The sequence below is a fragment of the Mustelus asterias genome, chromosome 12, assembly GCF_964213995.1.
Source record: "Mustelus asterias chromosome 12, sMusAst1.hap1.1, whole genome shotgun sequence".
Classification (NCBI taxonomy): Eukaryota; Metazoa; Chordata; class Chondrichthyes; order Carcharhiniformes; family Triakidae; genus Mustelus; species Mustelus asterias.
This window is the reverse complement of record NC_135812.1, coordinates 79,508,695-79,652,873: the sequence shown is the minus strand read 5'-3', so window position 1 is coordinate 79,652,873 and position 144,179 is coordinate 79,508,695. Positions and strand designations below refer to the sequence as shown.

The 144,179-nt window shown below is 44.4% G+C and overlaps 3 protein-coding genes and 1 gene segment (V, D, J or C); all 4 read right to left on the bottom strand.

Moving 5' to 3' along the window:
• Positions 1 to 7,365: 7,365 nt before the first annotated feature.
• LOC144501964 (Ig kappa chain V region 12F2-like) lies at positions 7,366 to 20,107 on the bottom strand. The segment is given in 4 exon segments: positions 7,366 to 9,957; positions 11,542 to 11,684; positions 15,401 to 15,739; positions 20,036 to 20,107. Coding segments are annotated over 4 exon segments (651 nt in total).
• A 36,580-nt stretch (positions 20,108 to 56,687) lies between these two features.
• On the bottom strand, positions 56,688 to 65,197 carry LOC144501615 (uncharacterized). 3 transcript variants are annotated; one of them, XR_013499161.1, is made up of 8 exons: positions 64,779 to 65,028; positions 64,275 to 64,359; positions 63,858 to 64,184; positions 62,086 to 62,370; positions 61,588 to 61,719; positions 60,562 to 60,639; positions 59,138 to 59,166; positions 56,688 to 59,053 (listed from the first exon to the last, which is right to left on the bottom strand). XR_013499161.1 is itself a non-coding variant. In XM_078225491.1 (7 exons), exons 2-7 carry the CDS (start codon positions 64,339 to 64,341, stop codon positions 59,024 to 59,026), a joined length of 870 nt encoding a protein of 289 aa, XP_078081617.1. In that variant the 5' UTR covers positions 64,342 to 64,362; positions 64,779 to 65,129; the 3' UTR covers positions 56,688 to 59,023. The 3 variants fall into 3 exon arrangements, 1 of the variants encoding a protein (XP_078081617.1); XR_013499160.1 differs by having other exon boundaries at positions 56,938 to 59,053; positions 64,275 to 64,362; positions 64,779 to 65,197; XM_078225491.1 differs by lacking the exon at positions 60,562 to 60,639 and having other exon boundaries at positions 64,275 to 64,362; positions 64,779 to 65,129.
• An 8,222-nt stretch (positions 65,198 to 73,419) lies between these two features.
• LOC144501613 (programmed cell death 1 ligand 1-like) lies at positions 73,420 to 81,915 on the bottom strand. Its single transcript, XM_078225490.1, has 7 exons — positions 81,243 to 81,915; positions 79,169 to 79,256; positions 78,752 to 79,078; positions 77,665 to 77,961; positions 77,227 to 77,373; positions 74,745 to 74,773; positions 73,420 to 74,659 (listed from the first exon to the last, which is right to left on the bottom strand). Exons 2-7 carry the CDS (start codon positions 79,233 to 79,235, stop codon positions 74,630 to 74,632), a joined length of 897 nt encoding a protein of 298 aa, XP_078081616.1. The 5' UTR covers positions 79,236 to 79,256; positions 81,243 to 81,915; the 3' UTR covers positions 73,420 to 74,629.
• A 13,024-nt stretch (positions 81,916 to 94,939) lies between these two features.
• LOC144501612 (programmed cell death 1 ligand 2-like) lies at positions 94,940 to 113,487 on the bottom strand. Of its 5 annotated transcripts, none has more exons than XM_078225485.1 (7): positions 112,764 to 113,371; positions 104,690 to 104,785; positions 104,267 to 104,587; positions 102,370 to 102,624; positions 98,645 to 98,800; positions 95,364 to 95,408; positions 94,940 to 95,278 (listed from the first exon to the last, which is right to left on the bottom strand). In XM_078225485.1, the coding sequence occupies exons 2-7, from the start codon at positions 104,760 to 104,762 to the stop codon at positions 95,265 to 95,267; spliced, it is 864 nt and encodes a 287-aa protein (XP_078081611.1). In that variant the 5' UTR covers positions 104,763 to 104,785; positions 112,764 to 113,371; the 3' UTR covers positions 94,940 to 95,264. The 5 variants fall into 5 exon arrangements, with proteins under 5 accessions (XP_078081611.1, XP_078081612.1, XP_078081614.1 ...); XM_078225486.1 differs by having other exon boundaries at positions 112,750 to 113,350; XM_078225487.1 differs by having other exon boundaries at positions 94,950 to 95,278; positions 112,833 to 112,890.
• Between the last annotated feature and the right edge of the window lie 30,692 nt (positions 113,488 to 144,179).

The window sequence follows — 144,179 nt, the reverse complement described above, 5'->3', positions numbered from 1 at the left end:
TGACCTCACCCTCCTGCAGCCTGGAAGATGTCGACCGCATGAAGTTAAACTCCACTGTGACCTTAAATGTTACAGTCAATGCTACAGATGCCCCACTGCAAGTCTCACATTGTGGTTGTTGTAGGTGATATAGCTCACCAGTAACCCCATTGATGAGGCTGTGACACCACACGCTGTCATTTAGTGAATGTCAAGTGAAGGAAATGACTCTGGGTGGGGTGTTGTTCCACCCCACCCCCCCATTCCCCCCATCCCCCTTCCGTCCCCCATGTCTGCTAATCCCGCTTGCCTGTCCTGCCACCAGAGGGTCTTTGCTGGCGGGAAAAGGCATAAAATCCCACCCTCTGTGTATGACCTTCCCCACAGTAACTTATCTATCACCTGCCCTCTCCTGCACTGCACTCCCTCATCTTTCAGCCTCAAAGCAGACCACCCAAGCAATAATGTATGTTTTGTAAGCTTGCTTGGAGTCCATAACTATTCTTTAACTCCTTTTGCACAACTGTACATGTGGTAACATAAAGAGGCCAACTTGTTCATGGTCCAAACAGGGACCTTCGGATTGCTGTCTGGCTGCACAGCTTGGAGTGCAATAAAAATATATTGAAAGCAAATCAAACCAACTTAGTGAAAACATGGGCAGAAATGTCAGAATTCTGTTGGAAAACGTGGGACAAGAATATTCAGACATATTAACCAGCAGCTTTGTTTGTGAAGGAAACAGAAACTCACCCATGGGGAAGTGAATAAATGATGTGGAGATGCCCGGCGTTGGAATAAACCCTTTGCCTGGTATTGTGCAGGCTCCAAACTTGCTAATAGCATTGGGACTTGCAGCATGAGTTTATCAGATATAATTAAACTAGTCAAGGGACATTGTTGTTTAGCAACAACAGATCTATTAAATTGTATATTTTAATAAGGGAAGTTATTTTTCTTTGGCGTTCTTAATATTGCAGATTACATTTAGAAATGGTTACATATCTAAAAGGTCTATTGCTTAATATGCATCATCTTTATGAGGGAGAAACTTCTGCTTCAGAAAGCAATATAAGGTGTACCTAGACAAAGAACGATGCATTTTTAAGATATAGTACAACAGCCATCTGCAGATAGAAATCAAATCTACAAACACAAAAATAATGATTAACCTCAAATATATCAAAAGCACTGACCTTGATTTTCCTGTCAGTGTCTTTGTGCATTATTAGATTTAACAGTAACCGTTAATTAGGACAAAATCTCTCAGCTGGAGTTAATGGTGACTAATGATGATGACCAGAAAAAAGTGAGGAAAAGTTTACCCACCGTCTGACATGGCAAATTCCTTGAAATCAAATGTTTCAACAACTTTACAGAAATACCTACAGTTTTTAAACACAATTTCTGAAAGGACAATTCTCAGAAAATGAAATGTACATAATTTAGTCGCAGTCATTTCTGCTTTGGATGTTTGGTCTCCTTAAAATGAAGGACCCCAAATTTATCTTTCTCATTGTCAGACCCCACTTGGAGTACTGTGCTCAGTTCTGGTCGCCTTACTATAGGAAGGATGTGGAAAAGATTGAAAGGGTGCAGAGGAGATTTACAAGGATGTTGCCTGGATTGAGTGGCATGCCTTATGAGGATAGGCTGAGGGAGCTCGGTCTTTTCTCCTTGGAGAGACGAAGGATGAGAGGAGACCTAATAGAGGTGTATAAGATGTTGAGAGGCATAGATCGGGTGGACTCTCAGAGGCTTTTTCCCAGGGTGGAAATGTCTGCTACGAGAGGACACAGGTTTAAGGTGCTGGGGGGTAGGTACAGGGGAGATGTTAAAGGTAAGTTTTTCACACAGAGGGTGGTGGGCGAGTGGAATCGGCTGCCGTCAGTGGTGGTGGAGGCGAACTCAATAGGGTCTTTTAAGAGACTCCTGGATGAGTACATGGAGCTTAATAGGATGGAGGGTTATAGGTAGGTCTAGAAGGTAGGGATGTGTTCGGCACAACTTGTGGGCCGAAGGGCCTGTTTGTGCTGTAGTTTTTCTATGTTCTATGTTCTATGTCATTTATGCAGCAAACAACCTACAATCTCTGTAAACATTTACACCAGTCCCATTAATAACTTAAGATTTATTTGGACATTTCCTACAATAGCAACAAAGTATTCATCCAACTCAACCTTTCACTCATCCGAATTTTGACCTCCCATCACTGTGTGGGTGTTCATTTGATATCCCCACACCAAATTCATCATTTACTGACACCTGTCTTTGCCGCAGTCCTCCCTGACATTGTTAAGAGCTCAATTTGCACTGGCCACTTTTGTGCTCCCTTCAGATCGTCCCCAGTCACACCTTCCTAAAAATGTCATCTTTAAACCCTTTGCCCCTGTCAACAACTATCAGAGGTTGAACCAACAGAAGAGTGAGTAAGTGTGTGCATGTGTGTGTGTGTGTGTGAGTGAAAGTGTGTCTGTGTGTCTGTGAGTGTGAATGAGAGAGTATGCATGGGAGCAAGACACAGTGTGTGAGCGAGGGTGTGTGTGTATGTGTGGGTGAGAAAGTGTGAGCGAGGGAGTGGGTATGTAAGAGCAAGGGTGTGTATGTATGTGTGTAAGCGAGGGAGCCTGAGCGAGGGAGTATGTGTGTGTGAGTGAGGGAGTGTGTGTATGAGTGAATGTGTGTGTGATTGTGTGCATGTGTGTGTGAGATTGTGTATGAGTGAGGAGTTTGTGTGTGTATGAGTGTGTGTGTGTGTGCGCGAACGTGTGTGTGTGAATGAGAATGTGTGTGAATGAGCGTGTGTGTGAGAGCAAGTGTGTCTGTGAGTGAGTGTGTATGTCTGGGTGAGAGTGTGTGAGATTACGGGGTGAATTTTCCCATTCCGCCCGCCATGGGAATCATAGTGGGTGAGAGGCGGATCACGCAAAGGTCCATTGACGTCGGGCGGGATTTTCCGGTTTCAGTGTGAGCACAGCCGGAAAATCCCACCCTGTGTGTGAGTAAGAGTCAGTGCGTGTGTGTGAGCAAGAGTATGTTTGAGATTGTGGGGCAAATTTTTCTCTACCGCTCACCACAGGAATCGGAGCAGGAAAGGTCCATTGACCTCAGGCGGGATTTTCCAGTTTTGGGGCGAGTGTTGTTGGAGCTGCACCCATCCAGGCAAGTGAGGAGTATCCCATCACACTTCTGACTTGTGCCTTGTAGATGATTGACAGGCTTTGGGGAGTCAAATGGTGAGTTACTCGCCACAGTATTCCTAGCCTCTGACCTGCTCTTGTAGCCACTGTGTTTATGTGATGAGTCCAGTTGGGTTTCTGGTCAATGGTAACCCCAAGGATGTTGACAGTGGGGGATTCAGTGATGGTTACACCATTGAATGTCAAGGGGTGGTGGTTAGAGTGTCTCTTTTTGGTGATGGTCATTGCCTGGCATTTGTGTGGCGTGAATGTTACTTGTCACCCCAAGCCTGGATGTTGTCCAGACTTGTTGCATTTGAACATGGACTGCTTCAGTATCTGAGGAGTCACGAATGGTGCTGAACATTGTGCAATCATCGGCAAACACCCCACTTCTGACCTTATGACAGAGGGAAGCAGCTGAAGATGGTTGGGCCTAGGACACATGTCTTTTTGGTCGCTGTCAAGTGAAAGAAGTAACGGCAGCTCAGAATTCACAGCTTGGTACAGATGTAGTTGAGTTTAAATGAGGATAGGTTCTTCCTTGTAATTTATTTCATCAACAGTGGGGGAGGTGGCAGCACAGTGGCACAGTCGTTAGCACTGCTGCCTCACAGCACCAGGGACCCATGTTCAATTCCGGTCACTGTCTGTGTGGAGTTTGTACATTCTCCCCTTATCTGTGTGGTTTCCTCCAGGTGCTCTGGTTTCCTCTCACACTCCAAAGATGTGCGAGTTGGGTTGATTGGCCATACTAAATTGACCCTAGTGACAGGGGGATTAGCAAGTTAAATATGTGGGGTTCCGGGAGTAGGGCCTGGGTGGGACTGTGGCCAGTGCAGACTCGATGGGCCGAGTGGCCTCCTTCTGCACTATGGGGATTGAATAAACTGGGATTGTTCTCCCTGGAAAGATGGAGGCTGAGGGGCGACCTGATAGAAGCTTATAAAATGATGAGAGGTATAGACAGGGTGAACAGTTGAAAGCTTTTTCCCAGGGCAGAAATGACAATTACAAGGGGCCACAAGTTCAAGATAAGGGGGAAAAGGTTCACTGGAGATGTGCGGGGGAAGTTTTTTACACAGAGGGTGGTGAGAGCCTGGAATGCACTGCCAAGTGAGGTGGTTGAGGCAGTTACGTTAGCCACAATTAAGACTTATTTTGATAGGCATATGAACAAACAGGGAATAGAGGGATATAAGCGGTTGCTTTGCATAGATAAACATGATCGGTGCAGACTTGGAGGGCCGAAGGATCTGTTCCTGAGCTGTTCTGTTCTTTGTTCTTGTTCTTTGATTCTATGAACAGGAATGCTGCACAAATTTGAATTGCAGTAGATGAAAGAAGTATGTGGTCACGTTGTGTCACTCTGTAGCACATCAACAGGTAACATTTCGGGAGTGCAGAATATGGATCTGGTACATGGTGAGCTATTAGTTTTGGGCAGGTTGCTTTGGGAGATTTTGGTCAGGCATTAACTCTCCTGTTGGAAATTTGGAATGCTAACCATTCTGTTCTTTGTGCATATTCCGCCCTTTAGCTCATCAGCAACTCCAACAAGATAATTAAGCAGGCATGAATCCTTTTGTTTTGCCGAAGGAGTTGTTGTGTCAAAAGCAAAATAAAATTGGTTAAGAATTGTAAATAATGCAGAATAACCTTCATGTTGGATGCAAAAGCAAAACTCTGTGACCTCTTTCCCAAACTAACAAATTGGAACCAAATGCAGATTGGTCAGAGTGAGTCAAAGTTAAATTAAATTGCTTTTAGTCACCAGATGGTGATGATAAACTAAACTGATAATCTTATGTAATCCACCTTGCTTTATGTTTAGATGAAAAATAACTTCACCCTCTGTACTGACTCGCAGTTCTATGGAAAATTACATAACCCCCTGTGGAACAACCTTGTCAAAGACATTATAAAAGGAAATCATTAGTTTAATTTATTTTACCTTTGCGAAGCACTTGAAATGTGTTAGTACATTAAATGGACTACAATAGGAAAAGATATCATTGCAAATATGTTCGAAAAGTATTTAGAATTAGAACACTGTGATGTCTGATGGCAATACTGATGCCAGTTAAAAAGGTCACCTTAATAACATTGCACGGAAAAAGGAAACCGCAACTAGGTCAGAGCTAATGAGAGTTCATGATTGACTCTAAAGCTTGACTATCTCCTCGGCCAGAAAACATTGCCACAGAACACTCGAATTTTTGTTTTTTATTAGCCGCTTCGATTGCCTCTCAGTCAGAAACATAACAGACATGGAAAGGGCAAATTTTGTATCTACGCACATAACCAATTGTTACTTATGTAGGAACAGAGACTTTCCACGGTGATTGCCCACCCCCTTGACTAATTACCAGGTAAAACAAAGAGAGTTTTCTCCTCAAATCGGAGATTACAGCAGCATAAACAGTTTCCAAACCCACAGCACGTTTGTGGTTGATTTGCTCTTGGTTCACTGTGTGTAGTGTGAAGGTATCAGGAGAGACACAGTACACTGATGTACTAGTTTGGTCTACTGAAGATCAGGAGGATGCAGGTTTGCCATTCTAAAGGTAGGTCTGAGCTTAGCCGAGTTGTCTATCAGAGAGAGGGAGTGAATAAAAAGTGCTTTCCTATACAATGGGAGAAAAATCAAATCACACTGGTGCTCTTTCTGGTGACAAGTCCTGCGGTATCATAGAATTTTTATAGTGCAGAAGGAGGCCATTCGGCCCATCGAGACTGCACTGACAACAATCCCACCCAGGCCTATCCCCGCAATATCACTTATTTACCTTGCTAATACCCTTGACACTAATTTCCCATGGTCAATCCACCTAACCTGCACATTTTTGGACTGTGGGAGGAAACCCATGCAGACATGCGGAGAAATGTGCAAGCTCCACACAGACAGTCACCCGGGGCTGGAATTGAACCTGAGTCTCTGGCGCTGTGAGGCAGCAGGCCTAGCCACAATGCCACCATGCTGCCCTTAGCACAGATCCCGGAAGAGGTTGCAGTTTCGATGTTAGTTCAGAAGGGTATGTGGAACTGACAGGGGAGAAAATCCGCATTTAGCAAAAAAAATACATTTTTATATCATAATACTTAAAGGTGATTATTTCTTCTAAATCTGACAGGTTAGGCTGAACGTAATTGATAAAGTAATGTTAAAACATACAGCATGCTGCACATGAAGAGACACGATACATACAAATGTTCACATTGTTACTGACACTAGTAGCACATTCCAGACATTGCATAGGAAGTAAAAAGAAAATGTAATTTAAGTTAAACAAGGACACCCACTGAGACACTGTGGTACAGCTGACATTTTGTGGTTAGCTTCAACATCGCACTGAGATGTCATTACTGATGTCCACATTTCCTGAATTTGTTTTTCAGAGCCATTCTGTACAATCTAATTCTTCTGTACAGTTCCTGCACAAGCCTCCAAAGTAACAATGACTTTGGTTCCTAATTCAGTATTACTCCTCTTCGGATATTAAGAACAAAGAGATTTTGTTAACAGGCTTATAAAACTCCTCAAAACTGCGGGTGGATATTGGTTGGGCAGTCCGCCTGCAGTGCTGTAGAGATTTATTTTCAAATCAGGCCCTTGCTGAGATGTAGCCTTTTGAGTTAAATGGAGAAACCTCGTGAAGCATGAAAGGCACTCGCTCAAGGAATCAGCGAGGTGTAAAAGATTCTGACTCACAGTATAAGGAGGCATCAAGCTGAGCTTTTTAAACAGCGTTAGATTCTCGATGGAGAGGGGGAATGGGAGAGTCAAGAAATGTTACAATTTTGATATTGTGGAAAAGGAATGAGAGAAGATGCTGTAATAAATCGTGTGTCAATGTTGGAGAGCGTGAATGAAATTGAAAAAGTTCGCTAACTGTAATATATCTGGAGATTGAGAGACAAATAGCAAGTTCAAAGGAGCTGTAATAGAGCAGTAATAAGAGGAAGATGACAAATTGGAGATGAAACAATCAACACAATGCAGTTCTAATTGAAATAAATATTCCAATTGAAATACTTTCAAAATTTAAAGTTGTCCAACCATTTCTATTTTAAAATGAGAACTTCTGAGTAGGCTGCAGAGATTTATTTGATTAGTTTCCATTACCTGAATCACAAAATGGTCCTTGAATTTAAGTTCATCATCAGCATCTGATGCGCGTTATCACACACGAGGCTTGAGATGCTCAAGGAAATAAAGGCTTTTATTTACTGTTACAACGAAGCTACCATGTATAGTACACGATCCCAGACTGAGGGGTCCCAGACAGAGCAGTGACCTTTATACCTCTCCCAGGAGGCGGAGCCCGACTGGGATGTACCACAATAACTATAATACAGGTGTAACAGCCCAACCCTAACCCCAACAGCAACAAGTAGAACAACCCATCCCTAACCCCAACAGCAACATATATACATACTCGTAGTACTGGCCAGACCCTGGCTCAGTACTATCTAGTGGGAACCAACGATGGTTCACCACAGCATCATAGAACCCCTACAGTGCAGAAGGAAGCTATTCTGCACCGACTCTCAAACAGAGCATCTTACGCAGGCCCTATTGCCGTAACTTAATTTATTCCGATAATCCCCCTAACCTCCATATCTTTGGACACTAAGGGGCAATTTAACATGGCGAATCCACCTAATCTGCATATCTTTGGACTGTGAGAGGAAACCGGAGCACCCGGAGGAAACCCATGCAGACCCAGGGAGAATGTGCAAACTCCACACAGTCACCCAAGGCTGGAATCGAACCAAGATCCCTGGTGCTGTGAGGTGGGAGTGCTAACCACTGTGCCACCGTGTTGCCTAGTTCATGATTGATTGTTAGAAACAAGAATTTGTCCAATAACTAAGATTAAAAATGTTCATAAGTTCATTTCAGAAAATATGAAAGATTGAATCTGAAAGGGTTTTGGTGAGCTCTTGAAGTTGGACCGTGGCTGAATGGATATTGCATTCCCAGTGTTGGGGAATCGAGAACTAGAGGGCATAGGTTTAAGTTATGAGAGGAAAGAATTAATGGGAACCTAAGGAGCAAGTTTTTTACATAGAGGTGGTACGTATGTGGAATAAGCTGCCAGAGGAAGTGATTGAGGCAGGGACATTGCCAACATTTAAAAGGCATTTGGACAGATATATGGGTGGGAAAGGTTTAGAGAAATATGTGCCAAATGCAGGCAAATGGGATTCGCTCAGATGGGTATTTTGTTCAACATGGACAGTTTAGGCTGAAGGGCCTGTCTCCGTGCTGTAGATTCTAATAGTCTATGATTCTATGAACTGGAATGGCACAAACATGCAACTAAAAACTGATAGACATATTGTGGGTAGTTTTCTTTTCTCTTGATGATATTTGCAGCAAACGATATGCAGCAAGAACCACATAAAATTATACATTTCAGCTGTAAGGATGTGACACCAACCCCAAAAGGTGCCAGTTTTGAACGTGTGATGATTAGCCGATCTCAATATTTTAAAATCCTGCTACCAATACAATGCAGTGAGCCTCTGCTGGAATATTGCAGCTTTAGCTGCCGGATCCGAACGTGTTGATTCTCGGCCGCACTGTTTCTGCCAAAGAAGGTTTCTTCCGAGTGTCATCATAGAATCATAGATATCATAGAATCCTACAATGCAGAGGAAGGCCATTCGGCCCATTGAGTCTGCACATACCACAATCCCACTCAGGCCCTATCCCCATAGCTCCATGCTTTCACCCTAGCTAGTCCCCCTGACACTAAGGGGCAATTTAGCATGACCAATCCACACAACCCTCTCTGTCCTCTATAACCACTTTATATTACACAAGAAACCTTCTCAGCTCCACACGCTTAAACATCAGACTGGCACTGTGTAGTTTCACACATGAAGACTCAGTGTAATGAAATATAAAAAGACTTGCTCTACCTCTGGAAACCATGTCCTAATAAAAGCTAGTACCATAATCAAGGTATAAGGACACTAAAGGAGGCAAGCTTGGGATTATTTGTTTAAAATTGCAAGCTCTGTCACGGAATGATTCATGAGAGTATCTGTATAACCACTTTGGATATTTACACTATCAACTAAGTTATTCATCTCTATACACTGACAAAATATATAATATTTTGGAATAAAGCAAGTTATCTACCATCTAAGGTATATGTCTCACATATATTACTTGAAAGTTGATGTAGCATATTTGCGTGTCAGTTTACATTCACTATTCTTCAAGAAGTTGATTAAGGATCCTTCTGCTATTGACAATAGGCACAGATTAAAGATTAGACATTCTTCAAAGGCCTCTGTGACATCCTTTAAAAAAAAGTGTGGAGATGCCTGACAACAGAAGAGACTTAAAAGCAGTGAGAGGAGGGGAGAGGGGAGAGAAAGGGAATTTTACAATGAGATAAAAGAGTAATATTTGCTCCCTCCCCTCCCATGCAAATGGTATGCTGTTCTATCATAATATACCTGTGACATATGTACAAGCAGCAGCTTCTACTAAGCAGGCTGCACTGCTCCATGGAAATAGAACTTGTTTTTACTTGAACAAACTCTTACATTGCAAAAAGAGTTGCGAACAGGTAAGAATGTTATGACTATATTGATATACTTTATCTAATAACAAAAGTACTGTCCATGCTCCAGGTTGATGTTACTTGCAAGGAAATTAACATGATTCATCTGAAGACTAACGTCCTGTGCTTTGAGTTCGCACCAGGTTCATATCTTCATACACTGAGTTCGGAGCTCTCGCACGATTTGGTTGGTCACGATGGCAGTTTTTCTTCAGCTAAAGAAGAAAACACTTTTTTTAGAAAAACAACATTCCTTTGAATTATTATTTCAATTTCCAATTGGAGAACCCTGGTCCCGAGGGAAAACTGGAAGATCCCAGAAATGTTCATTCGACATTAGCACTACAGCTATTGGTGTATTCTACTTTTATAGTAAAAAGACAAATCTCCGCATTGTTTACCACTGCAAACCTAGCACAGCCTTTGTAATCTTACAGGGAGTCCCCAGAGATTCACATCTACAGGGTGTCCCCAAGACAGAAATGTTTGAGATTCACAGAATTACACATCTGTATAAATGGCGCAAGGAGTTGCAGAAATCAGGATGAGCATTGCGGCTGAGGACGCTCTCACCTCCTCCCCTGCATGTATTAACCAGAAAGCAGTGAGGTTCTGAGGAGAGGAGAATTGCTGTACTTAGCTTACTTAACTGTAAAATGCTCATTCCTCATTTTATGTCCCTGGAATCTTCAACCTTCAACAGTGAGTTCAGCAGTAAATTGAATCCTGGGTTCAATAGTAAAGAGGCAGACACACTTATGGGTGTGTACTACAGGCCCCCAAACAAGCAGGATAGAAGATCAAATATGTAATCAAATTTCAGAAATGTGTTGGAACAATAAGGCAGTAATGGTAGGGGATTTTAACTACCCAAGTATTAACTGGGATAGTTTTAGTGTGCAAGGTAGGGAGGGAGCAAAATTCTTAAATTGCATCAGGAGAACTTTTAAAGCCAGTACGTAGAAAGCCCAACAAGCGAGGGAGCAATTCTGGGCTAAATATTTGGCAATGAGCCCGGGTAGGTGAAAGGTATATCAGTAGGTGAGCACTTTACAGATGGTGACCATAATTCAACTAGATTTAGGATGGTTATGGAAAAGGATAAGGAAGGGCTAGGAATAAAAGTTCTTAAATGGGGAAAGGCTAATTTTTTTAAAGGTAAGATAAAGCCAGAAGTGCACTGGGAGCAGTTACTTGGAGATAAAACTGTGTCAGAGCAGTGGGAAGAGATAGTGAGAGTACAGGGCAAATATGTACCCGCAAAGACAAAGAACGGGACTAAGAGCAGAGGACCCTTGATGTCAAGGGACAGCATCATTTTCAAATCCTCTCTGGTCGCAGATGAAGTGTCAGAGAATTGCTAACATTGTCCCATTATAAAAAAGGGAAGTAGGGATAGACCAGGAAATTATAAACCAGTCAATCTAACCTCACTGTTAGAGAAGTTACAAAAAAGAATTCTGAGGGACAGAATATATCTGCCCTTGGAGAAACACGAATTAATCAGGGATAGTCAGCATGGACTTTGTTAAGGGAAGGTCATGTTTGACAAATTTAATTGAATTTTTTGAAGAAGTAACCAGGATTATTGATGAGGGTGATGCATTTGATGCTGTCTATATGGGCTTTAACAAAGCTTTAGATAAAATCCTTCATGGCAGACTGGTCCAGAAAGTAAAGGCCCATGGGATCCAAGGCAAAGTGGCACTAGTTGAATTTAATTTTACTTAATTTGTTTCACTTTTACTGGTTACTATCTATAAAGTTTAAGAAGTATTACAAAGATATTAGGAACTTACACGCCAGAGTAACAGAGCTAATGCACAGATAACGACAACAATTGAAGAAACGATCACACCAATTATTAATGGATCTTTATATGAGCCTCCTTTGCATATTTCTGCTCCTACGCAACTGTCTGCACAATGTTCCAGTTTGGGCTCTGAAAAGATATAAAACAGTTTTGACAAAAGGATTGCACATTTTATACCTTCACATTGTCATGAAATTATTTTCATCTTCTATCATCTTCCTGCGTTCTTTACAGAAAGTAAAAATTAAATCATTTGTTCACGCAATGTGGGTGTCCCTGGCTCAGCCAGCACTTGTTGTCTAACCCTAATTATCCTTGAGAAGTTGGTGGTGAGCCACTTTCTTGAACCCCTGCTGTTCATGTGAGGTAGATACACCCAAGGTGCTTTTTGGAAGGCAATTTGAGGTTTTTGACTCAGTAACAATGAAGGAATGGTGACATAATTCCAAGTCAGGATAGTGTGCGGCTTGCAAGGTGTGGGATCCTTTGCATGGTTTGCTTCAGTTAAAATATTTCATTTTAAGATATTTCTGCCTATGCCAAGCTTTAAAGCTAATGTGGCCATATTTTAAACTCAGCTGGGAATTCTGGGATTAGCTTGGAAAGTTGACTGCATTTTTTGAAAGTAATCTTGCAAGCCCAAACAGAAGTTTTTCATGGCCACAGCTGCCAATTGTTTATGGAAGTTGGTACCAGCAATTTCAATAACACCGATAAGAATTCATATATTGTAGTAACAGTTATCTGTTTAATTAGTTCAGCCCTGTGCGAGGTTTAGATCGAGTCTGTATGAGGACTAACTTCGGCTGGTCCCTCTCTCTTTCTCTCTCTCTCTTCCTCTCTCAAATGATCCTTTTTCGCTTTCTAATGTGTTAATTTTAAATGATGCTCAATAAAAGAATTTCATCTTTGGACCAGTGCTGCCTATGTCTACTCTAAAAAATGAACAGACCCAACACAAGGGAACCTGAAGTTGGTGGTGTTCTTATGCATATGCTGCCCTTGTCCTTCTAGGTTGTAAAGCAGTGGGTTTGGAGGATGCTATCAAAATAGGCTTGATGATTTGCTGCTGCACATCTTGTAGATCGTACACATTTTTGACACTGTGTGCCAGTGGTGGAAGGAGTGAAACCTTAAGGTGGTGGATGGGTTGCCAATCGAACAGGCTGCTTCATCCTGAATGGTGTCAAGCTTTTTGAGTGTTGTTGGAACTGCATAATCCAGGCAAATATAGAGTACTTAAACTCTTGACTTGTGCCTTGTAGATGGGGAACAACCTTTAGAGAGTCACAAAATGAGTTACTTGTCACTGGGTAGCCAGCCTCTAACCTCCATTTGAAGCAACAATACTTATCTGGCTAGTCCAGTTAAGTTTCTGGTCAATGGTAACTCCAAGGGCATTGACAGTGTGGGATTCAATGATGACAATGTGAACATGAAAGGGAGATGGTTAGATTCTCATCTTGGTGAAGATGGCAATTGCCAGGCACTTGTGTGGCATGAATGTTACTTTCACAAAGCCTTGTGAAAGTCCAGTTGTAATGAAGCACTTTCGCCGACATCATTTGAAGCACAAAAGGTATTTATTAATAAGAAAAACTATACAGCAGTACAGCAGCCACCTGGCTGCTTTAGTCCCCTACATGTCTAATGTCTAAGAGAGGTCTCCAACTCCTGAGGTGATTATCCACTCTGAGTCCCGAGCCAGGTGACCCTTACTCCTACTTTTGTCCTTAAAGGGACAATCACCACAAAGCACCACACCAGCAATGAGCTGCTGCATTTGTTCTGAATCTATTACATTGAGCATGGTGATTGTGCACAATTCATGGTATCAGTGTGAAGATAGGACTTCATCTCCACAAGGACTGTGTCGTGGCCACTCATAGCAATATTGTCACATACAGACGAATCTGCAACAGGTAGGTTTGTGACGAATTTTCCTTTCCGTCCTCTCACCACCTACCACATGCCCAGTCTGGTAGATCAATCCTTTAAGACTTGGCCAACTTGTTCATGTTGGCACTACTGAGCCACTCTCGGTGATGAACATTGAAGTCCCCGTGACCACACCATTGTCTACACGGTACTGCCAATGGGGCATGATATACCCAGGGTTGGTGATGAAGAAGCCCTGGACATTGATTGCAACCATAATTCATGAACAGGACCATGTCAGAGTGTTACTTGACTAGTCTGTGTGTTGGCTCTCATGTCTTGCCTATGTCCACAGATGTTAACAACGAGGATTTGCAGGGTTAGCTTGGTTGGGTGTGGATTTATTATCATCCGTGCCTAGACAATACAGGGTGGCACATAACATCGCATTCTGCATTTAATGTTCTGTGAACACTTATAAACTTATGATGCAAGAAGTCTTCTAACAATGCCAATGGTTGAAATGATGCTTATGCACAGACCAAAGCCACTTAATGTTGATGGGCAGGTTAGTTGATGCACATCTACAGAAGTAGCACAGAAAAAAATGCAAACTTGTTTTGTTTATAATTGAATGATCATGTTGTAATTATTTTCAAAGAAGGCTAAGCCCTAAAGCAGCATATAAAGGAGAAAAAAGCAAAATGGTGTGGATGCTGGAATCTGAAACAAAAACAGAGAATGCTGGAAAATCTCAGCAGGTCTAACAGCATTTGTGGAGAGTCTGGATGACCTTCGTCAGAGCTGAGGAGAAGGGAGAAAGACTGAAATACTTTTACAAGGGAAGACTTTCTGGATAGATTTTCAGGCTAAATCCAAACATGCCCGGCATATTCTATCCAAGAATGCTTATAAAGTGGACTGAGGGAATTTCTAATTCCCTCACTGATACTTTTCAAATTTCTTGTGCATAGGGCAATGTCTAATCTTCTGCAACGCTAAGTATGACTCTAACCAATGCATATTTTCCCTCTGATACTGATTGACTCCAGTTTTGATGCTACACTCAGTCAAATGCTGCCCTTATGTCAAGGGCAGTCACTCTCACCTCACCTCTGGAGTTTGACTCTTTTGCCTGTAGTTGAACCAGTGCTGCAATTAGTTCAGGGTCTGAGTGGTCCTGGCAAAACCCAAACTGGGCGTCAGTGAGAAGGCTATTTCTGAGCAAGTGCCACTTGATACACTGTTGATGACCCTTTCCATCACTTTGCTGATGATCAAGAGTAGACTGATGGAGCGGTGATTAGCCGGGTTGGATTTTGTGTGCAGAACATACCTGGACAATATTACAATGAGCGGGTGGTTGGGGGGCTGACAGTTGGCCATGTTCAACTCAGTAAATATGCACCCGTAAGAAGCATGGTGAATCTCATGGCGGGGCCTGCAGGAAGTCAACGCCCCCCCCAACCCCCCGCACCACCCCCCACAGTCACACCATGGAGTTAATGGGCCTGTCAAGGGTGGCATGATGGCACAGTGGCTAGCACTGCTACCTCACAGCGCCAGGAACTCGGGCTCAATTCCCGGCTTGAGTCACAGTCTGTGTGGAGTCTGCACATTCTCCCCGTGTCTGTGTGGGTTTCCTCCGGGTGCCCCGGTTTCCTCCCACAGTCCAAAGATGTATGGGTTAGGTGGATTGGCCATGCTAAATTGCCCCTTAGTGTCAGGGAGACTAGCAAGGGTAAATGCATGGTGTTGCGGGGATAGGGTCTGGGTGGGGTTGTGGTCGGTGCAGACTCGATGGGCCGACTGGCCTCCTTCTGCACTGTAGGATTCTATAATTCTAAGAACAACAAAAATGTCATATGCTCTCACATAGCCATTCTTTATCTACATAAAGATATTATTGTTAAGCAATAACTTTTCTTCAGTAAATTATGTTGGGTGAAAATTTGAAAGAAACATACCTGACACAAACAACATTGTTCCTTGTCCAAATGCATTTGATACTGTAACCTTTCGTATTCCAAACACGCAATAGTAAATATCTGTGTCATTTTCCTGGAGATTATTGAGGGTTACAGTGAAGTTTTTTTTGTTTCCTTTAAACTCAGTACGGTTGATATATGAGTCATGCACCGTATTAACACGATCGTGGACGTAGATCAGATCGGTGGGAACGAAAAGATTTCTTCTTAAATAGATGCCCACAAGGGTATCGTCTTCAGATGAAAATCCGCAGTTTATTGAAACAGATCCTCCCCCTTTCACTTGTTTAACAAAAGGAGACTGAAAAATGCGACTGTCTGTAAAATATAGAATTGAAGATATAGTCAGTACGGTCATAAAGCACTGAATGTGATCAATTATCAAATAAAACTTTTCCTTCATGTAAATTATGTCATAATCATTACACTTCATGAATCATATTAATATTTTAGGGGATTTTTAGCTTTGGGAAGAATAAAATTAGACCGTGGAATATTGTGGCTTAATTCTTTCAGCAACTAATGGGAATTTTGAATTTCTTTTCAAATGTTAAAAGTCTCTGTGATAACAATATGTCATTAATTAAAGGAGAACAGAGTTGTAGAAAGCTGGGGTGGTTTTGTGTAATCTCTAACACTCCATGTTACAGGAGAAAGATGTCTGCTTTTCAACAGCTGAGAGTCTAGAGACTAAAATTTCATTCAGGCCTGAAGCAGGCACAGGGATTAAGATGCACAAGTACCCCGCACCTAATTTTGGTGATGCAGGCAACATGGTGGCACAGTGGTTAGCATTGCTGCCTCACAACACCAGGGACCTGGGTTTGATTCCCAGCTTGAGTCGCTGTCTGTGAGGAATCTGCACGTTCTCCCACATGTCTGCGTGGGTTTCCTCCACGTGCTCCGGTTTCCTCCCACAATCCGAAAGATGTGCTGGTTAGGTGCATTGGCCATGCTAAATTCTTCCTCTTGGTATCTGAACAGGTGCTGGAATGTGATGACCAGGGGATTTTCACAGTAACTCCATTGCAGTGTTAATGTAAACCTACTTGTGACTCTAATAAATAATAAAAGCGGTACAAATGTCATGGTGCCTGCTCATCTCAATGATAGTAGTGTGCAGATCAGTGCAAAATGCAATGTTACAGGGGCCTAAGTTCATCTGTGGCCAGCACAGCTTAAAGCAAACCTGCAACTAACAAAGACAGCTTGTTTCTCTTAAAGAGGAAATGCATTTTGGTTGCAGCAGTTGGTGGAGCTGATCTTAAAGTCTTTAATCGAAGGAAGCAGACTACTAGTGGAACACTGGCCAGACAGAAGACTCCCAAGTTTGCCGACCTAGTTTTGGAGGCCTTACTCCAGAAGGTCAAAAGAAGGAGGGGATTCTTGTCAGAGGTCAGGAGGCTCTGCATATAGACTGCATTAAGGGAATGGGATCAGGAACAAGGGAGGCGAATTCCGGGATTCAGACTGACGTACTGGAAAAATTTCATTGATCTCCAAAGTGGCCAAAGTCAATAATGTACCTTCCACATCTCCTACCCTTCACATCATCAACTTCTCCTGCATTCAGTGGTGAGAAATGGGGACTTGATGCTCCACCTAACTCTCAAACACTAATCACTGCTGCAAGCTTCATGCTCATATCTTGAAACTCTAGCTCTTCAGCTATGACAGGTACATTTCCTAACCATGATGCAGCACACTCACTAACATTCTTCTCTTTCTCTTTTGCAAAAAATGATCATACGTAACAGGAGGAAGCAGCAGATAACCCTTGAGGAACAGACACCTACATCCCCTGAGTCCTTTGGAGGAGATGGTGCAACATATTATGGGTCCAGCAGTGACAGTGTCTAATGTGTCCATCACCACTGAACACATTCAGGATGATGGTATGTTCCTGCCTTATGCAATTTTACAAATTCCACACCACCCTCATCCTGCAATCTAGTGCAAAGTGCAACCTACAGATAGTTTGACCATGAACTTCTTGCATTCCACACAACGCCCTACCCTCACCCCAACTTTCCCCATCTGCAATTTTACTTTCTGATACTAAATAACTGCTGCCTGGCCTCTAGTGCAGCCTCACCATGAATGTTGTGGGCAAGAGCTGAAGATGCACCATTACTTGATCTGATACTTGCAGCCACCAATTCAGAGGTTGGCACTGGGTGTATTTTAGGGATGCATGTACTATGGCTAATTCACCTAACCTACACATCTTTGGACACTAAAGAGTAATTTAGCATGGCCAATCCACCTAACCTGCACATCTTTGGACTGTGGGAAGAAACCGGAGCACCTGGAGGAAACCCACACAGATATGGGGAGAATGTGCAAACTCCACACAGAATCTGCAAATTTAAAATGGCTGACTTGGGGCAATGAGAGATGGACAACAATTTATATTTTTTGCTGTCTGATCACCCTCAGCTCATGCACCATCTCATTCTAATGTGGCAGTGCATGCATTCTAATCACACACAGCTACCAATAGTGACGCCCTCGGCAGCCACAAGGAGATGCATAAGTGCAATCTTGCCAAGAACTCCTCTTTAATTTACTTTCCCATCCCTGCACAGCTCTTCAAGCATTTATGACTGTCACATTTGAAAATATGTCAATATTTTCTTATATATATCTTTATGATGGAAAGATTACAAGATTTCTTCCTATGGTTGATTTTAAATCTAACCGATTCTCAGTTATTTTAAGAGCTGTGAACCTAAACAAAAATAGTATTGGGCTAACTCATGGTGGTTTTTGGTTGCAAAAATGCTTTGTGTGGATCTTCAGTTATTGAAGAGAGAAGAAAACAATATTTTTGCTTCAATATAAAGGTTTCCTCACCTTTTGGATTGCATGCTGACAACATATTCAGAAGGGGTATAAAGGCACAGATACACTGACAGCCCTTACAGGTTTTCAAATTGTCCATCATTTTTTAACCATAATCTGCAATCGGTGTTTGGCCTGAATTCATAACCCGATATTAGGTGAGGAAGATGTAAACGTGCTTTAGCATTTGTCTAAAAAATTGTGTCAACAATTCTTTTTGTTGTTTTTCGTATAATCCCTGAATTTTCTGAAGCATTTAGCTGTTGCTTGGAGGCGGATCCTCCCCCTTCTCCAATCAGCTTGACTCATGTAGATCAGGCCCAGGACAGGGTGGTTTTGGTCTCCCGTCCTGTCTTGTCAGCCTGGATCTGAAATGTCTCAACTTGTTGAGACTCTGAATTGGATTTGATTTGATTGAATTGGAAAAGTATAAAAAAAAAATTTAGCTGTTGCTTGAATTGTCAATTTGCTGAAAATTTCTGCAAGTTACATATGGTCAATTAAACCCATCATTGTGTCTAAGATGATGGTCAGGTACATAGTTGCAGACATAAAATGTACAGTAGGATTTAAGAAAGTATTCATTGCATTGAAGGAATTTGTGAAGCCAATCAAAACTATTTTGAAGCGACTCATCAATTAATCTATAGGAACGCACATATTAATGTTCATTTGTACTTTCCAAAAATTGTCAAAACTGGGATCGAAATCACTTTGAAAATATTTTTGGATTAAAAATTTGAAACAAAAGAAATGTGAATCAATTTTTTTGATCCTATTGAAATGACTATTATCCGATTGAGAATAGATAAGGCTATTAAAAGCTCTGATTAATTTCAGCTGCAGCACTCCAGTAGAGATGCAGTTTTGAAAGAGTGTTTTTGTGATAATGAAAGCTTTTACACGCTGAATGTAATTCAAATTTTTTAAGAAGCTAAAAGGCCCGCCAGGTTTGTTGAATCAAGATCTATGTTTAAACCTCTTCACCGCTCAAAGATCTCCATTAGTTCAATGCTGTTCTGGCAAGATCTGTAATTATATATTTTCACAGTAATTCGCAGTAAAAGTCACGGGAATTTTACAGTGACTTAATTGCAGTGTTAATGTAAGCCTTACTTGTGACTAATAAATCAATTTTGACTTTTTAAACTTCTACTTTTTGTATGTAAATTGCAATTATTTTAACACCAAAATGTTTTCTTTCATCATTCTGTTTTTAATCAAACTTACATTAAAGTTATCACATCGTCACATAATAAGACATTTGCATGCATTTCTATAAGTTCCTTCTGACAAAGAAACATGTTATGATGTGGAGATGCCGGTGTTGGACTCGGGTAAACACAGCAAGAAGTTTAACAACACCAGGTTAAAGTCCAACAAGTTTATATGTGTGGCTTTTGCTACCAAATAAACCTGTTGGACTTTAACCTGGTGTTGTTAAACTTCTTACTGTAGAAACATGTTCCCAGAGAATGCTGCAGAGGCCTGAGGAAATTCTATGCCATGTCAAAGAAAAGAGAAATAATCAAAAACTTAAAGAGATAGGTTTGAAGGGAAGTTTTAAAGTTAAAGTGAAGCGTGGAGGGAATACGTTTTGGAGGAGACTTTCGAAGACAGATCGAATATGTAAGATAACTTCAGCCTCATATACTTTGTAAAACAGATCTTGGATATTTTCTTTGTGCTGAAAAGCACTAAAGTTTGAGTTAACACACCACAATTCTTAAACGATTGAAAGATTTCACAGAAAAGCCTCTTCCTTCCTACCTGTCCTTGCTCCTGAAATCATTAACAAAAAGAGAATCTGTAAGGTGTGGACTGTTTGCGCGGCCATTCTTAATGTTCACAAGGTCTTTCTGATAGCACATCTTATTGAGCACTGATGCATATCTAAATTTCCGCTTAGGTGTCAGTTCAACCCACACAAAGAGAAAATAAAACCATTGCACATTTCATTTAAACACAGAAAAATAGAATGCAGTGAATCCAATAAACAGAAATACAATATAAATATTTTACAATCAGCTGGGAATAATGCTTGTGCATAATTACATGTGTTGGAGCTAATCTGCAGCCATGGCATTGGGCTGAAAATTGTGCATCTTGTAATTATTTCATCAAACAGAATCATAGTGCATTAATCATAATCATCAACAGTGCAGAAATAGGCCATTCGGCCCACTGAGCGTGCACCAACAACAATCCCAACTAGGCCATATCCCGACGTATTTACCCTGCTAATCCCCTTGACTGTAAGGAACAATGGCCAATCCATCTAACCGACACATCTTAGGACACTAAGGGACAATTTAGCATGGCCAATCCACCTAACCCGCACATTTTTGGAGTGTGGGAGGAAACCGGAGCACTCAGAGGAAACCTGCGCAGACACAGGGAGAACTTGCAAACCCCACTCAAACAGTCACCCGAGGCTGGAACTGAACCCAGGTCCCTGGCGCTGTGAGGCAGCAGTGCTAACCACTGTGCCACCATGCCGCTCATTTGTGAGCCGAATTTCCAGTAAACATAGTGTAATAACTCCACGGAGGTGAAAGTCCCGTCACCAAGTTACTTTATTTATACAATTCATTTATACACAGCCAGCTCTCCAGTTGCTCCCTGCTGAATGCAGACTGGGAGTCTGACACACCTGCTTTAAATAGGGAGCATGAGGCTCCCTGATTTAACCATCTATTAGGACTCATCAGGTATCTCTTTTAAGGTACCAACTTAATAAACGAAACTCGAATTAACTTAGGGACAAATTAAAGGGGGCAGCTCCCCAAAAGGAGGGGGAACAGCCCGAACAAAAGACAAAGTCGAAAGGAAACTTAAAACATTAAATCATAATGTGATTTTCGGGGTTTATAATACACCCCAGCCCCTGCGGTGCCCTGCGGGCGCGGAATGAGGATAGTAGTTCATACTCTAGCAAGCCAACCTCATTAGCCTGGCTGAAGTCATCACACTTGGCCAAATCCATGAAGTGGAGCTTGTAGAATGTAAGGATATGTTAGCTGTCAAAATACAATGATCTACTTTAAGTGGGGCCTGGAAACAGGATTATAATGTGGAGATGCCGGCGTTGGACTGGGGTAAGCACAGTAAGAAGTCTCACAACACCAGGTTAAAGTCCAACAGGTTTATTTGGTAGCAAATACCATAAGCTTTCGGAGCAATGCTCCTTCGTCTAGCCGAATGAGTGTCGCTGCCCCTGACGAAGGAGCAGTGCTCCGAAAGCTTATGGTATTTGCTACCAAATAAACCTGTTGGACTTTAACCTGGTGTTGTGAGACTTCTAACAGGATTATACACAGGGTGTGAAAACGAATTAATGAACAAAGGCTCAAAGCAAATGATTCGAACATTCTTGAGTAACTATAAATATTTAGAGCTAAATTATCATCTTCATTGTCTGGTTAGCAATCTGGTGAAACAATGGCAGAATCGATCTGATTGTCATCTCTTTCCTATCAATGGAAATCTCATTCTCATGCTCTGCGAATCTGCAGAAATCTTCCAAAGGTTCTCATCCTGTCTCTGTTTGCAAAATGGAGTGGAAGCAAAGCAGCAATTTTTTTTTAAAAATCATAAAATCCATATCCTCTCCATTCATCAAAGATTAAGTTTTAATTATGCTTCAAAACCACAGTTCCTAACAACTTGCAAAGGAGCAGGTGACAGCTTGCAGTGAGGATTCAGCTGCAGAGCTGAGGTTTACCATATATAACAAAAACAAATCAACTGAAACTGTCATGATAACCATACAAAACTTTTCTCTTTACCCAAAGCAGTTGATCATTAGGGAAGCAGGATGCAGAGTTAAAGCTCAATCACATTTGGCACAGACTCATAAAACTGCTGTAGCCAAAATGTTAGAAGCAGAAATTTGCAGTGGTTATCACAGCGCCAGGGACACGGCTTCTATTCCCAGCTTGGGTCACTGTCTGTGTGGAGTCTACATGTTCTCCCCGTGTCTGTGTGAGTTACCTCTGGGTGCTCTGGTTTTCTCCCACAGTCCAGAAGATATGTCGGTGCATTGGCAATGCTAAATTCTCCCTGAGTGTACCCGAACAGGCGCCAGAGTGTCGCGACTAGAGGATTTTCACAGTAACTTCATTACGGTGTTAATGTAGAAATCATAGAAATCATAGAAACCCTACAGTGCAGAAGGAGGCCATTCGGCCCATCGAGTCTGCACCGACCACAATCCCACCCAGGCCCTACCCCCACTGTAACTCCAATGTAAGCCTACTTATGACATAAATTAACTTTTAAAAACTTTAATATTCATTTGTTCATCTGATAAACCGTGATGATGCAGAAACGTTCTGCGTCAGGGTTTTCACTGCAAGTTTAGCTGTTGTTTAAACATCCCAACAAGCATTTCTGAAACAAACATTTAAGCCCCAAAATTGAGCTCCTCAGTGCTATTCATGTGGGTGGTGTGGAGAACCGGTGTGCCAAAAATGTCACTTGGATTGCTTCCACCCAGTTCTGGTGTGGTATGCTGTGGTTGTAAGACTGCTCATGTGGCTGTGCCATACATGCACCAGGATGGCATGCAGGGTGAGCAAAATGTGACGCCAAGCAATGCCCAATGCTGATTTGATGAACAACATGCTATCTTTTTAAGCTGATCGTTGCTCTTTAAAAACATCGGCATAGGGTTTTCTGGTAAGGTATTTGTGACTATTTTCACTGTTGCACAATGAATGGAAGTCTTGTGTTGATTGTTTTCGAACAGTACAGCACAGAACAGGCCCTTCGGCCCACGATGTTGTGCCGAGCTTTATCTGAAACCAAGATCAAGCTATCCCACTCCCTATCATCCTGGTGTGCTCCATGTGCCTATCCAATAACCGCTTAAATGTTCCTAAAGTGTCTGACTCCACTATCACTGCAGGCAGTCCATTCCACACCCCAACCACTCTCTGCGTAAAGAACCTACCTCTGATATCCTTCCTATATCTCCCACCTTGAACCCTATAGTTATGCCCCCTTGTAATAGCTCCATCCACCCGAGGAAATAGTCTTTGAACGTTCACTCTATCTATCCCCTTCATCATTTTATAAACCTCTATTAAGTCTCCCCTCAGCCTCCTCCGCTCCAGAGAGAACAGCCCTAGCTCCCTCAACCTTTCCTCATAAGACCTACCCTCCAAACCAGGCAGCATCCTGGTGAATCTCCTCTGCACTCTTTCCAGCGCTTCCACATCCTTCTTATAGTGAGGTGACCAGAACTGCACACAATATTCCAAATGTGGTCTCACCAAGGTCCTGTACAGTTGCAGCATTATTGGATGAGTTTGGAAAACTGTTTGGGTTCACAAGGTATTGGTGTTGGAATACCACAAGCAAGTTGGAAGGCCTGTCAAGAAAAAGCCAGCTCCAGCAATGGAACACTACAGTGGCAGTCACTCCTGCGCTGTGGCACTTAATGGAAATGAAGCGCCGGAAACAGAGAGGGGAAACTGTACAAGGAAACAAAGAGAGGAAACTGTACGGAGGGGGAGGAGGAAGGGGGAAACTTGAGTCAAGTCAGAGCTATCACGGGGGTTCAGACACTACTTGTCTCATCACCACCTCAGCCAGGATCAGTTCTTGAGGCGGCTGTGATTCACCAAGGAGATTTTCACTGAATGACACCACCTAGCTCCACCTGACCTAAGGCCACACAAACAGCGCAAGGCTAGACTTGCCAGTGAAGATGACCATGACCCTTATTTTCTATGCAAATCCTGCCAGGCAGGAGCAGGCAACATTGGCTGGGATATTGTGGGTGAGGGGGTCTCCTCCATGCATCTTGGCAGCGACAGCAGCTTGCCTGGCAGGCCTGCCTGCGCACCAAGCATCTCAATGTGTGTGCCCTTTACCATTCTCCCATATCACTGCTGCCTCACAGCGCCAGGGACCCGGGTTCAATTCCGGCCTCAGGTCACTATCTGCGTGGAGTTTGCACATTCTCCCCATGTCTGCATGGGTTTCCTCTGGGTGCTCCGGTTTCCTTCCACAGTCGAAAGATGTGCAGTGGATTGGCCATGCTAAATTGCTCCTTAGTGTCCCAAAATGTGTAGATTAGGTGGATTAGCCGTGGTAAATGTTTGGGGTTACGGGGTGAGGGCCTGGGTCAGATACTCTGTCAAAAAGTCAATGCAGACTTGATGGGCTGAATGGCCTCCTTCTGCACTGTAGGGATTCTATGAAACCACACTATCTGATTCAAAAAGGAATGAATGATAAATGGATGGTAGGCGTGCTGAACTGCACTGCAGCACCAGACAACCAAATAACTGATTTGAATTGTGTTGCTGGTGGGATCTTGCACAGCGCAGAGGATGTAATGACAAGGAGATTTGACCTGACCAAAGAAATTGTTCCTGAAATTGGCAATACTGTTGGAAAATGGAAAAGGGAGCTGGAAAGCTTTCTCAATAATAAAGAAATAAGACTGGTTGAAGATGCATCAGTGGTCACCAAGCCCCAGAGGCAGATTTTCCATCTATTACCTCTAATGAGCACATACAGATAAGCAATGAGTCAACACAGTTCAAATTTCTCAGCATTGCTGATCGCTCATCTGATCAAAATGTGGAGTTTGTATACGGGCATGAGGTGCCGACAGTAATGGAAATCACCAAGGGGAACAGAAATATTGGGTTAAATAACAGATTGTTTTCCAACTTACAGCTGGAGGAACCATCTCAAGTAAATGCACAGATGAAGCTCATGATGAACCACCCAACATGGACCCTTTGCTCGATTTCTTAACGGCTCGGATTGAATGGGAAAATCTGTTTGAAAGGCCAAAAGAGCATTTGTTGAAAGCAGGTCCAGAAGTGGCCACAGCAGACACAATTCCCAAAAGCTTTGCTCGATAAATTCCACCTCGGACAGAATCTAAACCTGGTCAACTGCCCCGTCATTGTTCAGAGTTTGCAGATGGTGATGAAAGGACCCAAGTCCAGCATCAATCCGTGCAAAATTATCAACCCCAGGCAGTCAAACAGTGATTTCTAATCTGCAGATAACTTTAAACACAATTTGTATTGTAGAATCAGTGACGGTTTTTCATGTGCAGGACAAAATACAAGTGATTATCAAGAAAACAGAGATGTGGGCCAAACAACTTGGTAATTATGACTCCTTTGTGACTCTGTCAGATTTTTTGGCCATGGCAGAAATGCTGCTTCCAAACAGTGTGAATACCATAAGACCATAAGTCATAGGAGCAGAAGTAAGCCACTCGGCCCATCGAGTCTGCTCCGCTATTCAATCATGGCTGATATTTTTCTCATCCCCATTCTCCTGCCTTTTCCCCATAACCCCTGACCCCCTTATTAATCAAGAGCCTATCTATCTCTGTCTTAAAGACACTCAATGACCTGGCCTCCACAGCCTTCTGTGCAAAGAGTTCCACAGATTCACCACTCTCTGGCTGAAGAAACATGACATCAGAGAGCACCTGTAAAGTTTGAACACACAGCTACCTGAGTACTTCCCTGTTCCCAACACAAAGTTCAACTGGATACAAAACCCCATTGTGAGCCTTGATGATGACATCCTCACAAGTCTGACCTCACGAGACAGCCTTGTGGAACTATCCCGTGACAGTGCTTTAAAGCTGGGTTTTTCTCGAAATTACCTTACTGATGTTTAGCTTAGAGTTGCTTCAGAATGCCCAGAACTGTCCAACAAGGCAGTAAAGTTCCTGATGCCTTTTCCTACAATCCACCTTTTTGAAACTGGGTTTTCAGAGCTTGTCGCATTGAAGACCAAATATCCAAATAAACTTAAAATTGAACCATATCTCCAACTGAGACTGTCAACCCTGGGACCTGACATTCAGCATTTAATTATTTTTATTTCGTTTATTTGTGTCATAAGTAGGTTTACATTAACACTGCAATGAAGCTACTGTGAAAATCCTCTAGTCGCCATGCTCTAGCATCTATCTGGATACACTGAGGGGGAATTTAGCATGGCCGATTCACCTAACCAGCACATCTTTCGGACTGTGTGAGGAAACTGGAGTACCCGGAGGAAACCCACGCAGACGTGGGGAAAACGTGCAGACTCCGCACAGACAGTGACCCAAGCCGGGAATCGAACTCGGGTCCCTGGTGCTGTGAGGCAGCAATGCTAACCACTGTGCCACCATGTGTCTGCAAAATAACATCAGCCTTCTCATTAGGTAAGCGTTATCTGTTTCCACTGGCAGGCCTACTGCAGGTAAATGTGCTGTGATAAGTGCAATGTATTTGTGAATGTGCATCATAAACTGTGAGAAATAGCTACGATTTTAATACCCATTGATATATAAGTTTGACTCCCGTCAGCCACTAGCTATGTAAAAAAAATGTTCAAAGCAGCTTGCGTATGTTGTGGTCCACAAAAGCTTTTGATGATGATCTAATAGTCCACATAAAGGAAAAGGTTGGGAACCATTGCTCTAGGGCGGTCCATGCTCAATGGCTGATTAGCCTGTCAATCAGGATAGCCAACGTCCAAAGCAGCCAATCTGGTGTGATCTGAACAAGAGCAATCGTTGGCTGAGTACAAGATTTCCCAGCCCCTCTTCTCTTGTTTACCCCATGGATTGCGCTGTTTGGACCTTGTTGGGTGCTGCTTTCTTCACTCTTCCAATTTCAGATTTGGATGGAGGTTGCTGGAGTGTAAGTAAGGTAAATCCAGTACCTCTATTGTTGCCTAATTCCCGAAAAGCCCTTGGTTTCCCAACCTCTCCTCCAGGACCCCCCTCAGCCAATTGTGTCTGTGGCCCTTCCCCCATCCTTCCCTTCTCAACTTGTTCTCAGATAGATATCGTGGTCCTGGCTCAGGGTTCCCCTGAGTGTGATGAGAAAATCAATGAGTTTGTGAGAAAGAAGGAAACTGTGTGAAGGTGTGTGTTCATGCAAGTGAATGTGTGCATAATAGTGAGTGCATGCCTATGAGTGAGTATGTGTAAGAGACAGCATCTGAAAGAGAGTATGAGATTGTGTGAGAGTGTGTGTGTGTGTGAGTGTCTGCGCATGAGAGAGTGTGCGCATGAGGATGAATGTATGCATAAGAGTAAGTGTGTGTGAGAGAGAGTGCATGTGGCTCAGAGAGTGTCTATGCATGAGAGCGTGCATGAGAATGAATGTGTACGTGAGGGTAAGTGTGCGAGTGTGAGTGAGTTTGTTTATGTGAGTGAGAGAATTCTGAGGCCAGGAGTGCAACACACCACACACTCACACATGCACACGCACACACACATGCACACGCACACACACGCACATACACGCACACATGCACACACACACATGCACACATTTGAAATGTGCATCACTGTAAGCTTCCATTAGTTAGATCTGCTACATAGCACTTTTTAATTATCATTTGTATTAATTGCTTATTTTTAACTCATCAATTTATTGCTTTGACGTTGACTTTTTATGCCCAGCAAGGTTAATACTTACTTTTTTAAAAGTAAATATGTTTAATGTTGTGTTAATCAGAGATAGCTGCTGTTTGGTTTGTTACTGATGGAGAATGAAAGGCTCACAGGAAGCCTAATTGCTTTTTGTAAGGGATCAAAAATTTGAGCAACAGGTGAAGCGAGCTGTTACTATGCAATAGCAATTCAAGTGGCATTTCCCACTAACAGGATGCTGCCATCAAGCTAGAAACATGTTCTGCCTAGCACACCGTGTAATGTGGTATATAAATTTCTGTGCCATGTCATATCTGCTGTGTAGGCGGTATGTTCCAGTGACTGGTGGATCATATCAACAGCACAGCTGTTCACAACAGGCAGAACACTGACATTCTGCAACCAACCTGTGCTTGCAAAACTCAGAATAATAATGTCCAACATTAGATGTGATTTTGCAATTAGACAACATTTACTTTCCAGTGCTGATTGTGAGAAGGATTACACCAGCAACCAATTTAAGATTATCAGTTGTGATCACAGTGTAACTGACTTACGTGTTCCAGAAGCTACATACATTCACACACATTCCCTGCCCTTTACAAACATAAAGAACAAGTCCATGCCTTTTTCAGTGAAACAAAAGGTTAGGGCACAGCCATTCCCTAGTCCATTCCTCATATTCTATACTACCAAGTGACCTACTCATTTGTACATGGCATTGCTTTCAGTTTGGATGTTGCTGTCCAGATATTGTATAGGGTCAGGGTCAAAGAAGGAGAGCTGGTTACATAATATGAATGACCAGGGTTATGTGTAATTGTCTGACAAAGCTGTGATTGCAAACCTGGGCTTTTGTGTTCTTTACAAATACAGTCAGTGAGTATGAAAGCCAGGAACCTTTGCTCAACCTATACAAAACAGTTCAAACCCACTCTGACTATGGTTCCCAATTCTGGGCACCCAAAGGGTATGAGGGGGAGAGGGGGTGGATTAAGGGGCCTGGAAACAGGGGAAACACCAGAGTTCATGATTTCTGACCCTGGTCCTGCCTCTTCCCTGGTGTTGTGAAACTTCTTACTGCCTCTTCCTTACCAGTTCTCCACTGCTTCTATGGTTATATATGACCTTATTCTGCAAAAGAGAAGCAAATTGCCAGTGAGTACTGATGTTTCTGCCATAGATGAATAGATTGAAGTATGTTGCTTGCATTGTGTTGCCCATTCCTAATTGCCCTCAAACTTGGTAGGCCATTTCAGAGGGCATTTAAAAGTCATTTACATTGCTGCAGATCTGGAGTCGCGTGTAGGCCAGACTGGGTAAAGACAGAAGATTTCCTTTCCTAAAGGACATTAGTGAACCAGATGGGGTTTTATGACAATTGACAATGGTTTCATGATTCCAGTTATTTACTGAATTCAGATTTCACCATCTGCCGTGGCGGGATTAGAACCCATTTACTCCAGGTCTCTGGATTACTCATCCAGTGACAATACCACTACGCCACCGCCTCACCCCTTGTAACTCTGCCATAAGGCAAGCTCACTGTAGGTGAGCATCTCTAATCTGTTCAATGAAGTCTTTCACTAAGAACACACTGATGAAGCATTGCTTTCCTTATACATGAAACAGTGTGGAAGCTGCAATAAGTGGGTGTGAGGCTGAGAGTATTACCGTGAGGGTGAGGTGGAAGATCTGAATTTTTGGCATAAATCCTGATCTCTGCTGAGTGATTGATGGAATGATTAGCAGCATGAAAGGTTGGTGTTGCATTGGGTAGAGCATTTGAAGAAGAATTCACCGGCCTTAATCACTCAGGTGAAGTCACTGATCTCTCTCCAGCACTGTAGAGAGATCCTTCGGGCCATTCTTGTGCAATTCCCCAAAGAGGTTTACAAATATTTCTTCTTCCATCCTGACAATATTCCCCATTTCTTCTGAGGTCTTCCGATCCTCGCTGAAGCAGAAATGGGCAGCACAGGCATGTGCTACCATTTATGCTATGATATAAATCTTCTCCATAAAATGTAATCTATAATTGTTTTTTAAAATAAATATTAATAAATAAATGTGAAAGAGTAATAGTCTTCACTAGCCCACATAAAACAACTATATTGTAGAATTTTAAGTTAGGGATTCTAAGTGCTGATATTGGTAAGCTTACTAAAAGATTTATTTTGCTATAATATGCCGTTAGGCATGCTCTATCCCGAGATAATTATGCTGGTTTTGGAAACTCCTGGGAGGAAGGAGATTTCATTTCAGGATCCAGTCTATCGATGGTTAAGCTGACAAAGTTCCATTAATGATCTGAAATTTCTTTTAAATTGAAGTTTTAAGAAAACAATAATTTAAAGTAACCTTGCCGCGGGGTAAAGATAGTGGAACCATTAACAGGAGTAGATGTCCATTATCCCTACTTTTTGTCTCCTGCTGCTCAGCCAATTTCCTAGGTAGGTCAATGATTGCCTTTAGTTCCATGAATGTCAACTTTAGTTAACAGCACATAGAGAATTAAACAAGGTCAGCTTGGTGAACAGCTCTGGGATGGGATACAAGTAGTAGAATTTTGGATAAGCTCAGGTTTAGATGGTGAAGGAAAGGAGACAAGGAAACATTGGAATAGTCATTGTGGCAGAAGCAGCAACAAGATCAGGAGTGATAAAGGTAAGTGGTAACAGTGTAAATGATGGATCTGACAGTATAGATTCATAGAGTCATAGAGATATACAACATGGAAGCAAGCCCTTCGGCCCAACTCATCCATGCCAACCAAGTTTCCTAACCTGAACTCGTTCCATTTGCCTGTGTTTGGCCCATATCCCTCTATCCATGTACCTGGCCAAATGTCATTTAAATGTTGTGATTGTACCCGCCTCTACCACCTCCTCACACACCCTCTGTGTGAAAAAGTTGTCCCTCAGGTCCCTTTTAAATCTTTCCCCTCTCACCTTAAACCTATGCTCTTTAGTTTTGGACTCCCCTACCCTGGAGAAAAGACCTTGGCTATTCAACTCATCTAAGCAGCTCATGATTTTATAAACCTCTATAAGGTCACCCCTTGTCCTCCTATGCTCCAGGGAAAAAAGTCCCAGCCTATACAGCCTCCCCTTATAATTCAAACCTTCCAGTCCTGGTAACATCCTTGTAAATCCTTTTTGCACCCTTTCCAGTTTAATAACTATAGCAGGGCAACCAAGGGATGGAGTTAGGATGGGTAAATGGAATGATGTCCAGATGAGCCGTGATGGCAGAGCAGAATCACGTGGTTGGATAGTCTACTCCAGTGACAATAACCTGCTCCTTACTAAATGGATTAGTGAATAACTAGTGATTACAATTAGTTTATTGATATGTGTAGGAGGATTCTTTTTATATATCTCAACTAAATAACAACGCTGAGTGTTACAAGTATCTACTCTGATGTGGTATAAATTATGTCGCACGTCAATTTGATGCACTTTTATTTTCCAAGCGCATTCTCTTCCAGGAAGTTACCCTCCTAAAATGTCCCCAACCACCACTGTAATCCCCCAGAGTTATTTTAGAATAGACAGAAGCATAATAGCAGTCTGTCTGTATTCAATGTTGTTTTTGAAGTAAACATTTCCCTGGATTAATATTTAGAATCATGAAAATACAGCTGTCACGCACAAAATATCAGATTGTTCACATCCCTCGAGTGAGACTGCGACCCCAGTGAAGGATAGGAATGTAGTTTCTCAGGCTGAGTGGGTGTCGGTAGGATGTGTGTCAAACACTTGAACATATGTAACCCATTGAATAAAACATAGGCCATAGGATTCAGCTCTGCAGTCTTGGTTACAGCTGATGGGTTTGATGTTATGACTGCTGGTTTAGGTGAAAGTGATGGCCAGCACCCAATTTCCTGTTGTTGAGGGCAACAGCATGGGCAATACCAGCATGCGGATGCCTGACCTGTCATTTTTGAGCTTACCACTTTAGCTAACACCCTGTCTCAAACACTGGCAAGTGAACTCCTCCATCAGCGCTATTTATAACTTCATCGTCCAACTCACAGGTTGGTTGCTTATTGTGATCAACTGGTTCTTGCTGAATTGTGGAAGTACTGAGTGTTTGAAGCATCTGTGGAGAGTGAAACAGAGTTAACATTTCAAGTCAAACATGATTCTACTTTGGAACAAGGAACTAGTATCCAAAGAAGGTGCTGGTTCCAAAGAACAGTCATATTGGTCATGAGAAAAGAATTATCCACAACTGCTGCCAAACCTGCTGAATATTTCCAGCATGCTCTGTTTTTATTTCAGATTTCTGGCATCTGCAGTATTTTGCTTTTAGCAAAGAAGACAGGCTAATCATATAGGGGGGAGGAGGGATCTCAGCAGGAGGTCTTTACCCCCATAGAGTCATAAAGGTCTAAAGTTTAGCAAAGGCCCTTTGGCCTTTGAACTTTATGAGGGCCTTTGCCTCCACCACGCTTTCAGGCAGTGAGTTCCAGACTCCCACCACACTCTGGGTGAAAATGTTTTTCCTCACATCCCCTCTAAACCTCCTGCCCCTTACCTTAAATCTATGCTCCTAATCATTGATCCCTCCACTAAGGGGAAAAGTTTCTTCCTGTCTATACTACCTATGCCCCTCAAAATGTAATACATCTCAATCATGTCCCCCCCTCAGTCTCTTCTGCTCCAAGGAAAGCAACCCCAGTCTATCCAATCTCTCTTCATAACTAAAACTCTCCAGTCCTCTGGGAACACTTGCCAGTGGCAGGATCGGTTTAGTGGCTGCAATTCACCAAGGAGGTGGTCACACACGTGTGTTACCCCTTGGCATCAGGCCTACAGCCTCATTGTGAGGATTTGCTACCATTGACTGATGCTCCCAGAATGGAAAAGAGAACACAGAAAATTTTGGGCTGTTCACTCTCGACTGCTGCAGCCACAGAGGTCACAGAGACTTTGTGTTCCAGGAGTGGAGTTAATTCTCTGTAAGCAGAGAGATGAAAGAGGATTATCATAGAATAGAATCCCTACAGTACAGAATCACTAAACTTTACAAATGTCAGTTAACCTCTTCCATTCTGATCAGCGAACTTTCATGGGTCTGATGTAACAATTCCAAGTGGCTGCCAATATCCACAAGGATTCCAGTCAAAATGATATAACTTTGTAAAAATTATAATCCATGGATGGAATTGATGCCACGAATCACTTCCCAAGATCCTTAATGTAGTTTGTTTTCAATATGTTTCTTCAACTCTCTCTTATTGTCTTCCTCTTCTGCATGCAGTGATTTTTCAACGTGTGCTAACAACCTTCTGATCGACCACAAGCAGCTATTTCTTTGCACGGTGAATGTTGGAAGATATTTGTCATTAAAACTGTCACCCGATAGTCACATGCATGCATGTTCAACCAGGGTTTAGTTTCAGGAACTAGGTGAGGCAGTTGAAATTAATTATAGTGCTACCATTATGACTTTCAGAGCACCGCACAAAAGGGATTAAACGTTGACCACGCCTTTTCAATCCACGTGTTCTATATCACATCATGCAGTGTTCTAACTGTATGAGAGCTTTGGTAGTGGCGGCATTACAGTTCATTTAGGGAGTTCTGAGTTGCTATGTAGACCTACATATATATGGGACAGTATGGTGGCACAGTGATTAGCACTGATGCCTCATAGTGCCAGGGACCTGGGCTCAATTCCATCCTTGGGTGACTGTCCGTGTGGAGTTTGCACACTCTCCCTGTGTCTGCGTGAAATTCCTCTAGGTGCTCCGGTTTCCTCCCACAGTCTAAAGATGTGCAGGTTAGTTGGATTAGCCATGCTAACTTTCCGCTTAGCGTTCTAAGATTTGTAGATTAGGGGGATCAGCAAATTGCTCCTAAGTGTCCCAAGATGTGCAGGTTAGGTTGATTGGCCATGAAAAATTTCCGCTTAGTGTTCTAAGATATGTAGGTTAGGGGGATCAGCAGCGTATTGACATGGGGTCACAGGGTAAGCCTGGGTAAGAGTTGCTGCACACGATGGGCTGAATGGCCCTCTTCTGCAGTGTAGGATTCTATGATTCTATGATATATATGCATGTTGTAATATGGAACTATGGGTAGTCATTGTAGGGGCACCAACTTTAGTTCCATTGCAAGGCTGACCAGGAATTTATCCTTGTCTTGACACTTAGCATGGATATGTGTTGGACGATACTCAACCTCTTTGGCTGCATAATGGACTTCCTTTGCCATAAAGCCCTGGGATGAGACTGGAATTTGGAGCTTTTGGCTCAAAGTCAGGGGCGCTATCCATTCTTCCACAAGCTGCCCCAAATCTGAGAGCTGTAACCCACCTAAATCTCAGCCTCGTGTCGAAAATGTCTCCTGAACAGACACGCTTACAGCTTTCCATTGCCGGTATCCATTATTCTCAATCACAAGGGTAAATTGCAGTAAGTCAATCACTGGGTAAATAACACAATTTCTCCACAACAGATTTATAATAAAAAGGTCGGCAGAGCGTTCCATAATAACCAACCTGCCTGCCATTTGAAGGCAATGGTTTCACTGTTTTCAGTGAAGAAATGACTCAAATAGAGAATTGAAGACAGACAGTGAACAGTCATTCCAGTCATGGGGATGTATAAACCTTAAAAGCCCCAAATAAAATTAAAATGGAACATAACACGACCAGGAAAACAATGAACTCAACTGAAAAACTAGACTGAAGGAAAGCAAGCAGGTGAAACCAACTCCCCCGTTCTGTTCTGCTTACAATAACTGTGCTTTTACTGTTGGAAAGTCTGTTAAAAGTTTTGCTCATCTTGGCTGGTGGAGGAAGAAGGACGTAATAATGTCTGAAGTAGCTTCCAGTTTCAAAACACCTTTCACTTCAGTCGAGTTGCAAAAGCTGCAGCTAATCTCTGGAAATCTGGAGATGTATAGAGTCAGAAACCACTTTTGATGCCAGCAATCTTTCCATCATCTATTCATGCAGCCACTCCCGGATTTAGACTTGGTGAGGCCCTAAGCTATATAAAGCTTGGAGGCCCCTTGTTAAAAGGTTACACCAAAAGGTCTCACAAAGGTGCGTACCAAAACAGGACGTTGGGTCGCCACAAAAAAATTGAAAACATAATTGTGCTTTTTAATTATTTAATAGCAAGGTATTTAAAGTGAAAAATACAAATTATTTTCAAATGAATGCATTTACTGATTACATATTTATCATTTGGCTGGCTTGATTTCTCTCATAGATTTTGGTAATTCTGGTCATTTTTTGAGTTGCTCTTCAAGCTGGTGCTTTCTTTTTCTTTTCTGGTATCCGCTCTGAAATGTTCTCTTCATTGTTAACCTTCTGAAATTTTGTGAGGCCCCTGCGGATTGTGAGGCCCTAAGCTGTAGCTTGTTTAACTTATGCCTAAATCCTGCACTGCATGCAGCAATCAACATATTGCAAAGGATATTAATTCTTTGCCAGCTCTTGGTGAAACTGGATTTGCAGCTTTCAACACCAAAGAATTAGGAGTATTTAGGCAATGGTAAGTAAAATGTTGCAAGTTTATTGGAAGTACCGCAACAGTGTAAAAAAAAAGTACGTGCCCATCTCAAGGTGCCCTGAAGCAATTGATAGTCAATGAACTACTTCTGAGGTATAGTGGCTATTGTTTTGTAAGCTATGTGGCTCCCAATTTTCACACAATATGGCTTCCACAAAAATACAATGGTCTGTTTTAGTGATGTTATTGTTCAACGTTCTTCCATCTTCACAGAACACAGGATGGGAGACGAAGGCTAGAATTCTCCGCTATCGTTCGCCCCACCACTGCTGCCGGGGGAAACGGAGAATTTGGCGCACAGCCAAATCTCCATTCACTGCAGCGGGACTGGATAATTCCAGCTGGGGGAGGCTGTAAGTTTTTCGGGCAACTCAGGCCTTTTTTATGAGCTGGGAAAAGGACTTGAACCCTAAAGAACTGTGAAAGTGGCCACACTTGGCTGTAGGACTTGACCAAAATGTCCCAGGGAGCCCAGCCAGCCTGTGTGTGTGTGTGTGAAAGTCCCAGTCCAAAAATTGCAAGCAGCCAGAAACCAGACAGACTGCCGATTAGGTTATCAGCAGTACAAAAAGGACCTGACGAAATCACCAGACTAGGCTGGCAGCAAGACAATGCACCTGGTCTGGACTCAATACAGGTGATAATGGCCTTGTCCCAGAGCGAGGAGAAGCCCATTTCCCTAATGGGAAAACAATTAAACGATCTCCGATGGAACAATACAGGACAGCAAGGGACCTATCACCTGGGATGGGACCATCTGGTCTCTATGGACTGTAAGATCGCAGCTGCAGATAACCCTAGCAAGCCTTTGTCTGTGGAAACTGCTGGTTGGAAGGGGGGGCGGAGTTGGCTGGAAAAAGAATTCAAGTTTACAATATAAAAGGATGGCCAGGCTGGCCATGTTCTCTCTTTTCTCTTCGGACCAGCATGACAGCACTCTCCACTCGGTCGCCTCCAGCACGCAGCCTGAAGCCCACTGAGCAATTTAAACTAGGATTGTGAGTATCCCCTGGTAATTCGCGAAGTTCCCGAGATCATCATAGTGGATGAGGCTTTGGGGAAAATGGGGGGGCTTTTGCATGCACCTTTCATAGTTTAAGACACTGGTAAACTTGTATAAAGTAAGAATTCCGATGCGTCCGTTTTAGTATTCCTTCCATAGTTATAGAATCATAGAGCATAAGGCATGGTGTGTTGTTTTCCTGGTGTTTGATGACCTTTGACCTTGATGTTTTAATAAATATATATATATATCTTTGACTTCCGTTGGAGTCCGTTTTGATCTTTTCAATTTCTCACCAATGATCTCTGACTAAGTCACAATATAAATATTCCTTACCATAATTCCGGAGTCTAGAACTGAGGGTACCTTGGGCGCTTCGAAACCGCCCACTCAGGAAAGGCTGCCAGGTAGTGGATAGGCAGCAGTTTCCTTTTCTCTCTCTTGGGAGCGCTACTCTAGTGAAGTAGACGCAAGGTGGCCATTGTTTCATCGGCAAGAGAGAGAATCACTCGGGCATTGGTGGGGTTTGGGTGACGGAGAACCCAACCTAAAATAAGCCCAGTGGAGTTAAAAAGAGGGATCCCGCTACAAGGCGCTGTAGAATTTCGGGCACAAAGACTGAATTTGAATCCTTGAATTGGATTAAGACCTTGATACTGTTGACTAAAAAACAGAGAGTCAGCTGCTCATTGTCAAGAACGCTAACTGTTCACAAGTCAAGTGAAAAGAATTTAACAGATGCGTTCAAAATCATGAAGGAATTTTTGATTTGATTTGATTTATTATTGTCACATGCATTAGTGACAATAATAAATCAAACCAAATCGAAAATTTGATATAGTAAATAGAGAAACTTTACACTGACAGGAGATTCAGTAACCAAAGGATATTGATTTGAGGTAATTGGGAAAAGAAGCAAAAGGAGATGAGGAGAAATTATTTAACATGGGGACTTGATGAGATTTGGAATGAATTGCCTGAAAGGATGTCAAAGCAGATTTAATAGTAACTTCTAAAGAGAATCCGATAAATACTTGAAAAATAAGAAGTTAGAGAGTGATGGTGAAAATGTCAGAGAGTGAGCTTAATGGAATATCTCCTTTCAATAGCTGGTGTAGCAATCTTATGCCATATGATCTCTTTCTATTTTGCATGTTCTAATTCCCCTTGGCATTATGCATCAGGTAATGAAGCTCTCATTCTGCCATATCTTTTAAAAGTCACTGCATTGAAATGCATGGGCGGAAATCTCTATTCCCACCCACCCAGGGACCAGAATTTCCTGCCCGAGTTCAATTGACCTTTCAATCATCCGTCCCGCTCACTATGATTACCGCAGAAGGTGGGACCAGAGCTTTTGGGCACATGTGTTTTCTGTAAGAAGAAAAGTTTACTATAAGATGGGTCCCCCATCTCCTCCTGTCCAGCTGGTCTTCCTACGGCAGCGCCAAGTTAAGGAAGGCACAGCAGACCACAATAATGCGGGAAGCTCTCTGGGAGCTGTATCACAGGGGACCAGGCACCAGAACCAAATCTTCAGCAGTCCAATTGCCTGCTAACCAGCACTCGCGTTGATTCATGAACTGCGTTACAGCAAACCTCAGCGGGCATTTGTGTCCTCCGCACTGGCGTCATCAGCTACCTTATGAGGGAGTATGTCCTGTCCCCGAGGAGCCATCCCTCAGTCGCTGCTCTCCCTCAAAGATGGCTGGGATCCGCAAGTGTCCCAAGACATACCTGCCATGGATGCTCCCCAGGAAATGGGTACAGACCTGCATGATGCACATGGCGTTTTAGACATTGAGAGACTGGTATCCCTCGTGGCCCCATGCCACCCTGGAGACCGCAGAGCCACATGGGTGGCAGTCAATGACATCCTGCACCTAGGGCATGCCTGCTAATTGGGTGAAACTAGTCCTGGTCCAAGTTGGTGTCCACATGGGCCCTGGCAAATACCTGTGTGCGGCTGCCTGGGAAAGGCCCACAGGTCGCCCATGCTACACTGTAATGAGCCACTGGCATAGAAATTCAGAGCGGCAGCAACTTTAAGGGAAACAGACAATTGCTGACCTCCCAGTCCATGTGATGTCAACTTTGCATAACTTGGCAAAGGTGGTCCACCATCCCCCGGGACAGATGCAGTCTTCTCCGGCACTGCAGCTCTAATATCTAGATGCAGGATGTTCAATGTTAGAAGGACCTTTGCCAGTTGTGTCACCTCCGAGGCTCCACCATCTATGGTTCTTCTCCTGGAAGAGCAACAGGCCCAGCCTCCCCCTCCTCTGCAGGGCGCTGGTGCTGGCCGTGTGCAGCAGCACGTCAATGTCACTGTTATTGGTCGATCGCAATCAATAGAATTGTCAACTCGACTGGTTCCATGATTGTCCAGAATTGAAAACTGAAGGAAGAGAACATCAAAGTGAGTGATGAATATTCCTGACAGTATTCTCAGCCCTCCCCACACTTCTGAGACATCCACCCATGTGCTTCCCTCTCTGTGAGCACCTCTCCACTAAGCCTCACTCCCTCCCCTTTCACACAATACCCACTTCCCCACAGTTGTCCATCTCACCCGAATGAAGCTAGACAATCTCAGTGGTGACTAACACCCTCGACCATGTCCCCCCTCCCCCACCCCCCACCCAACCCAAGCATTAGGGAATAGTGCAATTGAGTGCATGCATTGGGTCAGTGTTTGAACCTCACGGGGTCCTCAAGGGTGCTTCACGTCATGACCTTGAACGGGATATTGGGGTCCACATCAGTGTGATCACTCTTAACAGATGTTAGTATGAGCATTGGAGTTCTATGCTTGGAATCAATGCTTCCAACTCTTTTGGATAAAGAAGTTAAATTAAATCAAATAAAATGTGGGACAAAGTAAAAGGTGCAGCCCCTTAAAGGAATAGGGCCAACATTTCCAAAAGGTTAAGAACTTGGCTCCAATCAGCAAAGGGGACATGGGAGTGTTGCCTGCATGCCAGCTGCCAGACCCCTTTAAACCAAGGGACAGCCTGGCATGAAGGGAAAGTGAGGCCTGTGAGCAACTGCCTCCCCCCCAGATGACAATTTTCTTTTAACCTATATCCAATCTCAATCCAATCAAAGTCCAATTCAAAGTCTCAACCAGTGAGACATTACAGATCCAAGCTGACAAGACAAGCTGGCCGCTTCCTGTCCTGGGCTTGATCTACATGATCCAAGCTGTTAGAAGCGGGCATTGCACCCCCTCCAGTGCTTGATCTCATTTGCATCTTAGCCAAAAGGCCGAGATGCTGTTTTTAAAAATTGCTTCTAATGAAGCCTCAGTGTAACCTCATTGACTTCTATCAAGTGCAGGACTGCCGATACTATATTTGATCTTAGCCAATTTTTTTAAATTTCAAAAATATACTTTATTCATATAAGGGCCTGTTTTTGTGCTGTAGTTTTCTATGTTTCTATGTTTCTATATATACTCTGAAATAGACCATTGCAAAACAACATTTCTGATAATTACAAGCAGTGCAAAAAAAGACCAATCATATGTACGATACTTTACAGTGCTCAGTTTTACAAGACATTACATTCATTACAGTTCAGTCCTTCAAACTATATACATTCATCACATTTCACTGTGTGCTGTTGTTTTTACAGATTAGCACACAGTTACGCAGTCCGAGGGTGTTCTACAGTTACTGGGCCCTCGGTCTGTCTTGGGTGAAAGGCTTTAAACTGTGGCCTTTCCCCATTGTGCCTTTGTGGTGGCTGCCCCAAGCTTGAGAGCATCCCCCAGCACGTAGTCCTGGACCTTGGAATGTGCCAGTCTGCAACACTCGGTCGAGGACAAATCTTTGCACTGGAAGATCGGGCGGACCAAAGTGCATCCTTCACCGAGTTGATGACCCTCCAGCAGCAGTTGATATTTGTCTCAGTGTGCGTCCCTGGAAACAGCCCGTAGAGCACAGAGTCCTGCGTCACCGAGCTGCTGGGAATGAAGCTTGAGAAATAACACTGCATCTCACTCCAGACCTTCTTTGCAAAGGCACATTCCACAAGGAGGTGTGCGACTGTCTCATCACCCCCGCAGCTACTTCGCGGGCAGCGTGCGATAGTGTTGAGACCTCAAGCGTGCATGAAGGATCTGACGGGAAGTGCCCTTTACACCACCAACCAAGCCAGGTTTTTGTGCTTGTTTGTGAGTTCTGGTGATGAGGCATTCTGCCAGATGACACTGACAGTCTGCTCAGGGAACCATCCGACAGGATCCACCATCTCCTTTTCTCTCAGGGCCTCGAGGACATTACATGCTGACCACTATTTGATCGCCATGTGGTCAAAGGTGTGTTTCCGTAAAAATTTCTCCACGAAGGACAGGTGCTGCGGTACGGTCCAACTCCTTGGAGCGTTCCGTGGCAGTGTGGCCAGACCCATCTTCCGTAACATTTGGGACAGGTAGAACCTCAAAAAGTAGTGGCACTTGGTGTTAGCGTACCAAGGATCTACACACAGCTTGATGCAGCTGCACACAAAGGTGGCCATCAGGATGAGGGTGGCGTTGGGAACATTTTTCCCTCCATTCTCCAGAGATTTGTGCATCGCTTTCCTCCGGACACAATCCATCTTTGATCTCCAGATAAATTTGAAGATGGCCTGGGTCACTGCTGCTGCGCAGGATTTGGGGATGGACCAGACCTACGCCACATACAACAACACGGACAGTACCTCGCACCGGATGACCAGGTTTTTTCCGGTGATAGAGAGGGAGCGTTGCTCCCACAAGCCCAATTTCTGCCTTACTTTGACGATGCACTCTTCCCAGTTTTTGGCCCATGCCCCTGCCGCTCCAAACCATATCCCCAGCACCTTGAGGTAGTCTGCCCTGACGGTGAAGGGGACAAAGGATCTGTCAGCCCAGTTCCCAAAGAACATAGCTTCGCTCTTGCTCCAGTTAACTTTGGCTCTCGAGGCCAACTCGAACTGCTCACAGACTTGGAAGAGCCTGTGAACAGATGACAGATCTGAGCAGAAGACAGCCAAGTCATCCATGCAGAAGGAGGCTTTGACCTGCGCGCCTCCGCTGCCTGGGATGGGAACCCCTTTAATGCCTGGGTCCTTTCTGATGGACTCGGCAAAGGGTTCAATGCAACACACAAAAAGGACGGAAGAGAGAGGGCAGCCCTGCCTAACTCCAGACCTGATCTGAAAACTATCTGATTCCCACCCTTTGACTGAGACTGCGTTACTGATATCTGTGTAGAGCAGTTGGATCCAATTGCGGATTCCATCCCCAAAGCCCATTTTGGAGAGCACATCCATCATGTAGCTGTGCAATATTCTGTCAAACGCCTTCTCCTGGTCTAGGCTGATGAGGCAGGTGTCCACTTGCCTGTCCTCCACGTAGGCAATCGTATCCCTCAGTAGCGCGAGGCTATCAGAGATCTTCCTGCTGGGTTCAGCACAGGTTTGATCAGGATGGATCACCAACCCCAGAGCAAACTTGACCTGGTTGGCGATGACCTTGGCTAAAATTTTGTAGTCCACGTTCAATAGTGAAAGGGGTCATCAATTTCTAATTTCTTCTCTTTCCCCCTTCTGCTTGTAGATGAGGGTAATGATGCCTTTCCTCATGGATTCTGACATGCTGCCTTCCAGAAGCATACTTTCGTACACATCCAGCAGGTCCGGGCCTGTCAAGTCCCACAACGCCGAGTAAAACTCACCCGGTAAGCCATCGCTTCTGGGAGTTTTACCCTTCTGAAAGTACTTGACGGCCTTTGTCAGCTCATCCAGAGATAACGGTCTGTCCAGACTCTCCCGCTCGCTGAACACGCTGCACCCAGCCCCAAATTGAACTTATCTGAGTTCCCCCTGTGTCCTCTCCATTGGCCCCTTTGTGACTAGCACCAGTCAGGTAAGGATGACCTGAATGCTTACCTCCAATAGCCCCTTTGGAGGTGAAGTTGCCAGGTTCACGCTTTTATAAAACTATTGTAAAGCCCGCAGCCGTGATGTCACTGACTAAATGTTCAGTGAGGGGGAAAAGTCCCAGAGTGTGGGACCACGAATGACATGCCAATGTATTAAAATAAGGTTCCTGGACTCCTGCAGCATTCTTCAGTTACTCCATTAGCAACTGTCGTTGAAAATTAGAAATCGCAATCTTGCCGACGAGGTTCGTGTTTTCCAATTCTCTCCAGATTTTGCACCCGAGTCAGCGATTCTGTGCACAGCTGACACCGGCTCAAAATCGCCCACATTAAGAGCGGAAAATGTGGCTAAGCAAGGAAGTTAAAGATAACATAAAGGCAAAAACTAAGGCAAACAATATTGCAAAGATCAGTGGCAGGCAGGAGGATGGGAAATGTTTAAAGATCAACAAAGGGTTACTAAAAAAGTAATAAAATGAACAAATATAAGTTATGAAAGAAATCTACCGCAAAAAAAAGATAGTAAAAGATTCTATAAGTATATAAAAAGGAAGAGACTAGCTGAATTCAACATTGTTCCCTTAGAGGACAAGACTGGGGAGTTAATAATGGGGAACACAGAAAGGGCAGAGACACAAAATCAATATTTTGCCTTGGTTTTCATGGAGGACACTAGAACCATCCCAACAGTAACAGGTAAAGCAGAGGTTGTTGCAAAGGAGAAATTTAAAACAATCACCATCACGAAGGAAGAAGTACTGAGCAAACTATTTGGATAAAAGGTGGACAAGTCCCCAGGTCCTGATGGCCTTCATCCTCGGATCTTCAAGGAAGTGGCAGCAGAGATAGTGGAGGCATTGGTTATACTATTCCAAAATTTCCTGGATTCTGGACGGGTTCCAGTGAATTAGAAAAAAAGCTAATGTAACACCCCTGTTCAAAAAGGCAGAGAGTAGGAAACTATAGACCAGTTAGCTTAATGTATGTCACTGTTTGAATCCATTATTAACGAAGTAGTAACATGACATTTAGAAAGTCAAAATATAATCCGTCAGAATCAGCATGGTTTTATGAAGGATAAATAATGTTTGACTGATTTGTTAGAGTTCATTGAAGATGTAATAAGCAGAGTGGATCATAGGGATTCTGTAGATGTAGTGTATCTGGACTTCCAGATGGCTTTTGATAAGGTGCTGCAAAAAAGGTATGACATAAGGTGAGATCCCATGGGTCTGGGTTTAATATATTGTTTTGGATAGAGCATTGGCTAACCAGGAAGCAGAGAGTGGGGACAAATGAGTTTGTTTCTGGTTGGCAAGCTGTACTAGTAGTGTGCGAGAACCTGTGCGAGAACCTGTGCGAGAACCTCTCCGGCTATGTCGAGGGCATCCTGAAACCCATTGTACAAAGAACCCCCAGCTTTTGTCGCGACACGACGGACTTCCTACAGAAACTCGGCACACATGGAGCAGTTGAACCAGGAGCGCTCCTCGTCACAATGGATGTCTCGGCACTCTACACCAGCATCCCCCATGACGATGGCATTGCTGCAATGGCCTCAGTGCTCAGCGCCAACAACTGCCAGTTTCCAGATGCAATTTTACATCTCATCCGCTTCATCCTGGACCACAATATCTTCACCTTCAACAACCAGTTCTTTATCCAGACACACGGAACAGCCATGGGGACCAAATTCGCACCTCAATATGCCAACATCTTCATGCACAGGTTCGAACAAGACTTCTTCACCGCACGGGACCTTCAACTGATGCTATACACTAGATACATCGATGACATTTTCTTCCTTTGGACTCATGGTGAACAATCACTGAAACAACTATATGATGACATCAACAAGTTCCATCCCACCATCAGACTCATCATAGACTACTCTCCGAAATCGGTTGCATTCTTGGACACACGCATCTCCATTAAGGACGGTCACCTCAGCACCTCACTGTACCGCAAGCCCACAGATAACCTCACGATGCTCCACTTCTCCAGCTTCCACCCTAAACACGTTAAAGAAGCCATCCCCTACGGACAAGCCCTCCGTATACACAGGATCTGCTCGGATGAGGAGGATCGCACCAGACACCTCCAGACGCTGAAAGATGCCCTCATAAGAACAGGATATGGCGCTCGACTCATTGATCAACAGTTCCAACGCGCCACAGCGAAAAACCGCACCGACCTCCTCAGAAGACAAACACGGGACACAGTGGACAGAGTACCCTTCGTTGTCCAGTACTTCCCCGGAGCGGAGAAGCTACGGCATCTCCTCCGGAGCCTTCAACATGTCATTGATGAAGACGAACATCTCGCCAAGGCCATCCCCACACCCCCACTTCTTGCCTTCAAACAACCGCACAATCTCAAACAGACCATTGTCCGCAGCAAACTACCCAGCCTTCAGGAGAACAGTGACCATGACACCACACAACCCTGCCACAGCAACCTCTGCAAGACGTGTCGGATCATCGACACAGATGCCATCATCTCACGTGAGAACACCATCCACCAGGTACACGGTACATACTCTTGCAACTCGGCCAATGTTGCCTACCTGATACGCTGCAAGAAAGGATGTCCCGAGGCATGGTACATTGGGGAAACTATGCAGACGCTGCGACAACGGATGAATGAACACCGCTCGACAATCACCAGGCAAGACTGTTCTCTTCCTGTTGGGGAGCACTTCAGCGGTCACGGGCATTCGGCCTCTGATATTCGGGTAAGCGTTCTCCAAGGCGGCCTTCGCGACACACGACGGTGCAGAGTCGCTGAGCAGAAACTGATAGCCAAGTTCCGCACACACGAGGACGGCCTCAACCGGGATATTGGGTTCATGTCACACTATTTGTAACCCCCACAGTTGCCTGGGCCTGCAGAGTTTCACTGGCTGTCTTGTCTGGAGACAATACACATCTTTTTAGCCTGTCTTGATGCTCTCTCCACTCACGTTGTTTTGTTTCTTAAAGACTTGATTAGTTGTAAGTATTCGCATTCCAACCATTATTCATGTAAATTGAGTTTGTGTCTCTGTTTGTGAACAGAATTCCCACTCACCTGAAGAAGGGGCTTGGAGCTCCGAAAGCTTGTGTGGCTTTTGCTACCAAATAAACCTGTTGGACTTTAACCTGGTGTTGTTAAACTTCTTACTGTGTTTACCCCAGTCCAACGCCGGCATCTCCACATCATGACTAGTAGTGTGTCACAGGGTTCAGTCCTCGGGCCCCAACCATTTGCTATCCATATTCATGTCATGGTAGCAGGGATAGAATGTACTATAGCCAAATTTGCAGATGACAGTAAAATAGGTGGGAAAGCAAATTGTAATGCGGAAATATATTTACAAATTGATATGGATAGGTGAGTGAGCCGAAATTTGGCAGGTGGAATTTATGGTGTTGAAGTGTAACTTTTTTCCTGCTAATTACTTGTAAAAGACAGACTCTACAAAAATTCATTCCGACAATACAACTATTTATTTACGACAGACTGCATGCAGTTTTGGCTGAAACTTGAGGTCAGAGAGCAGTTGGTACAGCTGCTAATTCCTCCACCAAGTCCGCCCCTAGCCCCAGAAACAGTCCACAATTTATACAAAGTCAGTATCAGGTTTTGTGACAAAGGCTTACGCGGGAAAATGAACAATAAAACAATTAGTAGCAACGTCAATACAAGTGGCATCTCACCGTAACTTCCGAGGCCCCTCGGTCTTATCAATAATAACATTATCTTGTCCTTTGAAGGAACAAAATGGTTCTGTGACTCCCTCACCTCCGACCTTATCGTGTTTATGTACGTAGTTCTAGGGCACTTCTCAAAACAACCTGAGATCAGGCCAGTTGGCCTTATATTGTTTTCTTACTTCCCTTCCCTAAGATAAGCAGAGTCAGCCTTAGTTTAAACTTACTAGTTCGGGTGAGGGTCAAATGGTTTAGCAGCTGCTTTGTTCTGTGGTTTTTTGTTAGTATCACTTCGAGCAAGTAGCCACTTTTCCCATCATGCCATTATTAGTTTGTGCCATATCACAATGGTGGATAAATGTGAGGGTATCCATTTTGGTTAGAGGAATAAAAAGGCAACTTACTATCTAAATGGAGAGAAATTTCAAAATGTTTCAGTGCAGGGAGATCTGGGTGTCCTTGGGCATGAACTGCAGAAAGTTGGTATGCAGATGGAGTTTAATTTAGATAAATGCGAGGTGATGCATTTTGGTAGATTGAACCAGGGCAGGACTTACTCAGTTAATGGTAGGGCGTTGGGGAGAGTTATAGAACAAAGAGATCTAGGGGCACATGTTCATCGCTCCTTGAAAGCGGAGTCACAGGTGGACAGAGTGGTGAAGAAGGCATTCAGCATGCTTGGTTTCATTGGTCAGAACATTGAATACAGGAGTTGGGACGTCTTGTTGAAGTTGTACAAGACATTGGTAAGGCCACACTTGGAATACTGTGTACAGTTCTGGTCACCCTATTATAGAAAGGATATTATTAAACTAGAAAGAATGCAGATAAGATTTATTAGGATGCTACCGGGACTTGATGGTTTGAGTTATAAGGAGAGGTTTGATAGACTGGAACTTTTTTCTCTGGAGCGTCGAAGGCTGAGGGGTGATCTTATAGAGGTCTATAAAATAATGAGGGGCATAGATCAGCTAGATAGTCAACATCTTTTCCCAAAGGTAGGGGAGTCTAAAACTAGAGGGCATAGGTTTAAAGTGAGAGGGGAGAGTTACAAATGGGTCCAGAGGGGCAATTCTTTCATACAGAGGGTGGTGAGTGTCTGGAACAAGCCGCCAGAGGTAGTAGTAGAGGCAGGTAGAATTTTGTCTTTTAAAAAGCATTTAGACAGTTACATGGGTAACATGGGTATAGAGGGATATGGGCCAAATGTGGGCAATTGGGACTAGCTTTGGGGTTTACAAAAAAAGGGTGGCATGGACAAGTTGGGCCGAAGGACCTGTTTCCATGATGTAAACCTCTATGATTCTATGACTCTATGTGGTGCAGCAAGTAATAAGGAAGGAAAATTGAATTTTGGCATTCATTGCTAATGGAATAGAGTATAAAAGTAGGGAAGTGCTTTTGTAACTGTACAGGGCATTGGTGAGACTGCATCTAGAGTACTGCACCCAGTTTTGGTCCCCTTACTTAAGGAAAGATGTAAATACATTAGAGGTGACCTAGAGAATGTTCACTAGATTGCTCCAGGTATGAAGGACTTATCTTATGAAGAGAGATTGAACAGTTTAGGCCTCTACATGTTGGAGTCTAGAAGAATGAGAGGAAGTATGTAAGACGCTAAAAGGGATTGACAAGGTAGACGTAAAGTAGATGTTTTTCCTTGTTGGATATTCTAGAATAGTTTTAGGCTGAGGAGTAGCAGATTTAAAACAGAAATGAGGAGGAACTACTTCACTCAAAGAGTCCTGAATCCGTGGAATTCTCTACCCCACAGTACAGTGGACACCGGAACACTGAACAAATTGAAGGAGATAGATAGGTTTTTGGTTAATAATGAGATTAAGGGTTATGGGGAGTGGACGGGAAGATGGAGATGAGGCTGAGATGAGATCAGCCATGATTGTATTGAATGGCAGAACAGACTCAAGGGACTGAATTGCCTGCTGCTGCTCTTAGTTCTTATATTCTTATAAGAGGGAAGGTATATTTTTAAATTCCATATGACCAAGCTAAATAGTTTTTCTCATTTGTACCTTTTTGAGATGTTTGGACATTTTGAAGGAACTTCAGTATATCTGACACCCTCTATTGGCAGGTAGCTAACCTGGAACAGGTATTTTATGCAACTGTTGCCCTCTGCCAGCTGTTTATGTTACTGCAGGCACCTATCGGTACAATAGTGAAATTCGGATTGACTTGCAAGTTTCCGCTGCTCATCCGCAGTATTATATCCCATGTTCGATTATGCACAAAGGCACGGGAACTTTTCATAACAATCTTTTTGACTCATGCAAATCTTACGGGTTTTTCCGGGAACACATCCCGTAATGAGATGGTTGTTCACTTACATCAGTGGAAGCAACATGGATGACAGAGGGAATGAGCAGGAGAGGAGCCTCAGGGAGACGTGAAGCAGGTAAAAGGGGCCTCAAGCACTTAGGAAGCTGGACGAAAGCAGGAGATGAGGAGCAGGGGGAAGGTTTGGTCATCAGAGTATGCCAGTGTGATGGTCATACTAGTGTACCAGCTATTCAGACTTTGAAATTAAATCAATAAATCTGCTAAATTGTTGGGTTAGCAACTGATAGGAAGTATTAACCTGATCTTTTCTCATCAATGTAAAAGTCCATCCTACACTCTGTGATTGACTCATTCACTATCACAGTTATCAGGCAAACAAAGGCAAGGCAATGAGGTGACTTGTCCATATCAATCTTCCCTCTATTTTCTTTTGTTGGGTGTGGCCTCTTTATTTCTTGATACAGTGCCTTTATTTTTATTTGCACTTCCCACAAATGAACTTTGGCCCCGATCCCGAGTTTAACTGGCATCAATGGAAAATTCCCGATGTATTTCTTCTGGTTGCTCTCCAATGTTAACCGTGATTTGTGGTTTGTAAACCACGGTTATTTATTTTCTTTTTGAGACGTAGTCCAGGCAATCTCTGTCTTCTTTCCCCTAAACTAATTACAACACTAAGGGGCAATTTAGCATGCCAATTAACCTAACCCGCGCATCTTTGGAGTATGGGAAACCGGAGCACCTGGAGAAACCCACGCACACAGGGAGAATGTGCAAACTCCATACAGTCACCGGAATTGAACTTGGATCCCTGGTGCAGTGAGGCAGCTGTTTGCAGTGCTAATCGCTGTGCCACTGCACCACCTTGGTTCCCGAAGAAACCAAAAATATGTCAAGCTCAGCCATAACTGTACTCAATGATGAAGCACTCACAACCCCCTAGGATAGAAAATTCCCAAGATTCAATGCCCTCAGAGTGAAATCTCTCTTCATCTCAGTCCTAAATGATTGTCCACTTATCCTAGGATTTTGCCTTATTCGTCTACCAACTGAAATAATCTCCCAGTGTCCACCCTATCAAGTCCCTTCAGAATCGTGAATATCTCAGTGAGATCACCTCTCATTCTTCTAAACACTAGAGAATACAAGCCCAATTTACTTAGCCCCTCATCATCGGATCAATTTAGTGAACGTTTGTAGAACCATCCCGACTGCAAATATATCTTCCCTTAAAAATGGAGAACAATACTGCATACAAAATTCCAGATGTGGCCGCACCAAAACCTTGGCCAACAGTAGCAAGATGTCTTTTCTCCTGCTCTCCAATCCCTTTGCACTAAAGGCTAAAATGCCCGTTGCCTTTCTAATTGTTTGTTGCACCCACATGACAATTTTCTGCATTGATTGTATGAGCGCATCCAAGTCTCTTTAAACATCAACATTTAGAAGTTTAACACCTTTTAAAAAATATTTTTTCGAGTCTCAGCCCAAGACTTGATGGTCGAGGAAGTTGTGTTCATAACACGGTCAAACAGGTTGAGTGTGTCAACTTGCAAATCCTTCTAAACACGCCAATAACTGGTGGTAAGAGTGGGAGAGACTCCTGGTCAGCCACGCTCGATGTGGAGTGGCGTCCCTAATGCAGACTCACGGCCTGTTCCGGCAATTACTAGCTATGGAGACAGACAATGGTCTGCCTTCGTGCACCACTACGTGCGAGAAAAGAATTGGAATTTGAAAAATATTCTGCTTTTATATTCTTATGACCAAAATGAATAACATCCACTTCTCCATTTTAGCCTCCATGTGTCATCTTATTTTCACTCACTTTATCTATATTTCTTTCCAGCCTCTCTGTCCTCCCCACAGTTTATCTTCTCAGCTCGCTTAGTTTCATCAACAAACTTAGACAAATTACTCTCTGTTTATTCATCTAAGTCATCAATATAGATTGTAAATAGCTGAGACCCCAGCACTTGTATTTACGGCACTCCACTAGTCACAGCTTGTGAACTTGAAAATGGCTCACTTATGCCCTTTATTTTGCTTTTAGTCTGTTAACCCATCCCGTACCCGCGCTAATATATTACCCCATCTCCATCAGCCCGTATTTTGCCTTTTGGAAATCCAGGAATATTAAATCTACAGGTTCTCCTTTATCTATCGCACTAGTTACAAAGAACAAAGAAAATTACAGCACAGGAACAGGCCCTTCGGCCCTCCAAGCCTGCACCGACCATGCTGCCTGACTTAATTAAAACCCCCTACTCTTCCAGGGACCATATCCCTCTATTCCCATCTCATTCATGTACTTGTCAAGATGTCCCTTAAAAGCCACTACCGTATCCGCTTCCACTACCTCCCCCGGCAACGAATTCCAGGCACCCACCACCCTCTGTGTAAAAAATCTGCCTCGTACATCTCTTTTAAAACTTGCCCCTCACACCTTGAACCTATGCCCCCTAGTAGTTGACTCTTCCACCCTGGGAAAAAACTTCTGACCATCCACTCTGTCCATTCCTCTCATAATCTTGTAGACTTCTATCAGGTTTCCCCTCAACCTCCGTCGCTCCAGTGAGAACAAACCAAGTTTCTCCAGCCTCTCCTCATAGCTAATGCCCTCCATACCAGGCAACATCCTGGTAAATCTTTTCTGTACCCTCTCCAAAGCCTCCACATCCTTCTGGTAGTGTGGCAACCAGAATTGAACACTATATTCCAAGTGCGGCCTCACTAACGTTCTATAAAGCTGCAACATGACTTGCCAATTTTAAAACTCAATACCCCGGCCGATGAAGGCAAGCGTGCCGTATGCCTTCTTGACTACCTTCTCCACTGGCATTGCCACTTTCAGTGACCTGCGTACCTGTACACCCAGATCCCTTTGCCTATCAATACTCCTAAGGGTTCTGCCATTTACTGTATATTTCCTATCTGTATTAGACCTTCCAAAATGCATTACCTCACATTTGTCCGGATTAAACTTCATCTGCCATCTCTCCGCCCAAGTCTCCAACTGATCTATATCCTGCTGTATCCTCTGATGGTCCTCATTGCTATCCGCAAATCCACCAACCTTTGTGTTGTCCGCAAACTTACTAATCAAACCAGTTACATTTTCCTCCAAATCGTTTATATATATTACAAACAGCAAAGGTCCCAGCACTGATCCCTGAGGAACACCACTTGTCACAGCCCTCCATTGAGAAACGCACCCTTCCACTGCTACCCTCTGTCTTCTTTGACCGAGCCAATTTTGTATCCACCTTGCCAGCTCACCTCTGATCCCATGCGACTTCACCTTCTGCACCAGTCTGCCATGAGGGACCTTGTCAAAGGCCTTACTGAAGTCCATGTAGACAACATCCACTGCCCTACCCTCAATCATCTTCGTCACTTCCTCAAAAAACTCAATCAAGTTCGTGAGACACGACCTCCCCTTCATAAAACCATGTTGTCTCTCACTAAAACGTCCACTTATTTCCAAGTGGGAATAAATCCTGTCTTGAAGAATCCTCTCCAATAATTTCCCTACCACTGATGTAAGGCTCACTGGCCTGTAATTACCTGGATTATTCTTGCTACCCTTCTTAAACAAAGGAACAACATTGGCTATTCTCCAATCCTCTGTGACCTCCCCTCTAGCCAGTGAGGATACAAAGATTTCTCTCAAGGCTCCAGCAATTTGCTCTCTTGCCTCTCTCAGTATTCTGGGGTATATCCCATCAGGCCCTGGAGACTTGTCTACCTTGATGTTTCTCAAGAACCCCAATACCTCCTTTTTGATCTCAACATGACTCAAACTATCTACACACCCTTTCCCAGACTCATCATCCACCAAGTCCTTCTCTTTGGTGAATACTGACGCAAAGTACTCATTTAATTCCTCGCCCATTTCCTCTGGCTCCACACATAGATTCCTTCCCTTGTCCTCAAGTGGGCCAACCCTCTTGCTCTTTATATATGTGTAAAAAGCCTTGGATTTTCCTTAATCCTGCTGGCCAATGCTTTTTCATGACCCCTTTTAGCTCTTCTTACTCCTTGCTTATGTTTCTTTCTATTTTCCTTGTATTCCACACTTGCTTCGTGTGTTCCCAGCCTCCTAGCTTTGACAAATGCTTCCTTTTTCTCTTTGGCTAGCATGTGCAATTTGTGTGTGACCATCGGCTCAACATCATACATGTCTGTGCCAGACACCCTGACAGCTTCAAATTGAGGAGTTCGGATATCCCGGAAGTCTTTGAGGAGGAGCCAAGGGTGCAAAGATGGCTCATGGAGGACCCACTTCGGACTTAGCTGATGACACCTGTGCGGAGGCCTGAGACTGAGGTGGAGACCCAATATAATGAGGCCCACGTTGCCACCCGTTCGATAGTGGAGCAGTGCATGGGGCTCCTCAAGATGCGGTTCACGTGCCTGGAATACTCTGGTGGGGCTCTCCAATATAGCCCCCTGATATTGTCCCGCATTATGGTGGTGTGCTCTGCCTTGGAGCAGCGCGGAGACCTTCTTGAGGAGGAGAATGTGGAAATTTACATCCTCAGGAAACTCAAATAAATACAAGGAACAAAATTTCCTCTTTCTAAAACCTTGCAACCTTTTATATATTCATGGGAATATTACCTCAGGCTCAAACTGATGAGGTGGAACAAGTCAGGTTGGTTCCACAGAGCAGGACAACAGAGAGAAGGCACTGAAGGAGAGTGTTAATGACTACATTGAACCTTATTTCATAAATGAAAAATAATGCACTGTGGTCACAGTCACTGAGAATTTCATTGAATAATAGGGTCAAACTACTCTGAAGCTGTGAGAAGGGTGCAATGATTCAAACAGAGAGTTCGAAAATTAATGTTCACAGAGTGAGTTGGGAGATGACAATGCAGAGAATGGGGAACTTAGGGTTTGGAGAAAGTTAGCAAGGACTGATTGAGTAAACAGTGAGCAATTTGAGAAGGTGAGTGACTAAAATGGTTTGGCCAGGCTGGAGGGTGTGGAATCATGGCCAATGCCTGAATGGAAATTCAAATGTGTGATCGCTGAAGAGAGATAATTATTTACAATGTTAATTAAACAGAGACAGAAAGGCAATTATATGTCAGGAACTTAGTGAGAATGGAGTTAAGGGAGGGAGCATTATAATTATAGGTATCAGCTGAAATAAGGTTGGGTAAGTCAAAGTGAGGATATTGGAACACAGACAACGGCCATCCGTTCATCGTTTGAATGAAAAAGAGAAATCCAGCCTTATTTAATTTCCTTGCTTTTGGTCTTACAGGTTACGTCACTTCAAACACACATCTAAGTCTCTTTTAAATGGGGAGAGATGGTGGTAATATTTTTGGACTAGTAATATAGAGACCCAGGTTAATTAATGCTTTGGGGATATGGGTTCAGATCCCACCATGGCAGCTCGTGGGTGGAATTTGAATTCGATTAATAAAATCCGGAATTGAAAACTTATCTCAGACTGGTGACCATGACAACTATAACCAATTGTTGGAAAATGTTTTTCGATTACCAACAGCTATGTGGTGAAGGACATCTGGCATGCTGTCCTAGTCCTGGTCTGGCCTACATGTGACTCCAGATCCACAGCAATGTGGTTAATTCTTAATACCTCTAGTGTTGGACAGGTGTAATATCATTTGGTCAGTCCAAAGATATGCAGGTTAGGTGGATTGACCATGTTAAATTATCCTTTGGTGTCCAAAGATGTGTAGTTGAGGTGGATGAGCCATGACAAATGTGCGAGGTTACAGGGATAGGGCAGGGGGAGGGATAGCCTGGGAAAGATGCTCTTTCAGAGAGCTGGTGCAGATTCAATGGGCCAAACGGCCTCCTCCTGCACTGAAAGAATTCTATAGTTCTATGGCCCTAAACTTGGAAGGGAGAGCAAACATGGATGGAGTGGAGAGAGGCAGAGACAGAAGTCCAGGAAAGCAGAGGCCCTCATTTATTTTCTGCCCTGGAAAAGCCCTTCCTTTGCCCTGCAAAAATAATTCAAAGCCTGTCTTTTGCCCAATTTTTCAACTGTACTGGCAGTAAATGTACACACATGGACTCGATAAGTTTGGTCTAAAATGGCAATCTATGTCCTAGGCCTGTCATTGGTCTCCAATTTATATAATAAGAGAGGTCTATTGCTTAAAACAATGAACTTCAACAATCCAGTGATAGGCCCTTGGAAAAATGGTGGAGACCAAAAAACATTAATATTATTAGGACAGTTTATAAACCATGATTAAGCCATAACAGACCCAGTAGCAGTGAAATGAGACAGTCGTGCCAGGCTTAAATAACCTGCTCACATTCACAGTCCAGGCTGACATGGATGGATATAGGTGGATATAGAATCCTTATGGGTAAGTTATCGGAAATGGTTTGACCCCCAAGGAGCCTTGGCACAGTCAGAATTCAGTGATAAGGCAGGGGTAGCATGTATTAAAAGGAAAGCCACCAACAGCATACAAGGAACTATGGATGGGAATTTTCCATCCTGCTGCTTTGGTCGAGTAGTGGGGCAGGAAATATGAGTGAGAGGCGACAGATCAGGTTTGCACTTGATTTTTCACCTCTTGCGATATTCCCGGCCTTGCGTTCTACCGGCAAAATCAGCCTCGCACAAGGGAAGGGCGCGAGGTGGATTTAAATATTAATGACATGTTTTACAATCATCCAGGCTCACCTACCTTTCTCAACTTGCTGGTCGAGGACCTCACCAGCGAGGAGCACAGATGATTCCCACCAACAGGGACCAGTTGTGATGGCCTTGCTGGCGGGACCGGAGGCCATTTAAGTCCCGGATGGTGGGGGGCACAGGGTCGGGCAATGCCTCTTGGGTAGTTCCAGCCTGGCACCCTGGCAGTGCCAAGGGGGCAGAGTGTGAGGGGGCAGAGAGAGAGGGGAGTGACAGATCTCCCAGTATACTGTGTATACAGTGTACACAGTATACTGGGAGATCCCTTCAGCAGCCAGCTTCCGGACGAGCTGAAACTCTACATCCCCCCTCCCGAGGAGATTCACATTCCAGCTTCTGTATTGCACAGAGTGCCGTAAATTGCCATCACCATTACTATTATTGAAAAAACAGTCAAGAAATCCTCCCGTTTTCTCGCCCATTTTACACCTGGAATTTTTCCGAGAAAATTCCGGTCAGTATAAAATTAGCCACCCAATTATCTGTACTATAATGAACCTTTATACATGCATGTTCCAAAGGCTGGATGCAAATTTGCATGAATTGGAACCAACATTATAGAATTCTTATTTGAGAAGTGCCCTACCTCAGAAACAGCTGGCAAGCAATCATGGTGGACTGTTATCTTGCCCTGTAATTATATACATTTTCCCAATTTACTGATGTTCAGCACCAGACTGACTTGTAACATAGGCAAGGAGGAGTGTGTTAAACAATCTCACAGTTCAAAGTAATTAATTGTAACAGACCTGGGGCCTTATGACACCATGAGAACAGTGTCAGTATTTAATAGGCTGCAAGTGATACCTGGAATCTCATTAATGAGACAGTTATGGACCCATCAAAGTTAGTTTGCATTAAAAGCAAAACTGAGTCCAGGCTCGCTATGATGGGCCTCTCGAGATATTTTGTATTCCCATCACCACTTGCTTGCGGCAAACAAGGATGCAAAATCCCAGCCACTGATTCTGCTGGAATGCCTGTTGAAAAATGGCACCTGGACCTTTGAACCCATGAGCTAACAGTGGGGCTGGTGACTTCCTGTCCATCCTTGCCACATGATTGCCCAGTGCCCTTGCCTCTGCATATCTAATTCACAGAGCAGCCACGTGATTACACGTGGCCAATTGTCCCACCTACAAGCAGAAATGCCATAAAGCTCTGTTCCTACCATTGGGAGTCACGATGTTAGAAGAAGATTCTACCTAATACTGGACTATTCCTTTCCAATTCCACAGTCAACCCGGAGGATATATTCCCAAAAATCTAACTGGCACAGTGGTTAGCACTGCTGCCTCACAGCACCAGGGACCCTGGTGCGATTCCCGGCTTGGGTCACTGTCTCTGTGGAGTTTGCACGTTCTCCCCTTGTCTGTGTGGTTTTCATCCGGGTGCTCCAGTTTCCTCCCACAGACCGAAAGAAATGCTGGTTAGCTGTATTGGCCATGCTAAATTCTTCCTCAGTGTACCCAAAGGGTGCCAGAGTGTGGCGACTAGGGGATTTTCACAGTAACTTCATTGCAATGTTAATGTAAGCCTGCTTCTGACTAATAAATAAATAATAAATATTTGCCATGCATGGAAATTAGAGGAATATCAGTCTTTAACAAAATACTGACTTGCAATGATGCAAATTTTAACCTTAACTTTAATTGGAGACTGTTATCTTGCAAAGATCTTTGTGATAAGCTTTGTCTAAGTATTTACAGAGGATTAATAGTAAAGAGATATCTTTATTGAATGGAAACAGTCCAGAATATCAGCAAATGAACAAAGCAGCTGAAACAAGAAAGCTACTTATTAAACTTTATGAGGCGCAATATTTTTGTTTTGTATAAAATGAGGATAAGGTAAAAAATCATCACTGCATTTTAAAAATGTATTTATTTGTGTTTAGCAGCAAACTATGAAACCTGGTATCTTAATCAAACCAGTTTTTAGAATAAAATGATACATTTATTCACTTGTATCAATGGCTCTGATTATGATATGGAATAAAGTAATGAAGCAACCTGTTAGAGGATAAAATGGGTCAATTTGTTTTACATTATAGTGATTTACAGTAACTAGTGTGTCAATGACCAATTTTCACAACTTTGCAAAGTTTCAGTTTTTCATTGTAAGTGCCTGCAATTCCTTTTTAATTGAATGAGAAATACAACCCCAGCAGAGAAACATCTTCGGAATATTTCTGTAATCATCCAGCAGGAATACATTTTATTATGTACAACTGGGCTAATAATGTTCTTCTTTTTCAGAGTGCTGTGATGTCACTCAAAAACCACATTCTATCCAGCTGTGAACCAGGGATACTCTTTGAAAGGCACCATGTTAGATTGAGGGCCAAGCCCTCTTGTGTGCAGTTTTCTGTTTAGTGTTTTACCAAATGTGCCAGTGGACAACCAATGTGTAGCATTGATTCCTTACAGAGGAAACAGTGAAGAGTTCATCACATTAGGCCAGTCAGGTGTCTTCTCTTCTTTGGCAATTCCTCAGGATAAAGGAAGATTTGCTTCCATTCCAGTTCCATTCATTCTGAGACGGCTGATCCATCTGATGCACAATCTGCAGACTCTACTACATGGAGAGAAGGTGGTGCTTGAAGGGCCAACTAGATGGGTTGCCTGGGGGTTTATGCACCACCTCCAATGCATCTACGCCACCTTTGTTCCTGACAAAGTATCTCGATGTATTCAATGCCTTCCCAAATGCATCTTCGACATTTTAGTTGGTCACAAGCTAGGGTCTCCTGTGAGCTGGCAGGGGTGTTTGACCCCCTTCAAGTATGCTTTGAGACTAGCCCTAAAGTATTTCTGATGTCCTCCGGGGAGTATCCTACTGTGGCTGAGTTCCGCGTACAGCAGTTGCTTTAGGAATCTGCTGTCAGATATATGAATGTCATGTCCTGGCCAACTCAGCTTGTTTTGAGTGACCCACACCTCGATGCTTGGTGAGTTGGTTTGGGAGGGTACACTGCTGTTGGACTGCCTTACTTGCTGCTGGATTTGGAGTAATTTGTGAAGGCACCAACAGTGATATTTTTTCAGTTCTTTGAAATATCTGCTGCAAGGTGTCCAAGTCTCGAAAGCACACAGCACAGGGAACACTGCTGCTTGGTCAACCATGGGCTTAACCTTGGATTTAAGATCCGAGTCCTTAAATAGTCTTTTCCTCTGTCGATGGAAAGTTGATCTGGCATATTGGAGTCAATGATGAATCTCATTGTCCATGTCTGCCTTCATTGTTGTTGATCGATGGAGGGGAGGTGTTATGCCTTGAAAGCTGGTTGGAAGAGGGCCTTAATTTTCCGTGTTTTTAGTGAAAGACCCATTTTCTCATATGTTTCAGAGAATAAACATTGACCTGGAGCTTAGTTTCTGAATGAGCAACACGCAAGCATTACCTTCTTACTGATGCTCAATGACAGATAATAGAGTGGTTTTGGATTTGGATTGAAGGCAACGTAGGTTGAATAGTTTCCTCTCTGTTCTGTAGATTATCTCCATGCCTCTGTGTAATTTGCAGGACGTAAAATATTGGCGTGAGGAAAATGGAGAGAAGAGTTGGTGCAATAACATAGCCTTCATGTCCCTCATTTGGGAGGAAGAGCACATGCTTGGGATCTCAGGAATACTGTGTGTTATATTAAAGAAGGGAGACAAGTTCACTTCCAGTAACTATAGAGGGATTTCCCAGCAGACTACTACAGGGAGGTTAATTACAAAGATCCTCCTTAACTGCCTCTGCCCAGTGTCCAGGAAGCTCCTTCCAGTTGCAGTGAGGTTTTCACCCACCAGGAGGCATGACGTGACACACACTGCACAGAAAAATGCAAGGAACAGTACTAGCTGATGTGAATGGTCTTTTTCGATCTCAGAAAGGCTTTTTTCTCTCTCGACCATGAAAGTTTATAGAGCATATTCCTCAAATTTTATTGCCCTCACAAATTTGTCACTCAGCCTACTCCATGATGACACGCAAGCCGTGATCCTCACCAGCAGAACCAGCACAAGCTCTATCTCAGTGAAAACTGGCGTCCAACGAGACTAATGCAATATCCTGGGCAATAACTGCACCCAAAATAATTCAGTTTCCAGATACGCATTGAAGTGGAAAGTGACAGTGCCTGAAATAGTCTGTGTAGTTTCAATTCACCTTGCTTTATTCGCAGGGACACGGATAAGCTTCACCACAGTTACTGTTAAACATCAGTTCTCTGGTCACTTGACATCTGTTAAAAGAATACAAAAATCTTAATTGATAACAAATGACACAAGACTTTGAAAAATAGGCTAACGTTTGTAATTATACCTACCATTGAGATTCTGCATGCACTTCTAACTGCTGAAATAAAAACAAAACAACAATTAATTCATTATTTAGGCACATAATGTTTGATTTGAATTAACCTGCCCAGCTCTGAAAATTTGCTGTTCATTATTTCTTATATTTCTAAAACTCTGAATCACATATAAAGTTTATTTCTTTATTTATCAGTCACAAGTAGGCTTACATTAACACTGCAATGAAGTTACTGTGGAAATGCCCTAGTTGCCTCACTCCAGTGCCTGTTTGGGTACACTGAGGGAGAATTTAGCATGGCCAATGCACCTAACCAGCACGTCTTTCGGACTGTGGGAGGAAACCGGAGCACCCAGAGGAAAACCACGCAGACACGGGGAGAACGTGCAAACTCCACACTGACAGTGACCCAAGCTGGGAATTGAACCCGGGTCCCTGGCGCTGTGAGGCATCAGTGCTAACCACTGTGCCACCGTGCCACCCAATAATATAATAAAGGCAGTAATCTCAGTACAGTTGCCATCATATTGACTGTTATATGCAATACTCACATAATGACCATTCAAACAATTTCTGCTACTCCTTTAGCTAACCATAAAAAAAACTTCATAACCAAATTGATCCAAATTAAGTTCAATCACCAATCCTGTACATAAGATTTCAGCCCTCTGATTTGATGAGGAATGCACAGTATTGTACTGATTATGTTACCAAATTAGTAAGACAGAAGTCTGGATTCGTGATTCAAAAAGAGAGTTCAAATCCCACCATCACAAAGTGAGCATTCAAATTCAGATATTTCTTTAAAAAAAAAAGCTGCTACCACTACCCTGAAGAATGGGCAGCACGATGGCACAGTGGTCAGCACTGTTGCCTCACAGCACCAGGGACCTGGCTTGGGTCACTGTCTGTGTGGAGTCTACACGTTCTCCCCATGTCTGCGTGGGTTTCCTCGGGGTGCTCTGGTTTGCTCCCACAGTCCGAAAGATGTGCTAGTTAGGTGCACTGGCCAGGCAAAATTCTCCCTCAGTGTACATGAACAGGCGCCAGAGTGCAGTGACTAGGGGATTTTCATAGGAACTTCATTGCAGTGTTAATGTAAGCTTGTGATGCTAATAAATAAAATTCAGTCATTTTTACAACAACGTCCTGAAAAGTGTTTTGTGGGAAGGAAAGCTACAGTCCTCTACTTGAGTCAAGTAGCCCACCCATATGGTTGCCCCAGCCTTTTTTCTGAATGAGCTGAGCAAGTTATTGATTGTATTACAAGGCAATGGGGATGGCCTACCATCAACTCATGACTACTCCAAAATAAATACCAGCATTGCCAGAGGTGCACACAACTAAAGATTTATTTGTTTGTTTCCTTCCTTTCCTTCATCCATTCACCTCTCCCTTGGCGGGTGGAGAACCTCCAAGGTAACTTATTCCACACACCTCTGCCAATGTTGCTTGCTGAATGTGCCTCAATAGAAGGTGCTCCAGAGCAGTTCAGTTTGCCTCATCTGTGCTTTTCTTCATTGAGGGGTAGAAAAATGTAAATTACGATTTGTTTCTTGTCTCTCTGCTCATCACCCAACTAAATCTAAAGGTTGTAACTCATTAGGCAACAGTCATAGCTTGAGTTGTCTCTCGAAGTCTCCTGAGCAAACTAATCAGCAAACATTTTCCTGATCAATAACGATATTTGGTTCGGCAGTTCAGCAAAGAGCTTGCTAGTGAATTAGAATGGCAGACAGAATCTGAAACTGCTCAGGATATTTGAGATTCTGTCATCTTTATTAAGTTTTGGAACTTATATAGTTGGTATATAAGTCTATAGTCTCTGGAGCAGCAGAGGCTGAGGGGAGACCTGATAGAAGTCTATAAAATTTTGAGAGGCATAGATAGGGTTGACAGTCAGAATCTTCTTCCCAGAGTTGAAATGCCTCATACTAGGGGGCATGCACATAAGGTGAGAGGGAGAAAGTTCAAAGGAGATTTGAGGGGCAACTTTTTTACACAGAGAGTGGTAGGTTTCTGGAACGCGCCGTCATTAAAAAAATTACTTGTTGAAATTATTTGAAGAATAAGTGCCATGAACTTACTCCGAAACTGTCCCTGGACCTCATATTCTTTCTCATCTATATTCCACACAGCACAGGTATAATTGTCTTCAGGGATATGAGAGGGACATTTTAGGGCTTTTAGATCAGCACATGAATATGCAAGGCATAGAGGGATATGGACTAAGGACAGGCAGAAGGTATTAGATTAATTTGGCATCATGTTGGGCATAACATCGTGGGCTGAAGGGCCTGTTCCTGAGCTGTCTGGTTCTATGTTCTATAATTGAATTGGTTACCAGATTCTAGGCATGTGCAAAGGCTGAGCAAACATATTTTAAACAGAAGCTTATGTAATTATTCTTGCAATAATTACAACTTTTAAAAGGAGCCAGAAACATTTCTATAATCATCATACCTGGCTGACTTGTTTTCTGCAGTTGCCAAACCACCAAGATTGCTAGTGCAAGAAAACCTACTCCAATAATCACAAAGACAGTGATGAGATTCGATTTCTTCCTCTTTATTCTTCGTTGAGTTGGACCGAAGTCTGAAAATGAAAATGTGGGGGGGGGGGGGGGGGGGGGGGGGGAACAATTTAATTAATTATTAATTCCAGTATCAGTCTTCATATGCATAAATATGCATAACTTATTTCTATGCTTCCATGACTAAGACAACAGCAAAGTCGACGTTCAAATAATACTCTGAGGAAAAGGACAGCAACAGTTTATAACGATCCACAAGCTTCTCAGAGGATATAATCATGGGTATTAAATAGAGCCTTGTGGCATTATTCACATATTGAGAGCAAATAGAATGAATTTAAGTTTTAAAATTTTAATTATTCATTAAAATTAATAATTTAAAAAATTATTTGTTGAAATGATTTGAAGAATAAGTGCTATGAACTTACTCGAAAGCTGTTCCTGGACCTCATATACATTCTCGTCTATATTCCACACAGCACAAGTATAATTGTCTTCCGAGGTAATTCGCCCTTTATTGGTTTGAAGTATGCTGGTGATCTTCATCAGTCCCGCTGGGGTTTTATTACTGTAACTATTAGACTCAGATGTGAGGTTTCCATTGACAAACCAATGTATCTGTGCCTGTGGGTATCCAGTTGTTTCACAATTTAGATTTATAGTGCTTGTTGTAGTATTCAAGAGTGAGGTCACATTTGGCAAACTGTATGGAGCTAAACATGATTATGCTGTTATTATTGTGATGAGAAAGCACTGTAAAATGATATAAAACAGTTTTTTATGCTTCTTCTGCACCCAGTAAAGAACAACAGTTCTCAGTAAATAGTAATTCCCAGATTTACCACAATAAATTAATTACACTTAGATCAGCTTTACACTTAGATTACCTTTGATACAGTGTGTGAAAGAGATAATATTTAATGGTGTCAGTTTATGACTTTGGCCTGCATTCTTAATATTTCAATTCAAAACTCATTAGTCAGATTTTATTGCACTTTTCTTTCTACATTTTGTGCCAAATATATGCTTGTATAGAAATCTTGGATATTTTTCTAGAATACATCTGCAACCTCTGCGAATCAAGCTTATTTAGTATCGATAGACTGGATATTGAGTTTGATTACATAGTAACTAGTGGGTGTGCATCAAATCATAGTACATAGAAACAAGAAGCAGGAGTAGGCCATTCAGCCCTTCGAGTCTGCTCCGCCATTCATTTTGACCATGGCTGATCATCAAATTCAATATCCTGATTCCCTCCTTCCTCCCGTATCCCTTGCTCCCAGAGCTATATCTAATTTTTTCTTCAAATCAGACAATGTTGTGGCCTCAATTACATTCTGTGGGAGTGAATTCCACACATTCACCACTCTCTGGGTGAAGAAATTTCTCCACATCTCATTTCTAAAAGGTTCACCCCTTATCCCTAGTTCTGGATTCCCCCACCAATGGGAACATTCTTTCTGAATCTACCCTGTCTAACCCTGTTAGAAAGTTTAAAAGTGTATTTATTAGTGTCACCAGTAGGCTTACATTAACACTGCAATGATGTTACTGTGAAAATTCCCTAATCGCCACACTCCAGCACCTGTTCAGGTACACTGGGGAGAATTTAGCATGGCCAATACACCTAACCAGCACATCTTTCGGACTGGGGGAAAAAACCCACGCAGACACAGTGAAAATGTGCAGACTCTACACCGACAGTGACCCAAACCAGGAATCGAACCCAGGTCCCTGGTGCTGTGAGGCAGCAGTGCTAACCACTGTGCCAATTTTATAAGTTTCTATGAGATCCTCGCACTTTTCTAAACTCCAGTGAATATAATCCTAACCATCTTAGTCTCTCCTCATATGACAGACCTGCCATCTTTGAAATCAGCCTGGTAGCCCTTCGCTGTACTCCCTCTATAATAAGCAAATCCTGATTATCCTGCCTTACAATGTGGTCACCTAAATCATCAATGCATCCTCCGCTAACTTCAAAGGCTAAAATATGTTTTGAGATTTCCAAAGATATGAAAGGTTTTCTGGAAATGCACAATCATGATTTCTTCTCTCAACATGACTCTGGTTATAACTTACATTTTGCCTATCTCACATGTTAAGATTTTAGATGTGAGAATAAAATAAGAATTTGATGCTAATTAAAGGCAACCAATACAAGGGAGAATATCAGGGAAAGAATATTGTTACCCACCTTTAACCTTCAGTGTGATTTCTTTATCCCTGTGACCAGAAACTGTTTCCAAATCATATTGATAAGTCCCTTCATCTGTCAGTTGTGTTTTCTGGATTAACAGTGATACATCATTTGAATCCGGACGAATTATTATAATTCGATTATGAGGTTGTTTGGCACCAGCTTTTAAGCTGAACACGGATGTTCGTTTTTCATTTTTTTCCATTTTGCTCAGTGTAACGTGATCATATGTTTTTACTATTGTTGATTGGATTGAGCATGTTAGTTTAGTGTCTTCATTCAATATTCCTGTCACTACATCCTCACAATCTAATGTCACAAAGCCTGAAAAACAAGAATTTCCATTAGTTCACATTGCCTCAGTGATAATCGGTGTTCAATGAACTATAAATTGAGTAATACTCCAGTACTTACTTTGCGCAAAGAATGCATCTTTGCATAAGATGACATTAAGGAAAATTATTGTACGGTGTAAATCCATTACCGGGATTCAGTTCACCTGCTAATATGAATATAATAGAAAAACATCACTAATAACACAAGGCAGTTTTTTTTTCACAAGAGATCAAGTCCTGTTAATGGGTCAGAAAGCGGCAGACAAACTTGTTCTGGGAGCGCAATGGGACCCAGGCATTAACATCATTTGAGGACGGTGGTCTGCCCCTCCCCCCCCCCCCCCCCCCAAAGTTCCAGAGCCAACTAGAGAACTGGCAATTTCAGTTTTCCTGCTGTCTCCCAACCCTCAGTAATCTCAGTCAAACCTGATTCACTTTGTGTAGATTTTGTCCGGCCTTTCATGGGAGGATGTATGGTTGAAGCATTCAAATTCACATCAGATGCATTTGCATTGCTGGGGACGTTAGCTTTACACAAATGTCAATAAAATAATTCTTAAAGTTTCTGAAAGTCAAACTGTACCTTTTGTTCCCAGCAAAATGCAGAGATCCAACCTGTCCAACGGGTTCAAACTAACCCAAGAGAAATCACCATACAAAATCCCACACTTAGACAATTGCTGCGAGTGTTTCAGGGATCCGGACACCGCTGGACTCGGAACCGAAAGCTGGGATCTGCGGGGAGAGAGTTGAGGCAGTCGGCTCTCGATCTGTTGATCAATCTGGGAAAGTTACCAGCGCCTGTTAGCTGGTGTTGACAACAAACAGCGAACAAAAGTTATCTCTGGTTCCTATAATCGACTCAGTGCAAAAACAGGGAACAACTGGCGCTCCACATTTTCTTCCCTCGCCTTTAAACTTTCCCTTTCGCTATGATTGGACATTTGGCGAGTTGGGAGTTGGCAAAGAAGAGGAAAAAAGCCAGATGTGCCTGATGTCACCGAACTTTCCCTCCCAGCACAGAAGCACTTCAAACGATGCATTTTCTCTGAAACCATTTAAGTAAGGGGATTTTACGAATGAAATTTGATATCAGTTTTAAGTCCAGCAAGGGGAGTTTTTTTTAACACAGTTAAGGAACTGTTTCAAACACTAGATGGAGTGAAAACTCAATTTTGCCAAACCGTGAGATGGGATAAAGTAGTGTAGAAGAGACAGCACATGTGATTTGGGGTGATATACTGACATGAATTGAGAATTTAACAGAGAGTAGGAATAAATTAATCATTCTCAGGTTGAAGGCTGTAACTAATGGGGCAGGGGGAACAGAAAGGATCAGCACTTCAGTCCCAACCAGCATGCAAGAAACAATACTTTTCACTATATACTAATACATTCATGGAGCGATGGCCTAGTGGTATTATTGCTCGACTATTAATCCAGAAACTCAGCTAATGTTCTGGGGACCCGGGTTTGAATCCTGGTGGAATTTGAATTCAATAAAGAAAATCTGGAATTAAGAATATACTGATGGCCGTGAAACCATTGCTTCACTTACGTCCTTTAGGGAAGGAAATCTGCCATACTTACCCGGTCTGGGTAAGTGACTCCAGAGCCACAATAATGCGGTTGACTCTCCACTGTCCTCTAAGGGCAACTAGGGATGGGCAATAAATGTTGGCCAGTCAGCACCACCCATGTCCCATGAATGAATAAAAAAATTGACAACAATAAATCAAATCAAATTCAGAATCTATATTACTGATTTGGATCTGGGGGATTACATTTAACTTTCCAAATTTTTTTAGATGATACAAAAGTGTGAGTTTTGAAGAGATGCTTCAAGGACATTTGGAGACACTAAGAGGAGAGAGCAAGCATTTGGCAGGTGGAGTACTATGTGGGGGCATGTGAGGTTATCCACTTTGGTAGGAAAAACAGAAATAACGAGTATTGCTTAAATGCTGAGTGATTGGGAAGTGTTGATGTCCAATGGGACCTGGGTATCCTTGTTCATAAGTCACCGAAAACTAGTATGCAGGTGAAGCAAGCAATTAGGAAGGCAATGATATGTTGGCCTTTATTTTTTTTATTCATTTGTGGGACATGGGTGTTGCTGGCTGGCCACCATTTATTGCCAATCCCTAGTTGCCCTTGAGAAGGTCGTGCTGAGTTGCCTTCTTGAAACGCTGCAGTGCATGTGCTGTGGGTTGACTCAGATTGCCATTATGGAGGGAATTCCCGGATTTTGACCCAGCGACTGCGAAGGAACGGCGATATATTTCCAGGAGGATTTGAGTAAGAGCAATGATGTCTTGTTGCAATTATATAGAGCCTTGGTGAGACTACACCTGGAGTAGTGTGCGCAGTTTTGGTCTTCTTACCTAAGGAAAGATATATTTGCCACAAAGTGAGTGCAACACCAGATTCACCAGACTGATTGTTGGGGTGATGAAATTGTTCCACAAAGGGAGATTAAATAGACTGGGCTTTTATTCTCAGGAGTTTAGAAGAATGAGAGGTGATCTCATTGAAAACATATAAAATAGCGCAGAAGGATGTTGCCAATGGCTGGTGTTTCAAGAACCAGGTCTCTTACCTGAAACAAAAGGAACTTCAACAGTCCACTGATAGGTAATGAAGGCTAAAGTATCAAAGTTAATAGGGAACCATCCACAAGGCACAATTCAGGCCATCGCAGACCCAGTGACAACAAGTTGAACTCACCAGGATCAGACTTAGTTAGAAAAACTCCCAATGTTGAATAACCTTTTGGCATTCAGAGTCAAAGCTGACATAGGAGTAAAAGAATTTGTTGATAAGTTATCAGAAATTGTTGAACACCAACGAACATGGCAATAGCAAAGATTCCAAAACTAGAAAATGCTGGAAAATCTCAGCAGGTCTGACAGTATCTGTGGAGAGAGAACAGATGATGCTTCATCAGAGCTCTGACGAAGGGTCATCCAGACCCATGGTAGTGACTCTAGCGTCCATGGATTATGAATGTTGCTGGCAAGGCCCATCCCTAATTTCCCCTGAGAAGGTGATGTTACTGCCTTCTTGAACCACTGAGGTTCATCTAATGTAGGTGCACTTCCAGATTTTTGACCCAGCAACAGTGAATGACTGCCAAAATATTTCCAAGTTAGAATGTTGTGGGCTTGGAGGGGAACTTGCACGAAGTGAGGGGAACTCCCCTGCCACTGCTACGCTTGCACTTCTCGGTGGTACTGGTTGCTGGTTTGGACTGTGCAGCCAACAGAGGCTTGGCGAGTTGCTGCAGTGCATTTTGTGTATTGTGCCATTGTGTGTCAGTGATGGATGGGGTGCCAATCAAGCAGGCTGCTTTGGCTAATCCAGAAGACTGAAGTAGTAACTCAAAATTAATGAGTTCAAATCCCACCACCACTTTGTGCGAATTTGAATTCAGTTAAAAAGTAAGCTAGTGCCATAACATGAGCATGACATTTTTAGACCATTGGACAAATCCAGCTGATTCATTCATGTTGCTTGGCATGAACAGGTAGTCCTCCTTTAGCCAGTGCTGGTTTATATGTGACTCCAATCCCACACTATTTTGGTTCACTCTGAACTGCCCTAGCATACCAATCAGGTGTGTCAAACTACATTGGAGAAGACTTCACCTTAGAATCACCTGAAAATAAGTATTTGATGGATATTTGTGTTGAATAAATGGAAACAGTGGAGTAAGTCATTCATTGTGATGAGTGCTTGTAAATACACTGTACAAAAAAGTAAACTGCATTGGGATATCTTTGAACTTGTATAATGTTTGAAATGATACTGGAAACTTGTACATCTGATGTGCCAAGTGTACATTACAAGATATAAATTTTAAATTTAAACTTTAGAATCAGCTTTGATTTGGCACATATTCCCTCTTTAAAGGGTTTTGGCTTGAAAAAGGTGAATGATGCAGATCACCTTTAATTACATTACAGCACAGTATACACCAAAGTATTATTTTACTGTAAAACTCAATGTCAACATAGAAAGTGACTTTGCAAGTTGGCGTCCCCCAGGTAGAATTCAATTTCCTATTGAAGATTTTTTTTTCTGTCCCTGCCCCATTTGCCTTTCCCCTGTACCAAATACAATGGACAGATTTGTAATGAAGCTACTGCCTGCTCGCAAGATAGATAGATCAATATGGACTGCAGTTGCTGTTGTTGTTATCATTTGCAAATGGCTGTTTAACTCAGCCATTGCACAAGCAATCCATGCATCTGACCAATCACAGAGAGTGGACGTGATGCTGACTTGCATTGGTCAGTGATAGTGTTCCCTTGCCTTTCCCATTCTCTGAGTTTTTCAAGCTTTCTGCTTCCAAAGTTTCCATCAAAAAAGAAACTCAAATGTTTTTGAATCATTGCACCACTTTCTCGATGTGAAACTACAATTAATCCTAAAAGGCCCTTCCCTGCTTCATGTTCCAGGAAGTACTATGTATCAGATATCGGATTGGTTCAACATTAATAGCCATGACAGGAATTGAAATCATTAATTACCCATAATTTGTGAACATTGAACTCCAATAGACACTTTCATACATACAATTAGTGTTTTTTTTAATATAAATGAACTTCAGTTAACTTTCATAGAATCCCTAGAGTGCGGAAAGAAACTTTTCAGCCCATCGAGTTTGCACCAACAACAATCTAGGAACACTGAACACCCTAGGCCCTATCCCCATAACCCCATGTATTTATGCTGCTAATCTCCCTGACACTAAGGGGCAATTTACCATGGCCAATCCACCTAACCTGCACATCTTTGGAGTGTAGGAGGAAACCAGAGCACCCGGAGGAACTCCACGCAGGCACAGGGAGAACATGTAAATTCCTCACAGTTGCAGAAGGTTGGAATTGAACCCAGGCCCTCGGCACTGTGAGGCAGCAATGCTAACCACTGTGCCACCATGCCAGCCTTTTGATGTTGACATTGAGTGTTACAGTAGAACAATACTTTGATGTATATGCTGCACTGTAATGTAATTAAAGATGATCCATATGGTTTACCTTTTTATAACTCAACTGAGTACAGTTGGCTGCAATATAGAACATAAATGTCAGCATATTTCAGAGCCCTCCCTGAACTGTCTCAGATAAAGAATACGTTTTCCTGTAGTAATGAACACTCTAGGTGAGGTGTTCAGCGTTCCTATCTACTTGCACACAGCTGAGTCATTCAGGTGAGCAGGAGGAGCTAAGGCTCCTTCACCGGTAAACCATTCACACTATTTTCCCAGAATAATTCTAATTGCATTCCAATCATGATAGCACACAGAAAATCTGTCATTAACCTTCACAATGAATGAAAAGAATCTGTTCATTCAGGGATTGGAAACTCTGGCTGTCCAAGTTTGTAAAGCAACATAAGCAACCCAATAAAATTGGATGTTCTTGCTCCTGCCTTGCTGTAATCAATTTCTTGGAAATATTGCTGAAAGATCCATTGCCGCAGATTAAAAGAGATTTCAGTCATGATGAGTGAGATATGGAATTAGCAGAAGGGGCAGGGGGGAGGGAGGAGGGGAGATGGGGGGCAGGCAAGGAATGCAGGATTTGTCTACAATCTTCTAACAGTAGTCAGGACTGTACATAAATAAAGAGAACAGGGATTCGTGGCAAAAATAAAATGGTTAATGGAAAATTTTCATTTTCACAGGGACTGATTAAAGCAGAGCAGTGGTAAAGGGAGTTATAATTTCTAGAATGTATTGGGGACAGTTTTCTTGAACAATGGAGTGGCATTTCCTGGATTGGGACTTCACTCAGCGTACCCAGTTGCCAAGACTTTTCATGCACGCTTTAGCTTTTCTCATATGATTTCCCGGAAAAGTGAGCTGCTAATTGTTCCCCCGGAGAGGATTTTTGAAACTTGTCCAAATCAGCTCATTCATGGCCCCCAGCATTTAAAACTGAGTTTAGCAACAAGTCCAAACCTGAGAACATTTCATTGTTTCGTGAGTTCTGAATCTCGTTTAGTTTTGGGAGATGTTCATGTTGGACTATTTCAGGACAGTTTCAAGGAATCCTATTACAGCCAGTAACATATAACGTCACCTTGAGTCTGGGAGTCATGCCAAGAATGCAGCAACTCCAATTGTAAGCCCAGTGTTATTTCCTCATGACCAAGTCACTTATCTGTCCAATAAGGCAGGGAAACCTAAAGTAAAGAGGTGGCGGATGGGGATTTAACAGAAGCGAGAAAATGTGATTGCAGCGCACAAGAGTATATGATCAAATGTCAGATCAAGCCCAAGATGGGTGCAATGCCTTATCTTGTTAGCTTGGATCTTGTATGTTTCTCTTCTGGGGCCATGAATCGGACTCAGTTTGAATTTGGTTTTTGGAACAAGGAAGGAGATGGATTTGGGTTTGCCCAGTCCACTCTGAGCATTGGCTTTGTAACTTTAAGAACGCAGTTAAATTTTTTTTAAAGTGCCATTTATATTGGTTTGGGCAGAGGACTGGAATAACGTATTTGGTAGTTCAGTAAGCTGGAAATGTCGATATTACCACAAACCTTTGTTCTTAACCTTTTTCCCTGTCATAGACCACTATGCAATTCTATCTTCCTCTTCCTTTTAGGGTGGCACAGTGGCACAGTGGTTAGCATTGCTGCTTCACAGTGCCAGGGACCCGTGTTCGATTCCCAGCTTGGGTCACTGTCTGTGTGGAGTTTGCATGTTCTCCCCGTGTCTGCGTGGGTTTCGTCCGGGTGACTCGGGGATTTTCACAATGACTTCATTCCTTTTTTTACGTAAGCATGCTTGTGACTCTAATAAATAAACTTAAATTTTTATTTCCTCATCACTCACATTTAAGCAGGAATTCTATGTTCAAAGAAAGATCTACATTTAAGTAACACTTTCCATGACCCCTGGATTTTTTAAAAAGGCCTTATGGCCAATAAAATCCCTTTGAAGTGTAGTCACTGTCCCAATGCTAAAACACAGCTGGTAACTTTGTACACAGCAAACTCTCACAAACAGCAATGTGATAATGGCCAGCGAATCTGTTTTAGTGATTTGGATTGGCAGATAAATATGGACCAGGAACTTGGATAATTCCCCTTCTTTGAAATAGTACCACGGGATCATCAGAGAAAGCAAATGGTTTAAGAAATAGCAAGGGAGAGGTTGAACATGTTGGACCTGTATCTGGAGTTTAGAAGAATGAACAGTGTTCGAGAGCAGATCAGAAATCCCAAGATACATTATAAAGTTAGCCTAGATCCCTGACTTTTTTTGATTTTGGCATTAGTGCCAGGCTACAGTGTTTCGCTCCAGGTGTGATTCTATTAATTCATTAGGAAACTTTTATTTTTAAAAAACTTTTTTTTAACAATACAGTTAAAATATACCAAAAAGAATTTGAATAACTTTTACCAACTGAAATACTTAAACATAACAAGGTATAATTCTTAACTGCTATTTCCACAGTTCCAATTTAAGCACTGTTCCCACATACAGCCTTCTTCGGAATCAGTTAGCACAAATCTAGCATGGATGCTAGATTTCCAGCCTTTTAACCCCTTTGGACAGAGATACGGAAAGACACCTGTCTTCTGACTCTGCCATGTTCACATGTTCTGACTCTGCCATGTTCACATAGGTTTTTAAATGCCTGAAGGGTTTTTTTAAAGGGTTAGTTGGGGTGGGGAATATTGCAAGGTGGTTTGGGTGGTGAGATGGTTAGGTACTTGGCTGATTTTGTAGTGTGGGGGTGGGTATTCAGGACATGTGGTTGGATAGTCGGGGGATGGGGAGTCGGGTTGTGTGGTTGGGTGTGGGTGGGGAAGGGCTGGGATAGACAGGTCGGGGAACTGGATAATTGCAGGGTGAGTGGTCGGGGGTGAATAATCAGTGGGAAGTGGAGGCAGTTGGGATGGGTGGTGGGCTTTGTAGGGGCCATGGAGGCTTGTGTACGGGTGGGTGCTGTCGGGGCAATGGGATGGGCTTTGCTGTTAATCATTGACTTATGCCAGGAACAGAGGAACAATGCTTGTGTAATTATCTGGGTAAGCATTGTACAACCGGCCCACTGAGCTCAATGTCTGAGATATTCTCAGAGGACCTGGGAAACATAGACCTGTCCATCAGGAATATAAGCTTCCCAGACAATACCATGCATGTTTGGTCTTCTGAAGGGTCTCAATGCACAACAGAGGCAAATGTCTCAACATTGGTCATTGTTGGTTTCAGGAAGATCCAGGCTATTATTTCTCCTCATGTGGGAATCTAGAACTAAGGAGTACAATTTCACAGTAAGTTGTCGCCCATTTATGACCTAGATGGGAGGATGGGGAGTGGAATTTATTTTCTCAGAAAGTCATTAACCTTTGTAATACTCTTAACCCAGAGAGCACGAGGGCTGGGTCAATGAATATATTCAAGGCCGTGTTGGACAGATCTTTGAGGTACAAGGGAGTCAAGGGACAGTTAGACAAGTGGCATTGGGGCCACAATCAGATGATTGGAACTTGCTGCCCGCAATGGTGAGGGGAATGTTGAAGTGGAATCAATCAGGGGTGTAGACAAGACATTGGATGAGCACTTGGAGGAAATAAATGCGGGGCAATTGGGAATCAGCAGGGGAGTGAGGCTGACTGGATTGCTCTGCAGTGAGCTAGCATGGACTTGATGGATTGAATGGCCTCCAACTGTGAAACTGACTGTAGAGTTTTGGGAGAATGAGAGTGAACCATTCAGTCGTCAAGCATGAGACCTGGCAATCTCCTCCAGTAGTGTAGAGAATAAATCCAATTTGAGACACAAGCTGCTATTTAAATCGAAGCAACATGAACAGGCTGCACCTCAATGGATTTGGATAAGTGCACGATCCTGTGGCCCAGTCTGCAACCAAGGTAAGATCTGGGGAATCCTAGCAATCATGGGGAGGGGAATGGTGCTGAGGTGGGTAGCCCAGAGTGGCAGCAGTCAGAGTACATCTGTCTGGTCTGGAAGAGCATTCCTGCCCCACAAATATTATTCCATTAAACCTGCTCTTTTCACTCCTTTTCAACTGTACTAGTAGTAAAAAATGTACGCACAATCTGCTCCATCAAGAATCTCAATGTCTTATCCGTACCATTGCTCCCAAATTCATATATTAAAGGTCTATAATCAAGAAAAAGAGAACCATGTTCATTAAGCTTTAGAAGTGATGCGCGTTATCACACACGAGGCTTGAGATGCTCAGGAAATAAAGGCTTTTATTTGCTGTTACAACGAAGCTACTAATTATATACACGATCCCAGACTGAGGAGTCCCAGACAGAGCAGTGACCTTTATACCTCTCCCAGGAGGCGGAGCCCGACTGGGATGTACCACAATAACTATAATACAAGATGTAACAGCCCAACCCTAACCCCAACAGCAACAAGTAGAACAACCCATCGCTAACCCCAACAGCAACATATATACATACTTGTAGTACTGGCCAGACCCTGGCTCAGTACTATCTAGTGGGAACCAACGATGGTTCACCACAAGAAGGTACACTATCTTTATACATTGATACAAAATGGTGGTAAAGGAAAAATAGGTAATTTATACTATTTAAAATGTATTTACAAATGGTATTCACCCCAAAGTGAGAACAGGATATCAAGCATCTCAAATTTTACAAAAAATATATTAATTTCCCATTCATTTCATGGTTCCATCAAATAGTTAGAATACAAATAAATCAACATGTTGAAGAATTATACATTCCATTTTAAATTAAAACCAATTACATGTGTAAATCTAATTGAGGAAATAATTTTGTGAAGTGAGAAATCCTCTCCCTACTTCAGTTTTCCAACATAGTTGCTTACAATAGCATTTCCTCTCCTACTGAGTGAAAATTAGAGTCACACCAACTCTTTCACAATATTTCTGCAATCAACCAGCAGGAAGAATGTTTTCAAAGTAAGAATGAGTCTCTATGGTCTTCTTCTCCTTTTATAGAGTGCTGTGGCATCACAAATGAATCCATTTATTAACCCAGCTGTAAAATAGGGACATTCCTTGAAAAACAGTCAAGATTGAGGGCCAAGCTCTCTATAGTTTGTGGCGTTCTCATGTTTTATGGATCAAATGGTTTGTGGACGGTGTTAGTATCCAACCTTTGGTTTGGTTCTCTATATACAAAAGCAAATAGTGAAGACTCTAGCACAGTGACAGAGGCTGAATTACCATCTTGATCAATCACTAAAAATAGTTGGAGATTCCAGGTGGTCACTGGAAAGTGACAGTGCTTGAAATAATCTGTATGATGTGCATTCACCTTCTGCCATCCGCAAGGACGTGGCTGGGATGTATGCTTGAAGCATCATATCACAAAAATGTTCTTGAAGTAGTCCATGATATCAATGCATTCATCACAAGTGGAAATAAGGAGTGTTCGCTGCAATCGTTATTAACTATCAGCACCCTGGACACTTTGCATCTGTTAAAATGAAATGAAGGAAATGATGAAACCAATGACAGAAAGTCTTCGAAAAAAAAATTCAGATATTTCAAATCGCACCTACCATTGGCATTGTCGACTCCCTTTGAATCACTGAAAGTAAAACAATAAAGAAACAATTAATTCATTATTTCTAGTACATAAAATTTGAATATACATCTCCAGCTGTACAAAACTGTAGTCCATTATTTCTTGTAGTTCCAATCGTATGAAATATAGCAATCTCTGTACAATTGTGATAATTTTATCAGTTATCAACAATGCTCATATTTTGACTAATTGACACTTGAAGAGTTTCTCTAACTCATTTGTCCAATGATTTACAAAAATGATCTGATAAGAAAGGGGATCCAAAATAAATGCAATCACCTATTTGCCTTACAATTTTTCTTCTTCCAACTTGACTCGGTGATTATGTGGCGGTCACGTTAACAAACTATTCAAGAAATTGTTCTAGCAATCCCAAGGACATATGTTCAAATCCCATTATCACAGCGAAAGAATATGAATTCCATTTTTTTAAAAGGAACCTTGGTATTTATAACCCTCACAGCTTCAGGGACCTGCAATCAATTCCTGGCTTGGGTCACTGCCTATATGGAGTTTGCACCTTCTCCCCGTGTCTGCGTGGGTTTCCTCCTGGTGCTCCGGTTTCCTCCCACAGTCCGAAGGACGTACTGGTTAGGTGCATTGGCCATGCATTATTATCTAAATGGAAAGAAATTACAACATGCTGCTGTGCAGAGGGACCTGGGGGTCCTTGTGCATGAGACGCAAAAACCCAGTCTGCAGGTGCAACAGGTGATCAAGAAGGCAAATGGGATGTTAGCCTATATCGCAAGGGGGATAGAATATAAAAGCAGAGATGTCTTGCTGCATCTGTACAGGGCATTGGTGAGGCTGCAGCTGGAATACTGTGTGCAGTATTGGTCCCCTTATTTGCGGAAGGATATATTGGCCTTGGAGGGAGTGCAGAGAAGGTTCACCAGGTTGATACCAGAGATGAGGGGTGTTGATTATGAGGAGAGACTGAGCAGATTGGGTTTGTATTCGTGGAATTTAGAAGGCTGAGGGGGGATCTTATAGAGACCTATAAGATAATGAAGGGGCTGGATAGGGTAGAGATGGAGAGATTCTTTCCACTTAGAAAGGAAACTAGAACTAGAGGGCACAGCCTCAAAATAAAGGGGGGTAAGTTTAGGACAGAGTTGAGGAGGAACTTCTTCTCTCAGAGGGTGGTGAATCTCTGGAATTCTCTGCCCACTGAAGTGGTGGAGGCTACCTCGTTGAATATGTTTAAATCACGGATAGATGGATTCCTGATCGGTAAGGGAATTAGGGGTTATAGGGATCAGGCGGGTAAGTGGAACTGATCCACTTCAGATCAGACATGATCTTATTGAATGGCGGGGCAGGCTCGAGGGGCTAGATGGCCTACTCCTGCTCCTATTTCTTATGTTCTTATGCTAAATTCGCTCTCAGTATACCCAAACAGGCGCCGGAGTGTGGCGACTAGGGGATTTTCATAGTAACTTCATTGCAGTGCTAATGTGAGCCTTTTTGTGACACTAATAAATAAACTTTAAATTTTTAGAAGGTGACCCTGAATCTTTGGTCAATATTTGACCATGTTGTAAAAACAAAAGGGTTTACTAATCTTTTTTTGCAAAGGAAACCTACAGTTCTTACTCTGTCTGTCTGATATGTGTCTCAAGTCCTACACCAATGCGGTTGATTCTTAACTGATCCCTGAATTAGCCCAGCAGGCCAGTCAGTTATAAAAGGCTACAAAGAAAAATGTATTTTCAGGGCAATAAACGTTGATCACAACTAGAGGATGATTTTTTTAGAAGTTGTAGTTCCTACATAGAGAATGTTTCCTTTTTTCCCCTATCTGATTGGCTTCTTCCTGTACTAAACACTACAGCTTGGAATTTGTGATTTGAAGTGTCACAGATGACTCATTCCTGCAGCTACCTCCTCCAATTCTGTTTGATGTTTGGATGCAGCTCAACAGAAGGTGCTCCAGAGTTATTCAATGTGACTAATCTGGAGTTTTTCTACATTCTCTAGCTAGAAGCTGGGTAACAGGCTTATTATCGTGGTGCGTTAATCAGCCACCTTTTCACCTATCCACTTTAACCAACTAGAATGTAAGGAAGCAAGAAGACTCAGGTCAAGTAGGGAAAATCCAGAGCATTAAACTTCTTTCTATTTCTTAAGCAAATATTTGGTGAATGTTTTCATCCTCAGAGAGGTACTGGACATCCAATGATTGGGCTAAGAACCTAATAAGCACACAACTCTGGGAAGTGAATAAGAATGCCAGGCAGAACCTGAAGCCATTGAGAGTGTTTCAGATTCCGCCCTCCCTTTCTTGGCCAGATAATATGTTTAAACAGAATTATCAGGTTTCTAGATTCTGGGCTGTATTCAAAAACAAAAAAAAATCAAGCAAGGGTATTTTTTCAATAAGATGTCAGAATTTATGTATCAAAGTCTGAAAAGTTTGTTAGAAATCAGAAACCTTTACACAATCATCATACCTGTATATAAATTTCTCCTGAATCGAAAAATAGTCAAGATGATTATTCCAATTGCAAGCGCTCCAACAATGACAAAGATGGCCGTGAGAACCTGAGTCTTTTTTTCTTCACTTTGCCGGTGAGTATTAGGTTCATCCAAGAAGGGAACTGAAAAGTTGGGTGGAAAAATTTAATTAATTGCAATCTCCAGTTTCAACCTTTGCATGTATAATAATGATGATATTAATTATAAAGGGACATGTTGAAGTTGGAACTGCACAGAGGAAAAGGATGGCAGCAGTTTAATAGGAAGCCACAAAACCTTCTCAAGAAAAATGGTTACAGGTGGTAAATTAGATTTTGTGGCATTGCACTCATCTTCAACACAAGAAAAGAACAAAATCAATTCTTTAAGCAGCTATTTTCTGAGACTGTTTTGGATAAAAGCTATGAACTTACTTGGAAAATGCTTCTTAACCTCATATACACGTTCTTCCACATTCCACACAGCACAAGTGTAATTGCCTTCCAAAGCACTTTCTGCAACGGTGATCGGAAGTGTACTGGTGAGCTTGAACAGCCCCTGTGAGGTCTTTACGTGATTAGTTTCAGCACGAGAGGTGAGGTTTGTTTTCTCATAGACAAACCAGTGAATCTCAGAGAGTGGATAGCCAGTCGTTTCACAGATGAGGTCCGTCGCTTTCATCCTTCTTGTGACATTTGATGCCAACCTCACTTTTGGCAAACTGTATGGAGCTGAAAATAAATTACATTTTTATTAATGTAATAAGAGAGAGGCATAGAATAACATAGGAGCAGTTTCTCCACTTCATCAGCCAGCAATAGACCACAACAATAAGATGACAGCAGTAGGGATTTAATTTATTTACTTAAGGTGACAGATGTGTAGGGGTGAAGAAAATATTTAATGGCTCAAATTTGGGATTTTGATCTGATTTCTGAATATGTGAATTCCAAACTGTTTAGATTACATAGCAAATAGTGCATGTGCATCCTCCTCTAACTTCAGTGATTTAAGATGTTCTAAAGATATGAAAGGTTTTTTAGAAATGCATAACCATGATTTCTTCTCTCAACATGACTCTTATTATAACTTACTGTTTGACTCTCACATGTCAAGCTTTTAGATAAGTTTGAGTTTAAAGTTTATTCATTATTGTCACAAGTAGACTTACATTAAAACTGCAATGAAATTACTGTGAAAATCCCCTGGTCGCCACACTCTGGCACCTGTTCTGGTACACTGAGGAAGAATTTAGCATGGCCAATGCACCTAACCAGCGCGTCATCTGGATTGTGGGGGGAAACCGGAGCACCCGGAGGAAACTCACGCAGACACGGGGAGAATGTGCAAACCCCACACAGTGACCCAAGTCAGAAATTGAACCTGGGCCCTGGTACTGTGAGGCAGCAGTGCTAACCACCGTGCCACCGTGCCGCCCTGTGCAAACAAAATAGGAATTTGTTGCTAATTACAGGCAACCAATAGAAGGGAGAATATCAGGGAAAGAATACTGTTACCCACCTTTAACCTTCAACGTGATGACTTGATAGTCATGACCAGAAACTGTTTCCAAATAATATTGATAATTCCCTTCATCTTGCAGCTGTGTTTTCTGGATTAACAGTGATACATTTTTTGAATCTGGATGAATTATTATAATTCGATTATGAGGTTGTTTGGCACCAGCTTTTAAGCTGAACACGGATGTTCGTTTTTCATTTTTTTCAATTTTACTCAGTTCAATGTAATCATATGTTTTTACTATTGTTGATTGGATTGAGCATGTTAGTTTAGTGTCTTCATTCAATATTCCTGTCGCTACATTCTCACAATCTAATGACACAAAGCCTGAAAAACAAGAATTTTCATTAGTTGAGATTGCCTCAGTGATAATCAGTGTTCAATGAACTATAAATTGAGTAATATTCCAATACTTACTCTGTGCAAAGGATGCACCTTTGCATAAGATGACATTAAGGAAAATTATTGCACGGTGTATATCCATTACCGGAATTCAGTTCACCTGCTAATATGAAGGTAATAGAGAAAAATCACTAAAAACGCAAGGCTGAGTTTGTTTCAGTGGATCATGTCCTGTTGAATGCAGCAGATAAACTTGCTTTGGTGGGCAATGGGACCCAGGCGTGCAGCATTGTGCTGGACTATCCAATTAACTTCATTTGAGGATAGTGGCCTGACCCTTTCAACCCGCCCCCCCGCTACCGACCCCCCCCGCCCCCACTGACCCCCCCCTCGACCCCCCCCACCGACCACCGCCCCCCTCCCCCGACCCCCGCCCCCCCCACCGACCCCCGCCCCCCCCACCGACCCCCCCACACCGACCCCCCCCAACCACCCCACCCCCCCACCGACCCCCCCCACCGACCCACCCCCACACCGACCCCCCCCCACACTGACCCCCCCCACCCCACACCGACCCTCCCCCACCCCACCGACCCCCCAAACCCACCGACCCCCCCCCACCAACCCCCCCACCCACCGACCCCCCCGCCCACACCAAGCCCCCCCCACCCACACCGAGCCCCCCCCACCCACACCGAGCCACCCCCCCACCCACACCGAGCCACCCCCCCACCCACACCGAGCCACCCCCCCACCCACACCGAGCCACCCCCCCACCCACACCGAGCCACCCCCCACCCACACCGAGCCACCCCCCACCCACACCGAGCCACCCCCCCACCCACACCGAGCCACCCCCCCACCCACACCGAGCCACCCCCCCACCCACACCGAGCCACCCCCCCACCCACACCGAGCCACCCCCCCACCCACACCGAGCCACCCCCCCCACCCACACCGAGCCAATTCGACAACTGGTAACTCAGCAGTCCAGGCAGTGCCACTCGTAGTAGTGGCTGTCTCTTGAAGGAGGGGGCACTTCAATGCCAAAGAAGCCAGGGATCAACAAGCCCCAGCAATGGGAGGTAAACTGGGGGGGATTATCCCGGCAGCACCACTTCGGGTGTGTAGCAGGCCATTGCCACTAAATAGCCTTTCCAAACCCCATAGAGCTCTCTTCAACTTTGCAACAGCCTTTCTACAGGAACTGGTTGGTAAAGTCTGGTGATTTCCCCACACAGCAGCAAGCAACCCCTCCCCTCAGCACTGGTGAAGTGAGGTTGGATTTGCCCCCCTCCCCCCCCTCAAATGGGAACTCACCTTTTAACATCATGATATGAGTTAATGATTCCAATTGAGGTAATTGGATGGGCACTTCAGCAAAATAAATTTGCAAGGCAGTGGCACTAACTAGGTTAGTCTACAGAATGTTGGCTCGGTGGCACAGTGGTTAGCGTTGCTGCCTCACAGCGCCAGGGACCCAGATTCCATTCCGGCCTCAGGTCAGTGTCTGTGTGGAGTTTGCACATTCTCCCCGTGTCTGTGTGGGTTTCCTTCGGGTGCTCTGGTTTCCTCCCACACTCCAAAGATGTGTGGGTTAGGTTGATTAGCCATGCTAAATTGCCCCTTACTGTCAGGGGGATTAGCAGGATAAATACGTGGGGTTACTGGAATGGGGCCTGGGGAGGCATTGTTGTCAGTGCAGGCTCGATGGTCTCCTTCTACACTGTAGCGAATCTATGATTTAGGGTCTTAGGTTGGCAATATGTTTTGCCGTAAGAAGTTTAATAACACCAGGTTAAAGTCCAACAGGTTTATTTGGTAGCAAAAGTCATCGGACACCTGTTGGACTTTAACCTGGTGTTGTTAAACTTCTTACTGTGTTCACCCCAGTCCAACGCCGGCATCTCCACAATATGTTTTGCCAGCAGGATGGTACCAGACTACTGCCAGTTCTCCTGCTGCTTCCCAACCCTCAGTAATCGAAATCAAATCTGATTCAGTTTGTTTGTGCATCGTAAGGTAGGTTTTGTCGGGAATTTAATGGGTGTATAGTTGAACTACTCAAATTCACACCAGATGCTGGGGACGTGAGCTTTACACAAATGTCAATGAAACAATTCTTACGTTTCTGAAAGTCAAACTGTACCTTTTATATCCAACAAAATGCAGACGTTCAACCTGTCCAGCACCAAGCGGGGGTTCAAACTGACCCAACAGAAATCACCATACAAAATCCCACACTTAGACAATTGCTGCGAGTGTTTCAGGGATCCGGACACCGCTGGACTCGGAACCGAAAGCTGGGATCTGCGGGGAGAAAGTTGAGGCAGTCGGCTCTCGATCTGTTGATCAATCTGGGAAAGTTACCAGCGCCTGTTAGCTGGTGTTGACAACAAACAGCGAACAGAGGTCATCTCTGCAGTTCATCCACCGTTTTCCTGTGCATCGCCGCCGTTGAAACTGAAGCCAGCGAAGAGTTGACTCTTCCAGATTTTTTTTCTTCCTTGTTTTTTACTTTCTGTTTCAATATGACTGGCCAGCAGCAGTCGGGTTGGCAAATAACGAGTTTCAATCGCCAAAAAAGGGGAACAAATGTATCTGAGCGGTGTGCATTCACAGAACTTTCCCCAGCAACACTGCTGTTAGTTAGACTTGCAATTGTCAAACACTTCGTCCTTGGTATCCTTCCTCACAGAGCATTCCAGGAAGTAATAGGAGCAAAGGAGTGTGTGAAATCTAGCATAGGAAACTGCTAGCAGGGAAAGGCCAGATTTCCTCTCTTAAATTTGCTCCCTTCCAGCGTCTGCACGTATTTTCCCTTTGTTACTCTCTCCGGCAGATTAGCTCTGAAATATTGGCTAAGGAAATTCCAAATAATTTATTTTTAGCTCGTCCAAGTTTATATTGTCTCACGTCTCGTACAACAGAAAAAAACCCAGATGAATCATACCAATTAAATCCATCTTCACTCTTAGACCTTAACATGGACTTCCTGTTCTTTCCTTCTGCAAAAGTATACTTTATTCATATAAAATCAGAAAGACACATTTCAAAACATTTCAAATTATTATAACAGTAAATAGCAATGATTTTCACACTCTCTAAAAGTTTAAAGTTTATTTATTATTGTCACAAGTAGGCTTACATTAACACTGCAATGAAGTAACTGTGAAAATCCCCAAGTCGCCCCACTCCGCGCCTGTTCTGGGACACTGAGGGAGAATTTAGCATGGCCAATGCACCTAACCAGCACGTCTTTTGAACTGTGGGAGGTAACAGGAGCACCCGGAGGAAACCCAAGCAGACACGGGGAGAACATACAGACTCCGCACAGACAGTGACCCGAGCTGGAATCAAACCCAGGTCCCTGGCGCTGTGAGGCAACACCGTGCCACCCCAGAGATCAAGATGCTCTCTGAGGTGCTTCAGTTCAGTAATGACAACATTACAATCATTTCAATATTTTCACAATTCTGTTCAAACTATACACATCTGGCATGTTGCATTCTGATGTGCTGCAATACATTTGCATAGAATTTCAAATTGAATCCATTTAATGGTCCCCTTAAGGGAGACAAACAAGATCCAAGCTGACAAGATAAGGCATGCATCCCGTCTTGGGCTTGATCTGACACTTGATTTTTTTGTACCTTTTGGTACTTTATTCCCAATCAAAAATCCAATTTGGTCCAATCAGAGTCCCCACATGAGAGACAAGGAAGATCCAAGCTGACAAGACAAGATATACATCCCATCTTGGGTTCGATCAGATAAGATCCAAGCTGACAGGATGAGGCATTACACCCATTCCCGGGCTGGATCTAAGCTTCATCTTAGCCAAAAGGCCCAGATGGATTTTTTAAAAAATTGCTTCAGGTGAAGCCCCAGTTTAACCTAATTGGCCAAGACCAGCTATTACACTTTTTCTTTTTAGTTATATCCAATCAAAAGCCAAATTGGTCTAGTCAAAGTCTCAACCAGTGAGACATTACAGATCCAATCTGACAAGACAGGCAAGCCTCTTCCTGTCTTGGGCTTGATCTACATGATCCAAACTGATAGGAGTGGGCATTGCACCCCCTCCAGTGTTTGATCTCATTTGCATCTTAGCCAAAAGGCTTAGATGCCGTTTTTAAAAAATTGTTTCAAATGAAGCCTCAGTGTAACCGCATTAACTTCTCTCAAGTGCAGAACAGCAAAACTACATTTTTTTTGTTATATCCAATTCAATGCAATCAAAGTCCAAATCAAAATCTCGACAAACGAGACATTCCAGATCCAAGCTGGCAAGACAAGCTGGCCGCTTCCTGTCTTGGGCTTGATCTACATGATCCAAGCTGGTAGGAACAGGCATTGCATCCCCTCCAGTGTTTGATCTCATTTGCATCTTAGCCAAAAGGCCGAGATGCCGCTTTTAAAAATTGCTTCAAATGAAGCCACAATGTAACTTATGACTTCAACCAAGTACAGCATGTCGATACTACACTTTTTTTTTGTTTATATATCTAATTCAGTCCAATCAAATCCAATTCAGAGTCTCATCAAGTGAGACATTCCCCATCCAAGCTGACAAGACAGGGCTCTCACCTCCTGTCTTGGGCTTGATCCACATGATCCAAGCTGGTAAGAAGAGGCATTGCACGTCCTCCAGTGAACAAAGAAAATAACAAAGAACAAAGAAAATTACAGCACAGGAACAGGCCCTTCGGCCCTCCAAGCCTACACCGACCATGCTGCCCGGCTGAACTAAAACTCTCTACCTTTCCGGGGACCGTATCCCTCTATTCCTATCCTATTCATGTACTTGTCAAGACGCCCCTTAAAAGTCACGACTGTATCCGCTTCCACTACCTCCCCTGGCAACGAGTTCCAGGCACCCACTACTCTGTGTAAAATCTGCCTCGTACATCTCCTTTAAACCTTTCCCCTCGCACCTTAAACCTATGCCCCCTCATAATTGACTCTTCCACCCTGGGAAAAAGCTTCTGACTGTCTACTCTGTCCATGCCTCTCATAATCTTGTAGACTTCTATCAGGTCTCCCCTCAACCTCCGTCGCTCCAGTGAGAACAAACCAAGTTTCTCCAACCTCTCCTCATAGCTAATGCCCGCCATACCAGGCAACATCCTGGTAAATCTTTTCTGTACCCTCTCCGAAGCCTCCACATCCTTCTGGTAGTGTGGTGACCAGAATTGAACACTATATTCCAAGTGCGGCCTAACTAAGGTTCTATAAAGCTGCAACATGACTTGCCAATTTTTAAACTCAATACCCCGGCCAATGAAGGCAAGCATGCCATATGCCTTCTTGACTACCTTCTCCACCTGCATTGCCACTTTCAGTGACATGTGTACCTGTACACCCAGATCCCTTTGCTTATCAATACTCTTAAGGGTTCTGCCATTTACTGTATATTTCCTACCTGTATTACTGTCCCATCAAGTTTGCATCGACTCTCTGACAGAGTATGCTACCCAGACCCTCTCCATCACCCTATGTTTACAATGGCCAATCCATTTAACCTACACATCTTGGGACACTAAGGGGCAAGTTAACATGGCCAATCCACCAAACCTGAACATCTTTGGACTGTGGGAGGAAAGTGGAGCACCCGGAGGAAACCCTTGCAGACACGGGAAGAACGTACAAACTCCACACAGTCACCCGAGGCCAGAATCGAACCCGGGGCCCTGGCCCTGTCTGTGGGAGTCTCCCATTCACCTGATGAAGGAGAAGCGCTCTGAAAACTTGTGGCTTGTGCTACCAAATAAACCTGTTGGACTTTAACCTTGGTGTTGTGAGACTTCTTACAGTGCTTACCCCAGTCCAACGCCGGCATCTCCACATCATAGTATATTCAGGGTCAGGAAACTCTTTCTGTTGGGGTCAGAGTTTCTAAAGCCAACATGAACAAACCAGTAAATCTGGATGACCATTTTTCACCTTGTTTTCACACCAAACTGGATTAACTCCTCAGCAACATTATTAAAAGACACAGTTATTGCAAATAGAAGGAGTTTCAGTCAGGATGATTGAGCAGTGAAATAGTATAGACAGAATGAAGCAGCAGCAATGGATGCAAAACCCTGGCAGCAAACACAGGCTAAATATGTTTCAGAAGTTTATAAGTTTATTTATCATGTCACAAGTAGGCTTACATTAACACTACAATGAAGTTACTGTGAAAATCCCCCAGTCACCACACTCCAGCGCCTGTTCAAGTACACCAAGGGAGAATTTAGCAAGACTAATCCACTTATCCAGCACATCTTTCGGACTGTGGGAGGAAACTGGAGCACCCGGAGGAAACCCACGCGGACATAGGAAGAACGTGCCGGCTCCGCACAGACAGTGACCCGAATTGACTTACGTGGGATGGCATGGTGACACAGTGATTAGCACTACTGCCTCACAGTGCCAGGGCCCCGGGTTTGATTCTGGCCTCGGGTGACTGTGTGAAATTTCAACGTCCTCCCTGTGTCTGCGAGGGTTTCCTCCGGGTGCTCCACTTTCCTCCCAAAATCCAAAGATGTTCAGGTTAGGTGGATTGGCCATGTTGACTTGCCCCTTAGTGTCCCAAGATGTGTAGGTTAAATGGATTGGCCATGGTAAATGTGTGGGGTTACGAGGATAGGGTGATGGAAAGGGTCTGGGTAGGATACTCTGTCAGAGAGTCAATGCAAACTTGATGGGATGAATGACCTCTTCTGACTTGCAGATAGTGAGGAACATTGTCAGAGGCTACAGAAGGATATAGATAGGCTGGAAATTTGGGCAAAGAAATGGCAGATGGAGTTCAATCCTGATAAATGCGAAGTGATGCATTTTGGTAAAACTAACGTAGGGGGGAGCTATACGATAAAGAACCATAAAGGGTGTAGATACGCAGAGGGATCTGGGTGTGCAAGTCCACAGATCCTTGAAGGTGACGTCTCAGGTGGAGAAGGTAGTGAAGAAGGCATATGGCATGCTTGCCTTTATAGGACGGGGCATAGAGTATAAAAGTTGGGGTCTGATGTTGCAGTTGTATAGAACGTTGGTTCGGCTGCATTTGGAATACTGCGCCCAGTTCTGGTCGCCACACTACCAGAAGGACGTGGAGGCTTTAGAGAGAGTGCAGAGGAGGTTTACCAGGATGTTGCCCGGTATGGAACGGCTTAGTTATGAGGAGAGATTGGGTAAACCGGGGTTGTTCTCACTGGAAAGACGGAGGATGAGGGGTGACCTAATAGAGGTGTATAAAATCATGAAAGGCATAGATAGGGTGAACGGTGGGAAGCTTTTTCCCAGGTCGGTGGTGACGTTCACGAGGGGTCATAGATTCAAGGTGAGGGGGGGGGAGGTTTAACACGGATATCAGAAGGACGTATTTTACGCAGAGGGTGTTGGGGGCCTGGAATGCGCTGCTGGGCAAGGTGGTGGAGGCGGACACACTGGGAATGTTTAAGACTTATCTAGATAGCCACATGAATGGAATGGAGAGATACAAAAGAATGGTCTAGTTTGGACCAGGGAGCGGCGCGGGCTTGGAGGGCTGAAGGGCCTGTTCCTGTGCTGTATTGTTCTTTGTTTGTTCTTTGTTTGTTCTCTATAGGGATTCTATGATTCTATGATAATAGGTTTAGTAAGGAGGAATGAACCAATTTGACAGTAACAGCACATCTTGCAAACAAGGACCATAATATGGTTGAATTTTCTATTATGGTTGAAAGGGAGAAGAGTCACAACCTCACTTATGGCTACCTGAGGATGTCCCTCGCCTCCTAAACCTCATCATCTTTACTATCAATGGTGGAAAGCTGATTTCCCCGAAGCTTGAATGAAGAGCTCAGCAGAGTGTCAGCTTTCTTTGAGGTAATATCCTGAGCCTTGTTCTCATTCCACTGTACCCTGCTTTCACATCTCATCCCTCAGAAACCTACACCCCAAACACATATTGGTATCCCACACACAAGTTTCACCCACACAGACCCGCAGCACCTACACACAAACCCACACACATACACATATCACTACACAGATTTGCACCCCACACACATACACATACCCCAAATACATACACTCCACACGCACCCACACCCCACACACATACACATAACCCCACATAGACCTGCACTCCACACACATACACATAACCCCACACAGACCTGCACTCCACACACATACACATACCCCCCCGAAAAAAACACCCCACATGCACCCACATCCCACATATATACACATAACCACAAACACATACACCCTACACACCCAAAGCTGCACTCCACACATATACATATACTCTCCCAAACACCTACACCCCACACATATACACATGCCCACCTACACCCCACACACACACAAACCCGCACACATACACATACCCCCAAACACCTGCACATCACAAACACACTGAGGGAGAATTGAGCATGGCCAACGAACAAAGAACAACAAAGAACAATACAGCACAGGAACAGGCCCTTTGGCCCTCCAAGCCCGCGCCGCTCCCTGGTCCAAACTAGACCATTCTTTTGTATCCCTCCATTCCCACTCCGTTCATGTGGCTATCTAGATAAGTCTTAAATGTTCCCAGTGTGTCCACCTCCACCACCTTGCCTGGCAGCGTATTCCAGGCCCCCACCACCCTCTGTGTAAAATATGTCCTTCTGATATCTGTGTTAAACCTCCCCCCCTTCACCTTGAATCTATGACCCCTCGTGAACGTCACCACCGACCTGGGGAAAAGCTTCCCACTGTTCACCCTATCTATGCCTTTCATAATTTTATACACCTCGATTAAGTCTTCCCTCATCCTCCGTCTTTCCAGGGAGAACAACCCCAGTTTACCCAATCTCTCCTCATAACTAAGCCCCTCCATATCAGGCAACATCCTGGTAAACCTCCTCTGTACTCTCTCCAAAGCCTCCATATCCTTCTGGTAGTGTGGCGGCCAGAACTGGACGCAGTATTCCAAATGCGGCCGAACGAAAGTTCTATGCATCTGCAACATTAGACCCCAACTTTTATACTCTATGCCTCGTCCTATAAAGGCATGCATGCCATATGCCTTCTTCACCACCTTCTCCACCTGTGACGTCACCTTCAAGGATCTGTGGACTTGCACACCCAGGTCCCTCTGCGTATCTACACCCTTTATGGTTCTGCCATTTATCGTATAGCTCCTCCCTACATTATTTCTACCAAAATGCATCACTTCGCATTTATCAGGATTGAACTCCATCTGCCATTTCTTTGCCCAAATTTCCAGCCTATCTATATCATTCTGTAGCCTCTGACAATGCTCCTCACTATCTGCAAGTCCTGCCAATTTTGTGTCGTCTGCAAACTTACTGATCACCCCAGTTACACCTTCTTCCAGATTGTTTATATAAATCACAAACAGCAGAGGTCCCAATACAGAGCCCTGCGGAACACCACTAGTCACAGGCATCCAGCCGGAAAAAGACCCTTCCACTACCACCCTCTGTCTTCTGTGACCAAGCCAGTTCTCCACCCATCTAGCCACCTCCCCCTTTATCCCATGAGATCCAATGCTCCTGAGATGTGCTGGTTAGGTGCATTGGCCATGTTAAATTCTCCCTCAGTGTACCCAAACAGGCACCAGAGTGTGACGACTAGAGGATTTTCACAGTAACTTCATTGCAGGATTAATGTAAGCCTACTTGTGACTAATAAATAAACTTTAAAACACCTGCCCCCACACATACACATACCCACACACACCCGCATCCAACATCCACACACCCGCACCCACACACATACACAGACCCACATGCACCTGCACCCCACATGCACCCCCTCACACACACATACACGCACCCCACACATACCCCATACACCCACATTCCACAATTGTGCAGCCCCCACAAACTCACATTCCACACACATGCACCCCTCATTGGATCCCACACAAACCAGCACCCCCTCCCCACACGCTCACACTGCGCACACCCACACCCCACATGCATACATTCCCTGCATACTCGCACCCACATCACACCCAGTCCGCAAACACACATACTTGCACAGCATGCACCTTCACATCCCCTGCACACCTGACCAATAGCTCACACACAAACAGCTCAGCAGCAGGGCTGCATTATCGAGCACACCCAATGTGGCTTCCCATGCCTGCACCACCCCCGCGCACCCCCCCCCCCCCCCCCCCGCCTCCGCCGCAACCCCACCCTCCCATCCCTGAACATCTAGATTGCCACTGAGGGTTTGTAAACTCATGTCCCATGAATCACTTTCCAACATTTTGGATCAAATTTCATATTTTGAAGTTTGGGGTGTGTCTTGCCCAATGCCTCTCCTGTCCCCCAAAGTGGCGGCAGGTCGGGGCAAATGCAAAGATGGCAGGCAGGCCATCCACTGTATTTTATTATCCATATCCCATATCTTTAAACACACAGGCAGATGGCCATAAAATTCCCCCATCATCCTAAATGATTTTGGTTAGAAAACTGTTGGTGTATCCATCATAATTTTCCAGAAATTTCTTTGTTCAGGAATTATGCCTGTGGATTGGAAAGTAGCAACTATCGTTTCATTATTCCTCATTTTTTTGGGATGTTATTTATATTCACTACAATAAAGATAGATGTAAAGATAACTCTTCGGCTCATCCAACATTTCTTTGATTTCCATACTTATACTTGCCTCAGGTATAACCCTTATTACCTGTTTCTATATTTCTGTCTAGCTTTCTCTGATACTCCTCCTGTCTTATTAATTTTTTAGTTATTCTTTGCTGTTCTTTATATCTTGACCCATTGACTCATCTACCACTCATCTTTGTGGAGTTATACACTTTTGTTTTAAATTTGATAATGGACAGGATATTCCTTCCCCTCTGCGGCATGTTTTGTGGCGGTGAAAGGCAGAATGCCGCTCACTGGCGGCAAGATCATATGGTCCTGCCATTATAAATAGTTATCCCTATTGAATACACCCCTCACCGCTGAGAAATCCATGGCAGGTGCGCCATCAGCAACTACCTTTACCTTCTTTAGTTGGCCACAGATGGTGCATCCTTCCCTTGGAGTCTTTATTTCTCACTGGAATGTGTCTTTTCTGAGAATTCTGAAGTAGCTTCTTAAATGATTGCCATTGCATTTCTACTGACCTTTCCCTTAACTTATTTTCTCAGTTCGCCTTTGCCAACTCTGTCTTTGTGCCCTAATAATTGCCCTTATATGTGCTTAAAACACTAGTCTTAGATCAAGTCATCTCTCCCTCAAACTAAATATAAAACACAACCATATTATGATCACTGCTACCTAGGGCACCTTCATGATGGAGTCATTAATTAATACTGTCACATCGCACATTACCAGATCTAGTACAGCCTGCTCTCTGACTGGTATTAGAATGTGCTACTTGAAGAAACTGTCCTCAAAAGACTCAAAGAACTGATCATCCAGACTAGCTTGCCAATCTGATTTGTCCAGTGAGTCAATGGGAACTTCCTGGAATCCATAATTAGAGAAGAGTGACTGAACGCTTCGACGTGTATTTGTTGACTCAGCACAGATTACGAAGGGTAGATCATGTCTGACTAATTTAGACAGCTTTTTTAAGGAAGTCGCTGCACGATGGATAGGGAAGTGTCTCTGGATGGTCTACACGGACTTTCAGAAGACATTTGATCCTTATACCCAGGACAATGATAGTCAAACTGAAAGAGCATGGAAGTATACACAATCTTGTAGCATAGGTTAGTTATTGGTTGGGAGGCAAGAGATAAAGGGCCAGGTTCTCTGACCTCGCCCACAGCTGGGATTCTCCAGTCCTGCTGCAGTGAATGGAGAATTGGTTGAGTGTCAACTCCTCCGTTCTCGCTGGCAGCGGAGGCAGGGTAGGAACGGCCAGAGAATTCCAGCCAAAATGTAAGTATGAAAGGAATATATTGTGCTTGGCATGACATGACTATTGGTGTACCCTCGTGATCTGTACTAGAACATCAACTTCTCACTATATACATCACTAACTTGGATAGAATGTGAAACCTGCTCCAGTGAAGATGCCAATGTGGGTAGGGGTGATGAAAGAATAAAAAAGTCTCAATTTTCTCACTAATATTCAGAATAAACACAGCAATCGGACTGAATATAAAAAAAAGGTTACTCCGCAAAGTTGTTCCTAGTGTTATGATGACACCAGATGATAATTGTTGAGTAATTCAATCCCAGAGGGAAACTTGATTTACGGACCACAACCCTTTTTTTCTGTATTCTAAAAATGGGAAGAAACCGTACTGATCTCAGCCGCAAAGAAGTCCAACAACACTTTTGGGATTTAAAAAATTAAAACTAAATGATTTATTAGCAAGAAGAAAATAAAACTTAAGTACATAAGATTATAGTTACATAGTTAAAAATCATATAAAACATCCCCCAAAAGACCCCTAAATAAACACCTTCCAGGCAAAACTCCCTTATACATTTTAAACTAGTCCAGGTATATTATCCAAGGCTGAATAGCTGCCACTGTCGTATAGCACATAACCTCACAACCTTGCCTCCACTCTGCTGCGAAAATCCAAGAAACTTCAGAAACAAGACTGCTTTGCAGCTCAAGACTTCTCTAGCTTGATTAGATGGCTGATTTGAACTTTACATCTTCTGCCAGCACAGAGTTACCCCCAGGAGGACTTCCCACAAGGCCAACCCAGCTCAGCTCCACATCTTTCCTTAAGTATCCTTTTCCCCTTTCATCTTTCATTACATTGTCCTCAACACTTCTTTGAACTCACCTTTTTTATTTTTCTATCTTTTATATTTTCCAATGCCCTGTCACAATGCCCCCCTACCTTTATAGAAATCATAGAAACCCTACAGTACAGAAAGAGGCCATTCGGCCCATCGAGTCTGCACCGACCACAATCCCACCCAGGCCCTACCCCCATATATTTACCCACTAATCCCTCTAACCTACGCATCTCAGGACGCTAAGGGCAATTTTTAGCATGGCCAATCAACCTAACCCGCACATCTTTGGACGTGGGAGGAAACCGGAGCACCCGGAGGAAACCCACGCAGACACGAGGAGAATGTGCAAACTCCACACAGACAGTGACCCAAACCGAGAATCGAACCCAGGTCCCTGAAGCTGTGAAGCAGCAGTGCTAACCACTGTGCCATCGTGCCGCCTGACTTTCATGTCAAATAAAATTTAACAACTTTCCCTTATTTATGTATGAAATGTTTGCAAATTTTAAAAGCCTTTTTCTCAGCTTTGAAACTTAGCAACTGTAAAAACCAAGTCCCTCACTATCTCCTAATACAAATTTCTAAAATTTACTTATAAATCCACCTGACCCTACCTTTATTACAAATGCATGCATTTAGCATGTCTATTCATTTTCATCTGTGAATTCTCCAGACAAATTGGCTCTATTAACTTTCCCCAGCTTATTTAAAGTATTTAAAGACACATTTAAAAAAATCAATTTTCACACTAGTTGTGGTAATCCTGATTCAGACATACAGCCATCTTCATGCTAAAATAATTCTTATTTCCATCAACAGCTGTACCTGACTTTTCCATTCTAACTTACCCATAGTATAATAAGAGTGTAAAATGAGGAAAGTCTTGGTCGCAGTGCCAATGATTGTCATGTTAATTAATATTCAATAGATGGCTGGGAACTTCATGGGTGGATTGTGGGATGAACCAAAAAAGGCGTGGAACAGATTCTGGGATGGAAAACTGACAGAGATTGCTTCCACTCGAATATGCCGGTATAAAATGCACTGACTTTGAATTTACAATAGAATCATAGAATCCCTACAAAGTAGAAGGAGGCCATTAAGCCCATCAAGTCTGCATCTACTCTCCAACAGAATATGCTACCTAGGCCCTCTCCACTATCCTATCCCCGTAACCCCACACATTTACCATGGCGAATGCATCTAACCTACACATCTTTGGACACTAAGGGCTCGATTTTACCATTGCGTTACACCTGTTTTCAGGTGCACAAACTTGGTAAAGTCAGGCGTGAGGTGAATAGCGCAATCTGTACCCGCCTCCGCGCTGGTTCCCCCTTTACCAAGGCTCGAAAATCGGGACCGTGCCCAAAATGGGCACGTTGGCCAGTTAAATGCATTTGCCTGCATTTAAATTGACTTAATGGGCTGCACGTCCAACTTTACCGGCAATTCCCCCTTTACCACCGCGTTTTCCCATCCAGAATTGGCACGAAACAGACATGCTCCATAAAAGTCCGATTTGGGCGCTCCAGTTAGTGAGGAGGTAGGTGCCGAGTGTCCGACGGCTCTCTGCTTGAGATCGGTGGGGGGGGTGGGAGAGGAGGGTCCGCTGCCACTCTGCCTGTGTTCAGTGGAGGGGGGGGGTCTGCTGCCACTCTGCCTGTGATCAGTGGGGGGGTCTGCTGCCACTCTGCCTGTGATCAGTGGGGGGAGGGGGGGTCCGCTGCCACTCTGCCTGAGATCAGTGGGGGGGAAGGAGAGGGGCCTGCTGCCACTTTGCCTGAGATCAGTGGGTGGGTGGGGGAGGGGCCAGATGTTACTCCGCCTGAGATCAGTGGGGAAAGGGGGGCCCGCTACCACTCCATTGCCACATTGCCTGTGATCAGTGGGGGGGTGGGGGGGGGCGGCGGGAGGAGAGGGGCCTGCTGCCACTCTGCCTGAGATCAATGGAGGGGAAGGGGGTCCGCTGCCACTCTGCCTGAGATCAGTGGGGGAAGGGGGTTCTGCTGCCACTCCGCCTGAGATCATTGGGGGAAGGGGGTTCTGCTGCCACTCCGCCTGAGATCATTGGGGGAAGGGCGTTCTGCTGCCACTCCGCCTGAGATCAGTGGGGGAAGGGGGTTCTGCTGCCACTCTACCTGAGATCAGTGGGGGAAGGGGGTTCTGCTGCCACTCTACCTGAGATCAGTGGAGGAACGGGGTTCTGCTGCCACTCCGCCTGAGATCAATGGGGGGGGGAGTGGGGGAAGGGGAGTCTACTGCCACTCTACCTGTGATCGGTGGGGGGACGATGGGTCTGCTGCCACTCTGCCTGAGGTTGATGGGGGGGGGAGGAGGGGATGGGCCCGCGATCAGCCCAGGTGGCATGGAGGTGGGGGGATAAGGGGGTCAGTAATGTTAGGGGGGGGTGGGGCAATGGGGGCCAGGGGGAGGCATTATCCGGCCTGGGAGCGCTGTGGCAGGGGAGCCGCATTCTATCATTTTGTTTCTGCGCATGCGCAGTTGGAGGGGCCGATCAGAGCTGCAGGATTTCGGGCACGTTAAACCCCGCCCACAGGCTTCTACAGCGTGATTTGGAATCGCTGATATTTTTTCAGGCAGAGTGCTTATGGGGGTGCCTGAGAATGGGCGAAAAAGTCAGATCTCAAACACTCCCAGTTTGAAGTCTGAATGGCACTTAGAATTAAAATGGTAAGTGGCAATTTAGGATGGCCAATCCACCTAACCTGCACACCTTTGGACTGTGGAAGGAAACCGGAGCACCCGGAGGAAACCCACGCAGACTCCGGGGGAATGTACAAACTCCACACAGACAGACAGTCACACAAGGCCGGAATTGAACCCGGATCTCTGGCGTTGTGAGGCAACAGTGCTAACCACTGTGTCAGCGTGCTACCCGTAAATAGGGACATGCTGAATATAGCTGTGGAATTTTGCAACCATTTCATGAATCACCACACTTATTTTTGAGATTGGGACTCTACTGCAATTCCAAGAAATGTGAGCCGGCAAATAGCAAGAATTGCAGTTTCCATCAACTGCAGCTGCAGTGATAGCCTATTCTAACCAATTAGACCTCTTACTTCTTCAGTGTTCACACATGTCAAAAGGATCCAAGTCAGTTGGGGAAGCTGGAACCAAAGAATAGAGCTTTTCTTTATTCACTTATTTGGTTTCACAAGTTTATCATCCCCAATATTCCAGTGATCCCTTATTTACATGTGCTTGAAAACAATTACAACCCAACTGTGTAATCAACATGACAGGAAACAAATTTATCAATGTAATTGACAATATATTAACCACACAGATTGCATTAATAATTTTCATGGTTACAATGTGATTACATATTTTAAAAACAAGTGCCTATTAATGCATTGGCACAATTTTTCATGAAGCCTGGCAGATTAGCAGAAAATTTATTCCTAAGATCAATATCGTCCAGGTCTTCCTTATTCAGCATTCTCTGTTGGAAATAAAGTTCAATAATGAAATGTAAAGGACTACTTCTCATTGCAAATTATAAAATATATTCTGAGAGAGTTGCATACCGATTAAGTCTGATGTTGCTGATTTGGATCGTGGCCTCATGAACGCTTTAGTGAAAATGAAAATATTAGTTTTCAAGCAGCTTTTATGTTAGCAATAGATTACTCTCATACATAACATCATACATTGAATACTTTCCTGCCATTCTTCTTTCTGGTCATTGCGTTAAAGCACGAACAAGGCATGTTAGTTAGTAGTGCAACAATCTAAAAAGTTACAGCCCCACTTAGCGTTGCTTTATATGTGGTTGTCAATACATTAAAGTTCTTAGTTTAATGTTCTAATTATCATTTGGAAAATAAAATTATTGGTCAATTTTAAAAATCAGTTCCCTGCAGCCCCATGAGCATAGCAAGCTGGAGCACTCAATGATCCGATCCGACATCGAGTACCAAGGAATAAAGATCAAGGGGGGAGATTCTTCCAGCCCGCTGCACTGCTCTAGTAGTGTAATGGGCCAGGGGACGTCAGAAGGCTGTTTCGGGACCCCCTGAGCCTCTGTGCATCTCAGGGGTCAAGATTTTTAGCGCCATCAGCTCTGCGCCTGAAATTGGCATGGAGCTGATTTCAATATTTAAATTGTGAGTAGCATATCATTAGCGGGCCTGGACTGAAGTCTCTGGGCCCGCGAGAGTATGGTATGGTTCACTCCAGCAGGGTTTCCTACTGCTCCCCGTGGATGGGGACCCTACTGGAGGGAACAGAGTCCCAGTAGGTCAGAGTGAGGTGGGTGGCATCTGGGCAGTGCCAGCAGGGCAGGGCCAGCCTGGCAGTGCCCAAGAGGCAAACTGGCAATGGCCAAGGGGCACATTGGCACTGCCCATTAGGCATCAGGCAGTGCCAAGGGGGCAGGGGCCAGAGGGGGCAGGGCCTATTGGGGTCAGGGCCTATAGGGGGCCATAGGGGGCGATCAGTGGGGGTGTCCCACTGCCACTCTGCAATGGGATTGCTGGTAGAAGGAGGGAAGATGGTGATCGGGGATGGCCATCGGGGTCATTGGGGTGGATGGAGGGGGTCAGGGCTACTGGGGGAGTTACAGCTGCTGGGGTGGGGGGGTTTGTCGGGACTGCCGGGGGGTGGGAAGACATCGGGTTGGCCTGAAGAGGCCCGGAAGGCCAGCGATCGGGGGGTGGTGGTGGGGAGAGGGGGATGGTGGTTCAATGGGGATTCTCCTGGCTGGCCAGTGATCAGGAGGCTGGCAATGCGGGGTGAGTGAGCACGCGCCAATCTCCATACTGACAGATCAGCGCCTGCGCAGTGGCCCGCTCGTCCCTCTGGTGCCGGCCTCTCGGTCGGAATAGGCCGTGCCTCTGATTTTCAGAGGGAATCCCGCTAGTGCACTCTGCAGTGCTCAGAGTGTGGGAGATTCAATCTGAAAATCCCGCGAAAGAAATCGACGGGAGAGTTATTACCGTTTTCACATGAACTGAGGATTTAGAATTTTTTGGGGAGAATCCTGGCCCAGATGCAGTTGTTGGAATTCAATCAGCTGATGTCAGCCAGAGCAGCTACTGGGGACGTTAATATTATACTTAGTGTCTTTCAGTTAAGGTGAACGAATATCAATCAAAATTTCATTTGCTGAATGCTATTCAATGGCTTTAGCTGGAATAACCTTTCCATCATCAAGATTGACTGTTTCCACCTATCTTTGTCATTGCCTCAGTCCATCTGCTGCTCAAACTCTCATTAATGCTTTCATTCCCTCCAATCTCAAATATACCAGTCCTCTCCTGGCTGGCCTCACATCTTTCACCCTCCATAAATGTGAGTTCTGGTGTCTATAATCCAACTAGCATCAAATCCTATTCACTCACCTGCAAGCCATGCACTCCCCCCCCATTCCCCACACACACCAACCCAATGCTCGCTGACCTACATTAGCTCCCAGACCCCATAGTAAAAATTGTCAAACATGTACTTAAATCCTTTTTATCCTCAGCCCTCTCTATCTACCCTTACAGACTCTGCCATCCCTACAGCCTTCCGAGAATGTTTCATTCCAAGGGTTCTTGGCCCTTTTTGCATCTCCACCATTGGTAGCTAGGCTTTTGACTGCCTTCGCCCTAAGCTCTGGAATTCTCTCCTAAAACCTAATTGATTCTCCACCTTTCTCCTTTAGAATTACATTAATTTTCATCTGCTTGCACTCCTGTGAAGTGCTTTAGATTTATCATAGAATCATACAATGCAGAAGGAGTCCATTAGGCCCATTGAGTCTGCACCGAGAACAATCTCACCCAGGCCCTACCCCCGTAACCCCACATATTTACCCTGCTAATCCCTCTGACACTAAGGGGAAATTTAGCATGGCCAATCAATGTAACCCACAGATCTTTGGAGTGACGGAGGAAACTGGGGCACCCAGAGGTAACCCAGGCAGATACGGGGGGAATGTACAAACTCCACAGAGATAGCCACCCAAAGCCGGAACTGAACCTGGATTCCCAGTGCCGTGAGGCAGCAGTGCTAACCACTGTGCCCCCGTGTGGATGTTTTATTCTGTTAAAGGGACAATATAAATGTGAGTTGTTTTTGGTGCTGAGCAAACGTGATAGTGACACTGGGAGAAAACTGGACTAAACACAGCTATGACCATCTTATTTTCATATAGGCTGCCTATATTTAATGTGAAAAGTGGTCACGTTGACAGGTATAGAGTGCAATTTTACACCCTGGGCAGAATTTAACAGGAGTGGTGTTTACAATACCTGAAGAGTTGGTAGAGAACGTATCCTTGCTGATGTCGGCCATCCCTCAGCCATTTAACGAGTGTTAATTGGCTGGAGGTGTGGCTTTCACTTTATCACTCAGGTGGAAATCTTGCATCAGAGAGCAGTTGGCCAAGCTAATTGAGATGGGACTACAGGGAGTCCCCAGCGCAAAGCCCTGGAGCTAGATGCAGGTATGTACTGGGGGTCTTTAGGCGAGAATGCGAAGGGTGTCTCCAAGGTGATCGGGAGAATTTGTTAGAGAAGATGGAGGGGGGAGGAACAAACAAGGGGGAGAGAGGGAAGACCTTGGGTGAGGGAGAGCCCAATGTGGAAAGGGCGACAGAGAGGTCAACCGGTTTATTTAACTGGCCATCCAATCTTCAAACCTGCCTTTAGGGAATGATTAAATTCTGCCCCGTAAGTCAGAGGGAGGAAGAGTGGTTGGGAGGGGGTGGAGTGGGGGGATGGGAGCGGACTTTAATGCAGCTTTGGAGAAGGAAAATGTAATCTTGGAAAGCTCCTCAGCAAAAACAGCTCTGCCATTGCCCTTATTTGAACTAATATTGTACCTTGAGAAATTTGATTTCTCCAGTAAAGGGGCACCATCATTGCCAGAAGTGCGAAAATTACGATGACGAAGCCCAGAGAGAAATAAACACCAGTAGATTTTCTGATTTTTGGTTCTTGTTGCTGATAGTTTCCTTCCGTTTTAGGATTGTCCAATCCTGAAATGACAGGTATATAATTGGCATGTTTAATTACAATTTATATCATGTACTCTGAGAGCTTTACTTCAAACATCTTTTGTGCAAAATAGGACGGAGCATATTATATTAATTTATGAGATCACAGTGCCATGGGTTAAATGAATTATGTAGCAATGACTTAGTTATACAATTGTGCCTAAGTGCTTCCTTCGATTAGACATTGCCCTTGGCCACATTATCAGAATTAAGTGGCACTCAATGAATAGGAATTAGTGATGTTCATTTTGGACTCAGGAAACAGGAACAAATTGACAGATAGTGTCAACCGCAGGTTGGGGTTCAGCGATATTACTAGTTTGCAGCAGGACATGGCAAGTGGAAACGGGGACTTACTGCCTAGAGTGCAATAAGGAGCAGAAGTGATATAACAATTTAACTAAGATCGCAGATTTTTAAAAAATGCTTGTCATCTAAAATATTCAATACTGTCCACATCATAAAAGAAATTTTAAAAAATACATATTGTGCAGAAGTATGTTGATGGGTTTTATTCAGGAACAAAGTATAGTAGGCACTGGAATAAAAACAGAAAAAGCTGGAAAAACTCAAGGTCCTGTCCAGGAGAATTCAAGTAAGAAGCAGAGGAAGTATTCTGAATTAAAGGGACAGCTGCAAGAACCAGATTTAAGGTCAGCTAGGTGAGAAGCCAGACATCCGAGGTAAATCAAAAGTTTGGTGGCACCTTAAACCAGCCTGTGAAGCAGTGGTGTTCTGTTGGCAAGGTGTGGAAGCTTGAATGCAAGTGGCAAATCCAAGGCATATCAGTATGGAGAGATTGAAATGCTGGAGGTGGATCCTTGGTGAAGGCATCTGAGAGAATGTTCTGCTTCGGGCAAGATTTCAGGCATGTTCTTTGAGAGGGGAGTTTGGAAACCCTCATATGGACATCAGAGTTCCAATGAGATCAGTTGGTTCAGAGTGTGAAAAGCATCTGAGGGGGGATTTGATGAGAAATCCACAGAAGTTGTTTTGGGTGGCATCAGGTCACTTGGTTTCAGAGTATGGTTTGTCTGGGGCCACAGTTGGCCCTGTTGATTTGCATGATAACATTACAGAGCCTAAGATAAATTTGTAATTTGTGTTATCCTAACAAATCTCTATAGATCTATAAAAGGTAGAGTTGGCTGAATGAATAATGTATTATAGTTAACATCTTCTTGTTTAATAAATGTTTTATTATTTTATTGAAAGTTAAATGGCAACGCTGTGACTCTGTTCATCCACCTCTGGAAACAAATTATAGAAGTTACAATCTATTATGCTGGGACCTGACTACACAATAGCAACATGAGAAACAGACACATGACTCTTCTACAGAGTTCTGCTTCTCTGTACACAGATGCTGCCTGACCTGCTGAGCTTTTCCAGCATTTTCTATTTCTATTTCAAATTCCCAGTATTTGCAGTACTTCGCTTTTATTATATCAGACATTGTGTTCACTTTTCCCACTACATTACAAATGTAACATTAAAAAATGAGTCTGGGTCCTCTTGCAATCTGAATGTCACACTTAAATGATATGCTATTTAGTATTTTTGATCAATCGATGATTTTAATGGATCCCCAAACTCCTACTCAACGGCCGCGAGCATCCAGCCTTTTCTCTCAATTGAAAAAGAGATTCCTCTCTAACCAAACTCCAAGCTTGGACCTGATTACTTGTCCTCCCTTGACATGTCCCCATTGACATCTCCAACCATTCACTTCCAGTCAGAGCAGTCTTGCCTATCCACAAGAGCTACTGGGCCTCCCATTTTCCTAACATTATTGCGGAGTTTCTCAGGTTCTCAGGCTCAGTGCTAGACTTCACATTCTCCGGCTTCCAGAGACACAGCTTTGCCATCTGGAATGGTTCAGAAATTTGTGACATAAATTCATGGCAGCTTCAGAAGTACCAAGAACTACTGCTGAGGGTTGCTAACATCAAACCAAAGCCACATGTTTTCTTAGCCTTACAAATGAATACAGAATTAGGATGAGTATTTTCCTTAAAACATCTATACTTTATAGAATAAAATGGTGTTCCCTTTTATGGCATTGTTAAAGTTCTAAGTAATAGTGGGCCCATCCACAGGAAAATGCAAATCAGTTTGTGTTTTGTGGAGCCAATGGTAATTGAATTAGGGTGCATGGGAAATAATTCAATTCTGGGATTGTATTATAAACAAAATCTCCTCTGGGGGAATTTTTGAGCTATTTTGGGAGAGTGCAGTTTGAATTTTATGTTGCTCATGGTGAAAGTAGTTGGGGTTTGGGAATACTTTCTCCAGACAGTATCAAAGTGGGAAGTCCCATGTTAAGTACCAAAGAGTTTTGTTCCAAAACACCATGCTTTCTGTTCCATCTCAAAGAAATGCCTCAACTTAAAACTCAAGAGTCCATTCCTTACAGTGCTGGCTTTTCCCCATATTTCCCGGCAATCATATCTCTCACTTAAGAAATACAGCAAACACTACCTTAAAGAGATGCGCATATTTATATATTTATATTTATTTATATTTATTTACTAATGTCATAAGTAGGCTTACATTAACACTGCAATGAAGTTACTGTTAAAATCGCCGAGTCGCCACAATCCGGCGCCTATTCGGGTACACTGAGGAAGAATTTAGCATGGCCAACGCACCTAACCATCGTGTCTTTCGGACTGCGGGAGGAAAGCGGAGCAGCCGAAGGAAACCCACGCAGACACGGGGAGAACGGGCAAACTCCGCCAGACAGTGACCCAAGCCGGGAATCGAACCCGGGTCCCTGGCGCTGTGAGGCAGTAGTATATATTGTAACATTTCTGATCTGCCTCCAATCAACAGAGAAACAAGTCATTTTAATTTATCTTAATCTTCGGAGTTCCTTAACTTCTATTAGCCATGACATTTCCTCAAGATGTAGCTATGTGCCTCAATGGAGCAAGTAATGTTAAAGAAAGCTCCACTTTCTGTGTTAAATAGAATAACGCTTCTGTCCTTATAGAATTTCGCCATGCAGAAAACAATGCTAGTGGGAGACCACCATTAAAGCTTAGTTAAAAGTTTATTTATTAGTGTCACAAGTAGGCTTACATTAACACAGCAATGAAGTTACTGTGAAAACCTCCGAGTCGCCACACTCCGGCACCTGTTCGGATACATCGAGGGAGAATTTAGCATAGCCAATGCACCTAACCAGCACATCTTTCAGACTGTGGGAGGAAACCCACACAGACATGGGGAGAACATGTAGTCTCCTCATAGCCAGTGACTCAAGCCAGGAATTAAACCTGGGTCCCTGTAGATCAATAACCTCACTTTAATTTTTCCCTTCAGATTGTCAGCCTACCACATTTTGTTAAATATGTTTTGCACTATACCCGTGAGCACTTTGCATTTGCAGTGCTCAAGGCAACCACAACTCACTAATGATTTTATTGTATGTGAGCTCTTGGGTTAGCATCATTTGCAGAGATATTTCCCTCAGTCCATATCTTTTCTTTCCTACATGTGTACTAGGCAATGAAAATCATGGGAAAAAAAAGCTTGCATAAACTTACTTGCAGATGTGCATGCATTTTCAATGCATACAGAGCAACTGTAGTTTATGCAATACCCTTCGTCAATGACTGAAATGTAAGTAGTGATGTTGTACAACTTATCTTCCATTTGTATTATGCTGGAATTAGCAGTTAATTTGGTTCCATTTTCAATCTGCCAGTGAAGTTCTGCCAAAGGATATCCAACTGTGGTACAAGAAAGACCTTTCTCACCACCTCGGTCGCTTTTGGTTACTTGCGGTACGGTATATCTGGCTGAAAACATGTTTTACAAGTTTAATGTTGCAAATCCAAGTTAGTGATGTACAGCTGGATTTAACAAGACCAACACCAATCGTTCCAGTAGCATCACAAACATTATAGGCTGAGTTTCCACTGATTCATGATGGCCTCTTTAAAAATGACAGGCGGGACCAATTCTGGGATTTCCAATCCTATCTCTGGGCTGTCTGACTTCCAGAAGTGCCTTTAAAGGATGCTGGCTTGTGACTGTCAAACATTGACAGCCGGAACTCCCCATTCATTGTGGAGCTCGGCACATCCTAGTCCTCCAATATATTCATGGAGTTGGACACAGTCTTTCATGAGTTATGGTTCATCCCCCTCCAATGGTCTCCTCATGAACTCTACTTTTCACAAGGGGACTTTTAAAAAGGTGAGTGCCAAAGATCCTCTTCAAGCCCTTTATAACAAACTATGCCCCTGCACCCAGCCCCATGGCCCCTCATTCCCCCAATGCCAAATGATGCCACTCTACCCACCCCGATGGTCCGATGGACCCTCATACACCCATGTCAACTTTTGTCTCTCCACTACCTCTCAAGGCCCCTGGTGTCCCCTATACCAAGCTATGGTACTGCAATGCTTATTGACCTATTTATAAACTGCATAGTACAGCAATGAGCCCTATAATGACAGCAGGGTGTGTAAAATAAGCTTTAAAAAATTCATTCGTTCATTACTTTCTACTGTGTTAAGGAAGTCACATTATGATAAGGGAATAAAAATATCAATCAGTAAGACCCTTTAAAGTATCAATAACAGAAATCACAAACTCTTCAAACTGCTTAGTTTTCTATAAAAAGAGTGAAATTGACCACATAGATCAGACTAGAGCTGTCAGTGAAGCAATGTTTTCTCTGGGGTGCAGCTATTTAACAAGTGTAATAGGGCTTCCTCGGTTTGCAGCTAAGGTTCATGATGTATGCTTGTCTAAGAGCCCAGACATCCATTACTCTATAAAGATCCATTACTCTTGAATGATGGAGTGAATGCAGGTGAATGCATTCTGTGTAGAAATATTGGGATAGTAGGTCTAAATTTTCATCCATGAGGTTGGCAATGGGATTGGGAAAATTCATGGCTCAGCAAGCCTGCCTCTGGAGAAAGTGCCCACAAGGCAAGATCTTCATTGGTGCGCGGGTGTGGGCTGCAGTTGAGCCAGCTGACCCAGGAGCAGCACTTTCTGGAAGCAGGATGTTTAAAAGGCCTCTCCAGTACCTCAGCCAAGGTGGTTGTTTGTCATTTGTGAATCCTGAAAGTAAATTATGACATGAGCTTCAACCACTGGGGCCTTAAAACCAAGCTCAATTGCTTTGTCACCCAATGTCTACTCATACATACTTTCAGAAGGTATTATTGGAATCAACCAGAAACAGGGATTCTGTCTGATTTTATGCCAACAACATTATAGCCAACTTCAGACGTACATGGCTAGCAACGTTAAATCATCACAAGTATTTATCTATCCTTAGGAACATGAGACCATACTGACACAGAAAAGACCAATATTATAAATATTGATGTAACCCTATTAGTTTTCATCTTCAATGCTTGATTTGAAATATTTCAATCTCTTGTACTGTTCTGGTGACAAAAAGGGATTTTCTTTACCTACCTTTCACCAAAAGTTCGGTATCTGCTGTTTTATAACCACTTGATTCACAGTCTACGAGAAGCTGATATTTCCCTTCATCCAAAATTTCCGTTTTCTCAATTATCAATGTTACATTTCCTGAATCTGTGAGACACCTTCTTCTTTCCGGGGCATTTGCTTTTTTATTGGATGTACATGGGATTCCAGTAGGATTCATTGTCATGTGAGTCCAGCTACAGTTACATTCTTTCTTCTTCATTGACTTGTACTCACAAGCCAAAACAGTGCGTTTGTTATGGATCCCTGTGACTGGATTCTTACACCAGACATTTATAAATGCGTCTGAAATAAATATAATGATCTATTAGCATTTATCCTTTATGGTACAGAGGCACGTAATAGAAACATTGAATATGGCAGAAGTTATATACTGGTATTACTCACCACCAGCTATAATGGTCACAAAGAAGGAAATCACAATAAAACAAAGAATTCTTGGAAAATGGTAAGTAGCCATTCTTTTCCGGGACTTTCAAGAACCTGTTTAAAATATTGGGATATTACTGTATCATTACTGGCACATAATCAGTTTTGGAGACATTTGTTTTGCACTCAAATGCTATATTTATTTGGCACAATTAATTGAGACTGGGTGCTCGGGTTCCTGAGTCTTGTGCTCAAAAATAGATCAAGCACTTACATGGTTATCTGCACATGCCTACTTGTGATCCGAGCAGTGTGGTCTCCACTTATGCTTATGCTGCAATTAGAACAGCAGTCTGAAACATGTACCACAGATTCCAGATAATAGCCCAGGATCTTTTATAACTGGCTAAATTGGTAAACATGACCTTGGTTTAACTACCCATCTGGGAATCAAGCTAGTATTGAATCAAATTGTCGGCCGAGGTCCGATGCTTACATCTGCAGTGTTTGAATGCACGTCCTTCGACTTCGGGGGAAAAGATGGTAATATTTGAGCCGTGTGAATAAATAAATGTTGCAGTTCACAAAAGTGTGAATAATTCGACTCCAAGCCCTGATGAACGGGATAGTACTGAGGTAAAGAATCTGGGGGCGATCTTACCGCTCGTCACAATGGTCAATCGTCGGGGCGAGCCGGTAAGATCGCAAGAGAGGCGAAAAAGCAGGTTCGTCCGGGAAGGGTGCGAGGCTGATGTAAATATTTCAATCTGCATTTCAATGTTATTAGTGAGCCCAGGACAGAATTGTTCAGGCTCACTTGCCTTAACGGCCTCAGAGGTGTAGATCCTCCCTGGCAAGGATCACCAGAAATGGGGACCGGATGTGATGGCCTCACCGTGTGACTGGAGGCCCCGCAGGTGGTCGGGGGAGGGGGAACAGTGCTCCTTTGGCAGTGCCAGCCTGGCTATCGGGGCAGCAATCGGCCGGGAGGCAGGGAATGGAGGTGGCAATCAGCCGGGGGTGGAGGGGTATGGGGGTGGCGATCAGATGAGGAAGCCAGCGATCATCTAGGGAGGACAGAGATGGGTCTGGGAGTTCAGTGATCATCCAGGGAGGCAATCAATCGAGGGGAGAAGCCAGAGATCGGCTGGGGAGACCAGCGATCGAGGGGAGTGGACAGTGATTGGCCGGAAGGGCCAGCGATTGAAGGGAGAGGCCAGCGATCGAGGATGGAGTCCAGCAATCATTAATAGATCTCTCAGTGTTCTCTGTGCACTTGTACACAGTACACTCAGAGATCAAGGTGTGTGTGCAATAGTGCTCCTCGCAGTCAGCAGCCGGCTTCCTGATGAGAATAGATTCCGTCCGCTCCCCTTACTGTCGTGAATCACACTTTGCCTCTCTTTTTGCACTAAGTGCCGCATGATTGCATCTGAGAGCTCACCCCAAAAAAGGGTGCGATTCTCTCCTGTTTTCACATTTGTTCAGCACTTATTTTGGTAAAATCGCCCCTTATATCTTTGTGATGGTAGTCACAATCACAACAGTTTTCACAGTAGAAATCATTAATTATCATGGCTAAAATAAGAGACTATTCATAGCAACATTGATTGGATGTTCTCCATTGAAAAAACAAAGTACAATGGTTTTATTATATATTTTCTTGTGTAAAACTGTTTCTTAAGTAGCGCTCATAGAGCTTCAAATTAAACAATGGAACACTATATGCAAATACATATTGATTTAATTTCAATTGTTTAAAATAATTAAATTAATACTGGTGTTGGAATTTCAGAGGGCAAAAGTTCGCAGAAATCCAACAAGAGTTGAAGGGCTGCACACCATTGTAATTTTCCTAAGTCACAAACATTTGAGTTCAGCTGTTAGCTTTTACCTGAAACATTTATAGTGGTAACTTGTGCCATTTCACTGAGAGCAGATGCTGGAAATCTATTTATTGGAACCTCATATTTTTAAATAGCTTTCAATGGAAAGAAGAGATTTTTTTACAAGCATTTAAAGAAAGCGAGGATAGCTAAGAGTAATTTGGGTCCTTTAAAGAGAGATGCAGATAACACTGTAATTAAAAATTGGGAAATGGCAGACTCCTTAATTATTTCCTTTGTACTGCAGTTCACAGGAGAGGAAGATGATAAAGTTCCAGAAATATGAGAAAATCGAGGGGAGTGGACAGCAATCAGCCGGGGGAGGCACGGTGGCACAGTGGCTAGCACTGCTGCCTCACTGCGCCAGGGACCCAGGTTCGAGTCCCGGCTTGGGTCACTGTCTGTGTGGAGTTTGCACATTCTCCCCGTGTCTGCATGGGTTTCCTCCGGGTGCTCCGGTTTCCTCCCACAGTCCAAAAGATGTGCAGGTTAGGTGGATTGGCCATGCTAAATTCTCCCTCAGTGTACCCGAACAGGCGCCGGAGTGTGGCAACTAGAGGATTTTCACAATAACTTCACTGCAGTGTGAATGTAAGCCTACTTGTGACTAATAAATAAACTTTAAACTTTAAAACCTAAAGGCAAATCAAAGGAAGGAACTTTGTGAGATTGCCCCATGTTCTTCAACACTTTGGATCATAAGAATCTATCAATCGCCCTTTAGAATATACAATTAATATATCAATTGCCATTTGCAGAAGATGGTTCCAAACAGTACAACACAGTCACACACTCGTACACATCTATGTTTAAATTCATTAGCACTGCTATAGTTAAAGAAAACGTGATCGGGCAGCTTTCCATCAAATTAGTTTTAACCAATTATTGGTCCTTATAATCTGCCATCCCTATTTCCTTAGTGTACTGCACTCGTCTGGGCCCAAAATCCCTAATCTTGATGGTCTGGGCCACTTGCGGACACCTAGAATGGGTCAGGTCTGGTATGGGTCAGTTTTGGTATGGGTCAGGTCTGGTATGGGTCAGTTCTGGTATGGGTCAGGTCTGGTATGGGTCAGTTCTGGTATGGGTCAGGTCTGGTATGGGTCAGGTCTGGTATGGGTCAGGTCTGGTATGGGTCAGTTCTGGTATGGGTCAGGTCTGGCATTGGTCAGTTCTGGTATGGGTCAGTTCTGGTATGGGTCAGGTCTGGGTCAGTTTTGGTATGAGTCAGGTCTGGTATGGGTCAGGTCTGGTATGGGTCAGGTCTGGTATTGGTCAGTTCTGGTATGGGTCAGTTCTGGTATGGGTCAGTTCTGGTATGAGTCAGTTCTGGTATGGGTCAGTTCTGGTATGGTTCAGGTCTGGTATGGGTCAGGTCTGGTATGGGTCAGGTCTGGTATGGGTCAGTTTTGGTATGGGTCAGGTCTGGTATGGGTCAGTTCTGGTATGGTTCAGGTCTGGTATGGGTCAGGTCTGGTATGGGTCAGTTCTGGTATGGTTCAGGTCTGGTATGGGTCAGGTCTGGTATGGGTCAGGTCTGGTATGGGTCAGTTTTGGTATGGGTCAGGTCTGGTATGGGTCAGTTCTGGTATGGGTCAGTTCTGGTATGGGTCAGTTCTGGTATGAGTCAGTTCTGGTGTGGGTCAGGTCTGGTGTGGGTCAGGTCTGGTATGGGTCAGTTCTGGTATGGGTCAGGTCTGGTATGGGTCAGATCTGGTATGGGTCAGGTCTGGTATGGGTCAGTTCTGGTATGGGTCAGTTTTGGTATGGGTCAGATCTGGTATGGGTCAGTTCTGGTATGGGTCAAGTCTGGTATGGGTCAGTTCTGGTGTGGGTCAGTTCTGGTGTGGGTCAGTTCTGGTGTGGGTCAGGTCTGGTATGGGTCAGTTCTGGTGTGGGTCAGTTCTGGTGTGGGTCAGTTCTGGTGTGGGTCAGGTCTGGTGTGGGTCAGGTCTGGTGTGGGTCAGTTCTGGTATGGGTCAGGTCTGGTATGGGTCAGTTCTGGTGTGGGTCAGGTCTGGTATGACTGGAGAACAGTCAATCATCAATGTTCCAGGATGATGAAGGGAAATGGGAGATCATGTGATGTTTAGACTGGTTGTGATCACCTGATTGAGGGAGGGTAGGACAGGAGACATATTTTCCAGAATTTCTCCTGCTCATTTGAATCTGGGTTTTATTGGATAGATTGGATGATTGGAGGAGATGGGGTGGGGTAGATGAAGAGTGAGGGGCAGGGGGGAATGATGAGGGGGGGTGGTGAGGAGGGGGCTGATGAGGAAGAGGGGTGATGTGGAGGGAGGTGATGTGAAGGGAGGTGATGTGTAGGGGATTGATAAGTAAGGGAGGAGGAGAGGAAGAGGAGGCGGGGGATGAGGAGTAGGATAAGGAGGGGGGCTTAGGAGGGAGATTGAGGAGATGTGGGTCAGAGGGGATAAGGAGGAGGGTGGGTGAGGGAAGGAGGGGGGTAGGAGGGGAATGGGGGAGGGTGGTGGGAGTTTTGTTCACCCCAGTTCTGCCCCTACTCAAAATGGAAATGAAAACCAGACGGGATATATAACATGCTCCTGATGTTTCCCACTCCCGGAAACACTCAGCAGCTCTGACAGCATCTGTGGAGAAAGAAACATATCAGCTCTGTGACCTCTCGTCAGATGTTGTAAGCAAGAAGATTAGAATTTATGTGAGCATTTTCCTTCTGTCAGAATGATAAACATGAAATGAGCAGATGGATAAGCGCACACTCACACAGACTATGCAACACACACACACAGACTATGCCACACATACACACACACACAAACTACACAACACACAGACACAGACACACATACACACACAGAGGGGGCAATCTTACCAAAAACATTCTAAGGGCTGCATGAGCGTGAAAACGGGAGAAAATCACACATTTTTTGGACGAGCTTCCAGACACAACTGTATGGCACTTAGAAAAAAAGAGCCAATCTGTGATTCTTGCCAGCAGGGGGAGTGGGCGGAGCCGATTCACGCCAGAAAACTGGCTGCTGAGCTCGAGGGGTGCCATTGTGTGGGTGCCCCAATCTCCCAGGTGTACAAGAGATCTGGCACTCCTCCCACCCCCTGGACATCACCCCCTCTGCCACGGTCATTCCCCCACCCCCCGTACGTCGTCCCACCCCCCCCATCATCACCCTGCTGCCCTGACTGATCACCAAACCCCCATCACCTGATCATAGTCCCGGCCAATTCCTAACCCTCCTGGATCCTAAAGCAGTGTACCCCCTTCCCTCCCCCCCATGGAACACCTGCTGCTTCCCCCATCATGGCCCCACCCCCTTCAAGCCCCGCTCACTCAGGCCATGCCCCCTTCCGGCTGTGCCCCCTTATGGCCTTGCTTCCATGGCACTGCCTAGTGCCCAGTGGGCAGGGGACAAGGTACCTAGTGGGCATTGCCAGGGTGCAAGGCTAGCAGTGCGAAGGTGCCAAGCTAGCCATGCCAGGCTTGCAATGCCCAAGAGGTGTAAAACCGGGTGTGAGCTTGATATTTCACCTCTCGCACGATCTTACTGGCTCGCCACATCAATTGGCTGGTTGGATGGGCCAGTAACATCGCCTCCACAAACTACACAAAACACAGACACACAGACTACACAAAACACACACAGAAACTACACAAAATACACACAGACTACACAAAACACACACAGAAACTACACAAAACACACACACATACAGACTACACAAAACACACACAGAAACTACACAAAATACACACAGACTACACAAAACACACACAGAGACTACACAAAATACACACAGACTACACAAAACACACACACAGATTACACAAAATACACACAGACTACACAAAACACACACACAGACTACACAAAACACCCACAGAAACTACACAAAATACACACAGACTACACAAAACACACACAGAGACTACACAAAATACACACACACAGACAGACTACACAAAACACACACACAGACTACACAAAACACACACAGAAACTACACAAAATACACACACAGACAGACTACACAAAACACACAGACAGACTACACAAAACACACACAGAAACTACACAAAATACACACAGACTACACAACACACAGAGACTACACAAAATACACACACACAGACAGACTACACAAAACACACACACAGACTACACAAAACACACACAGAAACTACACAAAATACACACAGACTACACAAAACACACACAGAGACTACACAAAATACACACACACAGACAGACTACACAAAACACACACAGAAACTATACAAAATACACACAGACTATACAAAACACACACAGAGACTACACAAAACACACACACACAGGCAGACTGCACAAAACACACACAGAAACTACACAAAATACACACACACAGAAAGACTACACAAAACACACACAGAGGGCCTGATTTTACCAAATCGCAGTAAAGTTGGGCGTCGTGCCTATACCGCGATCTGCACCCGAATCCGAGCAGATCGCAGCTTTACCGACACCCGATTCTGGCGCAGGTCCGGCGCATGCCCGAATCGGGCTGCCTGACGACTTAAATGCATTTGCATGCATTTAAATCGACTTAATGAACCGCGCGCCCAACTCTACCGCCAAATCCCACTTTACCGTCTTCTGGCCCGTTCCGCATCTGCGCTGTTACCGACCTGCAAAATAAAAGTCCGAAGTCGCCGCTGCAGCCTCCGAAGAGCGGGGTCAGAGACTGCAACGGCTCCCTGACCCAGGTCATCCTCTGGTCGGGGTGGGAGGGGGGTGGGAGGAGGAGAGGGGGTGTGATGTCTCATCCCCTGGGGGGTGTGGGGGGGTGGGAGGGGAGGGTGTGTGACGTCTCATCCACTGGGGGGGGAGGTGTGGGGGGGTGGGAGGGGAGGGTGTGTGACGTCTCATCCCCTGGGTGGGGAGAGGGGGTGTAACGTATCATCCCCTGGGGGGGAGGAGAGGGGGTGTGACGTATCCTCCTCTGGTCGGGGGTGGGGGGGGGGGTCGGGCTGCCAGTCTGCGGCCGATCCCTCCTGGCACCATCACTGGTACACTACCAGCCACAGATTACTCTTCCCTGCAGGGGCAAGAGAGCAGGAGAGGTGGCTGTGGCTGGTAGTGTACCAGTGATGGTGTATCACTTTACTCTGTGGAATCGGCCACTGTGGAATCGGCTGGTTCTGCTTCATCTTCTTAGCGAGAAATCGCTTCAGCCTGAAGGTTTTGTGGGATGGCATGGCCGCACGTCCATTCCGGCAGGAGGGATCGGCCGCAGACTGGCAGCTGACCGCCCCTCCCCCCCCCGACCAGAGGATGAGACGTCATACCCCCTTTCTTTCCCCCCCACCCCAGGGGTGATACGTCTCCCCCCTCTCCCCCCACCTCCCCCAGGGGATGATTGGTCACACCCCCTCCCACCCCACCCCCCCCGACCAGAGGATGAACGCCAGAGAGCCGCTCTTTCTGCTTTTTTTTACGAGCCCAGGTCAGAATTTTTTCGAACTGCGCATGCGCAGTTCAGAGCTCCAATCGGTCCGCCAGCACTAAGCCCCGCCCACAGCGCGGATCGGGCCGGAGCCGGCAAAACGCGTATGGGCGCGCTGCAAAGAGGATTCCAGGCGCGGATTTTTGTGACGCCCAGATTCGGCACTTAGGCTCAAAATGGTAAAATTCCCCCCACAGACTGCACAAAACACACACAGACTACACAAAACACACACAGACTACACAAAATACACACAGACTACACAAAATACACACAGACTACACAAAATACACACAGACTACACAAAACACACACAGACTACACAAAATACACACAGACAAACTACACAAAACACACACAGACTACACAAAATACACACAGACTACACAAAACACACAGACTACACAAAATACACACAGACTACACAAAATACACAGACAGACTACACAAAACACAGATACTACACAAAACACAGACCACACAAAACACACAGACTACACAAAACACAGAGTTCACAGAATACACACAGACTACACAAAATACACACAGACTACACAAAACACACAGACTACACAAAATACACAGACAGACTACACAAAACACACAGACTACACAAAACACAGAGTTCACAGAATACACACACACAAACTACACAAAAAATATACACAGAGATTACACAAAACACACACAGACTACACGGAAACTTACTGCTCTTTTTGTACCTGGGCTCTGATGAATATTCCCTTTCATTGAGAAGTGTGTTTAAAAATGAAAGCGATGCCTCCACGGACCGGGATCTTAAGTGAAAGGGGGAAAAAGCGGCATTGAACAAGCTTAAATAATTTCCCAGATCTGTTTACAGGAACAGCCGGAATTGTTTCGCAGAATCTTCCGTCAGCGCCACTTTCTGCAGATACCGAACTCAATGGGTCATTTTATAAATGTAGTTACAGATAGATCAAGCATTCAGAATTATTTACTGAAAAGGGCAGAAGCAAATCTATTGTAAACCGTCCAAAATGGTAATTCGGGGTCATTTCACTTCATACTATTTTGCCATTGTGGAATCTCTGGCATGGGGATCTAGCCTGAGGAATAATAGACTCTCAGTAAACGCCGATGTCGCGATCTGGTCGCTGCTCTCCTTTCTGTCGATGTGTCGAGATTATTTTGGAACATTCATCCTCACTAATCCAACTTTTCTCCCACCGAAATAAAACTGCGTGGGAAGTTCGAACGATGTAGCTTTTGGTATCGTTCCTGACAGCATTATCAAAATAGGGAATCTACTCTTGCCGGTCCTGTTCCCAATTTCTGTTAGAGTTTCTGTTTCATTATAAGGGACACGTGCCATTTAGATTTAATCATTGTCAGAAATCAGTCAAACGTGTGCATGATAGCTCCACCAATCCATGGTCATTCCAGAGGGTTCCCACCAGGGGGTTGACAGCAACCCCACCAGAACAGTTACAAAATGGTCAGGAGTGCAGATGCATCGATGTTGAATATCCTGCATGCAATGAAGCACACTTACCGACTTCGTCAGGGACACAAAAAGTATCAGCAGGTCTGACAGCATCTGTGGAGAGAGAAGAGATGATGTGGAGATGCCGGCGTTGGACTGGGGTAAGCACAGTAAGAAGTCTCACAACACCAGGTTAAAGTCCAACAGGTTTATTTGGTAGCAAATACCATAAGCTTTCAGAGCAATGCTCCTTCGTCAGATGGAGTGGTCTCTGTTCTCAAACAGGGCACAGACACAGAAATCAAATTACAGAATACTGATTAGAATGCAAATCTCTACAGCCAGCCAGGTCTTAAATGTACAGACAATGTGGGTGGAGGGAGCATTTTGAGAGGCCCTGTTTGAGGACAGAGACCACTCCATCTGACGAAGGAGCATTGCTCCGAAAGCTTATGGTATTTGCTACCAAATAAACCTGTTGGACTTTAACCTGGTGTTGTGAGACTTCTTACAGAGAGAAGAGAGCCAACGTTTGGAGTCTGGATGACTCTTGGTCAGCTCTGGGGAAGAGTCATCCAGACACGAAACATTGGTTCTGTTCTCTCCAGTCTCTTCATCCAGACTCCAAACTTTGGCACTATTCCCTCTCCACAGATGCTGTCAGGCTTGTTGAGATTTTCCAGCATTTTCTGTTTTTATTTCAGCGTCCAGCATTCACAATATTTTGCTTTTACACAAGAAGTGTTTATTAATAAGGAAAAATGTGTGTAGAAGCTGGCAGCTTTAATGGCTGGCTGCTCTGGCCTACATGTCATCATGTGGAGATGCTGGCGTTGGACTGGGGTAAACACAGTAAGAAGTTTAACAACACCAGATTAAAGTCCAACAGCTTTATTTGGTAGCAAAAGCCACACAAGCTTTCGGAGCTCCAAGCCCCTTCTTCAGGTGAGTGGGAATTCTGTTCACAAACAGGGCATATAAAGACACAGACTCAATTTACATGAATAATGGTTATTCATGTAAATTGAGTCTGTGTCTTTATATGCCCTGTTTGTGAACAGAATTCCCACTCACGTGAAGAAGGGGCTTGGAGTTCCGAAAGCTTGTGTGGCTTTTGCTACCAAATAAACCTGTTGGACTTTAATCTGGTGTTGTTAAACTTCTTACTACATGTCATCAACAGGCCTTCTGAATGTCTTCTACCTAAGAGAGAGCTCCACCCCCTGGGGTGATTACCCATTCTCAGTTCCAGTTGAACCATCAAGCCAGATGACCCTCTTACAGCTGTGTTGTCCCGAAAGGGGCAATCACCACATCCCTCTCCCTTCAACTCTTTTATACAATCTTCAAAACTAAGTTACTCAAGCCCAAATTCTAGCTAAACATTATACACATGTAAGAAGTCTCACAACACCAGGTTAAAGTCCAACGGGTTTATTTGGAATCACGAGTCCCCAGTCCAACGTCGGCATCTCCACATCATTATACACAGGAGTTGGGCAACTATAAATTGAGTCTTTGAGAGGGGGGGGGTTGTTTCTTGTAGAGAGGTGCAATTCTGTAGTCTGAGATGCTTCCACCGGATTGACATTAACAGGAACTACAATAATATATATCTCTTCTGGCACAGGTGGTTCATTACAACTTGCTTCCGTGGAGACATCAGTTATGTCTATCACAAGTCGATCCGGCACTCAGGCACTTTGGTACTTAAAATCTCGAAAACATTTCTTGATAGCTCATTCATGAGATCTTGAGTCTCGTGTGTCCAAACATAAACACTTACATTGGTAAGCTTTAACTATGCATAGTTCCAAATATAGCCTCGCATGGAACTCTTCCATACAACCTCGTTGATTGTCTATTTGTGCGACCAATTCTGCAATCTTGTTTTTGCATGAAATCTCAGTTTCTTTCTCTGTCTGAAATTGCTGATTTTGTTGTCAATTTCAATGCTTTTTTTTACCTCTTTGGTTAATTTCTCATTGCCAAGCTCCCCTTCTTCAAGCTCCTATTCTTCTGATTCAATTCTTCACTGGACTTGATTCTAATTTTCTGGATGCTTTTCATGGAGTTCAGCTTATTCTCCATTATCTTATTTAGTTCTCCTTCTTAACTTCATTTTGTAATGTGGTTTTCAAGTTTGCTGTCAGTCATTTCATCTTGTTGTTTTAATGTCTTCTCTCGAGCTTTAATTCATTTTGCTGATTCCTCTTTATGTTCAATAATGCTCTCTTTGCTCTCCTTTTATTTAAAAGAAACACTGCAGCAACTTCCTGTCTTTTCTTTTACCTAAGTTCCTCTTTTTAAAAAATCATAGTTACAGCTCTTGCTTCTGAGGGCTATTTTCTTCTATTTCTTTCCATATACTTCCAAACCTCTGACTGTAACAGCCAATTCAGACTTGCTCTGCGTTTGTCCCTCTGGGTCTTGCAATATCTCAACAACTCATCACTCACACAAATTGGTCACAGGCAGTGTCTGCATAATCCATCTTTATCCTTGTCACCAATGTAATGATGCACGTTTACAGACTTCCTCAGGAACACAAAAGGTATTTATTAATAAGCAAAGACTTAAGAGGCTTGCAACCTCACCAGCCCACTGGCTGTTCCAGTCCCCATATGTCTTCTACAGGTCTTCTAGATGTCTTCTGCCTAAGAGAGAGCTCCAAACTCAGGGGTGATTACCCACACTCAGTCCCAATTGGTCTCTCAATCCAGGTGACCCTCTTCTGTGGTGTTTTCCTTAAAGGGAAAATCTCCACATTATCACTCTGCCCCTCTAACCATTCTTCAGTATAAGAGGGGTGTGATACATTCCTCTTCCTGGGCTTGCTCACAGTCGCACTGTATCACCTGACAACAGCAAATATCAAACAATTGGATAGGTCAGTGAACAGATCTCTACTCATTATTGACCATTCACTTGAGCAGAGGGAGGATCTAGTGGATTCCTCGACACCCTTGTGCTGCAACCTGCTTAATTTTCAGAAATGCACTTTAATATAGTGGGATCGGTATGTTGTAAGATGTTGCATGTAGTTCAGTAGCTCTCAGGAAGAAGTTCTGAGTCTTGTATAGTTTGACAGTAAATGTTTATAAAGTACTAGCGACTATGTACATATACACAGTATAGGGTCTAAGGTAAGAGCTGTCTCCATGCTTGCCTCTACACACCTCTCTGTCCAGTACAAGACTCTAGATTGGGTCATGTGTTCCATTACATCTCTGTGTGGGCCGTACGATATCCACTTCCTATGCCAGATCCTTATACTACACTGTATACCTGTGCACAAACCCAGGGAGAATCTCCAGTTCGGCGCAGGGAGGTGGAATTCTTAACGGAGCCGCTGATTGACGCGGCTATGAATGGGCCACAACCCTTCACTTTTGAAAGGGAACCTGAAACTCTTGGGGTATATGGACATGGACTACTTCATTATCTGACCCAATCTAAATGGAACCGAACACTGCGATCATTAGCAAAATCATTCACTTCTCACTTTGTGATGCCGAGCAGATGACTGATGAAGCAACTTTAGATTAGACCTGAGGACCTCCTGGGCCTTGGGTTAATGACCCCAGGAATGTTTTATTACATTAAGAGTTCCAAAGAAATGCTAATTGTTACTGGTAACAACGACCCTGGAATCTTTCTAATGGCTTAGAATCTTTCTAACGGCACGGTAGCACAGTGGTTAGCACTGCTGCTTCACAGCACCAGTGTCCTGGGTTCGATTCCCGGCTCGGGTCACTGTCTGTGTGAAGTTTGCACATTCTCCTCGTGTCTGCGTGGGTTTCCTCTGGGTGCTCTGGTTTCCTCCCACAGTCCAAAGATGTGCGGGTTAGGTTGATTGGCCAGGTTAAAAATTGCCCCTTAGAGTCCTGAGATGCGTAGGTTAGAGGGATTAGCGGGTAAAATATGTGGGGGTAGGGCCTGGGTGGGATTGTGGTCGGTGCAGACTCGATGGGCCGAATGGCCTCCTTCTGCACTGTAGGGTTTCTATGATTCTATGATTCTATGAACCTTCTCTGTAATTTCTCTAAAGCCTTCACAGCCTTTCTCAAGTATAAGGCCTAACTAGCATTTTATACAGCTTCAGCAAATCTACAAATGGCTAATGAGGAAAAAATAATCTTGTACAATCTCGCCCGTGACTGAGAGAGACAAGGACATTTTTTATGATGCAAAACATTGGGAACAATAGCTTTTAGGGAGGGAAAACCAAGTCAGTTACTTACATCACAAAATAAAACTTTGTAAAGCGTTGGGTAAATAGCACGACAAATATTATAACAGTGGTGCCCATAACTCTTATCATCAGGGGTGTGTCATATATTTGTTTTGTGTCATGTGACATATTGCTTACTAAATTATCATCATTAACGCAATAGAAAAGCTGCTGTGACTTTAACACCGGGAACTATACTTCAGCTCTTAGACTACCTGTAAGTAATACCAAGATAGATCAGCTAATAATTTAATGAGCGTCTGCAAGAGATCCAATAAAATGGCAAATAATTAGATTTTGCAATGGTTTTCAATTTTTATCGCATTTCTATGTTCATTAATTAAATATATCAAAGTACAAAACTTTTCAAACTCTGATTTTTCTAGATCTAAAGCAATCTGAATTAATATGACTTTATTAGTTGAGAAAATATGTCTTCATGTCTTACTTATTAAAGCTAACAAATTACTTGAAAATCAGGATTTGGACTCCATTTTGTCATATGGATATAACAGGAATTTTGGATAACTTTATAGCCTTGGTATGTGCCTGAGAATGGATGTAAGATAAGCTGCATGCTAAAATTGGCCTTTACTCTATTTTTCAAATGGTTTTCACAAGAGACTGACTTCCATGTCTTTTTTTTTGGTTGTTTTCTCCCTCTCCCACAGGTTCCACAGGTGGCAGCAATATTCTGATAGCTTGTGTAAGTGGATATTAGATAGCAGGCTGTTTCACCACAGAGCATATCAACACCAAACAGATCTACTGCCCATACACACAGGAGTTACTGGACAGTAATCGGGAGCAGGAATGTTCTTGAGTTTATTTAACCTCCCTAGTTTCTCACCAGGAGAAAGTGAAAAAAGGCAGTGCAGTGGAATTGCAAATAAGAAAATGTTATATTTGTAAAACCCCTTTCATATGTTCCAAAGCGCTTTCTGTCTAATGAAATATTTTTGAAGCAATTTCGCTGAGGAATCTTGGCAACAAGAGCAGGCAGGATCTGAAAGAAAAAATAGAAGATGCTGGAAAAACTCTGGTAGCACCTGTGGAGAGAGAAACAGAGTTAACATTGCAAGTCAGAAGGGCTCTTCTTCAGAGCTGAGGAGAGGTAAAAATGGTGGTGGGTTTTATTCTATTAAAAATAGGTTGGTGAGGGGCGGGGCGGTTTGATTTGATTTGACTGGAGTTGATGCGTGCCGTGACTAACGTTTCGAAGCACTTCATAATGATGAATGTCAGAGGCACTGGGCAGTAGTCATTGATGCATGTTGCCTGGCTTTTCTTTGGCACAGGGACGATGGTCGTCTTCTTGAAGCAGGTACGCACCTCAGATTGGAGTAAGGAGAGGATGAAGATGTTTGTGAAACCCTCACCAGCTGGTCCACGCAGGATCTGGGTGCTCATCTGGGAACCCCATCCAGGCTACTCGCTTTCTGTGGGTTAACTTTCAAGAAGGCCGATCTGACGTCTGCAATGGTGACCTCAGATACCGGTTCGACTGAGGCTTCCGGGGCAAATGACGTCCTCTCGCTGGCCTCTTGCTCAAGGTGAACATAGAATGCGTAGAGCTCATCGGGGAGGGGTACGTTGTTGCTAGCGATTCTACGTGCCTTCACCTTGTAGTCTGTTATGTCGTGTAAACCCTGCCATAATCGACAAGTGTTCGTGTGGCTGGCCCGGAACTCTACCTTGGTCTGGTACTGTCTCTTGGCATCTTTGATGGTTCTCTATAGACCATATCTGGTTTCTTGTATAGGTCAGGGTCAACTGACTTGAACACTTCAGACCTGGACTTCAGTAAGCAGTGGATGTCCCTGTTCATCCATGGTTTTCAGTTGGAAAATACATGGATTTGTTTCTTTGGCACAGTCTTCTACACACTGACTGATGAAGTGGAGCAGGTGGAGAAAATAGCTGAAGTTAAAGTTTATTTATTAGTCAATAGTAGGCTACATTAACACAGCAATGAAGTTACAATGAAAATCCCCTAGTTGCCACACTCTGGTGCCTGTTCGGGTACACTGAGGGAGAATTTAGCATGGCCAATCCACCTAACCAGCGCATCTTTCGGACTGTGGGAGGAAACCGGAGCACCCAGAGGAAACCCACACAGACACAAGGAGAACATGCTGACTCTGCATAGACAGGGACCTAAGCCAGGAATTGAACATGGGTCCCTGGCGCTGTGAGGCAGCAATGCTAACCACTGTGCCGTTGGTGATCAAGAGAGATTATATTGGAAAAATGTCAAGGACACAAGATAAATGGAGTGGTAATGACAGTAATAAAGATTAAAGCAAGTGTTGAATATAGAAGAAAGGCTGACTCTGAAAGCAAGATAGCAGAATGTGTCAATGGCAGAATAAGGATCAGTGCTTTCTGAAAGCAGGGTCTCTGTTTAATGTCTCATTCAAAACTTAGCACCTCTGAAAGTGCAGCACTCTCCCAGTCTTGCAGTAGAGCATCCGCTTAGATTATTTGCCCAAATCTCTAAAGGAGGATTTGAACCCATGACACAGAAGTGAGAGTGCCAACTACTGAGCCATAGTTGACAGCTTCTAATTATCCATTCAGTTTTTGAATGCTTTTCCAAAAACACGAGTGACACGCAGTTAGAGTGATATGTTTAAGTTATCTTTAAGCAGTTCGATGATAAAGCCAAATGTAAAAAAATGACAAACTCCAGAGCAGCTCAAGTTTTAAATCTGGACACCAAGAGGAACAAAAGTCTCAGATCTACAGCGCCTTCATAAGTTAGCTGTCAAAAAGCCTAGTTGGATGCACCGGTGTCATTTCCACAAGGAAGATTTCTTTGATTTATTTCTCAGTACTTCTGCAGTGTTTTAAAGACAATTTGAATCACATGCAATGAAATTGAATGAGTATTTAAAACGAGAAAAAGGAGGAAGGCAAAAATAGCTCCAGGGCCTAACCAGTATCTTGAGAATGGGAATGATACTTGTTAAACAAGCTAAAAAACAAGGCAAGAGAACAAACGATACTCTATGGGGAAAGTATGCATCACAGGTCTCGATAATTATAGCCAAACCCAGACTGCCTCAAGCTATATCAGGTAGTACATTTCAACGTTTGGGATTTCTTTTGAAGTTGTTACACATTAGTCAAGTGTAGGTGTAGTAAAGAACATAAGCAGTCGTTTAACTCTGGTGTTGTAACCAGCAGTTCTCATAGATCATAGAAACCCTACAGTACAGAAAGAGGCCATTCGGCCCATCGAGTCTGCACCGACCACAATCCCACCCAGGCCCTACCCCCATAACCCTACATATTTTACGCACTAATCCCTCTAACCTACGCATCTCAGGACACTAAGGGGCAATTTTAGCATGGCCAATCAACCTAACCCACACATCTTTGGACTGTGGGAGGAAACCGGAGCATCCGGAGGAAACCCACGCAGACACGAGGAGAATGTGCAAACTCCACACAGACAGTGACCCAAGCTGGGAATCGAACCCAGGTCCCTGGAGCTGTGAAGCAGCAGTGCTAATCACTGTGCTACCGTGCTGCCCTACCCTCCCACTCTCTGGCGGGGAGTTCTGAACGTTTTCTCTGTTGACCTGTATCATTAAGATAAACATGTAATATGATAGGCATGCCAGGTAAGTTACAGGCTCACTAATTTATTACCACATAATGGAAAGAACGATAATGCTACATAATTAATTTTCATTAAACATGTCAACTAACATAGAGGGTGGGGGGTAGGGGGGGTGGGTGGGGTGGGGGGAGGGTGGGGGTGGGGGGGAGGGTGGGGGGAGGGTGGGGGGGGTGGGGGAGAGGGGGGGTGGGGGGGAGGGTGGGGGGTGGGGGTGGGAGGGTATTGGGGGGGAGGGTGGGGGGTGGGGGGAGGGTGGTGTGGGGTGGGGGGAGGGTGGGGTGGGGAGTGTGTGGTGGGGTGTGTGGGGTGGGGTGGGGGGAGGGAAGGTGGGGGGTTTTGGGGGGAGGGTGGGGGTGGGGGGGAGGGAAGGTGGGGTGCGTTGGGGGGGAGGGTGGGGTGTGTGGGGGGGAGGGTGGGGGGTGGGGGGGAGGGAGGGTGGGGGGGGAGGGAGGGAGGGTGGGGGTGTGGGGGTCAGGGAGGGTGGGTGGGGTGGGCGGTTGGGAGGGAGGGTGGTGGGGTTGGGGGGGAGGAGGGTGGGGGTGTGGTGGAGGGGGAGGGAGGATGGTGGGGGTGGGGGGAGGAGGGTGGGGATGGGGGGGAGGGAGGGTGGGGGGAGGTGGGGGTGGTGGGGGGGAGGGAGGGTGGTGGGGGTGGGGGGGAGAAGGGTGGGGTGGAGGGGGAGGAGAGAGGAGGAAGGTGGGGAGGGTGGGGGGGAAGGTGGGGGGGAAGGTGGGGAGGGTGGGGAGGGTGGGGGGAGAGGGGGGGCGTGAGGGGGGAGTGTGGAGGGGGGGAGGGTCGGGGGGATGGGGGGAGGGGAGGGTGTGTTGAAGACAATCTTTTGACATGGTGTGTTGTGATTCAGGACATGCTGGCTGAAGAAGGGAATTGGATAGATATTTGAAGGAAAAACATTGCAGAGCAATCGGGAGGATGTTCAGTATGTTGGGTCATGCCCCTTTAAGAGAACATGTCAGGTGAGCTGGGACTGAAACTCCACTCTGTGTGGAGCTTGCCTTGCCCTTCTTGTGCTCACTGTTCGTGCACTACCACTGACATTGTGTTCCTTATTAGTCTCTCTATCAGACCTCAGAGATAATAGGAGAGGGGAGGGGAGGGGAGGAGGAGAGCAATGGGGGAGAGGGAGTGGGATTCATTGGATGGCTCTTTCAAAAACACAATGGGCAGAATGGCCTCCTCCTGTGCTGTAACCAGTCAGTGACTCTCAGAACTCCGTAATGCTAAGATTATTAAACCAGATTGCACATGTAACTGTTTGTGAGTTGCATAATGCTTAGCTGTAACATTTCACCATATATAATTTCTATCCTATATAACAAGAATCAATTCCTTTTTCTCCATATATGGTGTCAACAAGAAAATAGATAACAACGTGTTGGTACTCATTTATATGATGTTACTTAACTGAGTCGTAAACACCATTTTAGTTAATGATTCAATTCTCGCATGTGGAGAATAAGTCGTTGTTCATGTTGAAATTGAGCTGCAATAGAGTATATGATTTAATTTCTTGCAATTGGGGAAGGATTTGGGAATTATTGCAAGAGTATGAAAACAGTTCACATTGGCTGTTGGGGGTAACCAAATGAATGGCAGTTTTGGAAATAAACCCGTTTTAAGGCAAAGACTGGGGGCGGAATTTTACGAAGTGTCCAGTTAGTGTGAAAACGGGAGAGTTCCTGACTCGTTTTTCGGGCGAGTTTTCACACCCAACCTTATGCAATCATCTTTGCAAAAATGGGCTGGACCACTTCTAGCCATTAGTGACAGTGGGCGGGGCTTAATTCACCAGACAGCCAGCAGCTCAGGTCAGAGCCACAAACTGTGCATGTGCAGGAAAAGCGAAAAGAAAAGCAGCTCCCCTGCCGTAGAAACCACCCCCCCAACCCCGGGTTAGATACAGCCTTCCCCCCCCCCACACCACCACAAACATCGGAGACCCTCGCAACATTACTGACCCCCCCTATCCCCCCCTTGGACCCCATTGCACATGGCCCACTCCTCACCCCCCTTGACCCCAATGGCTGACTGACATGACCCTCTCTCTCTCTGCTGCCCTCGATCATCACAGAGGCACAAACCCACCCCCTTCGCCTCCATCAGCACACCTGCAAGTGCTGACTTGGCTTCCCCTCCATGGTAATGAGGCAAACTCGCTGGAATGCTCTAATGGGCACGTGACTCACCCAAACTGCCTGCAGCTGATCTGCCCTAACAAGGGAGAGCTCTATTAAAAACCCCAAGGATGGACAGCCAGGCAGGCAGTGCAGGAAGAAATGGCCTCCAGGAAGACAGTTCCCCGTTTTTCTGAAGCTGATCTGGCCAGGTTGCTGGAGCAGTGGAGGCAAGGCGGGACACCCTCTTCCTCCAGCAAGATGCCAGGGGAAGAGATGGAGTTGCAGCTTGGGAGGCGATGGTAGCATGTGTTAGTGTCAGGGCACTGGCCAGGAGAACCAGGAAGCAGTGCTGCAAAAAAACTGAATGACCTCATCCGAGCAGCAAGGGTGAGTGTTTAACCTCATCCAGCATCTTCCCCCTAAATTGATATTTGAATCATCGATAGTCAAGGGTGAGGTGCCTGAAGATTGGAGAGTGGCAAATGTTGTGCCTTTGTTTAAAAAGGGCTGCAGGGAAAAGCCTGGAAACTACAGGCCAGTTAGCCTCACATCTGTGGTGGGTAAATTGTTGGAAGGTATTTTGAGAGACAGGATCTACAGGCATTTAGAGATGCAAGGACTGATTAGGGACAGTCAGCATGGCTTTGTGAGTGGAAAATCATGTCTCACAAATTTAATTGAGTTTTTTGAAGGGGTAACCAAGAAGGTAGATGAGGGCAGTGCAGTTGATGTTGTCTACATGGACTTTAGCAAAACCTTTGACAACGTACCGTATGGTAGGTTTTGGAATAAAGTTAAATCTCACGGGATCCAGGGTGAGGTATCTAAATGGATACAAAATTGGCTTCTTGACAGAAGCCAGAGGGTGGTTGTAGAGAGTTGTTTTTCAAACTGGAGACCTGTGACCAGCGGTGTGCCTCAGGGATCAGTGTTGGGCCCACTGTTATTTGTCATTTATATTAATGATTTGGATGAGAATATAAGGGGCATGGTTAGTAAGTTTGCAGATGACACCAAGATTGGTGGCATGGTGGACAGTGAGGAAGGTTATCTCCAATTGCAGTGGGATCTTGATCAATTGGGCCAGTGGGCTGACGAATGGCAGATGGAGTTTAATTTAGACAAATGCGAGGTATTGCATTTTGGTAGATTGAACGAGGGCGGGACTTACTCAGTTAATGGTAGGATGTTGGGGAGAGTTACAGAACAAAGAGATCGAGGGGTGCATGTTCATAGCTCCTTGAAAGTGGAGTCACAGGTGGACAGAATGGTGAAGAAGGCATTCGGCATGCTTGGTTTCATCGGTCAGAATATTGAATACGGGAGTTCGGACGTCTTGTTGAAGTTGTACAAGACATTGGTAAGGCCACACTTGGAATACTGTGTGCAGTACTGGTCACCCTATTATCGAAAGGATATTATTAAAGAAGAAAGAGTGCAGAAAAGATTTACTAGGATGCTACCGGGACTTGATGGCTTGAGTTATAAGGAGAGGCTGAATAGACTGGGACCTTTTTCTCTGGAGCGTAGGAGGCTGAGGGGTGACCTTATAGAGATCTATAAAATAATGAGGGGCACAGATCAGCTAGATAGTTAATATCTTTTCCCAAAGGTAGGGGAGTCTAAAACTAGAGGGCATAGGTTTAAGGTGAGAGGGGAGAGATACAAAAGTGTCCAGAGGGGCAATTTTTCACAGAGGGTGGTGAGTGTCTGGAACAAGCTGCCAGAGGTAGTTGTAGAGGCAGGTACAATTTTGTCTTTTAAAAAGCGTTTAGATAGTTACATGGGTACGATGGGTATAGAGGGATATGGGCCAAATGCGGGCAATTGGGATTAGCTTAGGGGTTTTTAAAAAAAGAATAAGGGTGGCATGGACAAGTTGGGCCGAAGGGCCTGTTTCCATGCTGTAAACCTCTATGACTCTATGACTCTAAATGACCCCCAGATCCCCCCACACCCAGAACCTCCCTCTTCCTCCCCAAGAGTATCACAGCCCTTGCTCTCTGAGGGCCTGATACTCTCCAGGACTTGGGCCTCAGATTTTGCATGGCTCCTTCTGTCCCCATAGAAAAAGAATGTCCATAATCACCAGGAGAGGGGTGATGTGCCCAAGATTCAGGTCCTCACCCCATTTGAGCGGACACTGGAGCTTGCGGGAAAGGAGGGGATGCTGACAGTTAGTCACAGCATGGTCAGGCTGGGGCATAGAAGTGAGCATCTGCCAATCCTCTACTTGTTGGAGTTGTCTCAAGTAAGTTGCATGCAGCTCAGATTCCGCTCCCTCCCTTGCACTTAACTTTGTGTCCTGTGTTGCAGGAAGGGACCCCGATGCACCCAGGCCACCTTGCATCGCGGCCCCCACTGCTGTTCCCGCCCATCCTGCCCTGACAGCTCGGAAGACTCCTCGGAGGAAGCCGATGAAGGAGCTCTGAAGCCGGCACCGGTTTTGTGTCAGCTTTCATCTCACAATTCACCATCCCAGTGAGTCTCACATGAGTGGGTTAATTTAGTCGCGAGGCATCTGGGTCATTCTCTGCTGTGCACGACACATCTGCTGATGTACATCAGGTGAAGGAACAAACATCCAAAGTCTCTGGCATGTGGGGACCTGCCGGAGGCGAGGACTCAGCTGGCCCCAGGCTACATGCTGGGCCTCTGTGATCATCTCTCCCTCAGCTGCTGCAGATGCAGCAATAGAGCCAGGGAATGCAAGAGGGGCTGACGGCCACACTGGACCAACTGCGAGGCTCTTGGGAGGAGTTCCAAAGCTTGCAGGCAGACAAGCTATTGCTTGTCTTGTGTGCTTCCCAGGCCAACACTGCAAGGGTGGCGTCTGCTTGTGGCAGGAAATCTTCACCATGATTGGCAGGCTCCAAGCGATGGCCCAGTCACAGCGGGCTACAGCTGTGGGCCTCAACAGGTTTCTCGAGATTCTGTGACCCATGGTTGAGAGGCGGGACAGCGTGGAGACACGGCAGGCTATGGCAGCAGCCTTTGAGAACGTGGCCCAGTCACGTGGCTAAGGGACTGCAGAGCATGGCCCAGTCTCAGAGGGCACTTTCTGCTGCCATTGACAGGTGGCCCTGATGCAGAGGGCCATCACTAAGGGCTCGGCCACCAGGTCAAGAACGCAAGTGGTCCTCCAGGACTGGCAGGGCTAGCTGATACCAAAGCTTCTGGAGCTCACTGTAGAAGCACTACCATCCCATGGGGTGACCCAGGGGCCCACAGGAAACCTCGTCCTCTGCCTGCAATTCGTCCTCCTGCTCCTCCTCACAAACACACGCCCAGAACCCATGCAGTAGTGACCACAGTGCTGCTTGACAAGTCCTGAGGCTGCAGCAGTACCACTTCAGAGAGTTTCCAGCCCATTCCTCATCAGTAACAGTGCTTGCTGCTGCCAGCACTAGGACCCAGAGTCAGCACTAAGACCTGAGGTCAGCACTTTGAGCCAGGTCTGTGCCACCATGAAACATCTCCCCCCCCCCCACCCCACCCACCCCAAGCAGCACGGTGCAATTTGAAAGCAGAGACTTAGAAATTATAGACTTATTGTAGAAATTGTAGACTTAACTCCTCTCTCACCCCACTGCTCAAGTGCCTGAATGTGATTTATACATGAGATGTTTTCCTGACTGATCCAGCTGCAGTGAGCGAGGTCGGTAAGGCAAGTGAACTGGGACAATTGGGAGTGAAGCTTGTTACTTGCAGTGTGATGAACGCAAGGAAAATGCGAATTGACATTTCGCCCGTTTTGGGCGGGGTCTCGATTGCAACGATTTATTTTCTCTTGGTAAACTGGGAATGGGCACAAAAACAGGCGCCTTTCCTACTAGGTACATCACGCCCGATTTTATGACGTTTTCCTCTGAAAAACGGGTGCAATGAGGTTGTAAAATTCCGCCCTGGCTTCAGATTGATCCTGTCCTCAATATATGACTATTGAATTTAACAGTGATTTGCCAGGGGAAAGTTGTGTTGTGCTCACTGCCAATGAATTGCTTAACTCTTTGAAACCCTTCCTACTTTTAATATTTTTACACAGTGAAGTATTAAAAAACCATTTCCATTATACCTGCCAACATCGAGAAACTGACATCAAAGCAAAATACTGCGGATACCGGAAATCAGAATAAAAACAGAAAATGCTGGAAACACTCCAACATGACACTGAAAATGAGTCATATCGGACTCAAAACATTGGGGCGAATATTACCGTCTTGCCCAGCAGGGGAGCGGGCAAGGGGCAGACCATGGAAAGGTCTGTTGATCTCGGAGGTCGGGGGGGGGGGGGGGGGTGATTTTTTGGTTTCGCGGTGAACGAGGCCAGATAATCCCACACGTTAAATTTGTTTCACTCTCTGCAGATGCTGCCTGACCTGCTGAGTATTTCCAGCATTTTCTGCACTCATTATTATTGAGAAACTGATATTCAATGCGTAAAAATGAAAATGAGCACATTTTAACTCAAGAGAAGAATTAAAGATTGGATTGTAAATAGAAAACCAGATTGTTTTTGATCGAGGTCTCCGTCTGAAACAGTCTGTTCACAACCTTGCTAGCAGATTGGTCACCCAGGCAAACCTCTGACCACATATCCACTCCATCATCAAACCCACCTATTTCCACCTACTTGGCTCAGCTATCCTCCAGCCTCAGTTTTCCAGCTGCTGAAATCCTCATCCATACCTTTGTCACCTCCAGGCATGTCTTTTGGAACATACTTTTAACTGGCCCCCCATGTTTTACTCTCTGTAAATTTGAGGTCCTCGGATGGGGTTGTCCAGGTCCTAACTCAGAGCTTTCCCAGTTAAGACAGTTTATGAGTGCCTACATGTGGAACACCTTTTCCAGCCCCTTCCTCATGTGGGGTGAGCAGAGGGGACTCTGAAAATGATGTTCCATGCTGGGTATTCAGTCACAAATCTAAGAGCTGGGAGACCTATAGAACCATATAACCATAGAAAAGTTACAGCACATAAGGAGGCCATTCAGCCCATCTTTTCTCTGCCAGCCCAAGGACACAGTAAGAGTTTTAACAACACCAGGTTAAAGTCCAACAGGTTTATTTGGTAGCAAATACCATTAGCTTTCGGAGCGTTGCTCCTTCGTCAGATGGAGTGGAAATCTGCTCTCAAACAGGGTACAAAAACATAAAATCAAGTTACTGAATACTGATTAGAATGCGAATCCCTACAACCAACCAGATCTTAAAGATACAGGCAATGTGAGTGGAGGGAGCATTAAGGGAACATAACCTGTGCTTAATGCTCCCTCCACTCACATTGCCTGTATCTTTAAGATCTGGTTGGTTGTAGGGATTCGCATTCTAATCAGTATTCAGTAACTTGATTTTGTGTCTCTGTGCCCTGTTTGAGAGCAGATTTCCACTCCATCTGACGAAGGAGCAGCGCTCCGAAAGCCAATGGTATTTGCTACCAAATAAACCTGTTGGACTTTAACCTGGTGTTGTTAAAACTCTTACTGTGTTCACCCCATCTCCACATCATGAAGCCCAAGGACACCCAGGCGCCCTTTATAATCCCATCTTACTGCAACCAGACCATAGCCTTGTAGCTTGCAGCACTTAAGGTGCAGATAAGTCTTTTGAAAAGAGTTTAGGGTCTCTGCCTCCACCACCAACTCAGGCAGCGAATTCCAGACACCCACGGTTTACTCAGGGACACCGTGACAATCTGAGAATGTCAATCTCACTGCAGCCTTCATCCATCTTCATAGCTGTTGATATGAACATGTGTCTCATTCATTCCCCTGTTCCACCCACCATTGAGGACTTGAAACATGTACATTAATAGATACTCCCTCCTCCAGGTCCACCCAGGTCAGTGTAGCAGGTTCACCTTCTGCACCTTTTAGATGGGACAGTGCTGATGGAAAGACAAGCTGTGAACAGAACTATAATGAGTCTGCCTCCCTCAGAGTGAGATCCAGTACCATTGGGAAGGTAGAGACATTAAGCACAAAACATCAATTGAAGCTTTCACCGAGCACAAAAGGACATTTTAGGACAGGTTACTTTTTCAGTTTTAAAGTTTATTTATTAGTCACAAGTAAGCTCACATTAACACTGTAATTAAGTTATTGTGAAAATCCCCTAGTTGCCACACTCCGGCACCTGTTCGGGTGCACTGAGAGAGAATTTAGCATGGCCCAATCCACCTAACCAGCATGTCTTTGGACCATGGGAGGAAACCGGAGCACCCGGAGTAAACCCACACAGACACGAGGAGAATGTGCAAACTCCATACAGACAGTGACCCAAGCCGGGAATCGAACCCGGGTCCCTAGCACTGTGAGGCAGCAGTGCTAACCACTGTGCCACCACGCCACCCATCAGAGGTAGTTGTTAAGGAGCATCTTAAAAAATGATCTCTAGCAAGCTACATTGACCCAAACATCAATGCAGCATACCCAGGGCATAGCTCATGAGCATTTTGAATATTGAAGGCCATAGTTGTACCAGTCTTTAGTTTTGTCAGTGTCACGGTACAGTTAACTGCTTAGCTCTGATAATAGGAACTTAAAACAGTGTGTGAGTTACAGCTAATCGTGAATCCAATAATTACATTCATAATTTATAATATTGAGATTGCATTATTGGTTTTCCATAAACCATAGAAAGTTCACAGGAATTGTTACTTGTAGAAAGCTATTGATATAATGGCCGGAATTTTACCACCTCGCCCCCCCCCCCGAATCGCGGAGGCTCACAGAAAGAAATCTTGCCTCGGGCAGGATTTTACGCGCCTTGCGAGGTCGTAAAATCCCGATCAATAAATACAAACATGAAATGTTCATGTACACATAGTTTATTAGCTTTGTACTTTATACTGTATTTAAAATTCGATCTATTAGATTAACTTGAAATTGGGCGCTTCAACAATTTATGACATATAATGATCGGAATTTGAACCGCCAGGTGACATGAATTCTCTAAGTAAGGGAACGGAAAGTCTAATTGAGCACATTATCCTATTTATGAAATAAATATCATATAAGTAAGATTTTAGATGAATTTTGTTGAACTATTGCAGTAGTAAGCATGTTTGCTGCAATGTCTGGTTAAGTTAAATTGAAACTGGCAATGTGAAATATATTTGTCTCCTTCCTGCAAGTTTTGCATTGCAAAATTTTGCAGCTGAAATCTTGCTCTCAAATGACAGTCCCTGTCCAATCCCTCTGTCAGAGGTTACAGACTAAAGTTTACAGAATGAATAAACAAGGGTTGCATTGTCTGATTCAGTTACTGAGCCGTCCCTCACTATAGAATTTGTTTCAAGCAGACTAACATATTAATATTCATATTGGCATTGACTTCATTTGGTTTTACTTGAGTCTACAAAACAATAAGTTCAGCTTGCATTTTTATACTGTCTTTAATGTTGCAAACATTCCGAAACTTCGCAAAAGTGTCATCAAACAACACCGAGCAACCTAAGGAGATTTCAGGATGGGGGTTAAGGTGTGTCTTAAAGGAGAAGGGTGCACTGGAGAGGGTTGGGAAGGAATTCCAGAGTTTAGGGCCTGGGCAGCTGCAGGCGGAGCCACCATTGGTGGTGTGATTGAAATTGGGAATGTGCAGAAAGCCAGAACAATGAACAAATAACAAAGAACAATACAGCACAGGAACAGGCCCTTCGGCCCTCCAAGCCCGCGCCGCTCCCTGGTCCAAACTAGACCATTCTTTTATATCCCTCCATTCCCACTCCGTTCATGTGACTATCCAGATAAGTCTTAAACGTTCCCAGTGTGTCTGTCTCCACCACCTTGCCCGGCAGCGCATTCCAGGCCCCCACCACCCTCTGTGTAAAATACGTCCTTCTGATATCTGTGTTAAACCTCCCCCCCCTCACCTTGAACCTATGACCCCTCGTGAACGTTACCACCGACCTGGGAAAAAGCTTCCCACCGTTCACCCTATCTATGCCTTTCATAATTTTATACACCTCTATTAGGTCACCCCTCATCCTCCGTCTTTGCAGTGAGAACAACCCCAGTTTACCCAATCTCTCCTCATAACTAAGCCCTTCCATACCAGGCAACATCCTGGTAAACCTCCTCTGACACTCTCTAAAGCCTCCACGTCCTTCTGGTAGTGTGGCGACCAGAACTGGGCGCAGTATTCCAAATGCGGCCGAATACAAGTGCAACATCAGACCCCAACTTTTATACTCTATGCCCTGTCCTATAAAGGCAAGCATGCCATATGCCTTATTCACTACCTTCTCCACCTGTGACGTCACCTTCAAGGATGTGGACTTGCACACCCAGGTCCCTCTGCGTACACCCTTTATGGTTCTGGGGGAGCGCAGAGATCTGGGAGGTTATAGGCTGTAAGAGGTTCCAGAGGTGGAGCGTGGGCAAGGTCATGGAGGGATTTGAAAATAAGAATGAGGATTTAGTAAGTTGAGGCATTGCTGGACTGGGAGCCAATTCAGATCAGCCAGACCATAAATCTCTGCAAAGGGCAGGAACATTACCATATGTAAGAGCACATAAAGGCCGGAATATTTCGGCTGTTCACGCCCCGCTGCCACTGCAAGTGAGGATGGAGAATTTGGCGCTCAGCCGGACCAGAAAATCCCATTGGCGTGAAAATTCCAACCAAGGCATGAAACATAACAGCTTTTTCTGAGAGGCTGCAACACTCTTGTATTTTAATATATTCCTCATTAAGAACAGTGTAGTAATAGGATTTGTTGTTTCCCCCCCCTCCTGTCAATCAACATGCGTGGCACTAGGGGAGTGGTAGAAAGATGGCGACAAGTGTGTAAGCGTAGTAACGTGTGTTCTCAATTAAAGTTAAGTTTATTTGCACCAAACCTGCTTGTCCCTCAATTTATTACAAAGGGATGAGCTTGTTACTCAATGGGAAAAACAGTTTGGACCAATACTCTTATTTCCTGCTTTTACTGGTGTTCCATTTTAAGGTATACAAGATCAATTCAGACCAGTATTCTTATTTCTGTTTTTACTGTGTTTTCCATAGAACATAGAACAGTACAGCACAGAACAGGCCCTTCGGCCCACGATGTTGTGCCGAGCTTTATCTGAAACCAAGATCAAGCTATCCCACTCCCTATCATCCTGGTGTGCTCCATGTGCCTATCCAATAACCACTTAAATGTTCCTAAAGTGTCTGACTCCACTATCACTGCAGGCAGTCCATTCCACACCCCAACCACTCTCTGCGTAAAGAACCTACCTCTGATATCCGTCCTGTATCTCCCACCACGAACCCTATAGTTATGCCCCCTTGTAATAGCTCCATCCACCCGAGGAAATAGTCTTTGAACGCTCACTCTATCTATCCCCTTCATCATTTTATAAACCTCTATTAAGTCTCCCCTCAGCCTCCTCCGCTCCAGAGCGAACAGCCCTAGCTCCCTCAACCTTTCCTCATAAGACCTCATAAGACCATCTGGCTAATAAAGGAAATAATTCTAAATGCTGCCAATCTGTGAAATTGCATATATGAATAAAGTTATTTCTTTGTGCAATGCTTGCACTGCCAATTTCTGAGGCTTGGAACGTGCTAGTTAATGTGCATGAGCACAATTTCCTTGAAATTGTAACCGTTTATTAACAGTGGATGCATCTGGTTTTGAGTGTCTGCACAGAGGGATACAGACTGACATACTCTTTGATATCTGTGAATGTAGAAGTTAATGTAACATGAATACTTCCACATGGCCTGCGCCTATGTTGATTTTTTATTTAGTAAGGATATTGCTATAGCTCAGAGAAACACAAACTGTACCAATAAAGCGTTGGTTACTTCAGTTAGTGGTTATGCTGTTAACTGTGGATTTCTAACAGTTTCAAACTTATTCAATGCAACTGCTTATGTGATGTTTTTCTGACCGAATACAATAAAGTCCATGGTTCAGATTTTCTAAAGTCCATGCTAGTTACTTGAGATTATATCCTGAACACTGGAGAACTTTTTTTTATCGCAATATTGATCTGAATTTATTGGCGATGTGAGTTTTTAATTAACCTAAAGCCACCCTATGACTCTAAGTTCCACAGTTCGTCTATTGAATAGATTACATTGCGTCACAATAGTCTGTGTGAAGAAAGTTCCCCCATGCTTTCCATTTTTCAAACACTTCAGAGGATTTAAAGCATTCCCCATTTCAAAAGGTATATCAGGTGGTTTCTGCAGGAAGACAGGTATCGACAGTGCACCGTTCTGAGTTTATCCTTTTCCAAAGATGTGCAGGTTAGGCAGATTGGCTATTATAAATTGTCCCTTAGTGTCCCAAGATGTGTAGGTTTGGGAGAGGGGGCTAAATATATGGGGTTACGGGGAATAGGGACTGGGTAAGTTGCTCTGTCAGAGGGTTGGTGCAGACTCGATGAGCCGAATGGTCTCTTTCTGCGCTGTAGGGATTCTGTGACACAGCATTCTTGCTGAACTCTCAGAGATGTATTGATGTAATGATATGTTCTATTATGGATAGGCATATTGTTGTTCAAGGTCCAATAAATGGAGCTGTCATTAGTCATATTTGTATTACCATTAATCTCTGTCAGATTACAAACAAATATTTTGATTTTTAAAAAAACATCACCACCCATGAGACACACAGTTCACGTATTTCTTCACTGGTACTGGTTGTAAAATGGATCCAGACAGGACACTGGCTTCCCTTGACAATCCCCATGGCTTGGAGTCCTTTATTCAAAGTTAGGCTTTGAGTGAATTGGCATACTTGAATCTCACATAAAGCAAGGAACGTTCTGTAGATTTCGGTTAGTCGTGGATGGATATACAGCCAAAGTGGGTGGATGGAGATAGGATACAAATTGGCCATGATTCCATTGAATAGAAGCACAGGATAGAAGGACTGGATGGCCTATGCCTGTGGAGATTCCAACAGCAAACATTGCAAACTCCCCTGCAAAAGATTGAGCGTTGGTACACAGCAGAGCCGTGGACTATCTATTGAAGTAGATATTTATCACAAATCCTGGGAGAAGAACCTCCAGTTATGTGCCTGATGGTGTACTACCATCCTTCTCATTTATTTGCTCTGTGCTGACATGTCTTATGCCTCTGATGTCCTACATCTGGCTCCATTTCCAGACCTAAACCTCGACCTGCCTTGTGCTCTGTGCCTCATCAATTCCTTATCTGAATTCTTTGCACTTGGTCAACGCTGAGTCCAATGAAAAGGTGACTGACAAGAAAGAAGGATATTAGTGTTGCCAGAGGTGAAAGAGACTGCACGATCACTCTTTATTAATCCCCTGGCTTGTAGCCTCTGAAGATACTGCGACGATGCACCTTCAGAGTGAATGACTTTCTCTGAGTACTCTTCATCCTCCACCTGCAGACCCTCCTGCAGAATACAGATGTCTGGGTGGGATTAAAAGCATGAATTGGAGCTGTTAGAATAAGGTGATAACTGAAAATTATGCAAATGATAATCTTTCATCAGCTGACATTGAATCAATGTGAGTGAATGTGGTATGACAAGTAGTTTAGTGATATCTAGTTCCGTCACCAGCTAGCTGGGAGACCCTCATTTCTCCATCTCTGATGGCTGCATTTGCCAAGACTCAGCTTATCTCCAGCGCCTCCTCTTCGCTGTCAGTGTTAAAGTTGCTGCAGGGCCATCTCAATTCTCCGCTTGTCCCTGGTGTCCGCTGCTCTCTGCTCTTGTGAGGAGGGAAAGATGAAACATATGAGTGAGATGGACTACGCCAAATGGATGGATAACATTGCTTCATGGTGATTTAAAAAACAATCTTTTACAGGATTCGGGCGTTACTAGCAAGGGCCAATGCCAGGGTTCAGAACATCTACTCTGGGCTGGAGAGGATCCTGCAGAAAGATGAGAAGGGTGCAGTGGGCATGGTCCATGTAGATGCCAACAACATAGGTAGAACTAAGGAAGACGTTCTGAGCAGATAGAGGGTTAATTAAAAGGCAGGACCTCAAAGGTAACAATCTCCGGATTACTACCTGAACCAGGAGTACATTAGTATTGGGTAAATGAGACCAGAGAGTTAAATGCATGGCTCAAAATTTGGTGTGGGAGAAATGGGTTTTGATTGTTGGGGCAAAGGCACCAGTACTGGGGGAAGTGGCAGCTGTACCGTCGGGGTGGTCTTCAGATGAACCATTCTGGGGCCGGTATTCTGGTAAGTCACATAACTAGAGAGGGCTTTAAACTAAACAAGGGGTCGAGTGACACAGTTTTGGAAGATGGGATAAATTAAACAGTGTTCTTTTAAACAGCCTCAAGCAAGTCATCATCCAATGTCACAAATACAAATCCGTTGGGAAATCTGGATTTCAGAAGCAAATGCAATGACTGGATTAAAAATCCACTGGCATGCGTTCTGCTGTTACATCTGGCTCCCCTTTGGACACAACACAGCACCGCCAGCCCCATAGCCTCCCACTCCTAGCTGATCACCACTTCAACATTTTACCAGTGAGCCATTTGAAATTTTAAGGCAGAATTCACCTGAAGGTTAAATGAAAAGTCAATTTCAAAAAATCAAGTAAATAGTACCAGATTATTTCCATTGATTGTTTGATGAATTGCTAACACGGCATAAAAGGTCAAGTTAGATATTTTTAAAAAATCATGGAAACAGTAATTAAAAAGTGGAATACATGATCATGTGTGGCTATTGAAACCAAGTCAATAGCAGTGTTCAAAGTCAAGGTTCAATTGAAGCTTGAAGGAAAATATCAAGAGGGTGCGGCGAAAGAGCAGGAAGATAGAAAAACAGTAGATTGGGCAGATTGCCCTCTTAGTTACTCCCACATTCCAGTGAAAATGGGAGTGAGGCAACAGAAAATGCTTTTTCTTTGTTCTGTGAAAACCAATAAGTTAAACAAAGATCAAAAATGAGAGAGGGTGGTAGTGCCTGGAGGGAAACTTACAAAATTAAATTAAAATATTCCCTCGGATGATGGTACACCCCAGCCCCTGCAGCACCCACCAATCACAGAACTCCTCATGCATACTGCTGGACACCGTGTGCTCCCTCTCCAGGGCCACCAGGCCATGAACATAGCCACAGCAGAGGGACAGAAAGTCAGGCTCGGTGACCCCCTTGACCATCTGCTGCCTGGACCTGGTGATGGTCATCTTTGTCGGACCCAGGAACAGATTAGCGGGTGGTCCTCTTCCCTCCCAGCACACCCCTCCCCCCCCCCCACCCCCCAACTCCCCTGCACTGGATGACCAAAGATCAAGTGTGTGGGGCTGAAGTGAAACTAAACATGGAGGAGCAGCCCTTTCATGACTGTTATGTGTACACACAGGGTGCGAGGCAGCAAAAGAAAGGTACTGGTTTGATTGTGAGGCTTGCCACGAGGGTATGCCCATTTGTGTCTGAAAATATGATTGCACAGAGGAATTAACAGGAAATGAGACATGACTGGATCTCAAGTGAGTATGTACATCGATTTCCTTTAAATGATCTGGGTTCATGCCAGATAAAAATCTGCTACAACTTCTTCTTCCTGAGTCATTGTGGAGGAGCATTTAATCTTAACAGTGGCAGACTGATATCATAAAGGAAAGTGTTGGCATTTTACATTAAAGTGGTCTCGCTGCTTCAGTGTTTGCTTCTGAATGATGCTCACTCATTCCAATTAGTGGTGGAGATTGTGTTCAGAATGGTACCATATCCTTGTCCTACAATTTGCAGTTCACTTTTTGGAATGAGACACGAGTCCCCTTTGACAGCCGTCGCTGTGACCCACTGTACTCCTAAGACAAAGTAAACCGTCCCTCCTTCCCAATTTCAAGATTTTGTTCATTCTAATAATTTTTAGGGTCTGTAAAATCTGTAGATTTTATTCCTTACCCACTTTATAAATGGTTTAGTTTGAATTTCTACAAGTTGGGATTCTTTCCAGGAAGGCTTGTTGTTTATGAGAAACAGACATTGTTTTATGACTTAAGTGGTCTAAGATTCTGTAGTCAGCTGCCTTGTTTTGAAGATAACAAATGTGCTTATGGTTTCTCAGGTCGTGTCAAACAATAGTTGTTATCCCCAATGGATCCTGAGACTTTCATTTTCAGTATCCTATCAGAATCACAACTGGGATATCTAGAGGCAGCTGCCTCCCTTCGCGTCCCAGGATTTTTTTTTGTCTAAAGCAATTGTGCAGTTCATTTCCTAATTCAGGCCTTCAACTACTTGGGAATTTTCACTTTGTTACTTGAAATCCCCCTAAACTAAACAGACTTAACTGTTTGTGTTCCTCACTCCTCATAAACTAGCCAATTCTCCTTGTTCCAATTTGGTGACTTTGAATGTAAATAGATGGCTCCAATGCCAGCCCTTGAATTGTATTGAAATTTACGTGGGAGTTTTTCCACATCTTTTACTTCCCTAACATGAATCCCTCTATCTCTTCTTAGCTGTTCTAATACTCTTTCAACATTCTATCTCTTCTATTTTGCATTCTTTCATGAGGCTTGGGCATTGCTGGCTAGGCCAGCATTTTTATATCCCATCCCTAATTGTCCATAGGGACAGTGATGGTGCCATGTGAACTGATAGGAGTACCCACAGGGCTATTAGGGAGAGAGCGCCAGGATTTTAACCCAGTGACAGTGAAGGAATGGTGATATATATTTCCAAGTCACTTGTTTGTGGCTTGGAGTGGAAGCTGCAGCTGGTGGTGTCCTTCTAGGTGGTAGAGATTACATTTTCAAAGGTGCTTTTGATGAAGTCTTGGTGAGTTGCTGTAGTGCTTCTTGTAGTTGGTACATACGGCTGTCACACTGCATTAATGGTGGAATGAGTCAATTTTGAAGGTGATGGAAGGGATGCCAATCAAGGAGCTACATTGTCCTGGACAATCCTGTGCTTCTTGAGTGTTGCTGGAGCTGCACTCATCCAGGGAAATGGAAAGTATTCCATCACACTCCTACGTCTTGTAGATAGTGGAGTTGCTTTGGGAGTTAGGAAGTCAGGTACTCTCTGCAGCATTCCCATCCTCTGACTTGCTCTTGTAGCTACAGTATTTATATGGCAGGTCCAGTTCAGTTTCTGGACAATAGTAACTACCAGGGTGAAAGAGCGGTGGTAATGCCATTGAATGCCAAGGGGATATGGTTAAATTCTCTCTTGCTTAAGATGGTCATTGTCTGGAACTTGTGTGATGTTAATACAACTTGTCACTTCCAGCCGAAGCCTGAATATTTGCTGCAAATGGACATGGGTTGCTTTAGTATTGAAGAGTCGCAAATGGTGAACATTGCGCAATTATCAGTGAAGGTTCTACTTCTCACTTTACGATGCAGCTGAAGGTGGGTGGGCCTAGGACACTAATGTGAGGAGCTCCTGCAGCGATGCTCCAGTATTTATCTCCATCTACTGGGGTAAAGCACAGTTGTGTTACAGCTATCTCTCATTTATTACTCCTAATATCTATCTTAAAATAGACATGCTAAAAAAAACTGTCCTAAACAAAAATCACTTTGTTATAAGAAAACATGTAATAAGGGGTTCCTGACCTATAATGTTTACATTTACCGTCCTAAACCTAACAGACATGAACATTTTCATTCTTGTCAATAATTTACTAACTCTTAATTACTTACAGTACTAACTATTTCAACTCAACGCTGACATCGTTTAAGACTTACCTGGATAGTCACATGAGCAGCCTGGGAATGGAGGGATACAAACGATTGGTCTAGTTGGACCAAGGAGCGGCACAGGCTTGGAGGGCCGAAGGGCCTGTTTCCTGTGCTGTACTGTTCTTTGTTCTTTGTTCTTTGTTCAAGGGACTGAGTTATCGGGAGAGGTTGCACAGGCTGGGACTTTTTTCTTTGGAGCATAGGAGACTGAGGGGTGATCTTATAGAGGTGTATAAGATCATGAGAAGCATGGATAGGGTGAATGCACTGTTTTTTTCCCACGGTTGGGGAATCGAGAACTGGAGGGCATAGGTTTAAGTTAAGAGGGGAAAGAATTAATGGGAACCTGAGGAGCAACCTTTTTATACAGTGGGTGGTATGTACGTGGAATGAGCTGCCAGAGGAAGTGGTTACGATAGGGACATTGACAACATTTAAAAGGCATTTGGACAGATACATGGATAGAAAAGGTTTAGAGGGATATGGGCCAAATGCAGGCAAACGGGATTAGCTTAGATGGGCATTTTGGTCGGCATGGACTAGTTTGGGCTGAAGGGCCTATCTCTGTGCAGTTGATTCTATGATTCTATGAACTTCCTGCCTCCAGTTCAATGCCTGTTCTGCTCCCTTACACCACACAAGGGTCAGGAAGGGGAGCATGGACAAGGGGTCAGGGAATGAATGTATTGGGGAAGGAAGTAGAGATAGGCAGCAAGAACCAGTGAGTGGGAGGGAGGGGACGGGAGGGTTGAGGAGTGTGAGGGTCGGTGAAGCTGAAGGGCTGAGGAGGGAAGCAGACAGCGGGAGGGTCAGGAGGGAGAACAGCAAGCAACAGTTTTTTTCAAGCAAGATCTGGTCAGTAAACACATGAAAACAAAAATGGCTGTCACAGTGTTGGGGAGCTAATTTACCAACTGTTGCTAAAATGGAAACATGCTATTATAACCTGATTTAAATGGACACCGGGTATTTTTAGTACATCATACTTCCTATGCTAACATGGACTGAAGTTCTGCCATTTTATTACAAATGCTTCTCGCATTCATCTATGTGTGCCTTTAATATTCAACATTGGCACAGTGATTGGCACTGCTGCCTCACAGCGCCAGGGATCCGGGTTCGATTCTGGGCTTGTGTCACTGTCTGTGCAGAATCGATATGTTCCCCCGTGTCTGCTTGGGTTTCCTCCGGGTGCTCCGGTTTCCTCCCACAGTCTGAAAGACTTTCTAGTTAGGTGCATTGGCCATGCTAAATTCTCCCTCAGTTCAGTGTATCTGAACAGGTGCAGGGGAGAGAGAGGGTCATGTCAGTCAGGGACAAGGGGGGGCGATGAGTGGGCCATGTGCAAGGGGATCTGGGGAGTGGGGTGGATAAGGTGGTCAGTAATGTTGCGGGGGTCTCCGATGTCTGTGAGGGGGGGGAGGGGAGGCTGTATCTGGCCTGAGGAGGGGTGGGGTGTTATGTCAAGAGAGCTGCTTTTTAGCTTTTTCTGCACATGCACAGTTTGTGGCTCCGATCTGAGCTGCTGGTTGTCTGGTGAATTAAGCCCCGCCCACTGCCGCTAATGGCTAGAAATGGTTTAGCCCATTTTTTGAAAGATGAGTGCATAAGATTCTGTGTGAAAACTCGCCCAAAAAACGGGTCAGGAACTCTCCCATTTTCACGCTAACTGGACACTTAGTAAAATTCCACCCCCAGTCTTTGCCTTAAGGTAGATTTATTTCCAAGACTGCCATTCATCTGGTTACCCCCAACAGCCAATGTGAACAGTTTTTATACTCTTGTAATGATTCCCCAATCCTTCCCCAATTGCAAGCAAGCTGCTCTTAATTATCAAGTTAAATCATGTCCTCTATTGTAGCATAATTTCAATATTAACGGTGCCTACCTTGCCCCGTTGCCTGTGATGTGTGTGGCGGGCGTCCTCTGGAGGCCCTGGACCTTGAGGGCCCTGGCCTGCATCCAGGTGTCTGGGGTGTTTCCATGACACCCTCTTCATCCCGCTGCCCTTGAGATGCCCTGGTGTCAGGAAGGGGGGAGTCAGAAGGTGTAGCCACAGCCACAGTTTCCTGGCTGGAATGCCCTGGCATGCAAAGAAGCCTTTCCTCCTCCCTTGGGGTTCCTGTGGGCCCCTGGGTCACTCCATGGGATGGCGGTGCTTCTGCAGTGAGCTCCAGAAGCTCCAGCGTCACCTGGCACTGCCGGTTCTGGGGGACCACCTGCGTCCTACCCATGGTGGTCAAGCTCTCTGCAATGGCCACTTGAGTCGGGGGCCACCTCTCAATGGCCGCAGCACGTGCTCTCTGCGACTGGGCCATGATCTGCAACCCCTCAGCCGTGGCTCTCTGAGACTGGGCCACGTTCTCAAAGGCTGCTGCCATAGCCCGCTGTGTCTCAGTGCTGTCCCGCTGGGTCTCCTGCAAGCTCTCGAACCTCTCAGCCATGGGCCACAGAACCTCGAGAATCCTGTTCAGTCCCTCAGCTGTGGCCTGCTGTGACTCAGCCATGACCCTCTGGGACCCTGTTGTGGTCTGCTGTGACTCAGCCATCGCTTGAAGCCTGTCACTCATGGTGAGGATCCCCTGCCCCACTGCAGACGCCACCCTTGCAGTGTCAGCCTGGGAAGCACAGGCAATAGCTGGTCCGCCTGAGGCCTCGGACATCCCCTTCTCCACCCGACGTACATCAGCAGATGTGTCGTGCTCATCACAGAGTGACCCAGAAGCCTCACCACTAACTGGACCCACCAACGTGTCAGTATCTGGGATGGTGAGTTGTGGGGTGGCAGCTGATGCCAAAACGGTGCCACCCTCGGAGGTACCTTCACCCATATCCTCCGAGGACTCGTCCGAGCTGTCTGGACCAGGATGGGCGGGAGGTGCAGTCCGGCCTGGAGTCCAGAAGGCCCCGGGGCATCCGGATGTGTCCCTGCAACACAGGACACAAGGTTAAGGCAGGGAGAGGAATCCGGGATGCCAAACACATAATTCACATTTCTCCACTGAACATAAAACAAAGCACCAAGAAAATTACATCACAGGAACAGGCCCTTCAGCCCTCCAAGCCTGTAGTGTCCAGGCTGCCCATCTGATTTGTAACCCTTCCGGGTTCCCATATTCCCATCCTATTCGTATAAAGATGCCCCTTAAAGGTCACTATCATATCTGTGTCCGCGACCTCCCCCGGCAGCGAGTTCCAGGCACCCACTACTCTCTCTGTGCAAATAGACATGCTTCATACATCTCCTTTAAACCTTGCCCCTTGCACCCGAAACTCGTGCCCCAAGAAGTTGCCTCAAAGCGAGTGAAGGAATGACAGATGCTCAGGTCTTGACGGCAGCCCGACTATGCTGTCGCTGACAGCCCGCATCTCCCCTTCTCTTGAGAGCCCCAGCGCCCGCTCCTCAAAGGGGGTGAGGACCCAGAGGTCTGGCTCACCAGCCCCTGTCTTCAACCTCTCATGGGTGTTATGATCGGTCTTCTCCTGTGGAGACAGAAGGAGCCATGAAAGAAATGGTGGCATGACTCCTGCAGAGCATCAGGTGGTGGCTCTTAGAGGGCAAGGCTCTTGGGGGGAATAGGAAGGAGCTGCTTGGAGGTCAGGAGCTGGAAGCATGCAGGATGCTGGGGATAGGAGGATCTGGGGGAGATTTGGGGGAAGATGCAAGATGGGGATCAGCACTCACCCTTGCTACACGGATGAGGTCATTGACTTTTTTTCCAGCACTGCTTCCCGGTTGGGGGGGCCAGCACCCTGGCACTGACCGAGGTGGCGACTTCCTCACAGGCTGCATTTCCATTAGCTCCCCCTTAGCCTGCGTTCTCCTGGGGGGAAGAGGGTGTCCCGCCTCACCTCTGTTGCATCCAGCAGCCTCCTTAGGTCGACCTCAGAGAATCAGGGGGCTGATCATGCGCACATTTTGTGCAGGAATGCCTGCCTGCCTGTCCATTTCTTGAGTTTTTATGGAGCTGCCCCTCCTTAGGGTGAGCTCAGCTGCAGGCAGTTTGGCAGAACATTCCAGCAAGTTCCATGCAGTTTGCTTGTTAGCATTCAAGGGAAGGCAAGTGAGCACTTGCAGGTGTGCTGATGGGGAGGAGGGGTGGGATCAGTGCCTCAATCATTAGGGACAGGGGAGAGAGAGGCTATCATACAGCCATCAGTGTCCGGATGAGATGGGGGCCTTGTGCAGGAGGCTGAGGGGGATCACCCTGCCTGATATCTGTAGGGTGGAGGGTGGATCTCTCTGCTTGATATCGGTGGGGTAGAAGGTGGGGTCCGCTGCCATCTTGCCTGAGATCAGTCGAGGGGGAAGGGGGGTCCGCTGCCACTCTGCCTGAGATCAGTGGGGGGAAGGGGGAGGGGCCCACAATCGGTGTGGGTGGCGGGGGGGAGTGGGTCAGTAATGTTGTGGGGGGTGAGGCAATGTCTGTGGGGGCTGGGGGGAGGCATTATCTGGCCTGGGAGGGATATGATGTGGAGATGGCGGCGTTGGACTGGGGTAAACACAGTAAGAGTTTTAACAACACCAGGTTAAAGTCCAACAGGTTTATTTGGTAGCAAATGCCATTAGCTTTCGGAGCACTGGGCCTGGTTGGCTGTAGAGATTCGCATTCTAATCAGTATTCTGTAACTTGATTTTGTTGCTCTGTGCCCTGTTTGAGAGCAGATTTCCTCTCCATCTGACGAATGGCATTTGCTACCAAATAAACCCGTTGGACTTTAACCTGGTGCTGTTAAAACTCTTACTGGGAGGGATATGGCAGGGGAGCATTATTCTCTTTTTTTCTGCACATGCGCAGTTGGAGGGGCCGATCAGAGCTGCAGGATTTCGGGCATGTTAAACCCCGCCCACAGGCTTCTACAGCGCAATTTGAAATCACGCAGGCAGAGTGCTTATGGAGGCGCCTAGGAACGGGTCTAAAAGTTGGATCTGAAACACTCCCAGTTTCAAGTCCGCCCAGCACTTTACCACATCAAAATGGTAAAATAGGGTCCAAAGGGTGGGATTTTCCAGTTGCCCCCCCCCCCC

What these genes read in the sequence shown, in the direction of transcription:
- LOC144501613 (XM_078225490.1), bottom strand. Translation starts at nt 79,235, where the DNA reads ATGGATATACACCGTGCAATAATTTTCCTTAATGTCATCTTATGCAAA. An exon ending in CAGGAGAAATTTATATACAG is followed by an intron (nt 74,774 to 77,226) that starts GTATGATGATTG and finishes TTTTACTTTCAG; the next exon opens with TGATTCAAAGGGAGTCGACA. An exon ending in GGGAGTCGACAATGCCAATG is followed by an intron (nt 74,660 to 74,744) that starts GTAGGTGCGATT and finishes TCATTTTAACAG; the next exon opens with ATGCAAAGTGTCCAGGGTGC.
- LOC144501615 (XM_078225491.1), bottom strand. Translation starts at nt 64,341, where the DNA reads ATGGATTTACACCGTACAATAATTTTCCTTAATGTCATCTTATGCAAA. An exon ending in AATCACACTGAAGGTTAAAG is followed by an intron (nt 62,371 to 63,857) that starts GTGGGTAACAAT and finishes AATCATGTTTAG; the next exon opens with CTCCATACAGTTTGCCAAAT. An exon ending in GCAGAAAACAAGTCAGCCAG is followed by an intron (nt 59,167 to 61,587) that starts GTATGATGATTA and finishes TTTTTATTTCAG; the next exon opens with CAGTTAGAAGTGCATGCAGA.
- LOC144501612 (XM_078225485.1), bottom strand. Translation starts at nt 104,762, where the DNA reads ATGGCTACTTACCATTTTCCAAGAATTCTTTGTTTTATTGTGATTTCC. An exon ending in TACCGAACTTTTGGTGAAAG is followed by an intron (nt 102,625 to 104,266) that starts GTAGGTAAAGAA and finishes ACATGTTTTCAG; the next exon opens with CCAGATATACCGTACCGCAA. An exon ending in AAATGCATGCACATCTGCAA is followed by an intron (nt 98,801 to 102,369) that starts GTAAGTTTATGC and finishes CTGTCATTTCAG; the next exon opens with GATTGGACAATCCTAAAACG.